Source organism: Helianthus annuus, chromosome 5 (assembly GCF_002127325.2).
Source record: "Helianthus annuus cultivar XRQ/B chromosome 5, HanXRQr2.0-SUNRISE, whole genome shotgun sequence".
Lineage (NCBI taxonomy): Eukaryota > Viridiplantae > Streptophyta > Magnoliopsida > Asterales > Asteraceae > Helianthus > Helianthus annuus.
The window spans coordinates 159,491,561-159,609,612 of NC_035437.2; the positions used below are offsets into that span (position 1 = coordinate 159,491,561).

The 118,052-nt window shown below is 37.0% G+C and overlaps 5 protein-coding genes and 1 non-coding gene across 7 annotated transcripts; 1 reads left to right on the plus strand and 5 right to left on the minus strand.

The window, feature by feature from the left end:
* Positions 1 to 10,166: 10,166 nt before the first annotated feature.
* Positions 10,167 to 23,324, minus strand: LOC110943922. Its single transcript, XM_035990039.1, has 19 exons — positions 23,169 to 23,324; positions 22,806 to 23,073; positions 22,595 to 22,694; positions 22,362 to 22,489; positions 22,181 to 22,265; positions 21,938 to 22,070; positions 21,644 to 21,852; positions 21,409 to 21,529; positions 21,132 to 21,323; positions 20,968 to 21,036; positions 20,756 to 20,894; positions 19,572 to 19,664; positions 19,272 to 19,475; positions 18,360 to 18,608; positions 17,841 to 18,279; positions 17,668 to 17,724; positions 13,240 to 14,072; positions 11,927 to 13,135; positions 10,167 to 11,830 (listed from the first exon to the last, which is right to left on the minus strand). Exons 1-19 carry the CDS (start codon positions 23,322 to 23,324, stop codon positions 10,167 to 10,169), a joined length of 6,348 nt encoding a protein of 2,115 aa, XP_035845932.1.
* Positions 23,325 to 24,999: 1,675 nt separating this feature from the next.
* LOC110941808 lies at positions 25,000 to 25,972 on the minus strand. Its single transcript, XM_035990040.1, has 5 exons — positions 25,953 to 25,972; positions 25,784 to 25,832; positions 25,372 to 25,665; positions 25,133 to 25,279; positions 25,000 to 25,014 (listed from the first exon to the last, which is right to left on the minus strand). Exons 1-5 carry the CDS (start codon positions 25,970 to 25,972, stop codon positions 25,000 to 25,002), a joined length of 525 nt encoding a protein of 174 aa, XP_035845933.1.
* A 2,127-nt stretch (positions 25,973 to 28,099) lies between these two features.
* On the plus strand, positions 28,100 to 31,594 carry LOC110941812 (CBBY-like protein). The gene is made up of 8 exons (XM_022183486.2): positions 28,100 to 28,522; positions 29,613 to 29,683; positions 29,768 to 29,926; positions 29,994 to 30,060; positions 30,297 to 30,392; positions 30,490 to 30,536; positions 30,738 to 30,818; positions 31,313 to 31,594. Exons 1-8 carry the CDS (start codon positions 28,226 to 28,228, stop codon positions 31,431 to 31,433), a joined length of 939 nt encoding a protein of 312 aa, XP_022039178.1. The 5' UTR covers positions 28,100 to 28,225; the 3' UTR covers positions 31,434 to 31,594.
* Positions 31,050 to 36,126, minus strand: LOC110941810 (MA3 DOMAIN-CONTAINING TRANSLATION REGULATORY FACTOR 1). 2 transcript variants are annotated; one of them, XR_002594442.2, is made up of 6 exons: positions 35,158 to 36,126; positions 34,251 to 34,488; positions 33,478 to 33,572; positions 31,596 to 33,382; positions 31,294 to 31,454; positions 31,050 to 31,197 (listed from the first exon to the last, which is right to left on the minus strand). XR_002594442.2 is itself a non-coding variant. In XM_022183484.2 (5 exons), exons 2-4 carry the CDS (start codon positions 34,471 to 34,473, stop codon positions 31,613 to 31,615), a joined length of 2,088 nt encoding a protein of 695 aa, XP_022039176.1. In that variant the 5' UTR covers positions 34,474 to 34,488; positions 35,158 to 36,126; the 3' UTR covers positions 31,050 to 31,454; positions 31,596 to 31,612. The 2 variants fall into 2 exon arrangements, 1 of the variants encoding a protein (XP_022039176.1); XM_022183484.2 differs by having other exon boundaries at positions 31,050 to 31,454.
* Positions 36,127 to 38,563: 2,437 nt separating this feature from the next.
* On the minus strand, positions 38,564 to 47,226 carry LOC110941813 (probable Ufm1-specific protease). Its single transcript, XM_022183488.2, has 13 exons — positions 46,957 to 47,226; positions 45,538 to 45,879; positions 44,832 to 45,058; positions 44,614 to 44,701; positions 43,279 to 43,448; positions 43,085 to 43,175; positions 41,986 to 42,111; positions 41,831 to 41,878; positions 41,600 to 41,676; positions 41,421 to 41,509; positions 41,151 to 41,262; positions 39,762 to 39,864; positions 38,564 to 39,090 (listed from the first exon to the last, which is right to left on the minus strand). The coding sequence occupies exons 1-13, from the start codon at positions 47,135 to 47,137 to the stop codon at positions 38,861 to 38,863; spliced, it is 1,884 nt and encodes a 627-aa protein (XP_022039180.1). The 5' UTR covers positions 47,138 to 47,226; the 3' UTR covers positions 38,564 to 38,860.
* A 25,508-nt stretch (positions 47,227 to 72,734) lies between these two features.
* LOC118492598 lies at positions 72,735 to 72,841 on the minus strand. Its single transcript, XR_004894604.1, has one exon. It is a non-coding gene; the product is annotated as a small nucleolar RNA R71 (small nucleolar RNA).
* Between the last annotated feature and the right edge of the window lie 45,211 nt (positions 72,842 to 118,052).

A 118,052-nucleotide genomic window follows, 5' to 3' on the forward strand; every position in this document is an offset into this window, starting at 1 on the left:
TTTAGTGACATTTATTTTTGAAGTATTTCTCCAAACAAGCTTTTGTAGCTTTTGTTTGTTTTTGACTTCATTATTCATATTTTTTTTTTTCGTCACGTAGAGGGTATGTTTATGAAAATCCGAGCTTGTTACTAAAATAAGGGTGAAAAAAAAATGAAAAAGGTTTTTTGGTGGGTAAAAAAAATTGTTTTGGGGGTAATGAAATGAAAGGTTTAGGCTCAAAGGGGTTTTTTCTAGGGGGATTTTGGGTAGGTAAAAAAAAATGAAAAATAATGGTTTTGAAAGAAAAATAGTTAGTCCTAATGCCTCCATCATTTACTTACTTGGGTTTAAGTTGGTAAGGACCGGGAATGTATCGTTGTGGCAAGTTCTAGATTTGTAAAGACCGAGCGGCTATTCACACAAGAAACGAAAAATGAGCATTTAATCTAAATATGTATATTTTTATGCTCAATAAAGGCTCAAAACTCACTTTTGTGGGAATGGGTTTTTAATGTGACCAAGCATATATAATCGAATTTTAGCTAGACTTGTTATACCGTTTCATAATTTTCTTATGTTAGCTCTTTTTATCACGACGCTATCGGTTGTAAATTTGTAAAAATATAACCTTTTTAGAACTTGTTATTCCCAACTTAAACTAAGACAAGTAAATAAAAATAAAAAAATGAAAAAGTTTTTGAAAAAATTTGGGGTGTTTAGCGGTTCCAATAGAGTTTTGTGTAAGGCTTGTTTTAGGATTTTGCAAAATTTCAAGGTTTTAGCATCCCCCCCACACTTAAATTACACATTGTCCTCAATGTGTCCAAAAATAAAGTTTTTGGTTGATTAGAATGTGAAAAAGTGTGTTTAAAAACAAAGATTTGTGTTACTGGCACTCTGGACACGGCCCCGTGTTGACCGGGCACGGCCCCGTGGTCAAGTGCCAGTAACAAAAATTATAGAAGTGAAACAGAAGCCTGGACACGGGGGCGTGTCCGCTGAACACGGCCCGTGTCCAGTTACCTGAACTGGGTGATTTCCTGCAGGGGGCTCAGCACGGGGCCGTGTTGGTTGGGCACGGCCCGTGTGGAGCCTTCTGTTATGGAGATTTTTGTCGGTTTGTTCTGTTCTTCTGCATGGTTCCATTTTTCTCGTTCCCTTTTTCATCCATTACCACCACGAGTCCATAAATCATAAAAACCATCATAACATTGCTAATCATAAAGACATTACATAAAGATAAAAATTACATAGATATTAAGCTTATGGAGTTCTAGCCCTATGTTTTATTTTAATTTAGCAAAATTTCCAAGAATCTACTGATCTTGGTTAGATAAGGCTTTGTAGAGCTCCACTTTTTGGGCGCGGTTCTCCTCACATGTCGGCAAGCCACTCCTCTACCTCCCTTGGAAGGAGGAAGGAGGGCTTATTTGCATTTGTTTGAGGAGTTTCAACTTCCGCCAGAACTTCTTGTGGGTTTTCCATAGGAGGTTCCGCGGGGATGTCTCCCCACCCGGTAGGGTTGTTAATACCGAGTGCCAGGTTCCAGTCTTGTTGTGGAAGAACTGGTTCCATAGGGGGTGCCACCAAAATGTTTAACCTTTGGTGCAAAAGGTTAATCTCTTGGAAGCTGCTTTCCAATCCCATTGTAAGATCGTTAATACGGTCAATGAGGACCTCCTCCACGGATGTCATTTCGTCGAGAGCTTCCCTTAGCGCTATCACGTAGTGCACAAGTGTAGCTTCAACGGAGGGCCTCCTTCCCCTTCGGCTGTTTGAGGAATGCACGGATGATGTTTCGCTGTTTTCACTCGACATTCTACGAAAAATAAACCAGAAATAGTTTATAAGACGAAACAGCTTCTGGACACGGCCCCGTGCTCACTGAGCACGGCCCCGTGTTCATCTTTCTGCAGAATTTTGGAGCAAGGAACCTTGGTTTTTCAAGTTATTTTCTGAGTTTGTGCAAGCTTTTTGACAGTAAATAACTCTAAACAATGCTACATAACGTGTTTTTACCAAGATTCCATGACCAAAACTCCTTGTTTCCTACCATAAAGATTGAAAATTCAAACTTTTCATGGTAGCTTTTGAAGAAAGATGAAGAAGAAGGAAATGTCTAAAAGAGGAAAGGACAAGATGGGTTGTTGGAAACTTCTTTTAGACTTACCTAGGATTGTTTGAGAGAAGATTCCTTCAAATCTCTGTCCCCAAGTTGGTCCAAATGTGCAGGAATTTTGGCTGCATTTATAGAAAATGACAGCCTGCTGCACACGGCCCCGTGTCCGCTGGACACGGCCCCGTGTGCAGATGAAATTCTGACACAGTTTGTCCGTATTCTGACGTTCTGATCAGATAGGAATCTTTTGGTGGACACGGGGGCGTGTTGGCCGAGCACGGCCCCGTGTCGGAAAGCTGACTTATGAAGTTTTGTCTTTTCTAAGGAGTTAACTTTTATCGGGTGGCTCCTGACTTGTTGGAACAACCCCAAAGTGCCTAAGATACCTTAATTGTCCTATACTAAGGCGAGAACGCAAGAGGTTGTCGGTGAGGGTAATTCCTATTTTCATTCTAGGTGGACAAGTCCAACCCTTTTCCGGGCTCTCGTTAAAGAAGGTGTATGCCGAATCGCTCAGGTCTATGTATGCACCGAACGAGGTCGATGGGGAGTCCTTCACGGCACAATCGGCACAGGGACGACTATCGTCCACGTCTTGTTTAGGAAGAAAGGTATTTTCGGGAGCAACGAGGTTGTCAGAATGCGGTTCCAACATTTCCTCATGGTCATCTTCTTGGGATGGATCTAAAAAATCCTTCCTAAGTTCTTTTGACCAATTTAGAAGTAGTTCTTCTAGTTGAAATAGCTCGTCAAGGAGCATTTCTCCTAGAATGTCTGGCTGGACGCATTCAAGGGAGAAATAATGTTTATTTTTTACTTTCGCCCCTCTTAAGGTTACAAGGAATTGGTGGGTCTATATAGTGTGGCCTATAAGTGAGGAAGAAACATTTTAATTCCTCATGTTCGCCTCCACATATTTGACACCACAAACCATAAGAGTGCCGAAAGTAAAAAGAATCATTATCACTCATGTTTGTATCAGAAATTACCAACCGCCGGGATCAAACGGTTCTGTTTTCAGTAACTAACTGAATCTTGGGCACGGGGGCGTGTTGAGTGGACACGGCCCCGTGTTCAGCCTACTGTCTGATAAAAAAAACAGGATTGCCAGTTCCAATGATTGGGCACGGGGCGTGTTCAGCGGGCACGGCCCCGTGCTGAGCTCTGCAGAAGCTGAAAAATCTAAAAAAAAAAATCCTAAAAATTAAAGAAAAATAAAAAGATGATTAGGCCGTTGATTCCTAACTTTCTTAAAATCCTTGTGTCCCCGGCAACGGCGCCAAAAACTTGATGTGCGTGAAGTGTGTTATATTTTTAGATATATATTTAAGCCCTTTTTACACTTTTAGCCAAGTTTTAAATTTATAAAACACGATATTTACTAACACTAAACACACATATGGGCAAGTGCACCCATCGTGGACGTAGTATAGTGTTGGTAAGATACCGAGGTCGTCCAAGGACACAAGAGCTTTTAATACCGGTTTATCCTCAACGTCTAATCAAATCAAAAGATTAGAAAAATGATTTAAACTAAGAAAAATAAAAACTAACTAAATGCTGAAAAATAAAATAAAATAAAAACAGATAGACAAGATGAATCACTTGGATCCGACACGTGTATTAGTATAACCTTTGATTATTTTCGCACTTTTGCACTTGTTTAAGAGATTATCTTAGTTATTGTAGTAGGCCCCTCTTTTGAAGGCGACGTTACCCTCAACCCAGTAGTTTGAGTCAGCAAGGATACAATCCTAAAGGGTCGGATTATTGAAAGATAATGAATTAAGTTATTAATGCAAATTATGGTAGGCCCCGCTTTTGGCGGCGACGTTACCCTCGGCTAAGTAGTCTGAGTCAGCAGGGATACAGTCCTAAATAGCCGGGTTATAGTATTAATAGTAGTTAACTTATGAGGGGGTCAAAGAGTTTGCATCCCCGCCATCCAATACCTATGGGCATTGAAGGAGATCCTACTAAATTTGACCCAGGTCCCAAGCAGGACCTCTAAACGCTGAACAAGGGCAAGACCTTTACCAAACCGTTCCCTTAACCCCCGACCAGGTAGCCAACATACCTCCATATAGACCGTGGAGATATGAATGGTGAAAATCTTTTATTTTATATAGACAGTAAAATAATGCCAAGACACCACGGACAAACGATAAGGAAAGATCACCTTCAACATAAGTAACTAGTTATTAAAGTCATTAATACAAAACCAAATAAAAAGTGCAAAAGATTAAAAATAAAAAGTATTATACTAAACACTTGTCTTCACCAAGTGATGTAAGAGACTTAGGCAAACATGGCCTTGATTGTCAAGAACTCTTACGATCAATCTTGGATCCCGAGACGACTCACACACTCTACGATGGACAATGGATGATGGTGGTGGATGATGGTGTTATGGTGGTGATGGGTGGTGGATGAGGTGTGAGAGAGGTGGTGTGCCAAGGGATGAGGGAGAATGAAACCAAGCTCCTCTATTTATAGGCTGGACAGAACGCTGGACACGGCCCCGTGTCCGCTGGACACGGCCCCGTGCCCGTCTGACACTCTCTCTCTTCATTAATTGTAATTGCGAATTACAATTAATGCGCCTGCTGTACTTTCAACACGCCCCCGTGCCCGCTGGGCACGGCCCCGTGGTGAGCAATGGAAGCTTCTACTGGTTTGTCTTTTCTGCTGCTTCCTGGGCACGCCCCCGTGTTCGCTGGACACGGGGCGTGTTCAGACTCTGTTTTCTTCTCTTTGTTTTGGGAGGTGCCGTTGAGGGTCCGGGCAGTCCACTTTTGTTCCTTTTCTTGTATTTATGGTAGAATTAGTGGTCTTTTTGCTTCTTTTGTGATTTTGAGCTCATTTCATCCTGAAAATACAAAAGGAAGACAAAAACACTCTTTTTCCAACATTAGTACTTAAAAAGGGTTAGTTTTATGCCTTAATTGATGTGTTTTATATGTTGCATTTTACACACATCAGCTACTCAAATTTTATAACTGAAATATGATATAGGTTTTTATAAAATTGATTGTTGTATATGTTATGTGTATATAATAAAGATTAGATTGTATTGTATGTATTTCAAATTATACAGTTTTGGTTAATAAAGTTATGTGGTTAATATATTTTGTGTATCTTTTTTTGAAGAAAAATATGTTTCTTTGAGTTAATATTGTTATTTGGATGATTGAATAGTTTATCATGATCACTAAAAATAAGAGTTATCTTGTTATAAATTGATGAACAAAATATATGTTTTTTTTTAGTTGTAATCCAATACATTGATACGATAACAGTTAATTTGTTATTTTCATATGTATATTGTATATTGTATTATTCAAGTTCAATAGTAAATGTTTGTAACAGTTATTGTTATGATACAGGTATATAAAATGAGTTTATCATGTGTAGCTGTGTTAGATGATGATTCGTCGTTAAAAGTGGTATGCAACAAATGTTATAAAAAAGTATATATAAATTGTGTTACATATGATTTTTTGACATAAATTTATACACAGGTCCTGCCAACTGATTTTGTTAAGACTGTGTATGGTCATTATTGGCAACGAAGAAAATTAGTGATACATCATGAAAGTCAAAAAACTTGGCCAGTTTCTTTAAGAAGTGTAAGCGGGGAATCGGTTATCACTGACGGATGGAGTGAAGTGGTAAGGGATCTTCAGTTGACAAAGCAAACGTTATTGCGCTTTAGGATAATCGAAGACAAAAATATGCAAATGGATTGTTTCGTCGATAACATTTGTGGTGAATCCTTCATAACAGTAAACCGTTACGGCGTTTTAAAGATAATAGTAAGTATACTAATATGTATGAATAACTTTTTTTATAGTTGAAAAAATAATGGTATACATATATAGTTAACAATAAAATACTACATAACTTTTCAGGTGATTCCAGAACCGTATGTCACAAAAAATTACTCTTATACGCCAGTCAACGATTCTTACAACATAACAGCAGCAGGTCACATTTGGAAAGTTGAGACGCACAAAATCAATGATATCTATGTTTTTACAAAAGGTTGTCCAAAGTTATTTGATGATCTTGTTATACAAGATGATGATATCCTACTGTTGATGAAGACGGACATGAACACATTTGAGTTAACAATTTATCGTCGAGGAGTTGAGGTTGTTTTGACCAACAAAGAAGAAGGTGAAGATGATTCATTGCTGGAAATACCTAAAGACACATACTACAAAAACGTCCAGTTTGTAAGTATTTTGAACTACACTATAACGGGTTACTAATAAATATGAATTATTTATGTATGTTATTATATAACAGACATTTTGTGATGATGATGACTGCATAGATGATACGCTTTCTGAGGTAATAAGTTTACGTTTATGTAGAATAAAATATATTACAGTCAGATTTTGTAATATTATTAATTATGATTATGATACACAGAATGACGAAGGTAGTAACAAAGAGGATGTGAATACAAAAAACATTGCTGGAAAAGAAAAGTGGAAGGAAGAAAGTTCTACTTCAATGAGAGAAGAGAGAAACCAATCAACAAAAGATGATGTAATTATGTCAAACATAATAATAGATGATCTGTTTCATTAATATATGTAGACATATTTACTTAATACTCATTCCTTATTGTTATTTATAATTAGTGTTTCTCTTAACAGGTTAAGAAGAACGGAAAACAGGTTGAGGAATATGGTAATGCGGACGACATTAATGAGCTGATATGTGGGACAGAACTTGAAATGCCAAAAGTCTCAACAGTTGGACAGAGAACTCGAAACCGGTTGGTAAGTATATGATATGATAACAACATTGATTTATCAGTATTTATTATAAATTATGATGTTAGTCGGAATATAATGTATTTGTTATAAAATAAGGTAAACGAAAAGAGAAAGAGAAATGATAAGACTTTGAAGAAACCGGATGATGAACGAAAAGTTGTTGGAAGGCTGAACATTGTTGAGGGAAGTGGTAAATATGATTTCACAACAAAAGGAGGAAACCGCATGGTATGTTATCTTTAACTTAGTCAATAGCAAACGGAAATAATATAACATGCATTAACAAAATTTACTTTTGACTTATGTTATTTATGCAGAGAATGCCTGTAAATGTTGTAAGATTTGCCGGGTTCAAAAATAAGGTGCATGAGTTAAAAGTAATAAACTTGAATGGAAAAACAATCACTATGAATCTTAGGCGACAGAAGAATGGAGATGATGTAAGGTTTGCAATCGAAGGTTGGCCGAAGTTCATGAAGGATAATGGACTTCGTTTGGGTGACAAATTGCATTTCACATTCCAAAGTGCAGGAAATGTGATGATCTTAACACATGTGGAAGGTGTTAATGCAGACTAACAACTACTATAATGATGAAGGTGTTAATGTCGAACAAATCATGACTCTTTTATGCTACTTATTTTATGTTAACTTTGTTTTGGACACGTAAACAGTGGTTATGATGTTTTATTTTGTTACTTGGTATTTTAAGTTTAAATAGAACTACTGTTATATCATCAGGCTTTCTAAGTTATTTTAGTATGTAAGTAACGTTGGTATTTTCTTAAAACGTTTGGTCATTATGATTGTTTAAGTAGATACATTTACATAATAAGTTGTTGATGTTTATATGTGATACTCTATTTGGAAATGTATGTAAAGATAGTCTCTTTGTCAAATGGTTGTGCATCTCTATCTATATATATATATGTTGAAATATATATTTACATTTTAACTTGTAATTACTTATACCTTACGCCTGTTATTGCAATCGTTTGTCCAATTGCTGGAGATAAAGTTGTATTACAATTAAAAACCAAAGATTAAAAGAATGTGTTAAGTACATAAACAGATATTATACACTTTTAATATACATAAGCGAAAATAGTAAAATTTAAATAATTATAAATTAGCAGTGGGTGTCTAAAAAAATAGTAAAATTTGTATATTTTATATAATTAAAAATTAGATACTTTGAATATATTTTCGTATTGTTAACTACATAAACAGATATTATAAACTTTTATATATATAGAAACTTTCTATTATTTTCAAGTTATATATTAGTAAAATAGTATATCACCAAATATATGTGATTTATTAAGTTAATTTAGTTTATATTAAATAATTATAAATGGAAAATTGATAATACATGGTAAGATCCAATGCAAAAGTAATCGTAAATTCATTTTAAAAAAGGTAAATGTGAATTGTAAAATAAACGAATTTAAAAATACATAAAGTTATCTCATTTATAATATCTAAGAAATTCATCATTACACTTTATTAACCTACAAAACTATTGCATCATACCCTTCATTATACTTCACATTGCTCAAGAAGAACCCAAAAGGAGTTTGAAGAAATTAGTAAAGGTAATTTTCCAATTTCATCTCCGTCATCTTATAATCCGACTGTTATGTTGTTAATCTCTACACGAACTTGCCTTATTTCTTCCAAATAACACATATGATGTTTTTTTTTAGCGATTAATGAGTAAGTAGATAAGTAATCGGAGTGTCAGTATTTGTTAAGAAAAATCAAATATTAGTTTGTGATGTAGATTTAAAAGGGATTATATGTATTGGATGTGATCGGAAGTTTAGTTTTTTGGTTATATAATGATATATGGTTTAAATATTCTGTTCGAAATCTTTTTAAAAATTGGATTTTATTGGTTTATAGTTTGATTTGGATGATTAAATGTATTTGGTTGTTGCATAAGTAAATTAGGATTTAGATTATTTTCTCTTCATCGGCTTATGACATTAGATTTTATTAAAGTTATGTATTTTTATTTTTTATCATGAATTACAATATGTGTATTTCTGCATATTCAAAAATGAGTCATTGTTTATTTGTAATTTTAGATAATAAAAGATGTAACAACAAAGACGTTTAACATAATTTTGTTTTTCTATGTATTATTTTATAAATTTGTGTAATTTAGATTGATTAAAATTGATTACTACTACAGGATATAATATAAATGAAACAACTGAAACTAAAGTAAGTGTAATACAATATACATGAATCATCAAAACACATTTACGTACTTAACGTATGCATGTCACTGATTAAAAGTACTAAATCTATGCTGCATTATTTGTTATACTCTGATATTCTATTTTAAACGGATTAAAGTTTTATATCTCTCATAGAATGGCTGGAGTTGAAAACGATGTTATCGTCCTATCGGATTCTGAAGATTCTTCGGATGACTCGGAGGATTTTGATGATGATGATATTGGTCCGCTGACATTTATTGTGCCATACACGAAACGATTTGTAAGTTCCAACAACACAACTATGTTAATTAGCATCAAATATGTTTACATATTTTGGTTAAGTTTTCTATTTTTTTAAATACCATCATAATGGAAATTATTATTATGTCTTGTAACTTATAGCGGATACCAGTGGAAGTAGCAAGGATAACAGGAATTGACAAAACCTTGAAAGTTAGAATCGCAAACAGGCAAAATGTGGAGACCAAACATGATGTTAGGGCAGAAACAAATAAAAACAGTATAAAGTATGTGGTGAAAGGCTGGGCGAAATGGCTAAAAGATAACAACATACAAGAAGGTGATCATTGCAAGTTCCAGTACTTTGAAGATATTTGTGTTTTCTTCTTTGCCGGCGTTATCCGCTAAAGGTGATGTTTGAAATTATGAAACAGGGTAGAAACATAATATATAGTAATTTTGGGAAAGGTTTAAAAAGTTATGTAAGTTATGTAGTGTTATAAGTGGTTTTCTAGTAGGTTAATATGTTTAATAGTTAAGATAATCATGTAAGTTGGAGTTTTATTATGTAAGAATGTCTATAAATATCTACATGTTGTAGTTTTTGTTTATATGTTATATTTAATACATAGTAATAACATCTTCTATTGATATAACAATGAAATACCATACAAAAAATTAAAACAAATTACATAGTCTTTAAATAAGTAACATAAGGACATGGAATTGAAAACACCCAACATACAATAAAAGCATACAAAAAAACAGAACATCTTGCCCGATTACAAATCATAAGAAAAATTTTAAACTACAATTTCCCAAATATTTCTTTGTAAACAACGTTTGCAGTTTTATTTGTTGGCCTCCCATCTTTGTCGAATATTAAAACCTTAACGCCATCCTTAGTCTTTACCCTCGACAACGCAACATAAAGCTGACCATGTGAGAACACGGGGTCTCTGAGGTATATACCAACTCTAGATAGAGATTGTCCTTGACTTTTGTTAATAGTCATCGCAAAACATACGGTTATTGGAAATTGCCTTCTTTGAAATTTGAAGGGTATTTTCTTGTCAGATGGTATCATGCTGATTCTTGGGATGTAAGTTCTTGATCCAACATTACTTCCTGATAATATCTCTGCTTCAATAACACGTTTACCAAGACGTGTGATTTGAAGACGCGTACCATTGCACAAACCGTTTTGCTGATCAATATTCCTCAAAAGCATAACCGGAACGCCCAATTTTAATACCAATCTATGATTTGGTAACCCTGATACTTTTACACTATTTAACACATCTGGATTATACAAATCTTGATGTAACGGATCGTTGATTTCCTCAGTCGGACATAAACTATCAGAGCTAAGATACTCTACTTCTTCACCGGGAAACAAATCAAGCGAACGGTCATTTATCTCATGAACAACTTCATTCTTAGGAGCGAGTATAGCTCTCTCAGAAAAGTAGTCACGGTCTTTATAACGATGAAGAACTGAAGGATATACAAAGTCAATCAAACCTTGAATTGGATCATTCTCATCAGTTATTAAGAGATGAGCAGGTATTTCAATATTTCCATCACCGTCGATAGAATCACCAACATTACCTTCGCCAATGTCAAGAAGCCATTTACCAAATTCGTTTATCTCCATAACGTTTGAGCTACTTGATCCAACCGACAAACGCATGTTGATTGTCAATTTCAACACCTTGCAACTGGACCAGATGTGGGATGAACATAATGAGGCGTTTACGATATCTTGCCTGCTTCCATTTTGTACAACTGGTAGGATTTGTCTAAAGTCACCACCAAATACAATAGTTTTCCCACCAAAAGGAAGTTCTGAATTTCGTGAATCAAAAACACTCAAAACATCCTTCATTGTACGATCAAGAGCCTCGAAAGCATGTTTGTGTATCATCGGTGCCTCGTCCCAAATAATCAACTTTGCTTCATATAAAAGATTCGCGATTTCAGTATTAGGCTTTATATGGCATACCGAATCTTCATTGAGATTAATTGGAATATGAAATCGCGAGTGAGCAGTACGACCGCGTGATAACAACAAAGATGCAATACCACTTGAAGCAACATTAATAACAATCTGTCCATTGCATCTAATAGAAGCACCTAAAGTTTTCCACAGAAAAATCTTGCCCGTACCACCATAACCGTACACAAAAAACACACCACCCTTACCAATCCGAACAGCATCCATAATTTCATTATACACGGCTCTTTGATCGCCGTTTAAACAGCTGTGAAGATTATTGAACTCAGCCGTAACTTCATCCATGTCAAAAGAAAGCTCCTCGTTTATCAAACGGTTGCTCTCGGACATCAGATAGTCATCATCAGGATAAGGCATTGGTGAAAACCTGTGCAAGCTGGATCCATTACGAAGAAGGAATTTTTCGATTTTCGACAACGTAATATTCTTTAAACGTTCCTCAGAAACAACGAAATCTACAATGATAAGAAAAATTATTAAATATAACGAAAATACTTGAAAATTTAACATCACAAAATATAACAAAAGGATAAAAAAGATGCCGCTCATGCCAGAATCTTTCCGCATATTGTATAAAATGTCCTCGGACAATAGCTCCCACGTTTTCTCCCAAACAACTTCAGGTCTAGATAGCGTATTAGACAATAGAAGTGTTGCAAACAAAGAACGAAGATAATGACCATTTCCTGTGAAACTGGATTCTTTAATACACTCGATATATTCATTGTCATCATCTAACAGGCCACGTGCATAACACGCATCCCGAAATGTAGGATAAACAACACCATCATATGTTCTTATTTCTTCAAATGATCGTGGTCCTTTAACCTTAGTAAGAAGAATTCTTAGGTAATAAGCCTCACCAAGAGATGGAGACGCAGAATAAATTCTTCCAATAACAACATAATTTTGGCGTTGCTGCCAGCAACGATCTTTTAACTTCCACACATATTTTGTGGGAAACTCAACATAAGTAAGTTCTCTTGCTTCAGGCTTAGAATTGTTCATCTTCATCCATTCTAAGAAAATAGAGGAATTTACTTGAGGTTTGTTTAGGACATCCTCAATATCATCGTCACAACTAAATACAACATTTTGTTGTCCTGGAAGATGAAATGGTAACCTCATAACAGATGGATACCGATAATGAACATCATTGCCAAATATTCTCCAGCTGGCTTCACATGCGGAAACATATCTAGCTTCGTAGTACTCTTTAATTTCATCTTTTGGAATTTCCTCATCTGGGCCTCTGTCTGAATCAAAAACAGCAACAGTGGCTCGATCAGGTCCTTTATTAATGTATTTAAACAAATACTTTATTGAGCCAGCCTGGTTGCACCATTCCACGTTGATGTGTGCCTGATATCTTTTAAGTAGGTTTTTGTTGTATGGAACTACACTCCTATTGTCTAAAGTAACGCCCTTCTTGACAACTGTGTGACCAGAATCTCTTCTCCTATAAACTGGAAAACCATCAGAATCAATGGAAGTGGAATCCAAAAACCTCTTTGGAAAATTCTTTGAACAACGGTTCCCAACCATGCATGGACATTTCATGTTCGCATATCCACAAGGACCATGAATCATAAAGTCACTCACAAGAGAATACAATTCAGGATCCTCATTCTTATCAGGAATTTCAGCTGATATAAAGGGATCGATGTGTTCAACCGTAGGAAGCTTATGATCAGCTTTCATAAATAAGCAAATATGCGCATGTGGCAAACCACGTTTTTGAAACTCAACGGTATAAACAACTACAAAACAAAAAATATTTTAAAGATAAGTACAAAAGTTAAATATAATGTATGGAAAGACCAAATAATTGTATAAATTGAAAGTAGTTGATGTATTGACATACCTGCATTAATATCGCCAAAAATTTTGTTTTGCTTCATATCTTTTATCAATTCATCAAGTTTCATCTTAAACAATCGACAAAGTATGTCAGGTCTGTCTTCAGGCTTAATTGAAGAGTCACCAATAAATCTTACAATCTCAGGCCATTTCGGATTACATGTGATTGTGATAAAGAAATCAGGATACCCATACTTCCGACATAACGCCATAGCATCTAAGTAATTTTGCATCATGTATCGAGAACCACCCGTAAAAGATGAAGGTAATATAACAGGTTGTCCCGTATGACTCAAATCACTCTGACCAACGTCTTGAACATTTTTAAGACTGTTAAGCGAATCAGATCGCAGTTTGATTTGCTGAAAACGTATGTAGTTTAGCCTCTCACTCTCAATCATTGTGTAGGCATCGACTAAAAACTGCTGAAACAACCTTCTTGCATTAAGAATTAGAGAAAAGTTGTTATGCCTATCCTGAATTCTATAAGCAAAGAACTCCCTCATAGTACAAGTTGGTCTTGTCTTCTTTGTATTAGGACCAAAATCTCTATGAGGAATGTTAATCCTATATCCATCGTCTCCATACGGAAAAAGAATTGGATACTGTAGAGCAAGATAAGAAGGATGTAACTCGCTAATACGCTTAAGATCTCCAGAACGCATTTCAACAATAATATCACGGCTTTCAATCTGGAGATCAGGTTCATCAACTATCAAAGCAGCAACTTCAGAACACGTAGGTAAATTGTAAGTCCTACCGTCTCTATCCCTCTGTGAGATTATACGAAGTTTAAGAGTAACATTAGGATTGTCATGGAGATGGTCTCGTACCATCCTGTAAGTTTTAACCAACATATTTGTTGTAACACCTCGAAAAATTTCGTCCAATAATGTCTTGACACGTGTCACAAGGTTCCGGTATGTGAAAACAAACTTTAGAGGGACTAAAAGTGACAAACAGTGAAAACTATGGAACGTAAGGGTCCAAAGTGTCAACAATGGATAAATAGACTCTATGATAACCCTACTTAATGTTCATAACCTTAAACGGATGGTTCATGGATCATACGACGCGGAAATTGCACAAAAGTGAGGAATTACAAACTATAGGGGCCAAAAGTGTCAACATGTTGAATTTATACCTCTGAGTGAACTTTTGGCAGACCCGAAGCTTTGAGAAGCTAAAATATACTCACTAGAATATGTGGTTAAAATTTCATGAAGTTTCGTCAACGTATGAGAAAGTTATGGCCAAAACCGTACTTGAGGGGCTAAAAGCGTCAACGTCGAATTTCATGGCTTTTCGGTTGAGCGCAAAGTTATCCGAGGACATTACCATGTTGGTAAATGTCCTAAGGTTCTTAAAAACCAAGTTTGGGGGTTTACGAGTCAAAATAAGCAGCCGAAACATCGCGTACAAGTTCAGGGACCAAAGCTGTCAAAATGGAAAATAGTTTGGCTGATCAGGGTCAGGCGACCCGCCTGGACTGACCCAAGCGGGCCGCGTGGGACTGCCAGTAACATAAATTCGCGAAAATTGCAATTCTGGTCCAAATTTGAAGTGGTAACCAGCTGGTATCACCTCCATAAATCACCAATGAGAGCCCATGCATGCCTAGCCTACTGAGAATTCACTATAACATCCGATTTCCACTTAAAATCAGATCATTCACTCATTTCTCAAGAACTTGTGATAGTAACAAGAAGCTCCCAACTCTCAAGAACCTTCAAGGCAGACTTCTGGAGCTAATCTGAACATCAAGGTCGACTCCTAGTGATAACTAAGCTTCCATATGACCTTTGTAAGCTTCTAATTCAATCTTTAATTCGTTCTTGCATCGATTATTAGTAAAAGTCAAACTGATTGTTCATATACTTTGACTTTATGACTAAACGAGTTTCACTCAGTCATTTCTCAAATTGAAACCAGATATATATTGGTATTTATGTGGGAAACAAACCCTCAAAAGGGTATTCTCTGATTCCCACTTATTGCATGCTAATTGTCGAGTCAAAGGCATTCATAAAAAGTCAACAGAAATGGTTTTTGTGAAAAATAGCTTAAATGGTAATATAGATGACATGCAATCTGTTTGATCATCATAGATAGCTTTATAATGAATATAAGAATGTGTTTTACCATGATCAACTCGACAATCTTTAGTATAAATACGAATCGGAACCGAAAGTCTTGTAAAACGACTATTTCGTAGACTATCGATTCGGATTCGTACATGCATGTTTGAGATCTGTATTGGAGAGTATTTTTGACTATTTTTATTTTGGTAAAACTTTCTGGAATTTTGTTGATTGAGTCTATACTTAGCCGATTCAATTGCATGTTTTCGATTATGCTTAAAAGTTGACTATTTTGCCCTTTTTGATATAAAACGTGATTTTTGGAAAAGTGAAAGAGTAGAAATCTTTATTTCTAATATATAAACTTGCACCGAAAATTTCGGATCAGTTGGTGGTCCAGATTTTGAGTTATGGCCATTAGCGTAAAACTATGTTCTTAAGTTACATAAACGGCCCTTTTCGCATATAACCTATTTCAGGCCACGTTTTGATACAAAACTTTTTACCCACTGATGTTATATAATATTTTGGGATTTTAGATGATTTTTATTTAATTTTTGGCTGATCGGATCTTAGATCGCTAAGTTATTTCGGTTTATGTCGGTTTTGACCGGTTAAGCCATAAAATGAGTTTTATGCATTCTTTTGACCCGAAACCTTTTCCTACTGATTTTATATGTTAAATAAATTATTTTAAGTGTTCTGGAAATATAAAAATCCCAGATTTATTTTGAAAACCCGAAAACGGCGTTAAATCGCATTTTAAGCATTTTTAGCGCATAGTAAGCGTTATACTCATTTTAAACATATAAGACTTATACCTACTGATGTAATTAGTATATTTTCATATAATAACAGTAAGTATAAGTATATGAACTCAGGTTTCCAGTTTTGGCAGTTTTAGCCCTTGTGAAATTACTAAAATACCCCTACGGTGCATAGTTTGATTTTTAAATGTTAAGTTTGGTATATGGGTCATACCCTACTGATATAATATGTTAAATGAAGTATATTTACTGTATAAACCAGACCCGAAACTCAGATTTCTAATTTGACTCTTTTATAATCTTTTAAATGACCAAAATGCCCTTCTAAGGCATAAATTGAGTTTAAAATTATTCCGGGCAATATAGAACATAACTTACTGATATTATATCATATTTAAAGCATATTATCTCAGGAAACTTGCATTTGACTCTCTTGGCTACCCGTAACGCCCATTTTGCGTTCGGTTCGGTTTACGTAACTAGTTTGCGTAAATTGACCGAAACGGGTCAAACGTTATCATTTTTATCTCAAAATCCAGAATGTATTTAGTATACCCATATTATACAAGTATTCAAACTTGTCGGGTCTAAATCACATTCTATCCGGTCTTTCGCTTAATCGTGCGTAAACCGTATCATCCTTAAAACTAACCGGTCAAAGCTAAGGCTTAAATAAAAGACCCGTTAGAAATCTAATAGGTTATTATAAACCTTTGTTCCAGATTAGGAGGCCCAGTAAAAGCTACCACACTTACCGTTTGTGTTACATACTTGCTCAGGTAAATACATTTTGACTTATTTTCCCTATACGGGCTTGGGGTACGGTATTTAAAATACCGCTTGATCGGGCGCACAAGTCCTGCACCTTATGGGTGTACAGTCTTGAATAGCTTGTGCGACTCATTTAAACAGTCTTGTCTTACTTTAGGCTTTGGGGGGTTATTGACCGTGTCCCGGATATCCTTGGCATTATCTTACGAGATGGCCACGACCAGAGCACGGGGTGTAGGCGTACACTCGGCGTGTATAACTCTTTAATGTGGTGTGTCATTTAATCTTTAGCCCGGACAGTAGATCCCGGGCCACCAAAGATACGAGTGCATGTAAATCGTTCACAAGTTTATATTGCATAATTATCCCAAGTTAATAAAAAAATATTTATGCCTTGTGCATTTAAATCAATTTTCAATCATTTTCAAAATGAGTCAGTCGATTTGTATTTACCAGTGTAAACTGACGTATTTTTCCCAAAAGGTTAAGTGCAGGTACTATACGAACTAGGCTGGCTGTTTCCTAAGAGCGTCCACTATAGTCTCGCAAGCTCGGACGACAAATAACTGTTGAACAATTTTATCTTATTTTTATTTGATCCGCCTGTGGATCCGTTTCAACTACTTATGATGTTTATTATGTCATTTTAATTAAAGTTGAAATGTATCTATTCTGCTTCCGCTGTGCATTATTATATTGTGTTGTTTGTCTATGACGATGCCAACTACATCACTGTACCCCACACCGGGCCCACCGGTGACACGTGGAAATCGGGGTGTGACATTTGTAGAATCTAACATCTTCGTAATATACTTTATAAACTTAACATCAAGTTCCTTTGCCCTTATCGAAGCTTTGCTTGAAGAATCACTGTAATAAAATAAACAGTTTTAAATTATAGTTTCAAACGATGAAATGGAAAACATATAAGTATAATTTGTAAGTTAACATTAAGATAATGATAAGTAAAAAAAGAGAACAAATACCTAGATAACAACTCCCTATTAGAAAGCTCATTCTCAGTATCATAGATATAAAGCTGTGAAAATTTTGGCTGGGCTCCATGCTTAGGAAGAAGACTACCCATACTATGTGCATTCTGACCACTGATTCTATAAACAAATGGAGCATTACCTTTGTTTATTTTAGTATCAACTTTTCCTCCCATCGAAGTAAAGGAAAACATAGAATTGTAACGTCTTATGTTCTTTAAGAAATATTTGCTTTCCTGATCTAAACCGCGAAAAAGCATCTGATAAGATGGATCAGAATCTTTATATTCAGGCAAATCAACTTTACCATATCCACAACATAAGCTATATGTTTGCTTTTGAAGTGTAATGCGACCCTTTCCACCTTCGGTTGGCCATAAGTTTGCAAAGCATAAACCACACGTAAGAGTTTGGTCACCATGGTCAACGTAATCTGAAGATTTAACATAAATTAAATAATACAGTACGAAAAAAAATAATATGAAACAACAATGAATAACATTAATCAGTTACCTTTAGAAACGCCTTTGGTGGCGTCTAACACAACCTCGTTAACATGAATTTCATCATCAGAGTCAAGAACAACCATTGGTATGGGTTGTATTTCAATTGGTTTATGAATAAGTCTACGCTTTCCAGAAGACATCTTTTTTATCGAGCTTAATTCAGATGACAAAAATGTTGTGTTACGTTTATTGGATATTCTGGGATGAAGAGAAAAGCAATCATTCAATGGTAACGTTGATGAGCTTGCAATATTGTCTGAAAAAACAAAATATTTTTTTCGTAAATTTTTTGAATTAAACAATTAAAAATGTATGTAATAATTTAAATATGAAATTTACCAGAGGATATACGATTCAAAGAAGACATAGCATTAGAAAACTGCGGTTCAATTTGAACTTGAGAACGTATGTTTGTAACACACGAAGTTGGTGTTATGTTTTCTTTGTTTGACCTCGTCATTCGTCGTGTTGAGGTAGAAGAGTCATGAAAAACATTTGTCTTTCTATTATGATTTGAAAAAGCTCCAGATGAATATGCTACATTAGGGAATTAATTACAAATAAGTATTTTGCATATAATTTGTTCAAACATTATATGTAGTAAAAACAAAAAAAAAATATGAACCTTCAGCAAGTAATAATTATTTGATTTTGTTTTACAAACCTGGTATTGTGTTTGATAGGTTTGCAAGTGGTGTACGGATGGGTGTTGAAAACTGATCGTGTAGTACATTTCCTTTCTTCTTCAAGTTGATTGTGTAATAACGGATGATCTTACATTAAAGGACGAATTTAAATGATTACCTAATAAAATATAAACAGTAATTATAAAAAATGTAATATAATTGAAGTGAAGTTGACGAACAAAATTAGTAATGATTAATATACATAACATTATGAAACATAAATCTAAACTTACTTGTCCCAATACCAGTTGAAGATTCGGTAGGAAAGGTGGTGTTTGAAATATTGGGAGTAAAATTCTCTTTGTTATTTAACCGGATTGGTGTTGATGATGACGATGTTGAAGTACCACCTCTAGAAATGAATTTTTTTGTAACATTTGATCTCTTACTATCAAGGTATAATTTTCTTAACTTGCGCCTGTGTTTAGCCTCTAAAGCTATAAGTAATAAAAAAAATAAGAATTTAAATATATGACATATGTAAAATTAAACATTAACAATAATAAAAAAAATATAAGTTATATAAAGATTACCTCTGACAACATATTCCGGAAAAGCAGCTGCATTTGATCTCTTATTATCAATATATAGCTTTCTTAACGAACGCCTACATTTAGCTTGCTCAGCTATAATGAGAAAAATAATACACCAAAATAAAAAAAATGAACAAATGAATAATTTAGAACATAGAAACTTTTGAAAAAAATAAATTGAAGAATATTATAACTTTGGACCATAAACAGGAACAAAAAACTTACATTTATTTTCAAGGTCAATATGTGGAAGTTCTGAATAATACGACTTAAATTGTTCAAACCTATTATGCATTTTTTAAACAATAGAAAGAACTACAAAAAAAAACACTAACACCTTTAGAATGAAAACCAAACGCAAGAATTAAAAGATTTATAACAAACTACATACAAAAATTACTGGAAATGTAAATAATAATGAAAAAAGTTATTCAAACGCATAAGGAAGCTAAGAATGCAAACTCAGAAAACCATGATGATGTTTCAAAAGTATGAAAAGTATCTGAATTTATAGACCTAAGCTAAAACTTATTTATGGAATTCATATTATACATTACCAAAATGAATTTTAACAAAATTAATGATCATAAATATAAAAGAAATCTATATTTATTAGTTTCGATATTTTAAGAAACTGTGTCATTTTATAAAAATAGAATTGCTAAACTTAGAAAATTTTAAAAAAAAAAAGATGTTTATAAACGTAACTGAATAATATAAATTGACATGATTAGCATATTTCTTAAAATTATTTTTGGAGTTGTAAGTGAATTGTTAATACTAAAATTATTAGTAAATAGTAAATCGATATATATCTATAGATCTATAGATAGATGGAAACTAATACCGTAAAATTTTTACATTTTACCAATATTTACATTATGGCATTATTAGATTACAAATATAAAATCAGTAATCAACGTAGTATCATAAAATAATCATACAGCATAGAATCATACAATAAACAATATAACCAAACATAACTCTCAACCACAAATATTGTAGGATAACTTAAAAGGTAACAATATATAGGCAAAAGTTAAATTGTCTTGAAACATGAAAAAATCTTACGAATAAACCAACATTCAGATATTGAAATACCAAAAAAAATAGTTCTTATTATTCAAATCAACCTCTCCTATATCTCCTTTAAGCTTCCTTCTCAACACACATGCGAGGCTTACTTGCTGAGGACGCCAATCCAACTTCATTCAAATAAACATCATCAAGGTTACGCTTCATGTCAGAGGATGATTGTTTCAAGTCAACCGCATAATCCTTTGAAATAGGTGTGGTGTTATCCCCAGTGTAAGAATCGGCATCCTTACAAAAAATAAACAAAATATAATTAAGGCAAGTATTAAAGTTATAGATAAGTTAATTTTTTAATATATACCTTCAAACCTTCAGCACCAGAAGTTTGCAACTCAGACTGACTCATACCAAAAGTTTCATAAGCATCAATCTGTAAAAACATGAAAAGCAAACAACAAATACTTCAACTTAGATTAAAAGGTTATCGAAAGTGGTAATATATATATTAATAAAAAAATCACTTACTTGATCTATTTTAAATTTTTTGTTGAGCTTATCCAAGATGTCATCATCAGTGGTAACAACTGATATTCCATAATTCTCGACACCATTTGCAATATTAAAGTCAGTTACTTTAATCACAAAAGCACACTTTTGATTAAGCAACTCTTCAAATTCAACGGGATATTCTCTTGGGAAATCATTAGTTTTCAATAACTATATTATAAAAAATATAATGTGTCATTACAATAAATATAAAAACATGTGATTTTAATAAATGTAAAGTATAACTAAACATAACCTCGTCCTGAATTTGAATAAGTTCCTTTGAAGTTTTCCGAACAAACTTCATCGCCTCATGGTCAAATAATGTAAGCGTCACAGTTCCAGTTGAATCTTGAACGCGAACCGGTATTTTAAACCTTATAAACGATTTTTAAATAATGAACAAATAAATGAGAATAGATCATATAGCCGAACTACGTCGTTGTTGTTGAACGAAAAATAAGATAAAGTATTACTAACAAACGGTATACCTGGACATCGGGAAAACCTCTTTTCCATTACAATCCTTGTTAGAACATTGATACAACTGCGTATCTCTAACATCACTTGTTCCATCATCTTTATCATAGGTTTCAAACTTTTTCTCAACTTTTGACTTGCAATAGTTACACCCATCATAATACCACATCTTATCAGAAACGATTGCCACAATAGTTCCAACAACAACAACTTTCTTTGGCTGTTCATTATTACAAAATAACAAAAAATGCAGGTTCAATTTTTGTTAAAATATAAAATATAAAACAATAAATGTTTAGGAAAACCTCTAAGATTGATGGGAGATAAGCAAGTGGTGAAAAAACATCATTCTTTAAAAATTCATCTTCGACAGAACACATCATATATGACCCAGCATGGCTACTTGACTCACTTGAAGCAGAAAGTTTAGCAAGAAACCTATAATAAATTTTGAATAAATAAAAATGTTCAAAAAAAAATAGTAATACATAAAACATACGAAAAAATTGATAAAATTTTTAAAAAATTGTTAAAATAATAAAACTTACTTTTGCTTGAACAATAGCATGTCATCAAAGTTGTCGTTAATGAAAAGTCTTGAACCATCAAAGTTATTGGATAATCCCCATTTGCCTATTGTTAGATAAAGATAATATAAAAAATACAAAAAAAAAGGTAACACTTCTATTTAAATGAATTGTTAAAAAATATGTAGTATGAATTAAATACCTTTGTATGATTTAACTGCACCGAAATGGACAACAACGACAACATGTGCTTCACGCTTTTCACTAATCATGTAAGAATACATGTCCTTAGCGTGATCGTCCCAAAGAGTTAAATCGATCTGAGCATCTCTACAATATAATATAAGAAGATAATAAGTTTAAAAACATTTTGAATATTTAAATGCATAAAATGGAAAATAAACAAATAAAAGGCATAGTTGTTTCGTATATTACTCAAGATCTTGAAGCTTAAGATTAAGACGTTTCCCTTTGCTACCATCCTTCTTGTTAGTATCCTCAATGTTATAACAAACACCAACATACCCAATGAAATCTACAAAAAAATCAAATAATTAGATAACATCATATACAAAAAAAAATCTATATATAAAGTAAACAAATATTATGGTATATAAAGATTGGAAATATAAAAAAAACAACATACCTACTGTCGTACCCTCTTTTATTTTCTTTGAAAGAACATCATTAAACTCAACAAAATTGAAAACGTATTGCGGACCGTCCCATACATTGCACTTTTCGACAAAGGTATGATAATAAAAAGTTAGCTTCTGGTTGTTAGGAACAATCTTGAAAGATGCTGTGTTAGCAGCAAGAGATGGCCGTTTAATGATAAGGCATTCATCAACATTAAGATGCCTTTCAAATTTTGAAAATAGCTTATGCATGCAAGAAGCTTGAATTTTGCTACCCTATGTATACATAAAGAATAACATGAAAAGGATATGTTAAAAGGCTAACAACATCAACTTAAAATAAACAACAAACAAAAAAATCGTTAGTTTACCTTTTCATCCATCAGTATCATATCTATTCGATATGTCTCCCTTTCATTATCCCTCATTTTCTTCCTCCACAAACTAACAATTTTAACCTTGATAGTGTAGTTTGTGGTAAGAACATCAATATCGTTTAGCAATGTGATCCGATCAACGTTTTCCATGATAGGTAATAAGCAATCGACTGTTGGACAAGTACTACTTGTTTGCTTACCGTTCGTCAACAAAATGATCAATTTATATAAAATTAATAAAGTTCTAATTTTAAGAAATATATTTTCATTATTTCTACTAAAAATAAAACTCCTTTCTATCAGGGCATAAGTAAGGAAACGATATAATTTATAATTACATACTAACAATTAACATAAATTCAAATTTGTAAAATTGGAAACTGTATATATTAAGTATACTAATCCGGGTTTACATTAAGAATTTAAAACTTATTTAAAATTATTTAAGTAAAATTTTATATTGGAAACCTATTTTCTATAATTGACAACCTTTAATAAAATATTGAAAATATTTTTGTGTATCTTTATATGAATAATAAGTTTCCATAATTATAATATACAAACTGTAAAATAAGATTATTAAATTGGAAAATAAAGACTAAATTTTGAATTTGTTATATACTAAGATCCAGTTGACTTTCGATAATTAAAATGTTTATAATAATTGTTAGCTTTGAAAAATGTTATATAAATAAATTAGAATGAAAGTTGGGAAAAATAAAATTCAAGCTGACCAAATGATAATCAGAGTGTAATCTATGTATTATATATGTAGTACTACAGATTCATAATACTATGTTATAATAATAAGAACTATATACTATATGTAGATGTAGATTAATTAAAAAGATTAAAGAAAGAATGGGATACAAAATTAATTTAAATCATGTTAAATGATTAATTCATTAAAATAAAATTGTTTTACATATAATTTTTGAATAAATTTGTAACATCATTAGCACTATACAACGATTTATAACATTTAAGAAATTAGTATTTAACACAGAGATTAAACTTTCAAGACATGCCAAATGAGTGGTTAAACAAAAAGAAATAATACGGAATAAATGTAATTAATTGAAATTAGAAGCAGACAAAGGTTTTTTAATTTGTAACATATACAAGCATCAAACAAGTCTTTATAAAATTTAAGAAATTACTGTTTAACATAAAAACCATAACGACTAAACCAAAAAAAACAATATATAGAGTTAAAATCTAACATATGAAAGGCAAAAAAATTTCCATCAATGTGATATAACTAATTAGTACGGCTATCGTAAGGTTCAACTCGTTCAACACTCAACACCTGCTCATTCTCATCAAAAGAATAGTGAACCGTGTCAAGGACGTTAATTCTAGCAGCTTTCATGAACTTCCTCCAACCGGTCAACGCGTATCGCCAACCTCCTCCTGTTTTTTTTTTCCCGTCTTGTACCGTTGGTAAATTGCTTAGGTGGATCGAGATGCATAAGCCTAACAGTGATATCTTTTAAACCTTCATGAAGTCTAGCCATCCGTGAAACAGGATCCGGAATCCTCTGTATAGATGTAAAAATAAAAATAATAATAAATATGAAAGAAAAATAACAATGTATATTAAGTAACAAAAAAATGCAAATCATGTTTAGAAATGTTGAAAAATTGATATTAAAACTTACAAAATAACGTTCACCAGCCATACGTCTAAAACGACGAACAGAACCATGTATTTGTACTTCACCTTCATTTTCAGCATCGATAGGTGCAACTTCAGGCTGCAAATTAAGGCATATAAATTGTATAACATTAACATATAAAAGCTTATAAAGTAACGAAATTAAACTTACCACTTCGATATCTACATGAGAAAAATCGACTTCAAGTCCGTTTTGTCCAAAAACTTTTAAAAGGAAAAAATTGCCAAAACCTTTTGTAAATAACAAAATACAATCAACCTTCAAATGTAACATACTGACCATTACGTCAAAACCAACGGTAAATCCAACTTTACCGTCAGATGTTTCAATGGCAACATTAAAAATTTTGTTACCCAACATTACAGTAGATATTACATCATTTGATGAATATTCATAAACTTTTGGCAGGATGCTTTCAGGAATGACCTGTGGGAATAACAAACAAAGAAAAAAAATTTATTCAGAATATAAGTATTTGATCATACATACAATAAGAAAAAAAAAATAATATATCTTACATAAAAATGCGATGATGGAGGTAGCAAATACGTCCAAAAAGAGCCACGACTAACGCCATCAACATAAGATGTTAATTTAAAAGTAGTAGACGATACGGGATTAAATACTACCAAACAGCCTTTCGTTAGACTCAAATGTTCTACAACATTGGACCAACCATGGAAGAGGAATAACTTTCCTTTAGCACCGCTTAAAGAAACATTAAACTCTCGGCCATCTTGAGTGTGTATCATAACATTGGTAGGACCTTTATAAACACCCCATAGTTTGCAAGCAGCATCATCTGGAATGCACTAATAAAAAAAAAAAAAAAAAAGAATTACAATATCATTAAATTTATAAATAACACAATAATAATAAACTGTATTTAATAAGAACAAAACAAAAATTATGTAATAAATTGTCACTTACCAAAATAACTGTATCTGCTACATTCATTAGCCTTAAGAACCATGGTTGACTGAAAATGATTTAAAAAATAAGATGTTAATGGTAGTGTAAAGAAGAAAAAAATAAAAACAACAGAGATTGTACATAGATGAGATGTTACATAAAATAACAAAAACGAACAAAAAAATACCTTGATGAACCTTCAGCCATAGCAATAATCTACAGAAACATGTTAAATAAAAAAACGTCATATGAATTATAATAAAAAGTACTACAAACAACAAAAAAAAATTTAACAACATATTATACTAACATTAAAAAGGTAACAAACATCAAAATAAATATCTTTTATTACAAAATCTATAACAAATTTAGGCAACCGATGATATAAATAAAATGATATCACATTAAAAATTAACAAATTAACATCACATATCACATAAAACAATACATCAGATTGAAAAACTCACATATAAGAATACAATCGGAATCGGGGTTTACTATAAACATCATATTCCGCAAGAGATTAGATAAACATAGTAAATAAACAACTTACATGTTTACAAAATAAACATAGTAAATAAACATAAACATAGTTTACAAAAATTAAATAAAATCAAGAACACATGAATAATGATTAATGATTGAATTAAACATAAACAACTTACATGTTTGTAGAGCGATATGTGAACCTCAGATATGGATTGAATAAAAAGTAGATGTAGATGGACAATGTGAGGAATGTAAAACAATCTATATATATAGATCCACTGAAGAAATAAGTTGTAATATGGAAACCGATGGTATTCTTGGAAGAAGATTGGAGGGAAGTTGAAGAGTTGACTGGAACCATAACTGCAAAGGACATAAAATCTTTAAAAATAAAATAAAACGGCAATCTAAGTATAGAAACAATTACTACTTAGACAACCCAAATTTTAATTTTAGTTTCCAAAATTAAGGTTAAGAACATTACTATGTTTTAAAAAAAAAATTAAATTTAAATAATATTATAAATTTATATCTATAATTATTTTTTAAAAATTTATAACATATTAGTTATAATTAATATTAAAAATTTTCTATACTAATCTTATAAATTGATACCGTACTGGTAATTAATAAAAACATAACATAAAACATAATAAAAATATAGATGGTAAATTTATAAAAGTTAAAAAAATGATAAGATTTAATTAACCTTCTTGCTTGCAGAAAGATGGGATTCCGATTGTTATGCCAGAGTTCGGGGTTGACATGAATACAAAAATCAAGAAAAATCATTAAATGCGATAAAAATATTTGGATGTACAAAAATGAGAATAGTAAATCAATATGTAGGTAATGAATAACCAGCATACCTTCAAGATTTATGGTGAGAGATACAGAAATCAGACCAAAACAAATGTGATTTATGGTGGGATCTACAAAAATCAGACCAAAATAAATCAGATAATGGTGGGATAAAGGAATAAACAACATACTTTAAAGATGTACGGTTGGATCTACAAAAATCAAAACAAAACAAATGTTAAAATCAAAGTCTGTTCTTGATACAAAACATATAATAACAAAAATTTATGTTCAAATCAGTGTATTTACCTTTGATGTTGACCTAATTTTTGTAAAATGGGAGAGAAGATAACCGAATCAAGAAGAAAAGAAGGAGATTATGGTGGGATCTACAAAAAATCAGACCAAAATAAATCAGATTATGGTGGGATAAAGGAATAAACAACATACCTTAAAGATTTACGGTTGGATCTACAAAAATCAAAACAAAACAAATGTTAAAATCAAAGTCTTGTTCTTGATACAAAACATATAATAACATAAATTTAGGTTCAAATCAGTGTATTTACCTTTGATGTTGACCTAATTTTTGTAAAATGGGAGAGAAGATAACCGAATCAAGAAGAAAAGAAGGAGATTACATAGTAAAATGAGATTTCAATTAGGTTATAAATGATCTGAATATAAAAGCTGGTTGTTTTCGGACCACACATAACCCGACCCAAGTAAATTCGGATGCCGCCTACTTTTGTTAGGAATTGCGAATGTATAGAGGAATGGGATTTCCCTCCTAAATCACATTGCCACATCATCCTACATGGCCAAAGACAAATGCCACATTGCCCAAATCCATCTCATTTATATATATATATAGATATAGATGAATCCTCCGCCGCATTGCGGCGGATGGTAATTCTAGTTAACTCTTAAATTTTACTAAAACCATTTATATCAACCCAACCCGAACCGACCCGACCCGTTTCTATTGGTGTTTCCGGGCCTATTGGATAACGACCATATGTGATGACTTGAAGATGCTGGATTGCAGGGTATGTGTATCATGTGGTGGTCATGCAAATCCAAATCAACATGCTGCAGGATAGATAGCCACAAAATCACAACTCCACCAAATAAAACAACTAAAATCATACCAATCAATCCACCACAAATATGGCCTCAATCATCACTCCTTCATCTCTTCTTCACTCTCGCACTCCAACCACTCGCCATGTCACCAACCAATTCAGATCTTCGTTACTACCCGAACTTTCAATTCGATCTTCGATCGTCAAATTCTCAAATCCGCTGAGTCGTAATGCGATTGGACGATCGAGAAGCGGTGGTTTCAGATGCTCGGCGGTTGATTCGTCGGTTCTTCCGTCAGCTCTGCTGTTTGATTGCGACGGTGTTCTTGTTGATACTGAAAAGGACGGTCATCGCGTATCGTTTAACGATACGTTTAACGAAGTATGAATTTGTTTTGATTTTGTTATGCATTTTTTAGTTAAGTTGATTGCATTCTGATTGTAATGTAATATACTAATATGTTGTATAGTTTCATCAATGATTTTGACCTAATTTGAAGGTGTTTTATGCTGATTTAGACTGTGAATTACTCTTGTTTTGATCTCAAAAGTCAAACTATTAACCAGATATTGTGTTTTGATTACATAGAAAGTGTGCATTTCTTTTGATTTGGTTTGAACAATGTTTTAAAAACCTGTTTATACCGGCTGGTTGAACCGGTTAAACCGGATGTCGGAAGCTTAGCCGGCACGAATCATACCGGTAAACTGAGAGAACGGTAAGGAAGTTGTACCGCCGGTAAATTGGGTTATACTAGTTTAAACCGGTATTCCAGTACCGGGTCAAAGGTTAAAATTTGGAGTTTTAATCTTTTATGGGCACAAAAAGGTGACGATTTACGTTCTTAGAAAAACCTAACGCCTAAAATGGTAACAACAGTGAATTTTTTGATTATTTTTTATTATGCATTAACTTTTAGAATATTTTTTATTATGAAATTGTATAGTTTTGGATTATTTTTTGAGTAAAATTGTATTTTATGAATTTATAGGGTTAATTAGTCAACCCGGTTGAACCATTTCTGAACCTAAACCGGTACAATTTAAAAACCGGTTTTTAAAAACTTTGGGTTTGAATGTTGTTGGCATGCATTTTGACTTTTGAGTGAAGTTGTTTGTGTTATGATCTGCAATAGACATTAATTTGGATGAAATTATCGGTAGATAAACTGTTTTAATTGTAATGTGTTATACAGTTTTATTAATGATTTTGACCTAATTTGAAGATTCCATGCCAATTTAGACTGTAATTTACTCTAATTTTGACCTCAAAAGTCAAATTATTAACTAGAGATTTGGTTTTGATTACACAGAAAGAATTGGGCACCCATAACAGTCTAATTGTAATATGTTATTTAGTTTCATCCATTCCTCCATAATTTGAAGATTACATGTCAATTTACACTGTAATTACTCTGATTTTGACCTCAAAAGTCAAACTGTTAACCAGATATTTTGTTTTAATTACACAGAAAGAATTGGGAGTGACATGGGATGTAGACTTGTATGGTGAATTACTTAAAATTGGTGGTGGAAAAGAAAGGTACACATAATGTAACCTATATATAGGTATATATTTTTTTTGTGAATTGTTTAACAACCATGGCGGGTTCTTTGTAATTAAAAGAATGACAGCATACTTCAACGAAACGGGTTGGCCAGCGAACGCTCCAAAAGGCGAACAAGAAAGGAAGGACTTTATAGCTTCACTTCACAAGCGAAAAACCGAGTTGTTTATGGTTCTTATTGAGAAGAAGTTGTTGCCATTACGTCCCGGTGTTGCAAAGTAAGCAACTTCTTTTTCATTTTTTGTTAGCTTTTCGAATTCCAATTGTGAGTTTTGGGTGTTACAGGTTGATAGATCAGGCTTTTGCCAAAGGTGTCAAAGTTGCGGTTTGCAGCACTTCTAACGAAAAGGCGGTATGTGTCATTTTTTAAAAAGGCTAGGTTAGGTTGCCCCACACACCCATTTCGCTAGTAAGACTTGAACCGCAACCTTTTGGTTGTTGGGCCACCAAGAAACAGCAAAGAGGTTTTATGCATTAAAATACACTTTTGCAACCTCAACATGTTTGCATAGTTCCTTTTAAGACTATTTTTATGTTACATATATGTGTCCAAGAATCTTGTGAATGTATTCGAATTCATGGTTGCAGGTATCTGCTATAGTCTCGTTTCTTTTGGGACCCGAGCGAGCTGCAAAGATCCAAATTTTTGCTGGTGATGTGGTTCCACGTAAAAAGCCTGACCCGGTAGTATAGCTTACCAGTCGTTTTTACTATTGAATTTCATTACAGACTACATCATTCGGTTGCGAGTTTATTCACAAAGATGATATACCCTTTTCAGGCGATTTACAATCTAGCAGCCACCACTTTGGGTGTAGAACCATCAAGGTAATCATTCATGCAACCAGAATTATCTTTTGTTCTTAGAAATCACTCCAGTTGTTAAAATCTTGCGTATGAATATGTCATGCTGGGTTACATTTGACCTTATATGGACCGGATAGAAAAATATGAAAAAAATTGTTTGTTAATAAACACGTTGCTTAGCCCGACGCCTTGCTGCCCATTTTATTATATTGGTTCCTGCAGATGTGTAGTGGTAGAAGACAGTGGCATAGGTCTTGCAGCAGCAAAAGCCGCCGGAATGACATGCATAGTCACAAAGAGCGGGTAAGCGTTCGTTTATTCCTTTTCCTACACCTTTCGGTAGACGTACAAAGCTAAAAAAAATTAGTGTAAAAGTAGTAAAAAATTCTAGGCCAAGCCGCTGGCCATAGCTTCAAGAAACACAAAGCAAGTGACAATTTGAACCAATTTTTTTGTTTTTCAAATATTTAGTTTGTTTTAATTTTTTTTAATGGTAAAGATTGCTTATGAATATAAACCCTAAACATAAGTGGATATTCAAAAATGAAAAAATAAATACAGAAAATCGCCAAAGGACCAGTTAAGTTTTACACAATCGGTTCCAAGCTCCAAACCACTAAACCGAACCATAATAGTTTCAAGCCGGCCGACTTGTTTCGGTTTAGATCAGTTTCAACAAGACCTGGTTCATATAATAGAACATAACCTGATTAGAAACCCTGAATTGCTGCTATTGTGGGTATGAATGAGTTTAATTTACAAAGGTTTATAGATTAACTCTTTTATTGGGATAACAGTTACACTGCAGATGAAGACTTCAAGAATGCGGATGCTGTTTTTGATTGCATTGGTGATCCACCTGAAGAAAGGTTTGATCTTGACTTCTGCACCAACCTTCTTCAAAAGCAATATGTCTAGCCAGCCAGCCAGCCAAGCTACCTACAAGTTTGTAACAATTTTCATCTCGCTTTCGTATCGTATTGTATGTATTTTAACAAACAAAAAAAAACTGTAGAGGAATTCAATTGTCAAAACCAATGTACGGATTCAATTCATATAGCTTACATATATTATGTATACCTCGTGATGCATGACAGTTACATAGGAAACAGCCACCCTCTAACCATAGCATGCTCATAGTAAACCTTAAACTTGTCACGAGCATCAGGAATATCGAGCGCCAGGTCATCGAGCCCGTCTTTAACCCTACCAAAACCTTTTGTCATCTGATTAGTAGTAATCAGCCCTTCACTAAAACACTCGTGCAACAAATCCAGCATCCTGTCATTCTTCTTCTCCATAGCCATCACCAACGCTTTTTTAACCACCTCGTGGTTAAAAAATGGCATCCCCATATCGCGGATGCACTCACATGCCTCACCGACAACACCCCCAGTTTCGTATTCTTCAAGTAACTTCGTGATTTTGTCCTTGGCGTCTTCCACTGCCCACCCTGACCCACCGCCCCAACACCTCAATAGTCTCTCACCTGCATGGCGGGCACTTACAAGTGACTGAGCCACGTGAACCGTCTCACTCCCGTTGCAGTTTGGTGCTAACCGGTTCCCTATTTCATCCAGATTCAACGGAACTAGGACATCATCAATAACCGCCCGTGCGAGGAAAAGTGCGAGCTCGTTTGATGCATCGAGTATGTCTAAAGCCGTATCTTCTGCAGATTCTAGGAGGAGGGTAAAACCGTCAACAATATCTTGAGTCGAAAAGATTTCTATGTGAAGTGCAGAGAGTAAAACAGATGCCATTTCCTTCTCTCGGTTTTTTCTATCCATAGCAAGAGTTATTAACTTTTTTAAGAAAACCGGGTTGTATTCAGGTGACCCGAGATCCTCAAGATTCCTAATGAGTTCAGGAATATCATCTGAAAGAAAATACTCATGAATTATCGTCACGATTTCCTTTTTGTATCGCCGTAAATTCTCATCTTCAGCCTCTGTAGCGAGCCCATTTCCCCATGAGTTCACGAAGGACGAATCAAGCCAGCTGTCGGTAACCGCCAGCTGGACTAAGGACTCGAACAATGACTTGGCAGAAGGGATGTCGAGCACCAGGTCATCAAGGCTATCATGTAACCGGGCAAAACCTTTGAACATTTGACTCGAGCTTATTAGACCTTCTTCAGATGCTTCTTTCAGTAGCTTCAAAATTACTGGCTCGGCAGCACGATTCTCCATGGCTAGAACCAATGCCCGTTTGACAACTTCATGATGAAAGAACGCAACGCCTAGCTGGCGGATACACCTACACGCCTCAGAAGTATCACCACTCTCTACATACTCTCTCAACAGATCAGAAATTCTTTTCTTGACTTCCTCCACGGTGACGTGGGTGCTCCCGCCCCATCGCCGCTCAACCAGTTCTGCATGATGCGGGGCTGACAGATAACTTTTTTCTGCAGTTTGAAGAACTTGGAATCCTTTCGATGATTCTGATAGTGATTTTTTGGCGCGGGTCACAAAGGATGGAGGAAGGATATCATCAACCACAGCACGAGCAACGAATAAGGCAAGAATCTCGACTGCATCAAGTATGTCAACCTCCAGGTCATCAGCAGACTCGAGAAGCATGAAAAACCCTTGTTTGATTTGTGTAGAACTGATGACATCAGAATAAAGAGCCGAAAGAAGAACCGAAGCCATTTCTTTCTCCTTGTCGTGTCTGTCCATGGCCATTGATACAAGCCTCTTAACGAAATAAGGGTGGAATTCAGATGACCCGAGTTCCCTGAGTTCAGATGCTGCTAAATCCACATCATCATTGGTGAAGTATTCATCAATGATGGATGCCACCTTTCTTTTGTACTCGTCTAACGGGTCGGAAACAGTGGACCCCACAAGTTGATATGGCTCCTAGATTTCAACATAAAAGCAATTACATGAGTATGCTAAAAATATTAACAACTAATCATTATAAATAAGAAGATGAAAATAAGTTAAATAACTACCTCGCCACTATCGTAATTAGGGTCATTGCGATCAATATGAGTTTCACCATCAGTGTCAAGTAGTTTTCCCCAAGTACCCTTACCACCACCACCATCTGATTTCAAGGTTGGTCAGCAAAACAATATAACACAAAAATATAAAAGCTACACAAAACAAACAGAAAGCTTGAACACACTGCCTACCATTAGCTCAAATTCATAATATAAACAATGAAACGAAGCAAAGAGATTAAAAATCAGATAAGAAGGCCAGGAAATGTATCCAACCAAAGTATGGACTAAATGCCCCTGTTTTATCAAATAATCGATAAAACCACAAAAAAAAAAAACCCACCCTTATCAAAAGCTCCTTGGAGACACGAAACAGAACAGTACATCAACAAAAGATACATATATGGTAACAAAAGGAGTTCAAAGAGCATCACTATTGTTTCAACTATATGCAGTCATTTATTCTAAAATGACTCGAAAAGACAGAGACAGACCAGATAAGTCAGATGCAAAATAGCAACAATTTTCTAACCATGCAATCCTCCAGCTAGGACCGTCGATTTTACCCGCCCGGCGTGATCTCACCCATACCCGAAGAACCCTTACCTGAACAAACTCATAACCCGGAAACTGATTAAACCGATAGTTATTAGGGTCAAGTTTCGGTTAGACTTTCAAACATCAAAAACACGAATAACCCGATAAACATCACTAACTCCAGCATATTCAATATTAGGCAAAACAACAACACCTAAAATATATACTCCTAATTATACACACACCTTTCTTCGCCCTGCCGAGCTTTCCAGAATGCGAGCGACGAGTATGCCTCACAGCAATCCCACCGTTTGGCGCCCTCTCTCCAGCCGGAGCTTTAATTGACTGCTCAGACATCAACCATGACGGCGATTTCGGCGACGATGACAAAATCTCCGTACTCTGAGTTGCTATTTTCAACACTTCCCTCTGTTCATCAGTCAGAAACCCCTCACGCGGTGACGCCATTTCCACTCACAAATCCTACAATAATTCATAATAAAAACTTTACCAAAAGTGCAATAACCGATTTCAACTTCAAATTCATACTCAAATCGGTCGATTAGGAAATCCTACAATAATCTATAAAAAGAAAAAACTAATCTCAGCATCAATAAAACTTAACCAAAAGTACAATAAACCTATTTCAACTTCAAATTCATACTCAAATCGGTTGATTAGCGAATCCTACTAAATATTAAAAAACAAAAAATCAGATGCATGAAATAAAACTTCAAAAAGAAACACTAAACTCAGCATCAGTTAACTCAACTAAAAGTAGAATAACCTGTTTCAACTTCAAATACAAATTCAAATTAATCTCAGCATCAATGAAACTTAATTAAAACGACAATAAACCTATTTCAACTTCAATTTAATATTCAAATCGGTTGATTAGCAATTCCTACAATAATTTCTAAAAAAAAAAACAAATATCAGCATCAATGAAACTCGACTAAAAGTACAATAACCTATTTCAACTTCAGATTCATACTCAAATCAATCGATTAGCAAATCCTACATAACTAAAAAAAACTAATCTCAGCAGTAATGAAACTTAACTAAAAGCACAATAACTTATCTCAAATTCAAATTCATACTCAAATCGGTTGATTAAATGATAACGCAATAGATCTGTTATAGTTAACTTACAGAGAGGATGAATATGACTGAACAGCGAATGCGATAAACTTGACGAACAGATTTATGCTCTTCCACTGCGGTATGAATAAGATGATGAATCTGTAAACGTTTTGGAATTAGCTGAAAATGAAGTTGCAGAAGAAATGGTGAAACCCTAGAATCTAGATGATGATGAGTGAAGTGTTTGGAGACTCAAAGAGTGTGTGCTCTGTGAGAGAGAAAAGAGGACGAAATGGAATTGGATGAGGACGGAGAGTAGGTTATTACGTCACCGTCTATTACACATGGCACTTGTGCTAAACAGGCTTGTACCGTACACACACTAATTTAGGGTTTGGGTTTTGAAAAGACAAATATGGTCTTGTCTTTTTTTTTTTTAACTAGAATTACCACTTTTTTTTTTTGAAATGCAAAGAAAAATTTACCACTTCACGTTGAGATTCATTAGTTTTATATCATATTATATAAAAGCAAATGATTCTTACATGACCGTGAGACGGTGTGTAAAACATAGAAAAGAATAATTAAGTCAATTTCTGGCGTGTGCATTGCGACATACTTATCCAATATGGAAAAATAGACGCGCTGTGACGGGCCTGTCAAACGGAAAAAATAGATGAAAAAACATTGAACCCCACACGCACGTTGCGGCGTGTTAACTCGGAAAATTTGGAACGAAATGTTAAGCAGAAAACTTGTGAAAGATGAAAAGTATAAGATACCAAAGTTGAAAGTGAAAAAGTGTTGGGCTTAATTGCAAAAGATGAAAAGCTATGGGTTAAAAGTAAAAAATCAAAGGGGTTAACTTGTAAAAGATGGAAAATGTTGAATTAGAAGTGAAAAATCAAATTAATCAAGGAGCTTAAATTACCAAAGATTGAAATTTTAGAATTAAATTGCGAAAGATTGAAGCTTTAGAGTTAGAAAGGAAAAATCCTTAAAAAAAAAAAAAAAAAAAAAAAAAAAAAAAAAAAAAAAAAAACCCTCTCAAAGTCAAGGGTACAACAACAATAAGCACAAATATGTTGCTTATTTATAGTAGAGTGAATTGCAAATTTTGTTCTTTATATTTATATCCCTTTTCAGGCGATATCCTTTATCTTTAAAATTAATGAATTTTGTACTTAATGTTTCAAAATCTTGCACGTTATGTCATTTTGACCTAACCTATTAAACTTTTTTTGTTAAATCTGATCACTTAAGGGCAATTTAGTCTTTTGGAGGGCAATTTGGCCTAACCTATAAAAATTTAGCCTCCACCAAAACCCACCCTCCAAATCCACTTCAGGGTGGAGGCTAATATCGTGGGCTCCAAACGCAACTAATAATTAAGTGACCTTATCTTTAGGGTTTTATGAATCACAAAAAGAGGGTTCGTTGTTTTTTTAGGAGTACTTTTTGTTTATCGTCTTAAGAGCTGTTTGGTAACTTTGTGCCGAGCCATTAAGAGGTTTGACCAATTGTGAGCTAACCACAGATACCAGGATGTATAGTAGATAATCGTGAATCATAACTTATTGCGGACTTTTGATGCTGGATTTGAAGTCGTTACAAGCACAAGAATATGAATGTAAGAAGCCCTAGAGAATTTCCTACAACTCCACCAAGACACCTGCCTCGAGACCAGTGACGAAGCTTGAGATTTTCGACCGGGGGTCGAAAATGTATATACCTAAAAATTTCTATAAAACCGGGAGGTCGAAAATATATATACCCAAATATTTCTATACGAAAACTACATACTCTCCACTACTAAGCGAAAATTTCGAAAGGTCGGCCGCCCCCTCTTGCCCCCACTATGCTACCCCCATGCTCGAGACCTCTTTGACAAACAAACAATGAAGACATGGTCCAAAGTTTCCGCTTCCACGTGGCAGAACTGACACATAGTAGATGGAAACTTAACTCCCTTGATGACAAGGTTAAAGGATAGAAGAATTATGTTTTGCAAAAGTCTCCATGTAAAACACACTACCTTAATTTGTGTTTTCTGTTAAAAAAAAAAAAAAAAGCACTACCTTAATAGAAAAATAGAGATTTTTAACTAAATTCATTGAAGGTGTTACACCAGTCATCGCTTTCCTAAGGTGGAAGGAATCTATTGTGGAGATATGGGGATCCAACCGCATTACCACCAGTTTTACTCTAGGATACGTGATTTACCTCCCTTATGTTGGTCATGAGACCGGTCAGTGGGGGACACCCAATGGTCGCATGTATCAATTTTAGGGGGGCGGCCAGATTCTTTCTAATGTGTCCCTAGTCCAAAGCCAATTACCTGCCTTAAAAGTGAATCTAAAACCATCCACCCAAGACAGTCTGTTGTTTTAGATGGATCCTTATTCACCGAAACTCTTAGATATAAGTTAGTTTTTATTTGTTTCAAGTTCGAAAAGTCTAGAGAATAGATCTTCAAACCAATTATATTCTAAACCACGTATTATACTCGATCCAACTTTCATCTTGAAAAGATCGTTGATCGAGATCCCGACCTCCTCGAAGTCCCTACCAATCGTGGAGATGCTAAGCCACGATTGTAGCTTGGATTTCTTTGCAATTTTATCAAGAGGGGGCGTAAGGAAAATGACATAGCGAATTCTCTTCTTTAAACACTCTCCACCACCACTATTTTGAAAGCAGTTCTAGATTAATGAATCTAAGGGTCTCTACTTCCAAACCAGGCTGCCAAACCCTACTTCACTAAGGGGTTGTTTGTTTACCTCTTAATGAGGCTCTTAATGGTTCAGACCTTTTACTGGTTCAGCACTTAATGGTTCAGACTGTTTGTTTCACTAGCAGATGTCTGAATGGTTCAGACATTTGCCTCTGAATAGTTAAGATTTATACAGAGTCTGAATGGTTAAGACCTCTAATCTGAATTGGTCAGACACTTGCCTCTGAACGGTTAAGCATTATACAGTCTCTTAATGGTTCAGAACTCTTGCTGGTTCAGCACTTAGTGGTTCAGACCTCTTACTGGTTCAGCACTTAACCATTCAGATGTTGCCAAACAGCCCCTAACTATAACTATAAGCCTAGCAAAATATGTGGGTCAGGTCATGGCAACGCTCTTAAGAAACAAAAAAAAAGACTGTCATCACTTCACTGTTATTCAATATTCATGGCCTACACTCTACAGGCCCTACACTACTTCACTGACTATAAATTATAATTTTATAATTCCGGACTTCTTTTTCAAACATGTCAATTTAACTCAAAACCCATTTCAACCCAAAATAAATTGATGCTTTTAAAACTACCTGACCCACATATTATGCTAGGCTTAATAATATACTAAAGTTTCAAAGTTTTACCTGCAAAATCCACTTGGTAAAACCATAAAAATATAGTTAACTCAAATAAACCCAAGGCCGGTTCGATAAAAACTCAGAACCGTATAAATATGACTCGCAACTGAAAAACGAGAAGTAAACTATAGCATTGACCAAAATAGTCCTTGTTAAATAAAGCAAGTAAAAACAGCTGCGACCATTTTGTGTCAATAACACCACCTATATTAGTTTGCACACCACTTTTGAAATCTTTGAAAAAAAAAAAAAAAACAGGAAATAACCAAATAACATTTGACTGAAACAGACTCAAACAACAAAGCAAGTCAAAAACATTTACCACCATCTGTGGATGTAAACTCGAGGGCGTGTTTTGGAAACTTTAAGGTTACTAATGCCCTAAGTATATCGGTATCCTTAAATCAAACCATGTTTGGTCTTTGTGGGAGCAAGAGATTGTAGAACTTATTTGGCAGAAAAAACCGTTTCCCCTTGCTGTCAATCGCTTTCTTCCATCCACACCATCCACCGTTAACTATTTTCTTTAAATCATCACTACCCGTATAGTGAGGATCAAGTATTAAAAATGCACAATCGCCGGTTGTATCGTTGTAATCAACTCCCAAAAGGGTATATGCAAGAACCCCACCACCTGCATTTGTTAATTATTACATTAACAATAACATTAATACGGTGTAAACAAGTTGAGCCATTCATGAGCTACTCGAGATCAGCTCGCTAGATGGCTCGAATGAGCCGAGCTTAAACAACCTCGAACCTAAATTGAAGGCGACTCAATAAATGAGCCCGAGCCCGATCTTAATATACCAAGCTTGACTAGAGGCTTGCGAGCCTAAACAAGCCAATTATTTATATAATAATTAACATGTGTTATTTATACAAAAATTATATTTGATAAAAAAATATTAGTATATATATATAAAATTATGATTGAAATTAATTAAAATAACTAAGTAACACAACATACTATATTAGATATAAATAAATTGAAACTATATATATATGTATACGAAAATAACTATATGTATTTATATAAATAAAGTAACAAATAAGAGCCGAGCTCAAGCTTTGGGTATAGTGTTCAGCTTGTTTACACCTCTATATTGATTATGATTAACAAAACAATTATATCACAACAATCATCTAACCTTTTTTAATATAACGACTCATTGTATGCATTAAAAACAGACAAGGTGACTTTCCACTGATTTGACATGTGCTCCTTTTAGCTTTTTTTTTTATTTGACCCGTTTGAGATTAAACACTACACAAATTGACTCATTAAAGGGATGTTTCGCTGACCGATCATAATAGGTGTTCCTTGGGTCTCAAAATGCATCATGAGTTCTCTACATTTTTCAGGTAATTCGTCTCCAGATCTGACATTTATGACCTTGCAGCTTACCTGTTACATGTAATACAAGTTATGTTGATCATCTTACTATGAAAATTGGGTAAACTACATTTTACCTATGAAGCACGGGGACGGCATATTGCATCGAGTACCCGTCCCGGGGACGGCTCGGAGACGGAAACGCGTAGGGGACGGCTCGGGGACGTTTCCCAAACGTACCCGGGTATTGGGGACTTCTACAAAACCGTACCCGATATTGGGTACTTCCAAAACAGAGTATCGGGGACGTTTCCTAAAATATTTAGGGTTTTAACCCTTAAAATACGTAAGGTCGGCCTTTATTACATGCATATATACACTGCATATCTACAGGTAATCGGATGGTCGACGGGAACAGAGATGGGAGACGGCAACATGAGTAGGTCATATAAGATGGAAAATTAAAGAAGATACAGTTTAATAACCTTTCTTTTGGCCATTGATCTTTTTGAACCCATCACTTATAATGAATTTACATTATCACCCCTTTCACTTTGTTCACTTTTAAGTAAAAAGAACAATTCTTTAACTTTCTAACATAATATCTAATTATTTTATTATTTATCTAATCTACTGTGAGATTTAGTAATGTATAAATTATTTGTTTTTTTATCGTAAGTTTTTCAAATACGTTTTTATTAACTAATGTCACAATTAATTTGTAAATTAATACCATTTAACATTGTTAAACGCAAGTAAACTTGTTAACTAAATTTAACACAATTTTAATATCCTTTAATTATTAATCAGTTAATATGATAATTAATTTTTGGAGTTTAATATATTTCTGGACTTTCTTTAATATATTTTTATTTTTTGGACTTTGTTAATATATTTTTATTTTTTAATATTATTTTTTTTGCCGTACCCGTATCTTGTATTTTTGAGTTTTGCCGTTCCCCGTACCCGTATTGTCCCCGTACCCCAGTCCCGTACCCGTATCCGTGCTACGTAGCATTTTACGTCCTTAAAGTTTTAACAAAACTTCAGGCGTTGTCCTTTAACTAACAAAATACAGCGGATGTCCTTTATGTTTTAATTTCTTTAACTATTTTGGGTAATAATAATCATATTTGGATAATCACGTAAGATGTAGATGTAAGAAACTAACAATACTGATTATTGAGATTAATGTAAAATTCCATAACTGTCCCTAACTTCAAACGATTATTCTTCACGTGACAAAACACTTTGAAGACGACTTCTAACAATTCCTTGTTCGGAAGATTAACATCATTAAGATTTAATAATACTTGAATCTTAAAAGTCTTGGAAAATAAAAGAATGGGCAAACTTACACCAAGGAGTTTGTCCAAAACAAAGCTTAGTTCAATGGCACCAATCCACTCGCGGGACCCGATAAATGAAGGGTCTTTATCTCCAATTTCTACAAGCGACTGTTGTATTTCCCTGCCACAATTTAGCAATTTTATGAAAAACTTACATAGAACATTAAATATCATCATGATTTTAGTTATGCTAGAGAGTGATTTTTCAAATTTTGTAAAATAGATAAAATTACAGTTATTTAATATTTTAATCTTCAGTACACAAAATTGAAGTCTTACCGATGTGAAGGAACACCAATAGACGTGTATTGTTGGATTTTAAACCATGAAACAATGGTCTGCAACGATCGGTAAGCACAACCCCAGCCCTGACATTAAATTTTGAAACATAATAAAAAAGGGTTCCTTTCTTCTAAATTCAGAACTTGAAAATAAGAAAAATTAAAACAAAAAATTACCGAGTCATCAAAACCGTCTTGAAGGTAATGATAGTATTCATAAGAACCTTGAACCAGAGATACATCCCCACCATTAACTGCAATAAAGCATTATGCGCAACTGGTTCAGATTATACGTATCTTCAATAATTCAGTAAAACTTAACCCGTTTCAATTGTTTGGAAAAAAGTTATTTCTGAATTATTTGTTTGAAGTCACAATATTATCAACGTCCCCTAATAGGCTACGTACCTCCACTACTTGGGATCCCAATATGTACGTCTTTGAGCAAAGGAATTCCTGATTTTCAAACCATATGTTTGCAGCAAAAAAGAATGAGCTTTGCATATTAACAAGTAATAATAAGTTAATAATTAAATACTAAATATGATACAATATCGGATTACCCTTTTTTAAAGTGTTTCCGCTTGCGCCATCTTTTGCAATTGAAAAGTTCACGGCACTAGCAATTCTTAAAAGAGGTTGATCTGAAGGTAATCCGAGCCTCAAATGAAGAGACCGTCTGATTTCAACTGAAAAGGGCAACTTAATTTACATCAGGGTTCAAGAATGTATTTCATATTGTAATAACAAAGAAATTGACAGGGCAAATGTGAAAGTTTTCAAGAATATTTATACTGCTAACATTGTTTACAGGCAGCAATTTCTGGTTTTCAACCAAATTACCTAATAAATCATTGCTTTGTTGTCATATTTTCTAAGCGGTTTAAACAAAATACTGAAAAAAACAGTCAAATGGGTCAATATGGTTAATGGTTCGAATGTCTATGTAAGTGTATTCAAATGCTACGACAATATAAATCGCATTTATCAGAAAAACGAGATTACTATTTCAATGTAGTTTTCTTAAGCATACAAACTTTAATGTTTATTAAAGAGTAAAATGGCATTTTCATCCCTGAGGTTTGGTCAGTTTTGCGACATTCGTCCAAAGGTTTGTTTTTCCACATCTGGATCCAAAAGGTTTGAAATCTTGCCATTTTCATCCGACTCGTTAACTCCATCCATTTCTCTCCGTTAAATCAGGGGTATTTTCGTCTTTTTATTTAGTAGGGGCATTTTGAATACTTGTACATTATGCTAAATGCTTGTACATAAAGTGAAAAAGACGAAATTGTCCTTTAAGTGAACAAAACAGCCCCTGACTTAACAGATAAAAATGGATGAAGTTACCGAGTTGGATGAAATTGGCAAGATTTCAAACCTTTTATATCCAGATGCGGAAAAATAAACCTTTGCACGAAAGTCGCAAAACTGGCCAAACCTCAGGGATGAAAATGGCATTTTACTCTCTATTAAAATAAGTAACTGACAGAAAACTGTTATTGGGTCAACCCAACCCAACCCGACATAACTCGTTTTCACCCAAAATAGAGTTACCCATTTTGGCACCTTTTAACTTTATATTTTACACATGTGAAACAAGGTAAGCTTATGAAAACGCTAGCTTTTATATGAGCAACAAATAACAGAAGTGCACTGTACCTTGCTTCATTTCTGTCTCACCATACAGTGAATCATAAATGGCAGTTATTGGATGCAGAAACCCGGGGGGATTGAAGTGATACGGATGTAGCTGTAAGGTAATCACGTTTAAAACAGGTAAGAGATCAGGAGAAGTAAAAAACAATATAAAAATAAACAATATAAAAATAAATGAATTATATGGCATATTTAACCTTTGGATGTTGCGATAAAAGATTGGGTAAGGTCATGTTCTTCATAGTGTGTAACTGGTCAACTAACCCAGGAATAATCAATTTTGACACTGCATCTGTTAACCGAAGATCCTTTGTTGCATAACAGATGACTTTTAGTTTATAGTCAACGACTAGAAGCTTGGCTTCACCTGTAGCTCCACAAAAACGACTTACATATCAGTAATAAAGCAAAGATAACAAATTCTAGAAGAACCTACGGTATATATAACAGAGGTAGCCTTTTCGACTCATTTATTGGTGATAAGTGGTGTTTTATCTCTCACGAGTCAAAACCGTAAAATTTAGAGTTAATTACTGTTTTCGTCCCTGTGGTTTGTCAAAAATCACTATTTCAGTCCATTAGTTTAAAATCAAAAATCACTATTTCAGTCCATTAGTTTAAAAATTGCGATTTTAGTCCCTGTGGTTTCACTTTTGTAACCATTTCAGTCCACCTCCGTTAACCCCATCCATTTATTCTGTTAAGTACACGTGAATTGACCATAATGCCATTATTAATAAAAAACAAAAAGATATCTAAATGAGTTAATTACTGTTTTCGTCCCTGTGGTTTGTTAAAAATCACTATTTCAGTCCCTGTGGTTTAACTTTCGTAACCATTTCAGTCCAGTCTCCTAACACTGTCTATTTTACCGTTAAGTTTTTAATGAAATACCTAAATTACCCTTGTGTTAATTAAATATGGACTTATATGATTTTATTGTTGTATGACATATGGACTTAAATTGGATTGTAGGGTTCGACCCATCATGGCTTCAGTAGAAGTAGAATTCTGGCACTATTTTTACATATATAGTTTCAAAATTTTAATTTTGGATTTTAGAATGAGAAAATGTCAAAGTAAGCATTATTTTTCAAAGTTATTATGTTAATTGATGCTGCTATATTAATTGGGGTGGGGTAATGGGTCGCCTGACATTAAGAGGGTGGGTTGTGATGCCGGAGACTGGACTGAAATGGTTACGAAAGTGAAACCACAGGGACTGAAATCACAATTTTTAAACTAATGGTCTGAAATAGTGATTTTTGACAAACCACAGGGACGAAAACAGTAATTAACTCATTTAGATATCTTTTTGTTTTTTATTAATAAGGGCATTATGGTCAATTCACATGTACTTAACAGAATAAATGGATGGGGTTAACGAAGGTGGACTGAAATGGTTACGAAAGTGAAACCACAGGGACTGAAATCGCAATTTTTAAACTAATGGACTGAAATAGTGATTTTTGACAAACCACAGGGACGAAAACAGTAATTAACTCTAAAATTTATAATATGACGAGCAATACCTGGAATATATTCAGCAACAGGGGCAGCAGGTTTTGGAGAAGCTCCTGAAGTAGCAAGTAATAAAGTTACTTGGATTTTATCTGCATTCTAAGTAAAAAATCTATCACGAAAACGTAAATCAAGATGTATTATTGAAAAAATCTGAAAATACACCAATTGGAGCTTAATACAAACCGACAAAAACCTCACAAATAGCCGCATTTTAGTGCGAAATTACCTCTGCTGAACGAGATTTGTGGTTATTGTCTTCAGAGAAAAAGTGAGAGCACAATAAAGAATTTGGATTAGACTCGGTTGGAAGATCCAATTCCCTGCTACGAATAACGACAGCATGTGGTGCTTCAGTAATGGAATTATCGAGTGTTTCTAGAACATATGTTGTCTTAGAGTCTCTAAATTTAGCAACAACAGCCTCGATTGCACGTATTAGCATGTCTTCTGCCCCTGAAAAACAATATCAAAATATTCATATGTTGTATTACTTTTAAGACACGTCACACGTGTATTTTTTATTTTTGACTCATTGATGCACATTAATATATTTATAGATATTTATTAATTTTCCATTTTTTATAACACATATAGGATGCATATATTAGTTGAATAGAGTAGAGTAAAAAAGAGTCTATAGCAGAAGGCTTTAAACAATATAAAAGAAAGTACATATTTTTTAATATACATTTATGAAGATAACTCTCATCTTCATCATCCATTACATCCGGGCAGACACCATTGAACCCATCACGTTTTTACGACAACCCTGCTATAGAGCATAGGTGTCGAAGGCACAGAGCAAGAAGATATGTGATAACCAAAATCTAGTTCATGAAGCAATAATCAACTACTATGAAATACCTAAGAATTTTACAACATATAGCATACACCAACACTACAACCATGTACAAAATATAACAAAAACATACCTTTTAGCTCCTCCACAGAATAAATAACAGGCAGCTTGATCGGAAGCTCACAGTTCAATACACAACCTCTCTCCCAAACATACTTCTCGGGCTGTTCTTCATACACAACTGTATCAACCGACTTAACGCCAGAATCCGATACAAAAAAACGAAGCGCCCCAGAACTCGGATCCACAACAGCTCCAACTAAACTTTGATTCTCTGATTGTAAAAGAGTTTTTCTCAATCTAACTGAGGCGCCTATGGCATCTTGAGCCAACCGTTCAACATTCGCGTTGGATGTACCAACAATTAAAGCTCCAATCACCTCAAATCCCCTGGGTAACAATGCCCGCATATCACCTGCCACGCATAATCCAACTATAGTCAAACACATATGCAAGTTTTTTTTTTTTTTTTTCTTGAATGGAAAAATTCTATTAGTACCAATTGGCAACTTGATGGGCAGCATTGTACATTTGTACAACACATTAAGATACAACTTTTAAAGCAGCTTTGCTTTTGCATATTACAATAATATAACTTTTTTTATCTTATCTATGCTATATATATATATAGGGGAGGGTTATCTTGAGAACGCTAAATATTACGAGAAGCGTGAGAACAAATGAAAAAAACAATAAAATTCATTTTTTAATACAAACCTCATTGTAATTAAAATACAACATTAAAAAAAATTACTCTTTAAATAATTCACCTCTTCTCTCAAAATCACTCTTAATAAATACAACAAATTTACACATATGTAAATGGCAAAATTACACATGTGTAAATTTTCTCTATTTACGAATACATGTAAATTTAATTTCTAACATTGTATTCAAATAGTAATGATAAGTGTAAACAAACTTTTTTGAATCTGAATTGCTTTTGAATTTTGATCAAGTTCTCGCGGTTTTTTCATTCGTTCTTCACCGTTCTCGCAATATTCAGCGTTCTCAAGATAACCCTCCCCTATATACACACACACACACACGGCTTTAATCCATTTAACTTTTTTACTAATTTGGATCTCTTGTAACCTGTGTTCATTAGCTTTTAGAAAACAAACTGACTACGCGACTGTGTTTAACTTTTTCACTCAACATTTCAATATAAATTTTGTTGCAAACAGAGTTGTGTACGAAATAAAGTAATTGTTTGGTTTCACGCTCTATACAAGTGCCATTACCGTGACAGACAAACTCAGTTTAAACCGAACAACATCCGTACCGGTATTCATTTTAACTCATTGTTATGGTTTTGATCGATGTTAAACACCTTAATTTTGCAATTTCCTAACAAAATTCGAGATCAAACCCTAGCAAACGTCTACATCAAATTCAGTGTGATAGCAAAATCAATGATATAAGTAGGTCGATTACATCAAATTTATAACGAAGGATCAAATAGAATAAGTGAAATAAGTTAGGGTTTAACCTGCTTCTTTGGAGAAATCGGGTGAAAGAGGATCGGAAGCGAGAGTATGAATGCATCTGAAAGTTGAAACGATGGTGCAGCTTGGTAGAAAAGGGGAGCCGATCAACCATTGTATGCCTGAATCGGTTTTTGAGATCAACAAAAGTTTGCGACACAGAATTCGTATTGATTCATCGGCCATGGTGTTTGAGAACAGGGGTTTTGCAACAACTTACTTGACCCTGTTGACTGTGGCGTTATGATAAAAAGTTTAATAGTAACTTCGTGTGTTTTCCGCGCTTAGAGTAAAACATATTATTTAACACTATTGACGTGAAATCGGTTTCACTAGATTAAGCGTTAAACGAGTAGAATACGGTTTATACCCTTCCGAATGTGAAGCCTCGTTGGATATGGGTTATTTAACCAAACGTTCTGATTTGTAATGATTTTAAAAGATTTAAACCCAATTCGACTAGTTTATATATTTTATATATATTAAACTAGTGCTAATACCCGCGAACTTCGCGGTTTTGAGAAATGATATGTTTTTTATTGCTTGAAAAAAAAATACGTTTATACTGATTATAAGGAAATTGTACGCATGAAATTATTATGGAAATCTGAAGTTCACGATGAAATTACAACGAACCAACGTACTATATATATGAAATTAACCGAAAAATAAGTGAATGAAGGAGATACGTTTTTGTGGTTTGAAATATAAATTGAAAGCCTATTTACTCTAATACTACTACTTTGGAGCTTCGTAACCAATAACCTCAAATTCGTCTTTGACCAATTGAAAAAACAATCATCACCTAACAAAAACATGTTCGACTTGAATCATATCATGTCATCCAACAACACTTTACCTATTGTAAACAAATTATATGTAAAAAAATATATTAGTAATATATTGAAAAATGTTGTAAACAAAGTAAAAAAAAAAAGTAATCAATAATATGATTGATGTAGTGCTTTTGTAGATGGTTTATGTTTACACTTCCATAGAAATTCTAGGTTCTTTTTTAAACATAAATTATGCAATTCTAAATGTTTCTTACCCTCTTGCCTTCTATAATTATGTTGTTCATTTTTAATGCCTTTAATTTTTTACAATAAGGAATATAAAAATTAATCTAAAGGTAATTTCAATCAAATTATTATGGATGAATGACCATACTTTCTCTGTCATATACCACATATATTATGTTATGTAGTTATCACTTTTTATGGTTTCCTAGTTAATCTTATAATAAATGTCAATAATATTTTAGTAGGTCAAATAGCTGGTAAATGATGTGCAAGGCACAGTATTATTTTTCATGTACTTGAGCCGCACATTACAAATTGCAGAGTACATCTTCATACGAAGGCTGATTTGCAAGCTCTATACATATAAATTTGTTGGTGATCGATATCACAATAATTCTCATGAGCAAGTGGATCACTATTGGATCCACAATTCTTTGCTTGCAATCTAGGCTTCCAAAAGGTTTATGGCACCTGATTTTTTTTAACGACAAACAAAATTTCATTAAAAAAATAGCATAGCAAGACGCTAGACTATCACCAAAGCATTCGAAAACATGTGCCTAAACGGCTCCAAACAGAAACAAAACAAAACAAAAAGATCAAAAACTATTCGGGTCTCCTTTTGATCTACTTTTGACCCATAAGTATCTCAATGAGTTGGTCTCATCAACAACTCTAGCCATCGTAATCGGACTATGATTAAAAACCAAATTGTTTCGTAACTTCCAGATACACCACGAACCCATAAGAATGATGACTTTAAAAGCCTTTTCTCTCTTCTTTGAGCCTTTAAAACATATGTGCATACCCACCAAATCAGCCACACCGAAAGAAAAGAAGAGAGAATTTATACCACTAACAAATGATATTCTAAAAAGCATTAGAAAACTGAAACGCCACAAGCAAATGATTGCAAAATTCTGGATTTTCGCCACAAACTGCACATAACTGAAGGAACATTGATGTTTCTAGAAGCCAATCCCATAAGAGTAGGCAGCCGCTCCTTCATAGCCCGCCATACCATAATCCCAACTTTTCTAAACGCCAAACTATTCCAGCAAGATATTTGAATCGATTGGAAACTGGTGAAAGATTGCAAACAGATTTTGAGGTTGTGTACAAAAAATAACCCAGAGTAGTCATAATCTCAAACACATCTATCCTTACTCTAAGATAAAACTACCCCAGCCGCAACCAAGAATGCTAATAAATCTTCCAGTTCCAATGTCTCAACCCCAGCAGCAACATTAAATTGTATATATATATATATATATATATATATAGGGATCAGTTCAAATGAAAACCATCCTCAGTTGCGAGAACTGCGAGAACTGTTTTGGACGAATGAGAGGATGCCACCTCATATCTACACATGTGTTATTTCAAGGGTAATATTGTAATTTACCAACTTGACACCTTTTTAATAATCACCCTTCTCTCTCTCATACATAAATCAAAATGCAGATCCTCTTTTCTCTCTCATGTCGCAATCTCTCTCTCTCTCTCTCTCATTCAAAATCAAGAACCCAGATGGTTTTTTCAAGATCCAATCAAAGATGGTTCAAGGCAACGATGGTTCTTGGCTCGATTATGTTGGGGGTCAGGATAAGGATGAACGATCGGGCTCTACAGGAAGCTATCGTGGTGGATGGTGGTGTTGACAACTATGGGGACGTGATCAGAAAAAGGAGAAAATAACATATTTATACCAAATAAATTCTTTTAGTTAGCTAATTCGGTCAGTTTGTTTTAAAATCGGTATTATTCAGTTTAGACCAAACCGAACCGGAAACTAAAATTCTTTCAACAAACAAACCTAGGATCGGAATGTGAATTATTCAAGCTGGTATCGAAATGGTCCGGATCAAACCCAGATAGCTATTGTATCGGGTTGGTCCCCGTTTAGACCGCTGGTTCAGCTGGTCCATACCGGAGGGTGCTCGCCTCTAATTTGTTGAGTTTCACGTAGTTTGGACAAACATACCCATATATGGCTCCTAAATGCTCAACGTGAATTATTGTACATTTTTTTCGTTCCATTGTAGTTATAAAAACTAATAAGTTCATCTGTTTTTTCATGTTCGTCATTATTAATGTATGCAAACATATTTTCTATCCAGTCACCATATGATTATTCAAAACAAGAACTATCATTTTTTTTTTACTAATATCGAATATAAGTATAGTAACTAACACAATGACTATTATATAATTGTGTTGCTATATAATATATAATGTAAGCTATTCATTTTAAATTAACCCTCATGTGGCACTTCGTTCTTTTTTTCAGATTTTTTCCAACTTATTAAGTAAATTACTTATTTGGTTGTTTCTAATTGTTTAGTCACTTACACAAACTGCTAAATAAAAAATCGTTATATTTTTTATAAGAAGAGTAGACCTATAACTATATAAAAAACTAACATATTTTTTTAATTATAAGGTACCAACTTTAATAATTAATATATTATATGTCTTTTAACCCTTTTTATATTAAAGTTTCTGATGAAACAATGGTTAACCGGACGGGTTTAACCTAGTGGTCTCGTCAAGAAGGTTTAATCCTTTCCTCTCGAGGATCGCTGGCTAGATCGTCCGCTGGTTAATCTCCTGCACAAGGAAACAAGCCGTGACTCGTAACAAGGAGGATGAGGTGGGGGTGCTCCTTATTACCACTCTCCAGCGTGAGAATCAGTAATTTGCTTGGGAAGCAAAGTGTGATAGTAGTAGTAGTGAGGGAGTTGTGAAGAGATACCTCAAACCTGGTTTGGGTTGGTATTTATAGCCGAGTAGTGAAGGAGGAGTTGAATGGACGGACTGACGACGTGTTGCCCTTAAGTAGGTGTGTCAGGCTTGTCAGTTGTGGAGGTGAAGCCACGTCCTACTGCAGTGTCAGTCTGTCGCTTACGTATGTCCTGACAGGCGACTGCCATTGGTGCCACTTGCTCTGTGGTGTCAGTACCACTTGCCTCGTGGGCAGGATGCGGTGCTGCGCCGCATCGCTGCCTGCAGTAACTACTGTTGCTTCCGCATTCCCACTCTGGCTAAGTTTGCGGGATGCAGTGCCAGGCCGCATCGCCACTTGTGGTGACTGTTGTTGTTGTCCAGATCCCTCGTATTGATGAAAACGTTCACAGAATACGGTGCGAGGCCGTATCGCTGTGCACCCATTTTCATGCACCAGGTAAGGAGACACACATAAGATGCGGTACCAGGTCGCATCGCTTATGCCTCTTATCTTCCTATCATTTGACCGATTGGATTCGACTGCTGTGTTCGCGCGTGCCCACACGGACACAGATAAGTTCTTGCTGGTGGGGTTTTTTTTATAAGGGTAATGGTCACTCGCGGTCATGCTGACACGAGATCTGGGACCATACCCCTTCAATAACCAAAACTGAAATGGGTATAACTCATTTACAACGAATAGGGGTCGGGTTATTTCTATCCATCATGGCTATGGCAGTTACAGCCTTAGTGGAAATCAAACGGAAACAAGTGGCGCATCGAGCCGGATTAATAAACTCTACTGAGCCACTGCCAGGATACTGATGATAACCTGATCTCCCCGCAGGATACTGATGATCTGAACTTGAAGTTTGCGGATGTTGAGAAGAAGAAATCTCCTGCTGCCGAGAAGACTTCCGGTTCCGCTTCTGGGGGTGTGGGTTTTGAAGGTCCTCCTATTCAGCCGAAGAGTCTGAATTGGAGTATTACTATCGCACCTATACGGAGGACCGGGCTGTGAACTATCATCGCCCCCCTTGGAGTGTTATGCAAGGGGATGACATTTCAAGTGATCCTTCTGCTTGCAAGGAGATTTTGGGTGGTCTGGGCACCCCGTTTGAAGTTAATCGAGCTCGCGCTATGCCCCGTGAGCTCCGGATCAACCAACTCTCCTCCATGCTTGTGGGGAGTTCCATAATGGCGAATGCCATTATGGAAGACTACAAGGCCTTGGGGCGCAAGGAGTAGGAAACTGCTCGCTTGCGGGCTGAGGCTGAAGAGTTGGTGAAGGCTGCTCGTAAGGGTGCGGAGCAACTTAAGAAGGAGAAGGCTGCTTTTAAGCAGTATAAGCAAATTGAAGAGTGGGCTACAACTGCTGGCCTTAAACAGGTTCGTATTCTCGCCAAACTGCTTTCTGATGAGCGCAAGAGTTGGAACTTTATAATGAGCGCAAAACTTGGAAAGAATCTTGAGCCAAACAGAATGAAACGCTGTTTCTTATTCGTCAGGAGCTGACCAATGTCAAGGCAGCGAAAGCTGCTTTGGTTAAGGAGAAGGCCGCAGCTGAGGCGGTTGCCGGCAAGGCCAAGGAGGCGGAGGCCGGTGCCGTAAAGGCCCTTGAAGAGGCGAACGCTGATCGCACTCACTTAAACAAGACTGTTGAGGGCCTCCAGGTATGAGTTGACTTTGCTGTTTAATTTATAGATTTCTTTCACAAGTATGTTTACCATTATATGCTTGTGTTCTTTGTTTTCGAAAGGTTGAAGTGCAGAATCACGTGACCATGCTTGCGGAGGTCACTGCCCGCGCCACTAAAGCTGAAGCGCTGGCAAGAAAGGCTGCCGAGGCTAGAGATAGCCTTGTTTCTTTAGTTTCAAAACTTGTCGCCTATTAAATTTTCAGATTTTGTCCAACTTTTTGAGGAGGTTACTTATTTGGTTGGTTGTTTTACTCACTCATTACCCTTTTTGATAAATTACCTTTTTTTGAACGTTCTACAAAACTTAAAACTCCAACTATCAGGGAGCTAGCACATACAACCCAAACCAAAAACGAAAAGAAGCAATTATATATATATATATTGTTGATGAGGATTAATGAATAGTAATGTTATTTTTATAATAATATATAGTTTTTTATTATTTTATTATTTAATATATTATAATAGTTTAGAGTAAATTGTCATTTCAGTCCCTGAGTTTTGTCCAAATTTGCCATTTTAGTTCAAATAGTTTTTTTTGCCTCTGAGTCCCTGACTTTTACATTTTGTTGTCATTTTGATCATTTTGTTTAACTCCATCCAAAAACCCAATTTGTAACAGAGGTATTTGGAGATTTCCTTAAAAAATGTTTTCAGTTGCCATTTTGATCCAATTCCAAAAAATAAATAAAAATTTCAAAAAATTCAAAAAAAATCAAAAAAAATCTAAAAATAAAAAAATTCTAAAAAATCATAAAAATTCTAAAAAATTCAAAAAAATTTAAAAATAAAAAAAAATTCTAAAAAATCATAAAATTCTAAAAAATCCAAAAATCATTAAATGTTTCGGCACGAACCGTTTCGACCCGTACCGTTTGGAACCCGAACCGTTTCGAGCCGAACCGTTTCGACGCGAAGCGTTTCTACCCGTACCGTTTCGACGCGAACCGTTTCGAACCGAACTGTTTCGACCCGTACCGTATCGAATCGAACCGTTTCGACGCGAACCGTTTCGAGCCCGTACTGTATCGAAACGGTTCGCTTCGAAACGGTTCGGTTCGATACGGTACGGGTCGAAACGGTTCGGTTCGAAACGGTTCGCGTCGAAACGGTACGGGTCGAAACGGTACGCTTCGAAACGCTACGGGTCGAAACGGGACGCTTCGAAATGGTACGGGTCGAAACGGTTCGCGTCGAAACGGTTCGTGTCGAAACGGTTCGCGTCGAAACGGTTCGGTTCGATACGGTACGGGTCGAAACGGTACGGTTCGAAACGGTTCGCGTCGAAACGGTTCGGTTCGATACGGTACGGGTCGAAACGGTTCGCGTCGAAACGGTTCGGTTCGAAACGGTTCGCGTCGAAACGGTACGGTTCGAAACGATACGGGTCGAAACGCTTCGCGTCGAAACGCTTCGGGTTCGAAACGCTTCGGGTTCGAAACGGTACCGGTCGAAACGGTTCGTGTCGAAACAGTCGAGCTCGAAACGGTTCGCGTCGAAACGGTTCAGTTCGATACGGTACGGGTCGAAACGGTACGGTTCGAAACGGTTCGCGTCGAAACGGTACGGTTCGATATGGTACGGGTTCGAAACGGTTCGTATCGAAACGGTTCGGTTCGATACGGTACGGGTCGAAACGGTTCGGTTCGAAATGGTACGGGTTCGAAACGGTTCGCGTCGAAATGGTTCGGTTCGATACGGTACGGGTCGAAACGGTTCGGTTCGATACGGTACGGGTTGAAACGGTTCGGTTCGATACGGTACGGGTCGAAAAGGTTCGTGCCGAAACATTTAATGATTTTTGGATTTTTTAGATTTTTTTTGATTTTTTGGAATTTTTATGATTTTTTAGAATTTTTTTAATTTTTAGATATTTTTGAATTTTTTAGAATTTTTATGATTTTTTAGATTTTTTTTATTTTTTGATTTATTTTTATTTTTTTATTATTTTTTTGATTTTTTGGAATTTTTTTGGTTTTTTTGTTTTTTTTTGGAATTGGATCAAAATGGCAACTGAAAACATTTTTTATGGAAATCCCCAAAATACCCCTGTTACAAACTGGGTTTTTGGATGAAGTTAGACAAAATGATCAAAATGGCAACAAAATGTAAAAGTCAGGGACCCAGAGGCAAAAAAAACTATTTGGACTAAAATGACAAATTTAGACAAAACTCAGGGACTAAAATGGCAATTTACTCAATAGTTTATTATTATATTTACTTTTAATAACATATTTTCCTTTTTTTTAAACATAAATTTCCTTTACTTTTTTTTAATCATTGCTTTTTTCCTTTTTTGAACGTATATTAATTTATTGATTAATTTGATACTTTTTTAATAATTTATGTTTATAACTTTTTTTTATAAAAACTTAAGTACGTAGTTTTGCTTGATTTTTTCCTTGATATTTCGTTATAAGTTTTGTTAAAAACGAAGTTTTACTCAAAATAAAGTATTTATTTGGTATTATAAAACAGTACGCTAATAAACTAAATATTTCTAATGGTTTGACTTTCTAAACAATATACTTTATTTTCAAATCATGTTTGTTTTACATTATTATTTGCTCGGTTTCGCCGCAACGTGCGATATAAGAAAACTAGTACAACATTATCGATATAACCTGTTATACATATTTATTTCATTAAAAGGTTTCTCAACCCAATTTTGATATTTTAAAGTCTCTAAACATGACAAAAAAAAAAAAAAGAAAAGAAAAAGTCTTTCAACCCTTTGCTATATTAGACTGGCCGTAGTGGGGCGCCATCACAAGGCAAAATAGGGATAGCGCCCCCATGGCGCCGCCAACACCACTACGGCGGCCGCTATGGGGTAATTTTTCCCCTCCTGCGATGCATTTCATGGCGTGATCAATCATTCCCCACTCACACACATATACATACATATATATATATAAAGCCCACACATATATAACTCCACTACACACTCAAGTCATATAAAGCCCTCTCTTACACAATCCGTCATTTATCGCATAACGTCCCACAAGAAGCTTTATGATTACACATGGCATTAGGGTTTCAAAACTTATCGCCTTTTAAATTATTCAAAATCAGCTAAGGTGACATTCAACTTACAAAAAGTACATCCTCTTATTTTGACAAATCTAAAAGATAATAAGTCATTATTTAAAATACTACAAGTTCATATATTTTCTACAAAAATTGATAATTTTCATCAAGGATGCCTGACATCGCTCATCCAAAAATATTTATTCGGTATTTGAAGAAATAGAGAGTGAATATAATTTGTCATATAAAAAATGTATTAATGTATAATCAACCAATAATTCATCTCACATGGCAAACTACTGTTTAATCTCTTTTCCAGTTAATCTGCGGTTAGATTTCAATTGGTCAATTGATTTGAAATCTTAACCTAAATTAACCACAAATTATGCAATAAATATGGGGAAAATCATGTGGTAAATCCAGAAATGGTCAAGTGTGAATACTTTCATATCAAGTGTATGATGTGATCTATGTAAGCCCATGTGCAATTGGAAGAATAACTATTGGTGGAGAGTGTAGATGAACTTTGGTGCAATGTCATTATCATAACCTTACCAATCACCATCTAGCATCCACCCATCTTAAGTCTAAACCCATCAACTAACATGGCTCGACTCTTTTTTTCAAGAGTTAATGCCAAATTGGAAAATGATGTCCACCTTTCAAATTATCATGTAATCAATTACAATAATATAAGAGCTTATAGTGACTAGTAGCCAATCACAGAATCACTAGAGTATGAAGGCCGCTAGATTAAGTTTTAAACCAATCAAGTTTTGTTTACATGGAATTTACACTTCATTGTCACAATGGAAGTTGATATTTTCATAAGTAGACTTGTCATTAAACTGAGAGACGACATCACGACAGTCCTATACTCCTATCTGTTAACCTGTTGATCTGTTTTTAAATACTGAATAACGTCTTATATGTGCGCACATATATAACTAGTTTAAAAAAAATATGCCATCTTAAAGTTATATGGAGTTTGAAGTAGTAATTATTCAACGTATGAGCTTTTGAAATTAAAAAAATACAAATATAAAATCAAATTAAGGGAAATTGGATTTAAATAATCTTACCTAAAGGTGGTTGGCCATTGGCAAACCCACATTTGAATATTCCCACTGACAGTCTCATCTTTTAACTATTTTGCTTTCGACAGTCCTCAGTTAAAAAAACTTAACGGAGTTATGTTTTATTCCGAATTACAAACTGATGTTTTAAGACTTTTTATCAAAATGAGGATACGAGTCGATTGATGTAAAACTTACCTCGAAAATGGTGCTCCAAATGATGGAAACGGTGTTTCAATTCGGGTGTTTAAACATCCAATTAACAAAAATCAAGCCACTTGGAGCACGTTTTGAGGTAAGTTTATATCAATCGATTTTTATTCTTGTTCTGATCAAAAACCCTAAAACATTAGTTTGTAATTAAAAAAAAGAAAAGAAAAAAAAACTTAACTACGTTAAGTTTTTTAACTAAGGACTCTTGAAGGCAAAATACCTAAATGGAGACTGCCAGTGAGAATATTCAAAGGTGCGATCGGTAATAGCCAATGACGTCTACTTGAGATTATTAAAATCCAATTTCCCTAAAATTAAATATGTGGTCCAACAATCAATCTCTTTAGCTAGTTTAATCGGACAACGACATAACCGACTACCTTAAATGAAGATGATTCAAAAGTACTTAACTTGAACCAGGTGTATCGACGGTTTCTGAGTTAATCAACTAGTCGAATGCAATTATAAGAACATTGTCCACAACCCTTGGCTAAGAATAATTTGATTGATAATTGGGTGGAAGGATTAAGTTTTGAGTGAACACCCATGTGATGGATAATGGGAGGTGGTCATATCACATGTCCATGGGGGCTTAGAGGCCCACAAAAATCAATAAGTAGTAATTAACGACTCTATTAAACATCATGCCACCTTCGTTAAATTTCGCTAACAAGAAGTTATACTAGTGTATAGGGACATTAACTTCTCTTAAAATGTTGTTACCGAATTTTACCATAAAAGGAAAATGAGAGGAGCAAAATGGTTGTTAAATGTGTCCATAAAACTTTTGAACTGTGGAGGAAAAGCATGTGCGATTGTCTAGAGGGAAGTTTATCAAATGTGTCATAATCACAAAGGGTTGAATATTGATCACAAATAAAACGTCCCTAATCAATGCTTGTTTCTTAATTAAGATATTAAAAAAGAATGATATGAAGGCTAATCAAAAGGATTTAACTTTAATGCATATTTTCTTTAATTAACAGATATATTATTATTATTATTTTGTATGAAGTTTATTAGAAAATTGATTGTGCTATCTAAACTACCATTAATGATTTATGCAATTGTTATAGAATATGTATAATGTTGATTAAACATGTAAGTTATATTTAATTCTTGAATTAACTAACATGGTTACCAAATCATATTTCTTTTTAACGGTACTTATGAAACTTGAACTCAATACCTTATACTTACGTGTTTTAAAAAGTTTTGCATTGCCATTGGACCATCAACCCCAATGGTAGATGGGAAGTTAGTTATTTATTAGAGTAAACTGCAATTTTACCCCCTGGGTTACCCCATTGACATTCTTACCCCCTATAACCAAAATCTTGCTGCCCTACCCCTTGTCTATTCCAAACTGCATCAATCTTGGACCCTCTTAACGGTTAACAGTTGTTTGACTGTTATAGGTAAGGGTGTTTTCGTAATCTTACCCAATATTTAATATTATTATTAATTAAAATCATCCAGATCCAACATAAACCATCCATCTTCATCTTCAAATAAACCATTCAGAATCATCTTCCACACAAACTACCTTCCACCACCCCTAACAACCACGATACACCACCACTACTACAACCACCTCCGCCATTCTTCTCCTTCCAGATCTTATTTGCATCCACAAACCTTAGCCCCCTTTCCTACTCTCTCCCTTTCCTCTATCTCTCTCTAACTCAGATATGGAAGGTTACTTGAACATGGAGATAAGAGCGTGTTCATGTTTGAAGATGAACTGATGTGGAAGATGAAGTGATTGATCTTTTTTGGGTTTATATTCTGAGTTTATTCTTGATTGTTTTGGGGTTTATACATATCTGAAAGGTCTCTGAAGGAGTATGGTCCCAAATCTCGCACCAGGCTCGGCCGCGAGAGACCATCACCTACCTTGTTACCCCTGTCAGCAAGGATCGAACTGCGTTCATGTGGGCAATGCACGAAGCCAGTTTGCTGCTCCAATTGGCCAAGTGATGAGAAAACTTACCTTGTGCATTAAAATACCAAACTATAGATCAAAATACCTTTAGCGACATTAGCCATAACTTCTCTACATGCATATTGTACCTCCGTGAGGATATAATTAATGTTTTTTTCGAAATTTGATCCACCTAATTTTATCATATCAAGACGTTATCCAAAATATCTCCATATTTAGAAGTATTGGCTTGAAGCCATATGTGACAAAAAATCTATGTTGTCACATAACCTCTTGATCGGCTAGCATAGATGACGTGATGAAGTGTGGTTAGAAGAGAAGGTTAGTTTTAGTTAGTTTTATGCACTAGTGCAAGTTTTAATGTTTATAAAGACACGATAAAATACTATCACACTACAACTCACGCTGGGCAAGTGCACCCATCGTTGGCTTAATATAGTGATGGTAAGATACCAAGGTCATCCAAAGATACATGAGTTTTAGTACTGAGTCATTGTTAACGTCTAGTCAAATCCAAAAGTGAAGGTTTTTAAAAATAAAAAGAAAAGAAAAAGAAATGGCCCAAGAGGAAAAAAAATAGAAAACAATGATAGGAAAAGGGGTGTTTAGGATTAACATACCTCTTGATGTTTCGTTAACTACAACTGACCATGGGGTTGCTAGGGCTCGATTGTTAGACGAGGATCTGCGTATGTAAATGCGTATTAGTGTGTAGTTCTTTTTAGGGACCCTATCACACTCAACCATATCGCTTTGAATCAGCAGGGAAAGCCATTCAAGGTCGGGTATAGTATTAATTAATGATATAGTTTAAGAAGTTTATATTACTTGTCTCTTTTAGTCCATCGGTGAGTCGTCAACTCCCCTAAGCTAGTTACTTTTATATAAATCAAGTCCTTTACACTTTGGTGTTATCTCTGTTTAAAGGCAAGAGCTTACCCAACCCAAAGATTCATCCAAAACATTTAATCTCCGCTAAGAGCATCAACATGTTTTGACTCCACATAGACATAGAAAACATGAATAGCCCAAGTCAATGGCGTCGCAAGATTATTGGTAGATTTTAAGATTTAGGTGGAAACTCTAATGAACCAAGTTAATGGAGACACTACTATTTCCCTCACTTTCAATAAACTATTTAATTAGTTAAAGTCATTACACATAAACACACCTTGTTCACCCATGACCTTCTTTATTTAACTCAACATCAAGGGGGTAAGTTTCCTCCAAACATTCTTGTCACACCCCCAAATTACCACCTAGGGTATGTCCCTATTGGAGGTGCAACGATCCAACAAAGAGCCACCAATCATATCAAACACAAGTCATAATGTATTAAAATACCCAATTGAAAGAAATGTATCGTTTGGAAAGTTAAACCAAAACCAAAGTATTGAGCGGAAGCATAAATGTATAAGTGTGTAAATGAATGAAAACCAAATCAACATAATTGTTTATTATGACCACAACCACTCCAGCAGCATCAGACGGCAAGCTCCCAAGTTCCTTCAATAATTACCTACAAGCATGTAAACAAGTGTGTCAGACTACGCTGGTGAGTTCAAGGTTTTGTTAACAAGTTATGTTACCATATGTATGTTAATGCGATTTAATGTTGCGTTACGATGTTGCTCATGTTAGATACCCTAGGGAATGTGCCCATATGTATCCGGGGAGTGGGTACCCCTTAACGACCGTTTGCTATGTTGCCTTCGTTAGATACCCTAGGGAGAGTGCCCATATGTATCCGAGGAGTGTGCCTCTAACAACCATAGCCATACCCAGATAATTAGTTCACGCCCGTCCTTACGGCCCGGTGTGAGGTTTCCCACCTAATAGCGCTATCAACTAATCACCCCCATTGCCCTCCAGGCAATAACCAAAACCGATTAAGTTATTTACCCAATGTTTCCCTTCCAGATGTTTACCAGTTGTCCCAAACCACCGGGACGCATGCTTGAGAAAATGCAATGAACTCACCTTAGTTTTGCTCGGCAGATGGTTTACTCGTTAAATAAGTTCAATACTCACGACCTAGAAGAGTGTTTGGTAATGATCAGTTTTACAGTTTGTTTACACATAGATCACATCAGTGGTTGTCACGTATGGCACGTATAACAGTTAAGCAACAATTCAAGCAAGAACAATGATTATTCAAACAGTTGATCCAATAGTACATAGTATCGAGTAGCCCAATCAAGTTACAAGGTCCGATCCAATCAACAATCCCAATCCTAGTATGGTTGCAATACCAGTCAGTTACTTACACACATAAATCACATATCCTTATTATACAAGTAGTGAACAAGCTTGGCACATATTATCACACCAGTTATAACGCATATTCGGGTCATACATATTTTCCACCTTACAGGTTCAATCATCCTAATGACGCACATTAATAATTCACACCTCAATCATAGGAACAAGCATCTATTAACAATAATCCATGACGTTCAATAATCATTTCTTGGTTACAAAATCCTACACTAATGTTGCATAAGGCCCGCCATACGTGGCAGCCCACTACCGATAGCCCAAGCACTGTACGACCCAGTTAATTTTAAACCCAACCCACTGTTGCAACCCAACACGTATCAGAGAAGAGGTGCGGCCCACAAAATAATATGATAAATATTACTTCCATGTTAACCTACTGGTCCCTTAGATAATATGTATAATTCATGAGCATGGCCGTTTAGCTAAATTATCATATATGATCAATATCATTAAGAAAATTCAATAACAAGTACTCATCCATTTAACGAATATCGGCTCAACAAACATGTATGCAATCTATTAAAGTATTCGGCCCAACTTACATAATGTGAATTTATTGGTTAGGTTATAACAGCCCACTTAATCATGCACATATATATATATATATATATATATATATATATATATATATATATATATATATATATATATATATATATATATATATATATATTATCGGCCCAAAACCCAATCACACACAAGCAATACTAATCTGTTTCTCATATTACGATTGTTACATAACTAATTATTTGCTTGGCCACTATATGACACCCTAATTTGCAATCCAGCATTACATAGCAGGATCATCATCCACGGATCAATCAACATATCATATATCCGATCACATTATGCTAATCATGTACCAACTACCACATATTATAGAAATCGTAATTCATGGACTTAATTCCTACAACTGGACCTATGGTTTTCGATTCGACATAGTCCACTCGGTTCGTGTCTACACAACCTCATGTAGTCTACAGGTACATATACATACATATTCGGACTAGCAAGTTTCCGGTATTCATAACGATACACATTCAAACGGTTACATGTCAACACAGACATAGTTTCATAACTTTCAAGTCCATTGTTGTTTATATACATACACATACATATAGTTCCATACATAGTTTCATCACCTTCAACTTTACTGTTGTTCAAATACATATCATCGAACAAATATATGGATACTTTCATACAGTTTCAAGAAATCACTAATCACAGGCACCAAGCAAAACTACGGTTGAACCGAAACCGAGACAACATGTTCGCGAAACGAAGTAACGACATATGTGGGGCTTACCGGCGATCGGTGACGGAGAAGTGGTGATGTGCTCCGGTTGCCGAGGGAGAAAGAGGGACGTTCGTGAAGGTGAAGGAAGCTACCGTCGATCGCCGTAGGGTTTGCGTTCTTGTGAGATCGTTACATATAACCAACCTCACGTAGTTGATGGCTGAATAAAAGGAAGTCGGTGGAGACTTGTGGGTGTGGGCCGAAACCAGAGGTGGGATGGGTGTTAGATTTGGGTTGCATAAGGTGTGGGTTGATTGGGCCGAAATAAGTTGAGCAGCAACATTAAATATTTGATGAAATTGATATACGTACATGGGGAAAGTTGGTTTGGATTTAGATTAACTATGTAACCTATTATTTATTTATTTTTCATTATTATTATTACTATTTTAAACATAGTAAAAATTTATGACAAACCAACTAGCTTAGATTAATAATATTCACGCTAAGGGTTCGGGCCTCAAAAGTTTCGAGTTATACGGGTTATGTCATGGTTCAAACGGTTCGGGTCGGTTCATCACCAAATGGACTTGGTTTCAACTCGAAGTTATGGGTTGTCACATCATCCCCAACTTGAAAGAAATTTCGTCCCGAAATTTAGCACGTAGTCACAGAGGAAGCTAACTGGGTTGCGTGGTTTTCTGGTTTTCCTGGGGTGTCACATCCTTCCCCCGTTGATTTGGAATTTCGTCCCGAAATTCCGCAGAACGATAGGAGTGAGGTCGATAGAAAAGGTCTGATCAACAAGAACAAGATAGCAACCCTAAACTATGTGTGTGGCCTCTAGACTTTTACCGTTTGCTAGTTCTACTCATGGTTCTATAATAGGGGAAGGGAACAAATTTAGGAGTCGAGAACGGGAAAAGTGTTCAGGTTTATCACGTTAGGGACGATTAACTACCATGTTCATACACAAACAGGGAAGAACCCCTCTTACACTCGTTAAGCCTCATTGGGATTTGCATGCACCACGCGTTATTATTATGTGTGCACCCATGATAATAAGGCGGTTTGCATGCTCCTCTCGATGCTTCTTAACTTATGTTTGAAGTTTCTCCCACCCCAATCAACACAAAATATGCACTACCAACAAGATTAGGATTTACTAGATGCAAGCGTTATGTTACACTATCAATGTGTCATGATGCCTACCATGTCGTATCGTGCATGCTATAAATATAGTTACGTTTACTAGGCATATAGAGCATAAGCTAAGGAGGAACGAACCTTGCAGTCTGAAGCTGAGTGTCATGGTCATCGTTTGGATCAATTCGGTTATAGTCTGGTTTTATGAAAACATTTTAAAACCGAGTTCTCTATAACCAGTGGCTCTGATACCAAACTGTCACACCCCCAAATTACCACCTAGGGTATGTCCCTATTGGAGGTGCAACGATCCAACAAAGAGCCACCAATCATATCAAACACAAGTCATAATGTATTAAAATACCCAATTGAAAGAAATGTATCGTTTGGAAAGTTAAACCAAAACCAAAGTATTGAGCGGAAGCATAAATGTATAAGTGTGTAAATGAATGAAAACCAAATCAACATAATTGTTTATTATGACCACAACCACTCCAGCAGCATCAGACGGCAAGCTCCCAAGTTCCTTCAATAATTACCTACAAGCATGTAAACAAGTGTGTCAGACTACGCTGGTGAGTTCAAGGTTTTGTTAACAAGTTATGTTACCATATGTATGTTAATGCGATTTAATGTTGCGTTACGATGTTGCTCATGTTAGATACCCTAGGGAATGTGCCCATATGTATCCGGGGAGTGGGTACCCCTTAACGACCGTTTGCTATGTTGCCTTCGTTAGATACCCTAGGGAGAGTGCCCATATGTATCCGAGGAGTGTGCCTCTAACAACCATAGCCATACCCAGATAATTAGTTCACGCCCGTCCTTACGGCCCGGTGTGAGGTTTCCCACCTAATAGCGCTATCAACTAATCACCCCCATTGCCCTCCAGGCAATAACCAAAACCGATTAAGTTATTTACCCAATGTTTCCCTTCCAGATGTTTACCAGTTGTCCCAAACCACCGGGACGCATGCTTGAGAAAATGCAATGAACTCACCTTAGTTTTGCTCGGCAGATGGTTTACTCGTTAAATAAGTTCAATACTCACGACCTAGAAGAGTGTTTGGTAATGATCAGTTTTACAGTTTGTTTACACATAGATCACATCAGTGGTTGTCACGTATGGCACGTATAACAGTTAAGCAACAATTCAAGCAAGAACAATGATTATTCAAACAGTTGATCCAATAGTACATAGTATCGAGTAGCCCAATCAAGTTACAAGGTCCGATCCAATCAACAATCCCAATCCTAGTATGGTTGCAATACCAGTCAGTTACTTACACACATAAATCACATATCCTTATTATACAAGTAGTGAACAAGCTTGGCACATATTATCACACCAGTTATAACGCATATTCGGGTCATACATATTTTCCACCTTACAGGTTCAATCATCCTAATGACGCACATTAATAATTCACACCTCAATCATAGGAACAAGCATCTATTAACAATAATCCATGACGTTCAATAATCATTTCTTGGTTACAAAATCCTACACTAATGTTGCATAAGGCCCGCCATACGTGGCAGCCCACTACCGATAGCCCAAGCACTGTACGACCCAGTTAATTTTAAACCCAACCCACTGTTGCAACCCAACACGTATCAGAGAAGAGGTGCGGCCCACAAAATAATATGATAAATATTACTTCCATGTTAACCTACTGGTCCCTTAGATAATATGTATAATTCATGAGCATGGCCGTTTAGCTAAATTATCATATATGATCAATATCATTAAGAAAATTCAATAACAAGTACTCATCCATTTAACGAATATCGGCTCAACAAACATGTATGCAATCTATTAAAGTATTCGGCCCAACTTACATAATGTGAATTTATTGGTTAGGTTATAACAGCCCACTTAATCATGCACATATATATATATATATATATATTATCGGCCCAAAACCCAATCACACACAAGCAATACTAATCTGTTTCTCATATTACGATTGTTACATAACTAATTATTTGCTTGGCCACTATATGACACCCTAATTTGCAATCCAGCATTACATAGCAGGATCATCATCCACGGATCAATCAACATATCATATATCCGATCACATTATGCTAATCATGTACCAACTACCACATATTATAGAAATCGTAATTCATGGACTTAATTCCTACAACTGGACCTATGGTTTTCGATTCGACATAGTCCACTCGGTTCGTGTCTACACAACCTCATGTAGTCTACAGGTACATATACATACATATTCGGACTAGCAAGTTTCCGGTATTCATAACGATACACATTCAAACGGTTACATGTCAACACAGACATAGTTTCATAACTTTCAAGTCCATTGTTGTTTATATACATACACATACATATAGTTCCATACATAGTTTCATCACCTTCAACTTTACTGTTGTTCAAATACATATCATCGAACAAATATATGGATACTTTCATACAGTTTCAAGAAATCACTAATCACAGGCACCAAGCAAAACTACGGTTGAACCGAAACCGAGACAACATGTTCGCGAAACGAAGTAACGACATATGTGGGGCTTACCGGCGATCGGTGACGGAGAAGTGGTGATGTGCTCCGGTTGCCGAGGGAGAAAGAGGGACGTTCATGAAGGTGAAGGAAGCTACCGTCGATCGCCGTAGGGTTTGCGTTCTTGTGAGATCGTTACATATAACCAACCTCACGTAGTTGATGGCTGAATAAAAGGAAGTCGGTGGAGACTTGTGGGTGTGGGCCGAAACCAGAGGTGGGATGGGTGTTAGATTTGGGTTGCATAAGGTGTGGGTTGATTGGGCCGAAATAAGTTGAGCAGCAACATTAAATATTTGATGAAATTGATATACGTACATGGGGAAAGTTGGTTTGGATTTAGATTAACTATGTAACCTATTATTTATTTATTTTTCATTATTATTATTACTATTTTAAACATAGTAAAAATTTATGACAAACCAACTAGCTTAGATTAATAATATTCACGCTAAGGGTTCGGGCCTCAAAAGTTTCGAGTTATACGGGTTATGTCATGGTTCAAACGGTTCGGGTCGGTTCATCACCAAATGGACTTGGTTTCAACTCGAAGTTATGGGTTGTCACAATTCTGATGTGCTTAAAATACAACATGTAAATTATATCAAATACGACGTAAAATCAACCCTTTTTCGATACTAATGTTAGAAAAAAACTTGTTTTTCTGCTCCTTTTTAATTTACAGGGTCAAAAGAGCTTAAATGTGCAAAAGGAGCAAAAAGATAGCAAAAACCAACATAAATACAAAGACAGAAGAATTGACACAACTTGCCAAGCCCCAATTCACATCCAAACCACAAGAATAGCAAGATCAGAAGACCTGACTCGGGGCCGTGTCTACCAGACACAGGCCGTGTCCGAGGCTGGATGCTGTGTAGAAGAAAAGACAACAGCAAATGACAAGACTGACAGCCAACACGGGGCCGTGCTAAGCCAACACGGGGTGTGGTCCACTTAAAGATTTTCAGAATCTGCGATAGTACAACAAGTACATTGGCCACGGGCCATGCCGTTGACACACGGGGCCGTGTTGGTACAAGACCTGACAAGCAGTTAATGAGGAAGAGAGAGAGAGAGAGAGAGAGAGAGAGAGAGAGAGAGAGAGATGACCACGGGGCCGTGCCAGGCGGGCACGGGCCGTGGTGGAGCTTTTGATTTCAGCTATAAATAGATTTGCTTGGTTCCATTCCAAACCATCCATTGGCAAACCACTTCTCTCTCACTTGCCACCACTCCACCACCACTCCACCACCACTACAACACCATCATCCACCACCATCATCCATTTTCCAACATTTAGAGTGTATGTAGTAGTCTCGGGATCCAAGATTGATAGGAATAGTCTTTGTCAAACAAAGGCCATGCTTGGCTAAACTCTTACATCACTTGGTGAAGACAAATCTTTTATGTAGTTTCTTTTATGATTTCCAACCTTTGGCAACTTTTTAATTGGGTATGTATTAATGACTTTAATAACTAACTTTTTATATTGAAGGCAAATTTATCTAATCATTTTTCATATGTTGTTGATTTACATATTCGTGGCTTTACGGTCTATATAAAGCACGTTAATTACCTGGAGGGGGTTAGAATGGTGGTTGGGTAAATTTTATGTCTCGTTCAGCGTATAGATCCTGCGAGAACCTGGTTCAAGCCTAGTAACACTTCACGAGTCGGAACGGGCATTACCCACCACATGGGAAGTGCCAAAAGCTTGAATCCCTTATCTATAAACTACTATTAAAACTTTAAACCAACCCTGCGAGGACTGTAACCCTGCTGACTCAGACCAAAGGGTTGAGGGAGATCGCTGCCTGGAAGGGGCCCCACCACTTTTTGCATTAATAACTTACTTAATTATCTTTCAATAATCTGACCTAGTGGGACTGTATCCTTGTTGACTCAGACCACTAGGTTGAGGGTAACGTCGCCTTCACAAGAGGGGCCTACTACTATAACTAAGATAATCTCTTAAAATGCCCAAAGTACGGAAATCATCAAAAGGATATATGAAAGATGAGTCGGAACCAAGTGATTCGTTCTTGTCTATCTGTTTTTCTTTTATTTTATTTTTGCTTTTCAGTTTATCTTTTTTTTTTTTATAGTTTTAAAAACCTTTTCTTCAAAGTTAGGTTCGATTAGACATTGACGATAAGCCGGTACTAAAAGCTCTTGTGTCCTTGGACGACCTCGGTATCTTGCCATCACTATACTACGTCCGCGATGGGTGCACTTGCCCTAACGTGTGTAGAGTGATAGTAGAATATCGTGTTTTATACATTTAAAACTTGAATTGGCGGGTAAAAAGAGCTAAAATATATCTAAAAATATATACACACGCACACGTCAAGTTTTTGGCGCTGTTGCCGGGGACACAAGAATTTTAAGAAATCTTAAAATTGATGGCCTAATCATTTTTTTATCTTTTCCTTTTACTGTTCCTCTTTTTTCTCCAAAAATTCTATTCTCTGCAGGATTAACACGGGGCCGTGTGGGATCAACACGGGCCGTGTTAAACCTGCAGTATCTGGGAGAAGCTGTTTTCTTGTTACTGGAACTCAGACACGGGGTCGTGTTAGAGGAGCATGGGGCTGTGTTGAACTTCCAGTATCTAGCAACTTGAAAACAGAAATTTTTCCTGGACAGCACGGGTCGTGCCAGGCACAGCACGGGGCAGTGTTAACCTTCTGATCACGCTTTCTTTTTGTTTTTGTCCGCAGAAAATCACACAATTCTGTATAATTTGCAGGAGTACAGTTTGGTGCATGACCTCTACCTCTGACAAATACATAAAAGTACCGCTTGACGAACCCGAGCACTTTTTGAGAAAAAGACTTAAAGCTAAAAACCAACAAAAAGCCTCAACCCAAAACCCCCTTGATGGCGGATAAACGCACTCTCATGGATTACCTGCGACCTATGGTTGGTAATCTTGGAGCCGCTATTAACCCTCCTAATGTCGATGCTAATAACTTTGAGCTTCGACCACACCTAATCCAAATGCTCCGAAAATCCGCCACTTTCCGTGGCCTAGCCGATGAAGATCCATATTACTAACTTTTTGGAAATATGTGACACCTTCCTGTCACACCCCTATTTTACCACGTGTCACCGGTGGGCCCGGTGGGGGTTCCGTGACGTAGTTGATATCGTCATAGTCAAACAATACAAAATATAAATGCACAGCGGAAGCAAAAGATAGATTTATTTCAACCAAATAAAATTGTAATATCAAGTATCACAAACAGTTGAAATAGATCCACAGGCGGATCAAAACAAAGAGGAAACTTTTATTCAACAGACTTCAAGCATCCTAAGCTTGCGAGACTTTTATTGATGCTAAGGAGTGGCCAGCCTATTACGCGTAGTACCTGCACTTAGCCTTTTTGGAAAATACGTCAGTTTACACTGGTAAATACAATTTAACTGACTCATTTTGAAAAGGTTTTAAAATTGATTTGAATGCCCGCGACACAAAACTTTTTTTAACTTGGGATAATTATTTGCTTATAATCTTGTAAAAGAATTACATGTTTGTTATGCGTTCAGTTATCCGGGTCGTGCCGGGTTAAAGATTAATAGACACACCACTTAGTATAGTTCTGCCGCGAGACTTCTCTCGTAACGACGATTATACTTTATTGATTTGAATGCACTACGGGTGTATGCCTACACCCGTGTGCTAAGGTCGTGGCCATTCTTTGAATGATGCCAAGGATATCCGGGACATGGTCATTAAACCCCCAAAGGCGTTAAACAAACAAAACAACATTTTCAAACGGGTCATTTTGACAACACTTAACCACCAACTGGTTAAGGTCAATTACCCGACCAAGCAGTATTTTATATACCGTACCCCAAGCCCGTATAAGGGAAAATAAGTTAAAAGTATTTACCTAAGCTAAATATAAATTTAATCCCAGCCGTATCAAATTAGCAAGTACAGATAGCTTTTACTGGGCTCCTATATCTGGAATGAAAGTTTTTAATAACCTATTAGAATCCTAACGGGTCTTTTAATTTAGCCTAAGCTTAGACCAGTTAGTTTTAAATGAAGATTACGGTTTAAACGCACGATAAGGCGAAGACCGTTTTAGAATGTGGTTTTGACCCGACAAGCTTGCATACTTGTTTAATATGGGTAACTTAATCACATTCTGGATTTGGAGACAGGAATGATATGGTTTGACCCGTTTCGGCTAAAATGGGTAAACTAGTTACATAAGCCGATCCGAATGCATAAAGTGCGTAACGAGTAACCATAAGAGTCATATACAAGTTTCCTAGGTTAATATGCCTTAAACATGTTGTGATATCAATAAGATACCTTCCATTATGCCCCAAATGGTTTTAAACCCAAACTATGCCTCATAAGGGCATTTTGGTCATTTTAAAGGGTGTAAAAGAGTTTAAATAATAACCTGGGTTACAGGTCTGATTAAATCAGTAAATATACTTAATTTAATAAGTTATAACAGTAGGGTATCATATATATGTGAAATTTATTACTTATAACTATACTATGCTCCGTAGGGGCATTTTGGTAATTTCACATAGGCCTAAAAAGGTCAAAACTGAAATTCTGAGTTTAAAATATTTGCCTACTGTTAGAATATAAAAATTTACTGAATACATCAGTAGGTTTCAACCCCATATGCTTACAAAGGTTCTAGTACATACTTATGCGTTAAAAATGCTTAAAAAGGCGATTTGGAGCCATTTCCGGGTTAGGTATAAAAAGCTGATATTTTTAATATTCCAGAAGGCTCAAAATAATTTATTTAACATTTTGAATCAATAGAAAAAGGTTTGGGGTCAATAGGATTTATAAAACTCATTTTATAGTCAAAAAGGGCAAAACCGACATTAACCGAATTAAGCTTAGAACACTAAGTTATGCTCGGCCTAAAATTGAATAAAAATATTTAAAAATCCCAAAATATTATTTTATATCAGTAGGTACAAAGTTTTGTATAAAAATTTGGGTTTAGATAGGCTATATGCAATTTACGCCATTTAATTACTAAAGAAGCTTCTAATTACGCTAATGAGCATAACTCTTAATCTATACCTCAAACTGATGTCAAATTTTAGGTGCAAGTTTATAAATCAGTAGCTAAGGTGTCTACCCTTTTATATTTTCAAAAATCGTATTTTAAGGTCATTTGGGCATAATGGTCAACATATAAGCATTTAACGGAAACATGCATGTGAATAGGATATCTAATGAACCAAGTTGTATAATCATAGAGGGTTATAGTAACATGTAAATAGGTCCAAAAGAAGCTCTAAGGCAATCCTAAACTTGGCTTAAATGGGTCAGAACTGAAAGTCAAAGCAGAAGTCAAACTATGCGACTTTCGGTTCCAAACCGAGCCTAAACTAAAAATTGTCGAGTTGAACATGTTGGGACATGTTCTTACATTAATTACCAAGTTATATTAATGATCAAACAGGTTGCATGTATCCTACATTGCTAATTATGCATTAATTTGAAATTAAGCATTTTGTTGACTTTTTAAAGTAAGTTTTGACTCGACAATTAACATAGTTAGAGTGGGAATCTGAAAATACCCTTTTAAGGGTTTATTACCCACATAATTACCTACTCAAAGGTATTTTTAATTCGTGATTTGATTGGACAAATTCTAATTAATCACGAAGTCAAACCTTAATTACGACGGTTTGACTTTTAGCTAATTAACTAAGCTAAAACGAATTTAGAAGGGTTAAGAGTACTTACAAGAGTCCTAACTATGATTAGGGACCACTAAGAAGTTGGCTTGATGTCCAGAGAGCTCCAGAGAATAAGTTGTGAAGATTTTGCAAATGAGTGAACTAAATGGTTATAACTAAAGCTCCTTATATATGCATTTTGATGCAACAAGATCATGCCAAGGAGGTCTATTAATACTTCCAGATCAAGACAAGTGCCCCCTATGCATGAAAACCTGTTGGTGCAGCCCCTGGTATGTAAAAACAAGCTCCAAAGTCGGTTACACAGGTCTGACTGGCACCTGCAAGTAATTTTGTCGCTGTGTCTCTCTCGCGAGCCACGTAAGTCCACAAGGGACTCTTACGCGGGCCGCCTGGCCTGTCAGAACCAGCCAAACAAGTTTTAACAATTGCATTTTTGGTCCCTGGTCCTTTGTTACGTGGTTTTGACTCTTGTTCTTGCATTTTTGCCCTTTTAAACTTATTTTTAAGGGTTCCAAAACATGTATAAACATGGGCAAGTCCTTGATCAACTTGTAATCACCCGAAAAGTCATAAATTTCAATGTTGACGCCTTTAACCCTTCGTACACGAATTTGATCATAACTTTCTCATACGATAACGAAACTTTATGAAATTTTTAGCACATATTCTAGTGAGCATAATTTACTTTTACAAAGCTTCAGGTCTACTAAAAGGTCACTCAGAGGTATACTTTACACATGTTGACACATTTAGCCCCAGTGGTTCGTAATTTCTCACTTTCTTTCATATTTTGGTTCGTATGATCCATGATTTATTCGTTTGAAGGTATAAACATCTTGTGGGGCTATTTTTAAATATAATTATCCATTGTTGACACTTTGGACCCTTATATTCACATAGTTTCCTTGTTTGTCAACTTTAGTCCCTCTAAAGTATTCTTTCACACGTTCAGAGCTTATGACACGTGTTCATACATTATTGGACATGAATTTTCAAGGTGTTACACTTCCGGATCAACGGAGCCTCTAGAGATGCCATTCGGCTCCGTATGTTCCCTTTTTCCCTCAAAGACCGGGCGAAAGCTTGGTTAAACACCCTCCCAAGTGGGTCCGTACACAATTAGGATGAACTTACCCAAAAATTTCTCTACAAATATTTCCCTCCCTCTAAAACCACCAAACTCATAACCGAGATTAACACCTACTCTCAAGAAGATGGGGAATCCTTGTACGAGACATGGGAAAGGTTCAAGGAGATATTAAGGAAATGCCCACATCGCGGTCTTGAACGATGGCAACAAGTGTCCACCTTCTACAACAGACTCTTGCCACACACAAGGAAAATCCTTGATTCCAGCTTCGGGGGACTCCTTGGGAATCGGCGACCCGTGGAAATTTATAATCAAATTGAAGAGCTTGCTCAAAATAGTTTTTAATGGCACACCCCTAGGGGCTCAAAATCTATAGACCCGGGCGCCCACAAAGTGGATGAATCCACTTCTTTGCAAGCCCAAATTGAAGCCTTACCTAATAAAATAAAAAAACTCAAATTGCACAAAACGACTTCGGTTATGGCTTGTGAAGGATGCGGTGGCCCCCATGAAAACTGAAATTGTATGAAAGATTTAGAAAATCAAACGGAAGTGGTAAATTACCTAAATAACTGGCCACGACCACCGGGAGTTCAAAGTAACACTTTCACTCCCGAATAGTGTAATCATCCCAACTTTAGTTTGAGGGAATTGGGGGGTAATAACCAACAAAATAAAAATCAACAATCTAACTTTCAACAACAACCACGAAATGAGCAACAATGTTTTTAACCACAACAACAAGGAGGAAGAGAAAGGCTTGAGGATATCATCACTCGCCTCTTCTCTGAATCCGACAATATACCGAAAGGTTCTTACAAACTGAAGCAAAAATCCGAAACCAAAGGGCCAGTGTTCAAAATATAGAAAAACAATTAAGCCAACTAGCCCAAGATTTCACCGAGAGGCCGAAAGAAGCCTTACCAAGTAACACCGAAACAAATATAAAAGCCCAAGTAAATGTAATCAACTTAAGAAGTCGGAAGGTAGGACCCGAGATTGAACCAACACCGCTACAACCCGATCCAATCCACACTAAAACACCCACCACCAATAACAAGAAATATTCAACCCCAAAACACCGACACAACCAAACCACCCCCTATCCTTTATCCCGGTCGTTTACTGAGGCAAAAGACCGACGAGCAATTCACTAAGTTTGTGAGCTTGCTTAAACAACTTCACATCAATCTTCCTTTTGTGGAAGTCCCCACTCAAATGCCGAAATATTCTAAGTTCATGAAAGACTTTCTCACTCACAAAAGAAAAATTGAAACCATTAAACAAGTCACCCTTGGTGAAGAATGCTCGGAGGCACTCCTCAACAAGCTACCCCAAAAGAAGATTGAATCCTGGAAGCTTCACCATTCCTTGCTCTATTGGTAGATCACCGATAAGCCATGCACTAGCCAACTTGGGGGGCTAGCATTAATTTAACACCAGCCTCTATGTTCAACCGACTAAGATTAGGTAAGCCACATCCTACAAAGATGAGCATACAACTTACTGATGTGTCGGTAAAGTACCCTCAAGGTGTCATAGGGAACTTATTGGTAAAGGTGGGAGAATTTGTTTTTCCGGCCGACTTTGTTATCCTAGACATGGAAGAAGACACCGAAATATCACTCATACTAGGATGACCCTTCCATGCCACCGCATGAGCTATGGTGGACATGAGTGACGGAAAACTAACATTGAGGGTTGGTGAAAAAGAGACCAAGTTTCAAGTAGGGCAATGAGCGAAGGATGATCCGGTCAAATACCTCAACGCGGTTGAGTCAAGCCTAGACGTCGCATTGCAACGATTGATGGGTTGGTAAATTTCCAAAGCTTAATGTGTTTAATTTTATCGATTTGTGTGAAATTGAGTTTTAGAATACACTACTTTGAGATGGTTTGTATTTTGCAGGCCTTGACATGTTTAAGGTGTATTTTGGAAGCTTAATGGAGCTTGGGAATGAAGTTAGGAAGAACGGTAGCGAAAAACGGAGCTAAACGATGAAAACCGGACAAAGACTTCAGAGATCGGCATCCCAGACGCCCAGACCAGCGTCCCAGATGCTGGTCCCCAGCGTGAATTTGGGGAAACCTTTAGTTAAAAACCCATTTCGAATATCTATCAACGGGGACTCCATTCTGGACTTCCAGAGGCGATTTGGAGATATTTTTGAAGGCTCCATTTGATCCATTATCATATTCCATCAAGTTTTGAAGATTAATCATCAACCATGAGTGGCTAATTTCTTCAAGATCATCCCCGGGTGAAAGGTTGTGAGTTTCTAGGGTTTGTTTTTCATGTTTTGGTTTGATACAAACATTTGTTAATCTTTGATTGAAATTGTGTGAATCATTTGTTAGTATTGATTTGAACTCAAAATTGTTAAGTTTTCTTGCAACATTGACGTTGAGAGATGATTGCTACCATTAAGTTGTGATTTATGCTAGGGTTTGGTTTTTGTTCTTGATTAATAAAGCATACTATTATCTCATATTGTGACGGTTATCTTGCACCGGTTGCGTATGATAGACAATTGTTGATGTCTAAGATTAGGATTCATATTAACAAACTCAGGAAGTCATTGGTGTTCATAACATAATCAAACCATTCATGGTGGATAGCCCTAGATACTTATTAATTCAAACCCGGGTGTGATTCTTTTCTAAATAGTGTTCATAACTTCATTTTAATTACCGTTTTGATATTCGTCATTCCAAATAACATCATTAAACCGTTTTCTACAAACCAATTAGAATCACATTGTTGGTTCGCACTTTCGAACACAGTTTTAAAGAAAATTAGCAAGCTTCATAATTACTTTGTACATTTTTGTAAATAGTCTAACTAATCGAACAGGTCGTGCAATACTGACCACATGCTCTTCGTGGATACGATACCCGACTTACCCTAGCTACCTAGGTTAATTGGGTTTTTGACTGATCGGGACGACACGGTCTGTTAACGATACAACTCCGGATGTGAGTCATCCCGCACGGGTAACCTTTGACTGGCTTTGGGTCTAGCCAAGGACCCTTATAAACGTGGCGCACCATGGAGGCATTCCATGGACTATCCATTAGCTTAGTAGTTTAAATCTTAGTTTAATCTTAGTTTAATTTTTAGTTTAATGTTTTCTTTTAAGTATTAGCTTTGTAGGAATAAGGCACTTCAACAGAGGATGATGGATGATGAAAAATGGAACACATGCACGTAAATCAGAGGTCTGACAACTCATAAACTGCAAAACAGTGGCTGCAGCATGGGGTCGTGCTCACCCAGCACTCCCTAGTGCCCAACTTAGTGATGTCAAAATTCTTCTGCCCAGAAGGTGGCATGGGCCGTGCTCACCCAGCACGCCCCCGTAGCCACCTCACTGTAAGTCTTCTGTTTAGTATTTGTTACTGGCACATTGGACACAGGGCCGTGTCCTCATAGCACGCCCCCGTGCTGCAAGTGCCAGTAACCAAATTCTTTTTGCTATTTTCACACTTTTTACACATTTTACCAAAATAAATCTTATTTGGGACACATTGAGGGCAGTGTGTAATTTAAGTGTGGGGGTGGGGGATGATAAAAACCTTGAATCGTTTGTCCTAAATCAAGCCTTACACAAAACTCGTATTGGAACCGCTAATCACCCCAAACTTTTTCAATTTTTTTTATTTTCTTTTACTTATCTTGGTTTAGTTGGGTAAAATAAGTTCTAAAAATTATGTTTTTATGAATTTACAACTGATAGTGTCGTGATAAAAAGAACCAATTTAGAAAATTACGAAAATGGGCATGGTAAATCTTTGTAAAATTTGAATATATATACATTTTTACACTACAACCCCTTTTCCCACAAAAGTGAGTTTTGAGCCATTACCGAGCATACAAATATACATCTATATTGATTACTCAATTTTCGTTTCTTGTGTGAATAGCCCGTTTGGTTCTCACGAATCTAGAACTTCACAATGCAATACGTTCCAAGTCCTTACCGACAAAAATCCAAGTAAGTAAATGATGGAGGCATTAGGATCAACCCATTTTTCAAACTAAAACCTTTATTTTTCTTTGCTTTACCCAAAAACATCCCCCTAGTTAAACCCTTTGAACCGTAAAAACCTTTTCATTTCCAAACCCACAAAAACAAACCTTTTCGTTTTTCATCTTTCATTTTTGTAAACCTATCGGTTATGAAATTAAGATTATGGCTCAGTTTCAACTTTGGCAACCTAAAAAAATCAGAAAAATTTGCCAAAGTATTTTTTGCTAAGCAACAAAGCAATAGAAAAACCGATACTTTACGCTTTTCGCCCTTTTCAATAAAACATACCAAACGCAAACCACCACCTACCCTTTAAAAGCCTTCTTGATATTTACAAGGATTTAACGTCAAAAGGAGGAGGTTTGATTGATTGTCAAGCCTACGGTAGGAGTAAGTTCCAAAATTGGGCACGAGCGTTTTCACTTAATACATCATCGGCCGAGTGTTGAGTGACCACTTGTGAGGTGTGTAAATTTGTATATAACTAAATGGAATTTTATAAAGGCATATTATGCCCAAAGTAAATAATTTTTCTTAAATTGTGTTTTAAATAAATCATGACGAATGAGATTGTAAATAAAATAAAAACAAAAATGAATTTAGAACTTGGATACTCGACACTCTAAAGATGAGACCAAAACCTTCTCTTTTACCTATTCCGTTTGGGTGTGTAAGCCACGTAATAGAGTTTTGCTTGAGAACAAGCAAAGATTCAAGTGTGTGGGTATTTGATATGTTTAAAATACAACATATAAATTATATCAAATACGGCGTAAAATCAACCCTTTTTTTGGTACTAATGTTGGAAAAAGCTTGGTTTTCTATTCCTTTTTAATTTACAAGGTCAAAAGAGCTTAAATGTGCAAAAGGAGCGAAAAGATAGCAAAAACCAACATAAATACAAAGAAGGAGGAATTGGCGCAACTCGCCAAGCCCCAATTCACATCCAAACCACAAACTCGCCAAGCCCCAATTCACATCCAAACAACAAGAATAGCAAGATCAGAAGACCTGACACGGGGCCGTGTCCACCAGACACGGGCCGTGTCCGAGGCTGGATGCTGTGTAGAAGAAAAGACAACAGCAAAGGACAAGACTGACATCCAACACGGGGCGTGGTCAGCTTAAAGATTTTAAGAATCTGCGATAGTACAGCAAGTACATTGGCCACGGGCCGTGCCGTTGACACACGGGGCAGTGTTAGTACAAGACCTGACAAGCAGTTAATGAGGAAGAGAGAGAGAGAGAGAGAGAGAGAGAGAGAGAGAGAGAGAGATGACCACGGGGCCGTGCCAGGCGGACACGGGCCATGGTGGGACTTCTGATTTCAGCTATAAATAGATGTTATTGGTTCCACTCCAAGCCATACCTTGGCAAACCACTTCTCTCCCACTTGCCACCACTCCACCACCACCACCACTACAACACCATCATCCATTTTCCATCATTTAGAGTGTGTGTAGTAGTCTCGGGATCCAAGATTGATAGTAAGAGTCTTTGTCAAACAAAGGCATGCTTGGCTAACTCTTACATCACTTGGTGAAGACAAATCTTTTATGTATTTTCTTTTATGATTTCCAACCTTTGGCAACTTTTTAATTGGGTATGTATTAATGACTTTAATAACTAGTTTTTTATATTGAAGGTAAATTTATCTAATCATTCTTCATATGTTGTTGATTCACATATTCATGTCTTTACGGTCTATATAAAGCACGTTAATTGCCTAGAAGGGGGTTAGAAGGGTGGTTGGGTAAATTTTATGTCTCGTTCATTGTATAGATCCTGCGAGAACCTGGTTCAAGCCTAGTAACACTTCACGAGTCGGAGCGGACATTACCCACCACGGGAGAAGTGCCAAAAGTTTAAATCCCTTATCTATAAACTACTATTAAAACTTTAAACCAACCCTGTGAGGACTGTATCCCTGTTGACTCAGACCAAAGGGTTGAGGGTGATTGCTGCCTGGAAGGGGGCCCACCACGTTTTGCATTAATAATTTACTTAATTATCTTTCAATAATCCGACCTAGTGAGACTGTATCCTTGCTGACTCAGACCACTAGGTTGAGGGTAACGTCGCCTTCACAAGAGGGGCCTACTACTATAACTAAGGTAATCTCTTAAAATGGCCAAAGTACGGAAATTATCAAAAGAATACATGAAAGATGAGTCAGAACCAAGCGATTCTTTCTTGTCTATTTGTTTTTCTTTTATTTTTTGTTGCTTTTTAGTTTATCTTTTTTTTATAGTTTTAAAAACCTTTTCTTCAAAGTTTGGTTCGATTAGACGTTGACGACAAGCCGGTATTAAAAGCTCTTGTGTCCTTGGACGACCTCGATATCTTGCCGTCACTATACTACCGTCCGCGATGGGTGCACTTGCCCTAGTGTGTGTGTAGAGTGATAGTAGAATATCGTGTTTTATAAATTTAAAACTTGAATCGGCGGGTAAAAAGAGCTAAAACATATCTAAAAATATATACACACCCACACACGTCACATTCTCAAGAATCTAGCCAAGAATGGACATCGAACTAGATGTTACCAAACTTGAAAAGATTATGTTAATCATAAAAAGCTTGATTACACTAATGATTCTTGAGTTTTTCCTAAAGATTACAATGATTAGAGATAATGGGGTAGAAAAGAAGCATGTAGTGGAGAAGAGGGGAGAAATAGGTAAGTGAAAATGGTGGAGAATGGCCTCTATTTATAGGATGGTTGGGGCCCAGGCATGGGGCGTTCTTAGCTTCGATGATTGTTCTCGATTCTTGAGACACGGGGCGTGGTCAACTTTACTGGCCGCACCGGCTCTTCCAAATCTTCCAAAGGACTTCAATTGTCTTGTTCTGCTGAGGCACAAGGCGTGCCTTGCTTTTTTAACTGATCTTCGCGCAGAAGACTGTTGGAGGTAACTGGCAGTTCCCGGATGCGAGGCTTGGGACGTGTCTAGATATTTTCTTCCATTTTATTCCGTTTTTCATCCGCTTTTGCTTCCTTTGTTATTCTTGGGTTAGTTTTGTCTTGAAAATCAAATATTAACCAATTTAAGCCACCCATGGCATTATAGCCTAGTGGTATCTTGGTGGTGTGATAAGGCTTATGACCATTAGGTCATGGGTTTGATTCCTACAAAGGGGGTTTTTCCCAGATTTATTGGGTTTCCTCCTGAATTGGTGTATAGGCATTATTGCCTAGTGGAGATGGATATGATCGGGTGGTTCTGCTGGTGGCACGATGATACTCCAGTGGTCCGTCAGTGATCCAAATTTGCCGTTCAAAAAAAAAAAAACCAATTTAAGCCTATTTTGATATTTCTTTAACAAAACATAATAAAAAAGTTGATATAAAGTGATATAACAAAATGTGTATTTTGGCTCATATCAATACACTTGGCGCCTTTCTTGATGTCATAAATAAACCTTTCATTTCTACCACATGTAATCATACCTTCCCATACAACTACTTGTATACTCAATAACTCTTGCAAGATTTCTAGTAGTAATTGCTCCGTGTAATTCTTCCATATATTAAATAACACTTTCAATAATGTCTATGTCTGACATAGATTTTCTCTGCTTTGTCTTGTTTAAAGAACTAGTTTTACAATAAAACTTTGAGGTGATTCCTAAGCTCATGAACTCTTTCTTGACTCATCAAAATTAATCCCTTAATTATCATATCCTTTGATAAATGTTTGTACTTTACAAGTTGTCATAATATAATACAATCTGATTATTTACAACCCTTTGCAAATCTTTGGTCGCGAGCAATCTTTGGTCGCGAGCATCTGCTGATGCTCTTTTATGTAATCTTAACTAAAAGCCCATGAAAACTATTCTCATATTTCACCTTTGTTAGTCAAAAGTCATATTGATGTGACTCCTAGATTACATCATATCATAGGTTTGCCTGAAGCCACAGACGCTTAAGTCTTCCCGCATTACATATCCATCATATGTTGATATAGGCCAATTAAGTATTTCAAAACTGTCAAGAAGATTTATTGTATATCTCATATACTTAACAATTTTGTCAGATTTGGGAATCTCACTAGATATATTATCTTATAGAGATTTATATATGTACTCAAGATATCTCTATTTCATATAACTCATGACCTACATGTTCTTCAGAACTAAGCAATGTGTCATTACACAGTCTTACTAGACTCTTCTTTGTCTCTCACATACAATTTCAGAAGACAATTCAACTCCCACTAGCTTACAGAACCAAAAGCATTGCTTATTATAATTTGATCTTATCAATTTTCAAAATCTTTAAAATTGCATTTCAAACCCCAAGTGGAACTTGAATAACCACATACTTTATTGAGAATGACTGTAATGAATTCCTCAAAAGTATCTTTATGACATTTCTTAATCAAAATCAGAATCCTTGTTTGATTTAAAGCTTTATAGTCAGTGTTCTCCTGGCAATGGTTTGACATAAGTCAAGCGGATCTTAATACGCGTCAGCCATTGATCTGATTCTGGGTTCCTTATCAAGCCTTTGGTAGTATATGGTGTAATTCATACATTGGTTCTTTTATAAGATCCAATTTGTACCTTCGAGTCCCTACTCTTTTTACAATCATTAAGTCCTAACTTAATGACCATTATCATTTTAGTGTGTGATTGTATCACAGACTTTCTATGATTTGCAACATTTGAAACTGAAATTTCATACTTGCAATTCATCCCTGTCAGATTATTATCTGTATGATGAGACAATCACATAAGAACATTCTTTGTTTAAGTATTCATCATAATCCAATTATGATTCAAGTTCGACCTCTTAAAGGAAACTGGAACAATTCCGTAAATATCATTTAACGTATAATAGACATTAGTTTCCTTCTAATGTCTTTCGTAATGTGAACTATATCTTTCACATGTCTAGGATTTCTAAGAGACTTCCCAATTCTCTTTAATCACCTTATGTCAACCCATGACGTTGTTCATTGGTTTGATCTTGAGTTTGCTAGTAAGATGTAATGCTCATCAAGGTACTACTTGATAATAGCGCTTAACTACTCAATTTTAGGATCTTATCTAGAAAGCTTGGTAGAACTATTTTACCAATTAGTTAACGGAGTTTAATAATCTAATTATATCTCACTCATGTTAGGCATCAAATAGTGTTTACAATATCATCATTAGAACCAATTTGTTCATATGATTGTCTCGTTAGTTTCACACGAATTGTATATATAACAACCCTCCAAAATAATTCCGACACCCTAATGATGTACTGAAAAGTACATATGTTTATAGTGTATATTTTGGTCAGTTTTCAGTCGTTTTGAGTCTGTTTTAGGTTAGAACTATGATACTGCTGACGTTAAGCTTTGATTTCAGGTCCCGTTGCTTAAAGTGTTGAAAAACGAGTAAAAACGAGCAGTTCGGAAGAAAAACGGGATTCGTACGTGCGTCGGAGAAGCTGGAATTCGGAAAAGAATTAAAAAATCAAGAAATTGAGTTTAGAGGCGCCGCGTGACGCCTAGCCACCCTCGCGCCACGCGAGGGTCCCTATTTGGATGATTTTGGCTTCTGGGTTTAGGGTTTGACTGAATATTACCAAGAAACTTAACTAAAAACCCAAAAATTGCGAACCAAGAAACCCTAGGACGAATTTCAAAGGAGATTTTGAGCTTTTCGGAGTATTTTGGCTAACGGGGATCATCCGGTTGAAGCTTGGATCGTGAGAGTGAAGATCTTTCGGGTTTTATCTCCCGGTGTTCCTTATTTTCGCGTTTTCAATACTTTATGATGAATTCTTGTTTTGAACTTGTTTTGTTTGATTTGAACAACATGTTTCTTGGCTAAACTTAGATACTACCTAGATTTGATGAAGGTTTAATTTATGTTTGGATCTTTTAACGGTTTTTATTGTTTGATTATGGATTGACTTTGAAAGTAAAGTGTTCTAGATTTTCTGATTTGGTGCATATGCGTATTTACTTTTGATTGTGGATTGTTTGCTGTTTCACATAGATTTTAGTGACGGTCTTTATCACATAATAGATCTGTGTTGATTATTTGCATCCTTGCGGGTTCGGGTGATCGTTGGGTAAATCGGCCGATAGCCTTAGAAACAGTAATTAAAATACAATTAGAAGTAAATATTCTGCTTAACTTGTCGCTGAGAGGCTCGGGTTAGTTATTAGGTCGCGGTGCAATTTATAGCCAATTTAGATTTTGAGAGAAGTCGAAGTTAGTTCCCTAATTGCAGTTGTGTCTAGTAAACCAAATCAGAACCTAGAATTGCCTTAGATTATCGCGCTGAGAGGTAGATAGTCATATTAGGGCACTTTTAGAGACGTTAGAGGACTGAGAGGAAATCTAACAGTCGGTAATCATAACAGCCTTGTAGGGTTTCCTAGGTTTCTTCCTGAGAAGGGTCGGGAAGTCTTAGCATTGAAATACCTTAAGGTTTAGTATTTAACGATCCCGGCTCCATACAACAATAAAACCGTTAGAAGTCCATTCGTAGTTAAACTGGATTTAAGTCTAGGTAGCCCTTAATCTCATCTGAAACAAAACCTTAGTTTTCGTTCGTGTTTTAGTTAATTTCAATTTACCTGAACCGCCGGCCTGCTGCCAACCGAACTGACCACTGTAGGCATATCCACTCTGACCTCCCCACTGGTCATACCCCGGGTACTGACCATACACATACGGGGCCTGCTGGTCGCCTCCGTAAACCGGTGGAGGTAATAGTCCGGCAAAAGGCTGTGGTACCGGTGCATTAAGTGCCATACCTGACATCATGTATCGGAGCATATCATCCTGCCTATGGTGGCTCTGCATCACCCACTGCTGGTCCACCCGCATCCTACTGTCCATCTGATCCAACCTCTCCTGTGTGTAGTCAAAAGCAGCCTCGGGAGTGAACGGGTTGGGTCTCGGCGGTCTAACCGGCCGTGGTGGAGGGACCGCACGCCTCTCTCGAGGTACCGGCTGTCTCTGTGGGGGAGCTCCAACCTCATGGTTCCACTCTGGTGGATCAGATTGGGTAAGAATACCCGCCAACTGAAGGTCCAAAACACCCCAACGAACTGTAGGCATACCCACATTCATCTCAGTAAGTTTGTACTTTGTGAGGGCCCGAATGTTCCTTGCCAACCTAGTGATGTAAGGGCCCATATCCAAAGCAGCCCTTTTACCTCCCCGACGAGGCCTATTGAATGACCACGCGAAGAAGCTAGCCAAATTCCAGTTCCGCTTCTCCACCATACACATCAAGGCGAAGATATCTAGCCAATTTGCCTTGTTCTCCCCCGACTTTCTCGCCACCACAGTCGTCGCTAACATCTTTAAAATATACCTGTAAATCGGGTCACGAACCGATGAGATAAGGTTCGTGTGCGCGAACGACTGTGTCGAGATCGAACCCCAAAATTCACCCAACTCTGTCGGGCCCAAACTCTTCGGCCTATTATAGTTAAACACACCCCGAAGCCCATTCACGAACTCTTCCGTCACTACCTCTTCCGACGAATACAAACCCAGTGCCACCCCAAATTGGGGTATAGTCATCTCGTACAAATTCCTCCCCAACGAAAATGATACCGCATTAGCTTCAGAAAATGCACCCTCCTTGTGACGGAAGGTACAATGGAACTCTATAGTAAGCTCGGTATATTGCGTCTCTTCACACGCATCCATAACCATCCGCAACCTTGGTCCTAACAACTCATTGACCCGTTCACTCGCCCCCATACTCTCCAACCATTCCCAATCTATGATCCGATGTTCCAAAGTTTGGGTTACCACATACTTTTTCATCTTAACCCTTTCTTCAGTATCTTCATCAAAGTCTAACATCGGATGATCACTCAACTTGTCAATCTTGGCGTACACTCTCCTATCGTTCCCACGATACTTGATTCTTCTCTTCCTTGGGTTGGACGAGGATCCTGCACCTGACATGATCTGCAAAACAAGACATATTTGACAAGAAAACAATGCAGATTATTAGTACCACGAGCTATTTTTGGTCTTTTTAATTTTTTTAATTTTTTTTATATTTTTTAAAGAAAAAGAAAAACAATAAAGAACTAGCCGTATAGCATTTCGTTCGCGGCTAATTTCGAAAAAAGAATGGGTTACCGTTTACAAAGGCGTAAGTTACACATCCTTTCGCCCGAATGGAGATTGAGTACGGGCAAAAAGTTGTGAACTTGTACATGCATATAAGTAAACCCGACACTAGACTCAAACTACTATCCTAAAAACACTTCTAGACTCACGACTCGAACGAACTACGACTCAATGTACACTATCTCCTCCCGGCACTTTAATTGTCCTCAATTAAGCATAAGTGCCAAAATATCCCCACACTTGAGGCGAAAACACGTGAGAGTTGGACATTTTAAACCCTAACATAACATTTGAAGCAACAAAATCTGTTAAGGAAACTAAATTCGTTTGCAAAAATCAGTTCAAAAACTTATTTTTTTTTAGCAAAAATCCATAGTTACACCCAAACAAACCCGCAAAGCTTAAACATGATGCGTAGTGGTCCAAACATACCCCAAACGTGCTAAACAACCTCAAGCAAACCAACCCGAACCATCCGCAGACCCGATTTGTATGTAACATCCAAACCTTACCACCTACATACCACTAACATGACAAAGAGGAGCAAAAATTCTAACTTTAAGACCCTACACAAACCCTAACACCAAGACAAGACTGACCCGACACTAAACAAGGCAATAAAGCTACCTACTAGTGAGAAATTACAAGAAACATACCTTGGAATCGGATTGAACAAAAAAATTAAGGTCTTGAACTTTTTGCACACGGATTTGCCCAAAATCTTGAAAATGGGGTGAGAAATCGGGTGAAATAGATGGCTAAGATTGTGGGGAACGTGATTGTGGTGATTTTGGAAGAAAAATGGAGCGATTTGGTGAAAAAACGAGTGAGATATGGTGAAAATGGCGAAATTCGCGTTTTAGGGTTTGGAAAGGGGAAAGGAAGGGTTTCAGCGAACAGGTTCAAGTTAAAACTGATTTTAAAAGGGCCAAGGGGGCGTCGCGTGACGCGACAGTGGGTCACCCAGGCCTCGCGTAACGCGGCGGTTCTGAAAACAATTAATTTGAACCCTTAAACCCTCGCGTGACGCGAAGGAGCTAGGCGTCGCGCGGGGGTCTGTTTTTGGCAGAATGTTGCGTGAAAAAATCTTGTTCATGCCTTAGAAAAATTTTCAACTCTTTCCCAACCCAACCAAAAACCTCAAAATTTTTTCTAAGTGTTTAAAACACTTACCTGGGATCTCTTTTCTCGTGCATTCTCCGTTCCGTAGCGATGATGAAACCTGCAAAATTCTCAACGACACAAAACACAGACCGAAAAACTACAAAAAACTATGAAAAACACGAAAAAATAAAGAAATTTACAAACGGTACATACTCTACACGCGAAGCTTTTCGCGCTCACTGTTCGGCAAAGGTAGGTGGGTCCTCTAGAGGAATTTCTTCCTCTTCAGTAGTATCAATAGGACCTCCCAAGTAATGTTTCAGTCTATGGCCGTTTACCTTCCACACACCTTTGTCGACCTCATCGTATAGCTCAACCGTGCCATATGGAAACACTTCTTTCACCACATACGGCCCACTCCACCTCGATTTCAATTTTCCTGCTATCAATTTCAACCGTGAGTTGAACAAAAGTACTTTATCACCTACCTTAAAATCTTTCAAACCTCTCAACCGCCTATCATGCAATGCCTTAGTTTTCTCCTTGATACTCCATGATCTTTCATAAGCGGCATCTCTCAATGCTTCCAACTCATGAATCTGGAAGAATCTCCTCCTTGCGGCTTCGGTAAGGTCAAGGTTTACGGTTTTTAATGCCCACAACGCCCTATGCTCTAATTCTACCGGAAGATGGCAAGCTTTGCCATACACGATCATAAAGGGTGTTGTGCCTAACGGTGTCTTATAGGCGGTACGGAATGCCCACAAAGCGTCGTCGAGCTTTTCCGACCAATCCTTTCTACTTTTTCCTACCGTTTTCTCTAAGATTCTCTTCACCCCTCGGTTAGCATTCTCTACTTGGCCACTAGTTTGCGGGTGGTACGCGGTAGAAAGACGATGAGTGACACCGTAGCGTGCAAGTGCCTTTTCCATGGCGGAATTGCAAAAATGCGTGCCACGGTCACTTATGATAGCTTTAGGGACTCCGAAACGCGTAAACAACTTCTTAAGGAATCTCACCACCACTCGGGCATCATTGGTGGGCAAAGGTTGAGCTTCGACCCACTTCGAAACGTAGTCAATGGCCACGAGGATGTACCTATTCCCACTAGAGGATGGGAAAGGTCCCATGAAGTCAATGCCCCATACGTCAAAAATTTCTAAGACTTGGATGGGATTTTGAGGCATTTCATCCTTGGATGAGATGTTGCCGGTACGTTGGCAACGGTCACAAGTCCTAACAAACTCTACGGCATCCTTAACTACCGTTGGCCAATAAAACCCACTATCGAAAACCTTTTGTGCTGTCACATTCGCTCCGTGATGGCCCCCCGTTAAACCCTCGTGCACATGTCTAAGGATGTCTAAACCATCCTCCTTTGAAACGCATCTCCTAAGCACTCTATCTCCACCTATCCTAAAGAGGTAAGGGTCGTCCCAAATATACTTCCTAGCCTCCCTAAGAAGCTTTTTCTTTTGTTGGTAAGACATACCCCTCACAAGATCTCCGGTTGCCAAATAGTTTGCCAAATCCGAAAACCATGGCAAACCCTCTACCTCGGCACTTACAAAATCTATGGTTTCGTGGGGAAAGGTATCTCCTATGGAATCCTCACGAACCTCCTCTCTCTTTGGATCCTCTAATCGTGACAAGTGGTCGGCGGCCACGTTTTCTGCTCCCTTTTTATCCTTAATTTCTATATCGAACTCGGAGAGCAGAAGAATCCATCTAATAAGACGCGGCTTTGCGTCTTTCTTTTGAAACAGAAATCGCAAAGCGGAATGGTCGGTGAACACGGTGGTTTTAGAAAGCACGAGATATGAGCGAAACTTGTCAAACGCAAACACTACGGCTAAGAGTTCCTTTTCCGTCGTGGTATAGTTCTCTTGAGCATCGTTTAGAGTTTTGCTCGCGTAGTAGATCGGATGAAAGTGTTTATCGACTCTTTGACCTAGGACCGCACCTACGGCATAATCGCTTGCGTCACACATGAGCTCGAAAGGTAAGCTCCAATTGGGCGAAACAAGTATCGGGGCACTAACAAGTTTTTCTTTCAAGAAGTCGAACGCCTTGATGCACTCCTCGTCGAAGACAAAAGGTACATCCTTCTCTAAAAGCCTAGTCATCGGGCGTGTGATTTTGGAAAAATCCTTTATAAAACGCCTATAAAAGCCCGCATGACCCAAAAAGCTCCTAACGGACTTAACACTAGTAGGTGGAGGCAATCTACTTATTGTATCTATCTTGGCCCTATCCACCTCTATGCCTTCTCTCGACACCTTGTGTCCTAACACTATCCCCTCCGTCACCATAAAGTGACACTTCTCCCAATTCAACATAAGATTTGTCTCTATGCACCTCTTAAGCATCCTATCAAGATTAGAAAGACATTGGTCGAAAGTGGTGCCATAAACCGAGAAGTCATCCATGAAAACTTCCATGGAAGTCTCAAGCATGTCTTGGAATATGGCTACCATGCACCTTTGGAAAGTTGCCGGAGCGTTGCATAACCCGAAAGGCATGCGGCGATACGCATAAGTGCCGTAAGGGCATGTGAATGTCGTTTTATCTTGATCCTCCGGGGCGATGGGGATCTGAAAATAACCCGAAAATCCATCGAGAAAACAATAGAATTGTTGACCCGCTAGACGCTCCAACATTTGGTCAATGAATGGTAAGGGGAAGTGATCTTTCCGGGTGGCGTCGTTTAACTTTCGATAATCTATGCATACACGCCAACCGGTAACGGTACGGGAAGGGATTAACTCGTTCTTTTCATTCATGATCACTGTCATCCCACCCTTTTTTGGGACGACTTGGGTCGGGCTAACCCATGGTGAATCGGAAATGGGGTAAATTACCCCGGCATCTAACAACTTAAGAACCTCTTTCTTAACAACCTCTTGCATGTTCGGATTAAGGCGCCTTTGAGGTTGCACCACCGGCTTATAGTCATCTTCCATGAGTATTCGGTGGGTACAATAGGCGGGGCTTATGCCCTTGATATCCGAAAGGCGCCATGCAATAGCTTCCCTATTCACTCTCAACACCTCTAATAACCTACCCTTCTCTTCCTCCTCTAACTTAGACGAAATAATGACGGGATTCTCGGAACCCTCACCTAAAAAAGCATACTCTAAGTGGGATGGGAGGACCTTGAGTTCTAAAGGGGCGGGTTTCTCTATAGGAGTACTTTCACTCTCACTCTTAATTTCACTTAATTCTAGCACTTCGGGGACCCACTCGTCCTCGTCTAACTCTTCACTCTCACTAGCTACCTCTTCTACCTTATCAACTACTTCCTCGATCCTACTCTCGACTAGGTCGGCTCCACTAATGTAGTCAAAGCAATGGTCAACACAAGATAAGAAAGACTCTATGAAATAGACCGAATGACAAGGACTACTAAGATCGTCGGAACCACTAGGGTGTTCCATGGAGCGTGCTATCTCGAAAGTCACCCTCTCCTCGCCGACTTGAAGTGTGATTTTCCCGTCGAAGACATCGATGATGGCCTTGGCGGTACACAAGAATGGGCGTCCTAGAATGATGGGAACCTTTTCGTCGGCTTCCATATCAAGAACGACAAAGTCTACGGGGAAGACGAACTTATCCACTTTGACTAGAAGGTTTTCAATAATGCCTAGTGGATACTTAACGGACCTATCGGCTAGCGACAAAGACATGCGTGTAGGTGACAACTCTCCTAGACCTAACCTCTCATACAAAGAATATGGCATTAGGTTTATACTCGCTCCTAGGTCGGCTAGGGCCCTACACTCGGTATCGCTCCCAAACAAGCACGGGATGGTAAAAAGGCCCGGATCCGTCAATTTTTCCGGAACCTTGTTCAACACTACGGCGGAACATCCTCCACTAAGGGGGATGTTAGAAACCTCTCCTAACCTATCCTTGCGTTTTAGAAGGTCTTTTAGGAATTTTGCATATTTCGGCATTGATTGAAGAGCTTCTATAAAAGGAAGGTTGATCCTAAGCTGCTTAAAGATCTCTAAAAATTTCCCGTACTCTTTGGAATAAGTTTGATTTTTAAGGCGGGAAGGAAACGGAGCACGGGAAGTATCAACATTGGGTGAAGGAACAACTTGAACGGGTTTCTTTCCTACACTCTTCTCACTCGAAGGCCCCCCGGTGTGTGCGGTACTTTCTGGGATTAACCTAGGTTGCACTTTACCGGGCGCCTCCATTTCAATCTCCTCATCTACGGGGTCCTCATCTTCTATCTCAACACTCTCGGGTCTCACTACCTCTCCTAAGGTCCTACCACTACGGGTCGAAATTGCCTTCAAAGAGCCAGATGGGTTGGGCCTTGTGTTGCCCGAAAATTGACCGGGAGGTCGTTCTTGCAACTGGCGTGCAATATCCCCAACTTGCCTTTGAAGGTCTAAGAAGCTTGAATGATTATTCTTTAGGAGCGTAGCATGGTCCTCTAAGGTACGTTGGGTAGCCTGATCCTTAACCAATAATTGGGAAAGAAGGTCCTCTATCCTAGACAAACTACCACCTGACCCCTCACTCTTAGGTTGAACCTCTTGGTTTGACCCCTCACCTCTAAACTGCCCCCCTGAACCTGAACTAGCAAATTGACCTGTTTGACCCGACCCCCCACTAGAATAAAAACCTGGCCCCCTACTTTGGTATTGACCTGACGGAAAACCAGGGGGGTTACCTGAGGAGCGATAATTATTAGCACGCCAATTAGAGTTACTATTGTTGAACGGGTTAGTTGGACCCCTATTTTGACCTGCTAAATACTCGACCTGCTCTAGGGTGATGGTTGGGCAATCTATGGTGTCATGTCCCCCTCTACAAACCTCGCATCTATCTACCTTCTTCTTAATTTCTAGCAACTCTTTGGTGATATAGTCAAGCTGAGATATTACCTTTGAGTCTGAAACGACTTGATTCACTCCTCGAGAGGACGAGGAGGTAATCACAGGATTGGAATTCCTGCCGGTAGCACTATGATCTATATCAGCATGAGCGAAGCTCTCAAAGAGGTCGTTGCAGTCAGCCACAGTTTTCTTTCCCATTAGGTGGCCTCCTGCGGATGTGTCGAATCGGGCCTTGCACTGTGACAACTCGTACTTTGGACCTATCCTGTAACGTTACGTGCTATTGTGAAACGATATGATTATTATGTGTTATGTGCTTTTATTGAATAAATGCATGATATGTTATATGAATTTATATGTGTTCATGATCCGATCGCACATCAACACAACACACTCGACCGCACAAGCCGAGCTTGGGCCGTACTATTTGTAATTGGACTATAGGGCAGCCCATGCTAAGGTTCGGCCTACCCAACCCACACGCATAACACCTAGGGTGGTTGTAACCCTCTCATATTTTGCAAACACTCTCACACAAAAGAAACCCTAGCTCTCTCTCTCTCTCTTGCTCGAACCCGACGGCACAAGGCACAAGAAGATCATTCTTTTTCTCCTTGTTCGATTATAACCGGTTAGTGATTACTGAATTATGTTTGTTGATTTGTTTTGGTTGCCATGATGTTATGGGATAACTAGGATTCTTGTTGTGAATAATTGAATGATTCTTGATGTGATAACAATCATAAGATTCGGATTTGCATGTTGTTAATTTGGTTGTAAATGTTGATAATCGGCTGAAATGGTTAGGACGCAAGGGTTTAATCCGATTGTATGTTTGTGAATATATAGTGTTCAAGCTTGTTCATGTTTTAGGGTTCATATGGATTGATGTTAAAAGTCTTATTTGATCGATATTATGCTAATTGACTTATTGAAATTGTGTTAATGGATAATGGGTAAAATTTGGAAACTATTGAAATTGGTCAATAGGATTAATGGAAATTGTAACCGATTGCTTAGAAATCGGAATGTTTGAATCGGTCGCACAAGGGGCTCTAACCGTACAAGAGACCCCAACACCATAGACTAGTCCAATCGCACAAGCTGGCCCAAACGCACAAGGGTCACGGGTCGCACAACATGTTTCAAATCGCACAAGAGTCCACAACCGTACAAGCCCAATTGGAGTACACCAGTATAACATCCATTGGGCTGTGTCTGATAATGAAACTGTTGGGCCGAACAAGCCCAAAGTCAGACCGCACAAGCCCCACACTAATCGCACAATTGACTGTTTAGTTGCTGGGCCGAGATGTTTATTATATATTGCTTAACTGTTGGGCCACACACCTATGTTGGATGTTGTTAAGACTGTTGGGCTGGGCAGCCCCAAATGTTCAAGTCGCACAACCCAACCTGATCGTACAAGATCATTCGGGTCGCACAAGAGTTTACACGATGTTATGTTGGGCCGAGACCCTTATACTTGACTTTCTATTTGGGCCGTTTATGTTGAACTGCTTGTTTATATGTTGGACCGATTATTTTGGGCTAATGAGTTAACTTCATATGTTATGATATTTGTTTAACCGATTAGGCCTCAAGCCCAATCCCAAATCGCACAACCCCAACGGACTCGCACAAGTCCCTTATGCACATTGGGCCGGATAGTTTGGGCCTACTTGTTAAACTGTACAGGTTGTATGTATTGTTTATCTGTCAAACGTGCCATGATCTATACGTGCTGTAACGTGTTAACTTATGTGATTCCTACGTGCATTACCTTAGTCAAAACCTGACTCGTATAATGCCCGTGATAGGACGTGGTTGACCATTTACTAGCTTATCTATACTCTTTGTGTATCTGCCGAGCAAACCAAGGTGAGTTCATACAGCCAAGGCATGGGATTCCCGGGTTGGGAATTGGGTTGGATATGTTATTGTAAAAGGAGTTACTCGTACTTACGCATATACCAGACTATAGACCATCGTCCTCAGGTTAGTCAGGACACGTTACGTAAAGCCTACGTAACCCAGTATATTTGCCATATGTCTCCCGGGTCGGGAGGACACGTTACGTAAAGCCTACGTAACCCAATACCATTCACTGGCTTCCAGGTCGGAAGGCCACGCTGCGTAAAGCCTACGTAGCCCCCACGCGTACCACTGTCCTCGGGGAAGGGCACGTCACGTAAAGCCTACGTGACCCTGTACGTTTTCCTGTTCTCGGTAAAGAAGAACACAATGGTCGGAAGTTAGTCTAGTAAGTACCGTTAATGAGAAGCCCTCATTAGCCAGGATAAACATGGGAAGTCCCCACCTTTAGTACACACTAGTATGGGAAGCCCCCACTAGCTATACTTATGCACTATGTTATGAACTTACTTTCTGTGAACTCGCTCAACTAGTTTGTTGATTATTTGCTGCATGCCTTGCAGGACCTTAGGTACATTATGGAGCTTGCACAAGGAGGAGCAGGTCGTTGTGGGATATGGATCATGAACTTTATTTGAACTTATAACTCGTATAACTATTTTGAGATACATTACTATGCTTCCGCTATTTAAACGATGTTTGGTTTTGGAACATCAACCATGTCATGATGATTTACTTTGATTACTTTTATTATTAAATGCTATGTTTGATATGATTGATGGCTTGATCCTGGTCATGTCACGCTCCCAAGCGGTGGTACTCCGCGGGTGGATTTTGGGGGTGTGACAGATTGGTATCAGAGCCATTGGTTATAGAGAACTTGGTTTTAATATGGGAAAACGTTTTTATTAAAACCGGACTATAACCAGAACAATGCTCTCAACGATCCACAACGACGCTTTGCTCCACGTGCAAGACTCGACATCCTAGGTAATAAGGTTTATGTTTATTGCCTGTTTGCTAGAACTGCTTAGAACTTTGCTCGCATTACGCTTAGATACACATGATACTATAGCATGAGAATTCCTACGTGTTTACACTTTTCTGTCATCGCCCTACTCGCGAACCATTCTTACGTATGCTACTTGTTACAATGAAGATCATGTCTGGACGAATCAACATGACACAAGCCCAGCTAGAGGCTCTCGTTCAAGCTCAAGTTGCTGCGGCAGTTGCAGCAGCTCAAGCAGGTAGTATATCCTGCAGTATAGGCACACACTAGGATCTTTAGATCCTACATTAACTCTCGTATTTAACCTCATCCTATTCGTACACAATAGGTCAACACGCGCAGCAGCCTGTCTGCACATTCAAGAACTTCATGGACTGTCGTCCAAACTCCTTCAGTGGCATAGAGGGGGCAGTGGGACTCCTCCACTGGTTTGAAAAGTTAGAATCGGTATTCGAAATGTGCGAGTGCCCTGAGGCTCGCAAGGTCAAGTTTGCCACCGGCACTTTGGAAGGAATAGCACTGACTTGGTGGAACGCTCAAGTCCAGATCTTAGGGTTGGCAGCTGCTAACGCCACCCCATGGAACGATTTTAAGGAACTCATCAAGCGTGAGTATTGCACGCGTGAAGATATTCACAAGTTGGAAGACGAACTGTACAATCTGAAGATGGTTGGGTCAGAGATCGAAGCGTATACTAAACGGTCGAATGAGCTGGCCGTTCTGTGTCCAACTATGGTGGACCCTCCATACAAGCGCATTGAGTTGTATCTCAAGGGATTGGCGCCAGAAATTCAGAGCCACGTGACGTCGGCTAACCTCGAAAACATCCAGGAAATCCAGCGCCTCGCTCATCGTATCACCGACCAGGCAGTGGATCAGAACAAACTGCCTAAGCGTGTCAACGCTACTGCTACAGTCACTCCTTCAGCTACTCCTGCTACTACTAGCGAAAGCAAAAGAAAATGGGATGGAGATTCCAGCAGGGGTTCAGCGACTGTTCAGCCACAAGCTCAGCAGCAGAAGACTGACCATTACCAGAGTCCTAGTCAGCAATCCTCTGGTAGTCACAGACAGAGGAGATATCAGGGTAGTCAACCTAGGTGCCACAACTGCAACAGGCATCACCACGGCCCGTGTAACAAGGGTCGCTGTCAAAGGTGTCTTAAGATGGGGCACGAGGCCAAAGACTGTAGGAGTCCACGGCCTGCAAATCAGAATCAGCAACCTCAGCAACCCGCTCCACAAAATCAGCAGCAGCAGCCACAGCGTGGAAACCGGGGATGTTTCCAGTGTGGGGCTGAAGGTCATTTCAAACGAGATTGCCCTCAGCTGAACCAGAATCGCAACAACAACAACCAGGGCAACGGGAATAACAACAATGGGGGAAACAACAACAACGGAAATGAAGCTCGTGGTCGTGCATTCGTACTAGGTCGGGGCGACGCAGTGAACGATCCCAACGTTGTTATTGGTAAGTTTCTCCTCGACAATATTTACGTTACTGTTTTATTTGATTCGGGTGCGGATACAAGCTATATGTCTGTGAAAATGTGTCAACTGCTAAAACGTGCACCAACACTTTTACCCACCAAACATGTAGTAGAGTTAGCTAACGGTAAAAGTCTAGAAGCCACGCACGTAGTTCAGGGTTGTAATCTTATCCTAGCTGGTCAAGCTTTCACTATCGACCTCATTCCCATAGTTTTGGGTAGTTTCGACGTCGTGATTGGGATGGATTGGTTATCCCAACATCAGGCAGAAATCTTATGCAGCGAGAAGATAATTCGTATTCCTCGCTCGGGTCAAGAACCTCTTGAAGTTCAAGGCGACAAGAGTGGTGCTGTGGTTGGCATCATCTCTTTCTTGAAGGTTCAGAAATGCTTACGTAAGGGTCACACTGCCATTCTGGCACTCGTTACAGACGCATCAGCAAAGGAAAAGAAATTGGAGGATATTCCAATTGTACGTGATTACCCTCAGGTGTTTCCTGAAGACTTACCTGGCTTACCGCCTCATCGTCAGGTCGAATTTCAAATCGAGCTCGCTCTAGGAGCAGCACCCATAGCTCGCGCACCATATCGTCTAGCTCCATCAGAATTGGAGGAACTGTCAAAGCAGCTACAAGAGCTCTTAGAAAAGGGCTTTATTCGTCCAAGCTCTTCGCCTTGGGGAGCTCCAGTAATTTTTGTGAAGAAGAAAGACGGTACGTTCAGGATGTGCATCGACTACCGTGAACTCAACAAGGTGACGGTGAAGAACCGTTATCCTCTTCCGCGCATCGACGACTTATTCGACCAGTTGCAAGGGTCGTGTTACTATTCGAAGATAGACTTAAGGTCGGGGTACCATCAGCTGAGAGTCCGGGATGAGGACGTCTCCAAGACAGCCTTCAGAACTCGTTACGGTCACTACGAGTTTCTCGTCATGCCATTTGGGTTAACGAACGCGCCTGCAGTATTTATGGATCTGATGAACAGGGTGTGCAAACCCTATCTTGACAAGTTCGTCATAGTATTCATCGACGACATTCTGATTTACTCCAAGAGTCAGGAGGAACACGAGCAACATCTTCGCCTGATTTTGGAACTCCTTCGGAAAGAACAGTTGTACGCCAAGCTTTCTAAATGCGACTTCTGGCTTCGTGAAGTCCACTTCTTAGGCCACGTGGTGAACAAGGATGGGATCCATGTCGATCCATCCAAGGTAGACTCGATCAGAAACTGGCCTGCACCGCGTACACCGACAGAAATACGCCAATTCTTGGGTCTGGCAGGTTACTACAGACGGTTTATTAGAGACTTTTCGAAGATTGCTCAGCCACTTACGCTACTGACACAGAAAGGTGTTACCTATCGCTGGGGAGAGCCCCAGGAGACTGCTTTTCGGCACCTAAAGGATAGACTTTGCAGCGCACCTATCCTCTCATTGCCAGAGGGCACAGACGACTTCGTGGTATATTGTGATGCATCCATTCGGGGACTTGGATGTGTGTTAATGCAGCGCGACAAGGTTATTGCTTACGCCTCTCGTCAACTCAAGGTTCATGAACGCAACTACACGACGCACGATTTAGAGCTGGGAGCTGTTGTTTTCGCACTTAAGATATGGCGACACTACCTGTACGGTACCAGGTGCACGATTTACACCGATCACAGGAGTCTCGAGCATATCCTTAAGCAGAAGGATTTGAACATGCGTCAACGACGATGGGTCGAGTTACTTAACGATTACGAATGCGCTATCAAGTATCATCCGGGCAAAGCCAATGTTGTGGCTGATGCCCTCAGTCGGAAAGACACTTTACCACTGCGCGTGCGAGCGCTACAGCTTACGATTCAGTCTAGCCTTCCAGCACAGATACGAGATGCTCAGGCAGAAGCATTGAAGCCCGAAAACGTCAAGGCTGAAGCCTTACGCGGCTCACGACAACAGATGGAACAGAAGGCAGACGGCGCTTACTATGTAACGGGGCGTATTTGGGTCCCACTTTATGGCGGTCTACGCGAACTTGTAATGGATGAAGCTCACAAGTCTCGCTACTCGGTACATCCAGGGTCGGACAAAATGTACCACGATATTAGCACTACTTATTGGTGGCCTAGCATGAAGGCCCACATCGCTACGTACGTTGGAAAATGCTTGACCTGTGCGAGAGTCAAGGTCGAATATCAGAAACCAGCTGGCCTACTTCAGCAGCCTAAGATACCCCAGTGGAAATGGGAAGAAATTTCCATGGATTTCGTTACAGGCCTACCTAGATCCCAACGGGGGAATGATACCATATGGGTGATCGTGGATCGACTCACTAAGTCTGCACACTTCCTACCTATAAAGGAAACGGATAAGTTCTCCACTCTCGCAGACGTCTATCTCAAAGAAGTTGTTTCGAGGCACGGGGTGCCCACATCCATCATTTCGGATCGCGATGCACGATTCACGTCAGAGCTTTGGCAAGCGATGCACAAATCTTTCGGCTCACGGTTAGACATGAGCACAGCATACCATCCTCAAACGGATGGGCAGTCTGAGCGGACGATCCAGACTCTTGAAGACATGCTTAGGGCATGCGTTATCGACTTCGGCAACGGCTGGGAAAAGCATCTCCCTTTGGTGGAGTTTTCGTATAATAATAGTTATCACACCAGTATACAAGCCGCTCCATTCGAGGCATTGTACGGGCGTAAATGCCGGTCACCTCTCTGTTGGGCAGAGGTGGGGGATAGTCAGATTACGGGTCCAGAGATAGTAGTGGACGCCACAGAAAAGATCGCGCAGATACGACAACGTATGGCGGCAGCACGCGACCGTCAGAAAGCCTACGCGGACAAGCGTAGAAAGCCATTGGAATTTGAGGTCGGGGACCGGGTTTTATTGAAAGTTTCACCCTGGAAGGGTGTGGTTCGTTTTGGTAAACGGGGCAAACTAAATCCGCGGTACGTCGGACCATTCGAAATTATAGAAAAGATTGGCAAAGTAGCATACAAGCTAAACCTACCAGCTGAACTCGGGGCAGTTCACAATGTCTTTCATGTGTCGAACTTAAAGAAGTGCCTATCAGATGAAAACCTCATCATTCCTTTTAAGGAACTCACTATCGACGAGCGGTTGCAGTTCGTCGAGGAACCAGTAGAAATCACGGACCGGGATGTGAAGGTCCTCAAAAACAAGAGAATCCCTCTTGTTCGAGTTCGTTGGAACTCCAAACGTGGCCCAGAGTACACCTGGGAACGCGAAGACAGGATGACAGAAAAGTACCCCCAGTTATTCGAAACCAATGCTACCACTACTGAGGCTGAAGCTACTACTTCGGAATTTCGGGACGAAATTCCAGATCAACGGGGGGAGGATGTGACACCCCAGGAAAATCAGTGAACAACACAGTTTACCTAGCTTCCTCAGTGAGTGCATACCAAATTTCGGGACGAAATTTCCAATTAGTTGGGGATAATGTGACAACTCGTACTTTGGACCTATCCTGTAACGTTACGTGCTATTGTGAAACGATATGATTATTATGTGTTATGTGCTTTTATTGAATAAATGCATGATATGTTATATGAATTTATATGTGTTCATGATCCGATCGCACATCAACACAACACACTCGACCGCACAAGCCGAGCTTGGGCCGTACTATTTGTAATTGGACTATAGGGCAGCCCATGCTAAGGTTCGGCCTACCCAACCCACACGCATAACACCTAGGGTGGTTGTAACCCTCTCATATTTTGCAAACACTCTCACACAAAAGAAACCCTAGCTCTCTCTCTCTCTCTTGCTCGAACCCGACGGCACAAGGCACAAGAAGATCATTCTTTTTCTCCTTGTTCGATTATAACCGGTTAGTGATTACTGAATTATGTTTGTTGATTTGTTTTGGTTGCCATGATGTTATGGGATAACTAGGATTCTTGTTGTGAATAATTGAATGATTCTTGATGTGATAACAATCATAAGATTCGGATTTGCATGTTGTTAATTTGGTTGTAAATGTTGATAATCGGCTGAAATGGTTAGGACGCAAGGGTTTAATCCGATTGTATGTTTGTGAATATATAGTGTTCAAGCTTGTTCATGTTTTAGGGTTCATATGGATTGATGTTAAAAGTCTTATTTGATCGATATTATGCTAATTGACTTATTGAAATTGTGTTAATGGATAATGGGTAAAATTTGGAAACTATTGAAATTGGTCAATAGGATTAATGGAAATTGTAACCGATTGCTTAGAAATCGGAATGTTTGAATCGGTCGCACAAGGGGCTCTAACCGTACAAGAGACCCCAACACCATAGACTAGTCCAATCGCACAAGCTGGCCCAAACGCACAAGGGTCACGGGTCGCACAACATGTTTCAAATCGCACAAGAGTCCACAACCGTACAAGCCCAATTGGAGTACACCAGTATAACATCCATTGGGCTGTGTCTGATAATGAAACTGTTGGGCCGAACAAGCCCAAAGTCAGACCGCACAAGCCCCACACTAATCGCACAATTGACTGTTTAGTTGCTGGGCCGAGATGTTTATTATATATTGCTTAACTGTTGGGCCACACACCTATGTTGGATGTTGTTAAGACTGTTGGGCTGGGCAGCCCCAAATGTTCAAGTCGCACAACCCAACCTGATCGTACAAGATCATTCGGGTCGCACAAGAGTTTACACGATGTTATGTTGGGCCGAGACCCTTATACTTGACTTTCTATTTGGGCCGTTTATGTTGAACTGCTTGTTTATATGTTGGACCGATTATTTTGGGCTAATGAGTTAACTTCATATGTTATGATATTTGTTTAACCGATTAGGCCTCAAGCCCAATCCCAAATCGCACAACCCCAACGGACTCGCACAAGTCCCTTATGCACATTGGGCCGGATAGTTTGGGCCTACTTGTTAAACTGTACAGGTTGTATGTATTGTTTATCTGTCAAACGTGCCATGATCTATACGTGCTGTAACGTGTTAACTTATGTGATTCCTACGTGCATTACCTTAGTCAAAACCTGACTCGTATAATGCCCGTGATAGGACGTGGTTGACCATTTACTAGCTTATCTATACTCTTTGTGTATCTGCCGAGCAAACCAAGGTGAGTTCACACAGCCAAGGCATGGGATTCCCGGGTTGGGAATTGGGTTGGATATGTTATTGTAAAAGGAGTTACTCGTACTTACGCATATACCAGACTATAGACCATCGTCCTCAGGTTAGTCAGGACACGTTACGTAAAGCCTACGTAACCCAGTATATTTGCCATATGTCTCCCGGGTCGGGAGGACACGTTACGTAAAGCCTACGTAACCCAATACCATTCACTGGCTTCCAGGTCGGAAGGCCACGCTGCGTAAAGCCTACGTAGCCCCCACGCGTACCACTGTCCTCGGGGAAGGGCACGTCACGTAAAGCCTACGTGACCCTGTACGTTTTCCTGTTCTCGGTAAAGAAGAACACAATGGTCGGAAGTTAGTCTAGTAAGTACCGTTAATGAGAAGCCCTCATTAGCCAGGATAAACATGGGAAGTCCCCACCTTTAGTACACACTAGTATGGGAAGCCCCCACTAGCTATACTTATGCACTATGTTATGAACTTACTTTCTGTGAACTCGCTCAACTAGTTTGTTGATTATTTGCTGCATGCCTTGCAGGACCTTAGGTACATTATGGAGCTTGCACAAGGAGGAGCAGGTCGTTGTGGGATATGGATCATGAACTTTATTTGAACTTATAACTCGTATAACTATTTTGAGATACATTACTATGCTTCCGCTATTTAAACGATGTTTGGTTTTGGAACATCAACCATGTCATGATGATTTACTTCGATTACTTTTATTATTAAATGCTATGTTTGATATGATTGATGGCTTGATCCTGGTCATGTCACGCTCCCAAGCGGTGGTACTCCGCGGGTGGATTTTGGGGGTGTGACATGCACTCAGGGGTAAGACCATTATAAAATTTTTCTACTAAGGCCCAATCCGACAGTCCATGTTGGGAACAACGCGAGAGCAATGTTTGAAACCTCTCCCATGCTAAGTGATAAGGTTCGTCAGGCTCCATTCTGAAGGAATGGATCTGATATCGAAGACGGGATGCCTTCGCAGGTGGGAAATACTTAGCAAGGCAGGCATCTCTAAGTCCAGCCCAAGTGGTGTAAGTACCTGCCGGCTGCGAATCAAGCCAGGTGGCTGCGCGGCCAGCAAGCGAAAAGGGGAAGACTTGGAGATAGCGCGCATCAAGATTCACACCTTCGATACCGAAGGTGCTACACAGACGGGTGAGACGGTTGATATGTGCTGGCGCGTCTTCATCATCACGACCGTGAAACTGACAAGAGTTGTTAATGACAGTCATGATGTATGAAGGAATTTGCCAAGACTTATCATTGGTGATTTCAGGGAGGGTGATGGGTGAGTTTGCAGTAAAACCCGCGGTGGAACGCTGGTGGACAGTTTGGTTTTCGGCCATTTGGTGAACTGGTGGTGGACTAGGGTGACGGGAGGGTGGTGGGGAATTGTGGGGTGATGACTTAGGGGTAAAGTCGAAGTTCGGTGGTTTAGATGGAAGTGTAGAGTCAGAAAGGGCTGAAGATGAAGTTGGGGGTTTTCGAACCTGAGGGATTGGTGTGGAGAGGGAAGACTTGTCAATTGGTGGCTTCACTGGTCCCTGCGAACGCGTGTGGGGCATGAACTGCAAAACCAAGAATAAAACAAGTAAGTCAACTCCAATAAAAGACTCAAAGAAATACGAAAAAGAAACTAAAAGTACTTGGACTCCTACGACTCACAAACACACAAAAAGCACGTAACGATATCAGTTGAAATCCAAACAAAGCAGTTAACGCAATTGCCAAGAGTCCCCGGCAACGGCGCCAAAAACTTGATGTGGAAAAAGTAGTTCAACTAAATAAACTAAATTACCCTAAATTAAGACTCAAGTAATAAAAATCTAGACTCTTTAACCTGACTAAACTACTCACCGGCAAGTGTACCGGTCGACTCTAGCACAGAAAAGTAAGTCCGGATGTCGAACCCACAAGGACTCTAATGAATTACGTTAACGACTAAACTTAGACTAGACACTGACACGACTAAACAAAAATTGTGTTTGAGGGGGTTTTACTAAAATCCTAAAATTATGATTAAATTGAAATTAACTAAAACACGAACGAAAACTAAGGTTTTGTTTAGTCGTGTCAGTGTCTAGTCTAAGTTTAGTCGTTAACGTAATTCATTAGAGTCCTTGTGGGTTCGACATCCGGACTTACTTTTCTGTGCTAGAGTCGACCGGTACACTTGCCGCTGAGTAGTTTAGTCAGGTTAAAGAGTCTAGATTTTTATTACTTGAGTCTTAATTTAGGGTAATTTAGTTTATTTAGTTGAACTACTTTTTCCACATCACCTAAAAATATTTAAAATATCCCAATACGTCCTAAAATACACCCCGTATGCAAAAACTGATCCCGAAATACCTTACATAATTAAAAATAAAATAAAAACAAAAATCAGGAGGTTCTGGCAGGCCGCGACAGACTCTCCAGGTCTGTCGCGGGGCTCGAGCGAGTGACGGATGGCGCAACCCCAGCCCGCCACGTGGCACGACACACGGACGACCTATGCTCGTGACCTGCCCCTTATACTATTCCTTGTTCAAAACGATTTGACCAAACTTCAAACTTTAACAATTTTCCAAAACAACACACACTCATTCGAATGGCCATCCATTTGAATGGTCATCCGCTCGGATGACCATCCGCCTGGATGACCATCCGCTCGAATGGTATCTCATCCGGTCGAATCAGCATCCGACACTTATCACATTCAACACTCTATTTACACGCTGTTCAACGCTGACGCTACTGTTCTATGCTCAGGCTAACTCTAATGCGCTCCCTTCAATCCAATCAAGTTGTGTTTACTTGTTTAAACACGCACTGTGAGTATACTCGAACCCATTTTCGGTTAACACACTTTGGGTGTTACATACGTTCTCTATCAAAACACAACAACACACAACGCAAACACTTTTAATGCTAATCTCTCCCGCATGTTATACTTGATCTATGAATGCTTGTTACTATGCTTATACAGTGTTACACTATACCGCCTCTAGCAACGAGAGTACTATAGTTTGGACTCAGCACCTGTCGTGGACAGGGGTTGCTAGGGATCACATCACTCTACTTCATGTGTCCGATGGACATGTGTAAACATAATTTTGATAGTTACATGCTTCGCTCGTTACGTGATACATGCTGGTTATGCGTAAACACTTTCTCTACTATATGTTATGCAAACTTGTGTACTCACCTTTACATTTTATGTATTGACTTTATTTTAACATATGTGACAGGTTGAAGTTATGTTATGCTGGAAATCAAGATAGGCAGTCTAGAAACTCCACTAATTGAAATCTAGGTTGTCGGACTTGTTTGCTTTTTGTAACACCCTTGCTATTATTTTTGGATTTTCGTAGATAAACATGTAATTATAATTACATATACATTGAAAAATCCGGTATAATTAAAACATTTTCGGATTTGAAACAATACAATACAATATGTATAAATTCGTCGTTTTTAAATGATGACGAAACCATGTGCGGAAACATGTACAATGATCGTGTTTGGTTCTTCGGTGAGCTTGATCTTTATCCGGGGCATCTTGGCGATCACCTATGATCAAAACCAACTTAAAAGTTAGTTTTGATAGTCAAATATTAAGTTCAAACAAGTACAGGGGTTAAAAGGGCAAATTTTAAAAATTTTCCAGAGTTAGGGGCGTCGCGTGACGCCAAGGGCCTAGGCGTCACGCCTAGCCCTTGTTTTCACAGACTATTGCCTTCAGCTGTTGCTGTACATTCCCAGCTCAACCCGATTTCACTGAAACGGCCATAACTTCTTCGTTATTGATCCGTTTTACCCGATTTTTTTTCCTACGCGTCCGTAATTTAATTCTCCATCATATGGAGTTAAAATCCAACATCCAACATAAATAAATTTTGAGACTTTCAAGCCTTCGACTCGTTACCTTTTTATCAAATTTTACCCGTTTATGCATTTTATCAAACAAACATATTTGTTTGATTCCTACATCACCTACACTTCTTCAAATAAATGTTATATACCATATTATGTTCTAATCACAGGTTTATTACACAATTTAAACCCATTTTCGCTCGTATGCTTATTTTGACCCGTTAAGGGTATTTAAGCACTTTCGAGCCTAAAATAGCTTTTGATTGCTTCTAGCATTCCATTACCACATTTCTTATCCTATAATCTCCCACCCCAACTGTATTTAAGGTAGGTTTAATGTAATGATCACTATAAACCAAATTTTACCTCTCGAATCATTATTTTACGGCAAAAACTCAAATAGTGCCATTTAGCTAATATAATACCTCTTTCAGCTCTTATACTTATTCTAAGTATTTACCTAGTCATAAAACTCGTTTCCAAACAACCTTTAAGGGTCATTTGTTCCATTTAGCCTACAAGGGCGTTTTGGTCGATTTTAGTCCTTTTATGACGAAGGACTCTCTCTCAAATTATTCGACCAAAATAACACTTTTAACTACAACATAATTATGCGTACCTGGCCCGGATCAACAAGTAGACCCGATTTATACCTCGTTTTCATTATCACACCATCAATGGTGACGCAATTATCCGATTTGCTAATCGGTCCTGTTAACATAAGACTTGACAACCACATTAGTCGATATTGTCAAATGATGTTATCATCACTATTCGACCCGTTTGGACTATATGCCCAACATTATCTATTTAATCAAAAACTTCGTTTTTGATTTCCAATTCATTCATCCATCCCATCCCGGATTTTATAACCATACTCTTTTTCTTTTACACTATTTTCTTACAAATTCAACCCATTTCGGCTTACGCCATGGGTATCCTTTTAACCTTGATTTACATTAGTTGACACTTGACAAATTTCCATATTTCCAATATTATCGTTATCACATTTACAATGTATCGAATAAACGAGTATTCTACATAAGTGTGTAAATTACACTTACCTCGCATCCTCGCCATGCTTTTCTTTCCGTGTTTGCTCCGTTTGACCCGCTCCCTCGTCAAGCTTCCATCTAGCTTGTTATGCGTCAAACTATCATCATCTTTTTCAAGGTGGTTAGTTTAGTCATTCAAGATCATGACCTTCACACCTTGTGAATCTTTCACCACTATTTTTAATGAACCTTATCATAGGTCGGTTCGACTTTTAAAAGTCAAACCACCAATTTACAAATATGGATGCACTAACAAGTTCACATGACTCGATAAATGCACATTATCAACCACTTAGTGAGCGTCATCTTTTGAGATGCTACATCTACTAACATGTTATCTATTTCATACCTCAAGTAACCATAAATCAACATGTAATTTTAGTTATTACAAGCATAAACACACTTTGACCATCATAATCATGGCTTTAACTCTATGTCAAGACCCAGTTCTAATCGCTTATGAACTCTTAACAAAATCCCTAATTTGTTCAAGTAGTTCATTCATATGAGTTAGTATGATGTTTATAAACACCAATACAACACTAATTTCGTCAAATCATCAAAACCCACTTAGCTCATACTTGATTAGTTGACTAATCACTAGTTTATGGCACAATTCTACAAATTAATATCTAGGGTTTGTTCCTAGACTTATACTCACATCAATATCACTATAACATTGAACATTCATACGAGAATTTCATTCATGCATGTTTATCACAAATTCGAAATATCACCAAACATCAAAATTCAACATACCTTGTGATCCCCTAAGCTATCACGATTTTATTCAAAGCCCCAATTTTCCGGCTCGATTTCTCTTTGATTTTGTTGAATTTGTGGGTGTTTAGGGTTCATGAGGGGAACCCCCTTTTTCTTCTCCTAGACGTCGACCCACACCTTGTGTGTGTATATATATTTTTTTTGTTTTGGTTTTAATTATAAACTTCTTTCACATATTGCCCATTTTAGTCCCTCTTAGTTTAAAGGTTCTATAAATGGGTCAATTACTACAAGTTCCTTCTTGTTTTACTAAACAATAACTAACTAGGTTAATTATTCCTAGTTAACTTAGTGGGTTCCGGGAGTTATAACCCGTTTTATTTTAAGTCCCGTTAACTTGGGCATTTTTATATACTTTGTTTTCTCAAGGTATTTATGCTCTTTCAAATTAATATTAGGTTTATTTATTTAGATTCCTAATATTTACCGGGTTAATTTTTAGCACTAACGGTATTTTACCTGTCCTTACTATTAACGTGGTTTGATTACCATACCCGTTTTTGGGATGTTACACTTTTGAGACACGCTATTTGTAATAATTATTTGTGGAATGTTTGTTGATTGGTATGGGATAATTAACCTTTTAAATATTGCCATTTAATAGTTGTTATGGATTCTCTTGAGCAATCTGGTTCGCCTAGTGCCGCGCCCCGATGTTTCCACCATCGGTTGGGGTGTGACAGCTTGAACCTTCTTCCTTCACACCTACACTTGAAGACTTTCTTATTTAGAATCATAAATTCATCAACTACTAGCTTAACACTAATTTTGCATTCTTCTCATCAAAACACATGTACATGCATACAATTCACGTTTAGCAAATGTTTTGTGCAATAATTCATCTTTTAGTGACATTGGGCATTTCATCAAACACTTGGTAAGCATCATTTAAATCATTCATCAAAATTGCCTATCGTACTAACATATCACCATATTCTAACTAGTTTTTATGTTCCACGTAAGTCAACAACATGAAATTATCATAGCTTCAAGTTATTGGATTAATATAAGCAATTTAGTCTCAAAGGCTCTAGATTCATGATGATGATAGAAACCCACTTTAACCCACACAAGGATTTCCACTTAAAACAACCAATTAAACAATTTCTACATACATGCTCATACACATAGTGATTTCAAACGAAAATCCTACATCAATTTATATCATATTACAGAAATCCATCCAAGATTTGTACTTTCAAAGTTCTTCATCATAAAAAAATCTTCATCAAATAGAATTCTACAACTCACCTTGTGATTAGCAAGTTAAAATGATCAATAATTTATGATCATGTATGAGAATATGAGATTAAGGCCGAAATTCCTCTTTAATTTGGACCAAATGCATCAGATTGGAGCCTTCCCCTTTCTCCCTCCTGTGTGTGTTGACACACTCAACCCAACCACCGGGTTTTTGTGAACTTTTTCATCTTTTAATTATTTAACTTTCTAAAATGTTCTATTTCAGCCCCTCATGTTTTAGTTATGTATTTTTCATGCTTGAACTTAGCATTATTGGAGATAACCCCTTATTGTATTAAGATAAATTTCAAGAAATCAACCTTTATGTTATATCCAAACTGCACTTCATACCATTCACTATGAAATCGGCAAAACCAACCTTTATGTTCATGTTTTGCTATAGGTTCAACCTTTACTACTAACCTCGTACAAAAACTCAGTTAACTTACCTCACATGCAAAGAGGGTATTATGGTATTTTCCCAGACCTTTTATTTAATATATTAATTTAAATCAAACAAAAAAAATTATTTTATAACTTTACTTAAACTTAAAGGGAGCTTAATGTAAAAGCTCTTTTTAATATCGAATTAGTCAAATTACAACATATAACTTCCTGAACTATATTGTTCTTGAAAATAGTCTCCTGTAACTCACCAAATTTCCATGGAAAAACTTTAGAAATCAAATTCTCTTTCCTCCATTAATCTTCTCTGTCCCTCTCTCGTTGCTTCCATCTCGATGTATTGATTTTAAGAAGGGGACTTTTTATTTTGGAAAGGGGCACACAAATAGATCTTCAAAATTTTGCAATATTTCGACAGGTAAAAGAGGAAAAAGCTTGAATCCGGCCATGGCTAGACGGTGGATACAGACCCACCCTAGTCACGCCATGAATCCGCCATTGAATGCAGGCTGTATTTCAGAGTTTCAAAACGTCTATCGGTTGACTTTGAGCGCTGGGATTTCAACCGAACAAGGCAGGTTCAAGACCTGCTCTGATTTATATTGCAAACGAACCATTGATTTCAATTTTTTGTCTGATTTGGATTGGGTTTGCTAGTTTATTTGGATTGCAAGGTGCCTCTTTATTAGAGACTTTTGATAAAATACGGAGGTGCCCTAGTTTTTTCCATACAAACTTGAACTAATCGATTGAAAGTGAAGGGTGTGCACCTCCTCGACCCACTGTCAATCTTCCCTTGGCATACACAAGTGCTTCATACGCTGATAATGCCTTTATACTCTCTGTAGATTCAGTTTCGGCAGCGGTGGGTTAAGGTTCCCGGAAAGAAGGTTAAGGGTAGGGGAGAAGATGATGCAGGTGGTCTACCAACCCCACTGATTGTGCTAAGATAATGGCTACAGGGAAAGTAACCAATGAGAGTTGGTAAATTAAATAGATATAAAAATAAATATATACATTGTATTGACAAAATGAGAAAAGACTATAATACCCTCACATGCAAAGGTAAGTTAACTGAGTTTTTGGACGAGGTTAGTGGTAAAGGTTGAACCTGTAGCAAAACATGAACATAAAGGTTGGTTTTTGCCGATTTCGTAGTGAAAGGTATGAAGGGCAGTTTGGGTGTAACATAAAGGTTGATTTCTGCAATTTTGTCTTGTATTAATTTGGTTAATTGTCTCTAGTAATTCATTTCATACAAAGGAAAATTCTACGATTAAAATAATTAATTAAACCTAGTATTTTAGGGTGCTACATACACGCGTCGTATAAGGTTTAATGCATCATCTACCAAAACCCTATACGACGTGTATAACCCTTTATGCATCGTATAGGGCTACCTTTTCAGATTGTTCACCTGCAAAGTCAGATACATAAAAAACCCCATACATCGTACCTATATGCATCATATAGGTACGCATTTGATGCATATGAAACCCTATACGACGCATATAGGGCTATACCCATTGTATAGGTACGCATTTTTCCAGCCAAAAAAGAGAGGTGTCCAAATACTATCACCCATCACAAAATTCCTAATAACCTTTTTTGGGTATTAGGTGGGAGGTGAATATATGCTTTAATATTCTTAATTTGTTTGGTGTTATATATATATATATATATGTATATATATATATAGGTAGAGGATCCTGTAAAAAAGGCCTAAAGTGTGAGAAATGTAAGAAAGAATCTCAGCCATTAGATCTTTTGATCTAATGGTTGAGATCAATAGGGACCAAATTGTAAAATATTTTTGTTAATTTGGACTGAATTGAAATATATAGGGGCAATTGTGTCTTTTTATCTTCATTTTGTAAATCAAATCCCTGCAATTTCGTTTTCTCTCTCTCATACGCTCACAATTTCTCTCTCTCTCTCTCTCTCTCTCTCTCTCTTTCTTCTTCCATATTCAATCAATCGGAAGATCAAACACGACAGCGGCAGCGGCTGTGATGGTGGTGCGAGCGGCAGGGCGGCGGTGGTGGTGGTTCGAGCGGCAGCGACGGTGGTGGTGCTGGATCGGTGTTATTTTCTTTTCATTAATGGTTCGAGCAGCAGCGGCGGTGGTGGTGGTGCGGCGGTCGTGGTGCCGGATCGGTTCCTTTGGGTTAGGAAGTGGAGAAGATGATACAGAGGTGTTATATTCTTTACTGAATTGTGTTATTTTCTTTTCTGAAAGGTGTTATTTTCTTTTCATTAATGGTGGTTTTTTTTCTTTTCTGAATGGTGTTATTTTCTCTTCTGAATGGTGTTATTTTCTTTTCTGAATGGTGTTATTTTCTCTTCTGAATGGTGTTATTTTTTTTTTCTGAATGGTGTTATATTCTTATATTCTTTACTGAATGGTGTTATATTCTTTTACTGAATGGTGTTATATTCTTTACTGAATGGTGTTATATTCTTTACTGAATGGTGTTATATTTCTTTACTGAATGGTGTTATATTCTTTTACTGAATGGTGTTATATTCTTTTACTGAATGGTGTTATATTCTTTACTGAATGGTGTTATATTTTTTACTGAATGGTGTCATATACTTACTGAATGGTGTTATATACTTGTTGAATGGTGTTATATAATTATTGAATGATGTTATATATGTGCTGAATGGTGGTTGCAGTGTTATTCGTAGTGTTTTTAGAGATCTTTTAAAAAAATCTTGTTCCTATAATTAAGGGGGGGCGGTTATGGTAAGTTTTGAATTAATTTAGATGGAGGACACATGTCATCTCCACAATATTTCTCACCTTTCTCACACTTTTAACCTTTTTTACAATAACCTTACCCTATATATATATATATATATATATATATATATATATAATGTAAGTATCTATAGAAAACCCACTTTAATTTAGAAAACCCGGGAAACTCAAAGCTCCCGATGTTTTTTTTCTTGAAAAAATTTACACATGTTATATACATGTTTTTAAGTGTTTTGGGCAAAAAAAATCAAAAAAGCGCCAAGTAAATATTTTCAAAAAAAATAAACAAGTTTTGGTGTAACACAGGTTACAAATATGCCAGATGAATGTAACATGTGTTACACCAAAACTTGTTTATTTTTTTTTTAAAATATCTACTCAGCGCTTTTTTGATTTTTTTTGCCCAAAACCCTTAAAAACATGTATATAACATGTGTAAATTTTTTCAAGAAAAAAAAATATCGGGAGCTTTGAGTTTCCCGAGTTTTCTAAATTAAAGTGGGTTTTCTATACATCCTTCCCCTATATAATGTAAGTATATATATATATATATATATATATATATATATATATATATATATATATATATATATATATATATATATATAAGGGCAAGATTTAGGGAAAACGCCTAAAAGTGTGAAAACGCCCCTCATCTGTTGGATCAAAACAATCTAGGGATTAGTTTGGCACGGTGGCGTTTTCGTAAATAACATCAATTTTATTACGTGGATGAGCTTCATTAAGGGTAAAAAGGTCTTTATACGGCTCTATAAAAACGCCAAACTCAAGAGTAAAACGCCATTAAAATTCCCGCCTTAAACTACAAGCAATACACAACATCTTTATCTAAACGCCATTCATATAAAACGCCAAACTTTGTGTTTAACAGATAAAGCTGAACAAACAGAAACTGAAACGACGGAAGGTTGATGACTAACATTTAGTATAATAAATTCCTGCCTAAACTACACGCCAGAAACATCTTATATGAACAACGTCTCATGACCTTCCATAGATCACACAAAAAACAAACGCCATATTTTACTAAATACCATTCAATTTATAAATGCCAAAAAGTTCAAAAACCACAGATTACAAACGTCGTTTCTTGAAGATTCAGTTTTGTTCTCAATAAAGTTCCACTGATTGGGGTGGACAACATTGTTGGACAACATTCTTAACTGAGGATTAACAATGTTGTCCATCTCATTCAGCAAAATATTATTGAGTTAATCATCACCTAATTAGAGGTTTAAGGTATTTTTATTTACCGAAAGGTATTCTTTTTTTTGGCATTTATGTGTGTGTCCGATATTATATTGTTTGTTATGTAACTTCCAAATCACATGTTATGCACAAAAAGTGGAAAAATATGGAAACAATAAAATAAAAAAATGATATACAAAAAATATAAAACGCCAAATGCCAATATTGTGTGTTCTGAAAAAAAAAATAAAAAAAACGCCAAACTACTCTTCACTTTCTCTCGAAAACCGTGTCGATTTTCTTTTAATTACGAGATTCTCGCATGTCGATGCGTAGTGTCCATAAGCTTTACAATTCTTACACTATCTTTCTTTCGCCCCGAACTTCCCTTTTGTTTTTGTTTTTTTTAATGCTTCCTCCTCTTTGGATTTCAAACGCTTGCAAGATCCAGAACCTTTCGACTTATACCCAATAAAGACTCTTATCGGATTCTTGTCGTTTTGATATTGACATGTTATCTCCGCAAATCTATCCCTAGTACTAGGAGGAGGAGCAACAATCTGCATATCTTGAACCTTCTTCATATAAGATTGAACATGATCCTTGTATAAGGATAGCTCCTCCTTATTACCAGATAAACAAACGGTTCAAAGTATACTTCGTTGCAAAAATAATTTCTTGCATCATACTTTGCACATCAGGATCAAGTTCGGCCATAAATTCACGACTTAATGAGTAATCAGGATAGCAAGTTGGCGAAGCCTCTTTACGCCATCTATTCAAAATGTACTGTTTTGGAAATTCCCTAATATCAAAACTTTTCAAAACATAAAATATATGTCTACATAGCAAACCAAATTGCTCAAAACGCGTGCATGAGCAAGTGCTGCTGCAATTAGACTTACGGTACATTACCTGAAAAACGCCAAAAACAATGTACGTATAAAACGACATGTAGACAATGCTTGTATAAAACACCATCAAAACAACAAACACAAAAACTCCATGCAAAAAAATTAAATGTTTAAAAATACAATAAACGCCATATTCAGAAAACGCCAAAATAAAAATACCCAAAAAACGCCATTGTTTACCTCAAATAAGGATGTACAAGGCTGCTGGAAATCATTTATGTAGAACTTAACAAACCCATCGGGCTGACCTTCATAACGTTGATTTATGCAATCCCTAATCCCGATTAGCTCAGTTTGAACTTCACAAAAAAATATTTTTGTGTATACGTCAGCAGCTTGGCCCTCCAACACTTTATAATTACTTTTCAACTGGGGGCGTAGCATACCTAACATACATTGAATAACAATAATCGAGGCTTGGGCTTGGGAATATCATGTCCATTTTGGGCTTTATCTCTTCACTAACGTCAGGAATGATAAATGGTAAACCAGTTTTGGGGCAAAACCTTTCGTTCGAAGAAACATCCTCGTTTGAGGAAAACACAGTTAGAACAATTTAAGAAAAAGTCATTAAAATAGAAATTGTCTCCTTATAACATTATCAATGAAAACATTATTAATTGAATAATAAACAAGACCTCATAAACATATAACTAAAAACGCCATAATGAAAACACCATTAGTTGATTAATTAACAATATGACAAATTAACAATATTAAATAAAATGTGCTAATGAAAACGCCATAAGTTGAATAATTAATAATAATTAACAATATGAATAATTAACAAATATAACGTGATAATGAAAACGCCATAATTAACAGAACCAATGTTTACAAATTAACAAATAGTAAGAACTGATGTTTACAAATATTACTCCAAAACATTCAAAACTAATCAGATGAAAAACGCCATTGATCGTAAACAATAAGCATATATTAGATCCCAACGACAATTAACATTAATATTGAAAACGCCAAATACAAGTTCTTACTATTTGTTAACAAATAATGAAAACGCCAAATATTGGATATATGAAGAACGCCATTGAAAAACGCATTGTCAAATATTACTTTGAAAAAAAAAACGATAGTGAAACAAGCGTAAAGAACAAAACGCCACGTCTGTTGTATATGTGTTGCATGATTTGCTGGAACACGTATGAAAACGTCATCAAATATTACTTTGTAGAGCGGAATCCACGTTAGACGCCATAGATCTCGAAAGCTTGGAAAGGAGGTAACTGCTAATACGAAATTTTTGGAGTTTTATTTGAAACAAAATTATAACGCGATTTATGGAGGGGAACGTGGACAATAACAATCGTACCCCTGCATATCATTTAGCTCCCCCTGTGTTCGACCATAATCCGTTCTCACCGTTTTCACACTTCCAACCATTTTCTCCTGATCCCGTTTCTACATATATATATATATATATATATGTAGGGTAAGGATCCTGTAAAAAGTGCCCAAAGTGTGAGAAATGTATTATAACACTATATATAATACTATATATAATACTATATAACACCATATAAACACCGTATAACACTATGTAACACCATATAACATAATATAACGCTATGTAACACTATATAACATTATATAACAATATATAACACTATACATCTATCAGAGACATGCTATCAGACAACCTATAGTGTTATATTTGTTATAGAATGTTATATAGTGTTACATAGCGTTATATGGTATTATATGGTGTTACAAATTGTTATATGGTGTTATATAGTATTATATATAGTGTTATAATACACTTCTCACAATTTGGGCACTTTTTACAGGATCCTCTACCTATATATATATATATATATATATATATATATATATATATATATATATATATATATATATATATATATATATATATATATATATATATATATATATATATATATATATATACAGGGCCGCTAAAATGAAAACCACCCCCAGTTGCGAGAACCACGCTCCACCAATCAGATAATGACACCCAAAAGAGTAATATAGTCATTTAATCAAAACCATCAAATCTTCTCTCTCTCTCCTCATTAAAGTTTCTTTTTAAAGTTATTTCAATTTCTCTCTCTTCACATTTTTGAAACTTTCAAACTTTTGTTTTTTGTAAAAAAAAATTTATAAAAAAATTTTTGTAAAAAAAAGTTTAAAACCGTAAAAAAAGTTTTCGTAAAAAAAACGTAAAAAAAGTTAAAAAAAACGTGTGTGTAAAAAAAGTTTTTGTAAAAAAAAGATTAAAACCGTAAAAAAGTTTTCGTATAAATTTTTTTTCTTTGTTAAAAAGCTTTTGTAAAAAAAAGATTTGTAAAAAAGTTTTGTTTTGTAAAAAAAAGTCTAAAACCGTAAAAAAAAGTTTTCGTAAAAAAAGTTTAAAACCGTAAAAAAAGCTTAAAAACATGTGTGTAAAAAACGGCGCGTAAATACGAGGCAAAAAAACGGCGCGTAAAAAAAAAGCACGTATAAAACGGGGTGTAGAAAACGGCTCGTAAAAAAACCGGGTGATAAAACAACGCATAAATATGGGGCGTGAATACGGGGGGGCGTAAAACGACGTGTAAAACTGGGCGTAAAAAAACAGCGCGTAAAACGGGGCGTAAAAACGACGCGTAAAAACGGGGCGTAAAAAACGGCTCGTAAAAAAACCGGTTCGTAAAATCGTTTTTTGTAAAAAAAATCCTGACAAAAATTATTTTTTGTAAAATAATTAGATTTTAAAATGTTTTTTATTTAACAGATCTGATTTTAATAAAAAGAAATTAATTTAATAAGACAAAAAAAGTAATAAAAAACAATATATACAATAAGACAAAGTAAACAAATTTACTAAACTGCCCTTTTGAAACTAAAATATTAAAAATACAATAAGACAAAAAGAATTTAATATTGTTTTTATAACTTTTGATCTCATCCATCTATCTTCAAAGATCAATGGTTGGAAAGTGGTTCTTGTGGTTCTCTTAACTGGGAGTGATTTTCATTTTTGTGACCTACTATATATATATATATATATATATATATATATATATATATATATATATATATATATATATATATAGGAACAGGTTCATATGAGAACCACCCTTGAGTTGAGAGAACTTATGAGAACTCCACTTCCTGTGGGAGTTTTTCGACCAAAATCTGCACAAAGGTAGAGTAATACAAAACAAGGCCCCATGTGAAAAAAAAATTCACGAGTCATCTTTTTGCGACCTGTAAGATTCATTTACATACACCTTAAATCACTGTAGCGCATGTTGGGTGTGAAACTACTACCGTAAAAAAGAGGCAAGGAATTTTTTCCCTTTGGAAGCTAATTTTTTAAAATGAATTTTGGTGGAAAAAATGAAAAAAAAATTGGAAGTCGAGTTCTTACGAGTTCTCTCAACTCAAACTGCTTTTCATTTGAACCATCCCCTATATATATATATATATATATACAGAAGCAAGATCAGGAGAGAACGCCTCAAAGTGTGAGAACGGTGAGAACGATTCTCAGCCACAAGATCTTAGTGGTTTGTGGCTGAGATTGATGCGGTGACATTTTGTAAATAATAGGGGTCTTGGAACTAGCAGGAGGGGTAAAATAGGAAGATCCAAACAAACTGCACATGCGAATCACATGCCATTTTTCCCCATCAAATTTAAACGACAATAAGTTTTTTATACGTGATTATTTTTCGAAAAAAATTACATCATAAAACTCAGCGTTTTTTATCTTTCCAACGAGTATACTATTGATATACTTTTTGAAAAAAAATTAACTGGGTTTTATGGCGTTTTTCTAAACTGGGTGTTTTATGGCGTTTTAGACGAGGTATTTTCATGGTGTTTTTCTGAACTAGGTGTTTTTATGGCGTTTTAACTAGGTATTTTCATGACGTTTTTCTGAACTGAGTGTTTTATGGTGTTTTCAACTGAGTTTTTTCATGGCTTTTTTCTGAACTGGGTGTTTTATGGCGTTTACGTACAAATTATGATTTTTCTTAGCTCAAAAAATATTAATTTAGACGGTTAGACACATAAACCGCCCAAAAATCAACACAAATAATGGCTAAAAATGGTTTTTTGAGCTGTTGTAAATTATAGCTCTAAAAATAGGTTTTTTTTGTGCGTGCATAACAATAGCATTTTTGAGTGTTTATGGCGTTTTAATTGGGTATTTTCATGGCGTTTTTCTGAATTGGGTGTTTTTATGACGTTTTATTTGAACACCCAGTTCATGTGAGTGAGTTTTTTGACAACATTACCCCTTAGTGTAATTTAACATCAATGCAACATGTCACCACCAAAATCGTTCTCACCGTTATCACACTTTTCACCGTTCTCTCTAAATCCTGACCCTATATATACACACGCACACATGCGTATATATGAGAGCACACACAAGTACAAATGGAAATACATAAAACAACACAAGTTTGCGAGTCTATATATAGTAAATCTTGAGTTGCATTACTTAATAACACGTCTAATTGTAATATTTTGTGGGACATTCACTTTACATACAACAAATAATTTTGTCACCAAAAAGGCAAATTCTAGCAAGTAGCAACATAACTAGTTATGCATGCTTGACTTTCCGGTTAGTGTTGTACTCATGTCGTTTTACAATTAGTTCACCTTTTTAACCCAAAAATACCTTTCTTTTTCGTAATACAAATCTAAGTTTAATTTGTATTCTAAATAAAGGAGTACATTTCTTCTTTAGACAAGGTGTAGTGGGAGGTGAAGATAATGTTCAATCTTTGAGCATTATTCGTTATGTGATGATCTAATCAGTATTGGGGCATTTATATAAAATGAGTGTCGTGGTATAATGCCCCATAACATAACATCCAATGATTACCTAATTATTTTTTTAATTAAAACTAATGATATTTCATTAAATAAATAAACATTACATATATAATAAAACACAAACACATAATACTACTCGTCTTAATTTTCGTCTTCGCTTTCTCCATTCTCGTCATCTTCGTCTTCCTCGTCATCAACTTCTTCTTCACCCTCGTTTAGAATATACCGAACCGACCATGCGTGTTGAACCAAATCAAACGCAAACGCAGTATGTGCGGCTTCAGACTGATCGTTTGCCGAACGTCGGTCTTGTTCAATATATTCTCTTGGTAAAATTTCACGTTGAGGCCGGCTACAATGCTTCATATGCCGCGCCGTGAGTTCGCACGCACTCGTAACCGCCTCTTGCTCGACCTCCTTATCGGTCGACTCACCCTTATCGGCTAAAAACTCTTTGTAATAAAAATTGGCAACGGACGATGAGGACGCGGGAGAATCCATTTCTTTTTATAGAGAATGGTTTGTAGTTTGAGGTTGTATGTGTAGGTTTTGATTTATGGTTTGTATAAAATGGGGTGTAAGGGTTAGTATATATATAAATTTGAAATAAAAAACAAATATATCGGTTATTTGACTGTTGGCAACGGTCTGATTGGGCCAAGAAATCTCTACCTGACGTTTAAAATAGGACGCCCCAACCAAATTTTGCAAAAAAACGCTCCTGGGGGCGGTGGTAGGGCGTCTTCGGGCGTTTTTT

Bases quoted from the DNA above. Each gene is read 5' to 3' on its own strand.
- LOC110943922 (XM_035990039.1), bottom strand. From the start codon at position 23,324: ATGGAAAACGTTGATCGGATCACATTGCTAAACGATATTGATGTTCTT. The intron at 22,266-22,361 runs GTATTTAATTCA...ATCTAACAATAG, and splicing joins TGCAGTTAAATCATACAAAG to GCAAATGGGGATTATCCAAT. The intron at 18,280-18,359 runs GTAACTGATTAA...TTAAATCTTCAG, and splicing joins CACCAAAGGCGTTTCTAAAG to ATTACGTTGACCATGGTGAC.
- LOC110941808 (XM_035990040.1), bottom strand. From the start codon at position 25,972: ATGGCTGAAGGTTCATCAAG. The intron at 25,833-25,952 runs GTATTTTTTTGT...AATCATTTTCAG, and splicing joins ATGGCTGAAGGTTCATCAAG to TCAACCATGGTTCTTAAGGC. The intron at 25,666-25,783 runs GTAAGTGACAAT...TTTTTTTATTAG, and splicing joins TAGCAGATACAGTTATTTTG to TGCATTCCAGATGATGCTGC.
- LOC110941812 (XM_022183486.2), top strand. From the start codon at position 28,226: ATGGCCTCAATCATCACTCCTTCATCTCTTCTTCACTCTCGCACTCCA. The intron at 29,684-29,767 runs GTACACATAATG...TGTAATTAAAAG, and splicing joins ATTGGTGGTGGAAAAGAAAG to AATGACAGCATACTTCAACG. The intron at 30,537-30,737 runs GTAATCATTCAT...TGGTTCCTGCAG, and splicing joins TTGGGTGTAGAACCATCAAG to ATGTGTAGTGGTAGAAGACA.
- LOC110941810 (XM_022183484.2), bottom strand. From the start codon at position 34,473: ATGGCGTCACCGCGTGAGGGGTTTCTGACTGATGAACAGAGGGAAGTG. The intron at 33,573-34,250 runs GTGTGTGTATAA...CCTTGAAATCAG, and splicing joins GCTCGGCAGGGCGAAGAAAG to ATGGTGGTGGTGGTAAGGGT. The intron at 33,383-33,477 runs GTAGTTATTTAA...GTTGAAATCTAG, and splicing joins CTAATTACGATAGTGGCGAG to GAGCCATATCAACTTGTGGG.
- LOC110941813 (XM_022183488.2), bottom strand. From the start codon at position 47,137: ATGGCCGATGAATCAATACGAATTCTGTGTCGCAAACTTTTGTTGATC. The intron at 45,059-45,537 runs GTATGTTTTTGT...ATTGTTTTTCAG, and splicing joins TTCTGTGGAGGAGCTAAAAG to GGGCAGAAGACATGCTAATA. The intron at 43,449-44,613 runs GTATTGCTCGTC...GTGGAGCTACAG, and splicing joins TGTTGCTGAATATATTCCAG to GTGAAGCCAAGCTTCTAGTC.